The 139,256-nt window shown below is 45.3% G+C and overlaps 5 protein-coding genes across 8 annotated transcripts; 2 read left to right on the forward strand and 3 right to left on the reverse strand.

Moving 5' to 3' along the window:
- The first annotated feature begins 1,764 nt into the window (after positions 1-1,764).
- gpr156 (G protein-coupled receptor 156) lies at positions 1,765-9,747 on the forward strand. The gene is made up of 10 exons (XM_030112817.1): positions 1,765-1,937; positions 2,341-3,547; positions 4,245-4,352; positions 4,442-4,577; positions 4,657-4,767; positions 6,149-6,274; positions 6,357-6,452; positions 6,601-6,837; positions 7,336-7,494; positions 7,749-9,747. Exons 2-10 carry the CDS (start codon positions 2,343-2,345, stop codon positions 9,054-9,056), a joined length of 3,486 nt encoding a protein of 1,161 aa, XP_029968677.1. The 5' UTR covers positions 1,765-1,937; positions 2,341-2,342; the 3' UTR covers positions 9,057-9,747.
- A 2,629-nt stretch (positions 9,748-12,376) lies between these two features.
- gsk3ba (glycogen synthase kinase 3 beta, genome duplicate a) lies at positions 12,377-39,382 on the forward strand. Of its 3 annotated transcripts, none has more exons than XM_030111525.1 (11): positions 12,377-13,283; positions 19,617-19,810; positions 26,349-26,432; positions 32,734-32,844; positions 33,024-33,154; positions 34,079-34,185; positions 34,309-34,406; positions 34,516-34,611; positions 35,406-35,649; positions 35,974-36,072; positions 36,275-39,382. In XM_030111525.1, the coding sequence occupies exons 1-11, from the start codon at positions 13,196-13,198 to the stop codon at positions 36,343-36,345; spliced, it is 1,323 nt and encodes a 440-aa protein (XP_029967385.1). In that variant the 5' UTR covers positions 12,377-13,195; the 3' UTR covers positions 36,346-39,382. The 3 variants fall into 3 exon arrangements, with proteins under 3 accessions (XP_029967385.1, XP_029967386.1, XP_029967387.1); XM_030111526.1 differs by having other exon boundaries at positions 12,378-13,283; positions 34,516-34,623; positions 35,463-35,649; XM_030111527.1 differs by having other exon boundaries at positions 12,380-13,283; positions 35,463-35,649.
- Positions 39,383-39,559: 177 nt separating this feature from the next.
- On the reverse strand, positions 39,560-43,451 carry nr1i2 (nuclear receptor subfamily 1, group I, member 2). The gene is made up of 9 exons (XM_030111528.1): positions 43,264-43,451; positions 42,896-43,101; positions 42,390-42,520; positions 42,109-42,278; positions 41,918-42,030; positions 41,691-41,836; positions 40,687-40,803; positions 40,494-40,599; positions 39,560-40,401 (listed from the first exon to the last, which is right to left on the reverse strand). The coding sequence occupies exons 2-9, from the start codon at positions 43,081-43,083 to the stop codon at positions 40,257-40,259; spliced, it is 1,116 nt and encodes a 371-aa protein (XP_029967388.1). The 5' UTR covers positions 43,084-43,101; positions 43,264-43,451; the 3' UTR covers positions 39,560-40,256.
- Positions 43,452-44,980: 1,529 nt separating this feature from the next.
- cfap91 (cilia and flagella associated protein 91) lies at positions 44,981-48,767 on the reverse strand. Its single transcript, XM_030111238.1, has 17 exons — positions 48,680-48,767; positions 48,532-48,608; positions 48,231-48,379; positions 48,008-48,088; positions 47,808-47,864; positions 47,543-47,718; positions 47,273-47,450; positions 46,975-47,132; positions 46,740-46,901; positions 46,534-46,655; positions 46,351-46,464; positions 46,196-46,267; positions 45,966-46,112; positions 45,648-45,869; positions 45,416-45,564; positions 45,248-45,339; positions 44,981-45,144 (listed from the first exon to the last, which is right to left on the reverse strand). Exons 1-17 carry the CDS (start codon positions 48,765-48,767, stop codon positions 44,981-44,983), a joined length of 2,208 nt encoding a protein of 735 aa, XP_029967098.1.
- A 6,022-nt stretch (positions 48,768-54,789) lies between these two features.
- Positions 54,790-84,125, reverse strand: LOC115403475 (rho GTPase-activating protein 20-like). 2 transcript variants are annotated; one of them, XR_003933211.1, is made up of 16 exons: positions 83,850-84,125; positions 81,398-81,483; positions 75,704-75,880; positions 74,233-74,382; positions 72,795-72,836; positions 72,548-72,632; positions 72,325-72,402; positions 72,087-72,153; positions 71,394-71,618; positions 68,127-68,317; positions 67,887-68,051; positions 67,367-67,476; positions 66,740-66,929; positions 62,502-62,613; positions 58,970-61,578; positions 54,790-54,814 (listed from the first exon to the last, which is right to left on the reverse strand). XR_003933211.1 is itself a non-coding variant. In XM_030112371.1 (15 exons), exons 1-15 carry the CDS (start codon positions 83,940-83,942, stop codon positions 59,966-59,968), a joined length of 3,384 nt encoding a protein of 1,127 aa, XP_029968231.1. In that variant the 5' UTR covers positions 83,943-84,125; the 3' UTR covers positions 58,444-59,965. The 2 variants fall into 2 exon arrangements, 1 of the variants encoding a protein (XP_029968231.1); XM_030112371.1 differs by lacking the exon at positions 54,790-54,814 and having other exon boundaries at positions 58,444-61,578.
- Between the last annotated feature and the right edge of the window lie 55,131 nt (positions 84,126-139,256).

Here is a 139,256-nt window from a genome sequence, read left to right on the forward strand (position 1 = left end):
CCAGTGCACGTTTCACCCAGCAGTTCACATGCAGAACCTTTCCTTGGATTTCTGCATTGTGTTTCTTTTCCAACTCTTATTCATTTGAACGCTCCCTGGTTTGACGGATTTCCCCGTTTTCTGCAGCCTCTCCGGTCTTTTTAGTCACTCTGCAGACGATGACGAAACGCTGAACAGCTCCACCAGTCAACAGCCACCTGTCGACCTGGTTTCTGTCAATACAAGAGGTCTTCCATTTTCTCAACAACATGCTTGCTGAGTCACTGCAGCGATTACAATGATCGGAGTCTCAGTCTATACAGCTCACAGTATCAGGTGATGCCGTGCTGCATAATTAAAGCCAGAACATGTCAGTGCAACGCGGGGTAGCCTCATAAAAATGCCTCTGGCAAGAGTGACAAACTGCTGTTTGGTGATAAAGTTTACCTGCTCTGTCTCAGGTGCCTCACATAACCCGGGCTGATTGCAGATTATGCGGCACTCTGTGAATTAAATTATAGCTTTGGTATGTTTCAGTTGCAACAATTTTTTTTTCTCTTTTCACTTTGTTTTTCTCTTTGTGCACAGAGATGTGCATAATTCAGATTAACATGTTTCACTTGTGTGATGATGGAGTGACGCAGAGTATCACCTTACTTTTATTGTATTTGTATTTTTACCGTGGTGTGTGTGTGCAGCTGTTGATTGAACATCCCTCCAGTCTGCTCATCAGCTGTCCTCAGAGATCTCTGTCAGAGCACCACACTGTGGCGGCCCAAAGTCCTACAGCCAATCAGGGAAATATAAACCAGGGCAAAGACACAGGCCCTCACATAAACTGGCTTTTGATCCCTGCTGCTCTGGAATCTACATGTTATTCAGCTTTATGAAGGGAAAATTATTATTATCAGGCAGCTTTTTATGCATGCGTCTTCTTTCGGGGTGCAAGTCAGTTTACTGAGATCATCTTACCTCTTCCATTATTTCATTGTTGAACAGGATGTGTGTGTGATGGTGGACAGACGGGGGCCAATCATGACGCCTGAGCTGAACTGCAGCTCCCAGTGTGATTCCCCACTTTGCTTCATCCAGTCCGGAGTCAACGGCCAGGAAGGTCTCCTCATTCTGCAGAGACTATGCAGTCTCAGTACGGTAAACACTCCCACTCAGACAGCCAATGTTTCCAATTAGAGTTTAAAACAAAAATTATTCTTTCCTAAATGATGCGATTAGAAGTGACTGTGATAACAAATTAACGCGAGAAAATACTGAACTGTCAGAGGTGTGAAAGGCATCACAGCGACAGTCACATGAATGCGTCTGCTAATAGATTCATACATATCCTCGTATTAAAAGGTAAAGTATTTAAATCTAGTGCACTTTTTATATCTAGTATTTACACTCAGCATGCAGTCATTCATATACGCACACATAGTACTGAAATGTGAGTTTTACTTAAATCACTGCAGATCATAACAGGTATTTTAATTTCTTCCAATATTGTTAAAACTAATGCTGCAAGCTCTATAATGATAAAGTGCCTATAATGATCATTGTTACTGTATTTTTATTCTCCTGGTATACAAACAAATCCCTCCAATAACAGAAGACTGCTGATTAAATTCTTTAGTTTAAAGTCATTTGGACCGATCACAAATAAAATATTTCTGTTTACTTCCTAACATGATTAATCTCACCACATATATCGTACTCGCCTTCATATCTTAGAGAGGTTTTGTAGTTTTCCACTGGAGGCTGCAGGTCAAATATTGGATGTCCAGAATAGTAATGGGGATGGACAACTGCAGCTATGTTTAGTCGTCTCTCAGTCGCTGATGCCTTTAAGAGAAGAGCGAGCAGCGACCAGCCCAGTGAGGAGGGCGCAAGAATGTCCAAACGCAGCCCTGACCGGAGGGGACGCCGTGTCAGGGAGCGCCGGAGAGCCACACAGAAATGAGGTGAGTTATCTCACTCTCTTATTTTATTCGTGCTTTATGATTTTAAAATTATGCCTAAAGTTGAAAACTTCCCCTCAGGGGATTCTGACTCGTGAGCTCTGCTCTCGTTGCTTTGTAATGATAATGTGGTTGTTTTTAAACACCCGGAAAGTGTTTTAATGCGCGGCTTCGGTTTCTGTCCTCACCGAACCTCTTCGGTGTTGTTTGTTTGAAGGAGGATGGCGTGAAAACAGATTATGTAGAATACCCTTTGATGAAATGTGACACCGTGCTGCTATTTGGAGATGTAGACCGTTAGCTGATCACAAGTGTCCCTATGATCCATAGTTGCATGAAATACAGGGAGCTGAGACAACTTATTCCATAAAATCCCACCTGTTTTTCTCACTGGATGTGTTCCCAGACATGGCGGCGGCCGGCGCTGTGCTGTCCAGGGAGCAGCTTCTCTGCCCCATCTGCCTGGATTTGTTCAACCAGCCAGTCTCCACTCCCTGTGGCCACAACTTTTGCCGGGAATGCATCAACAGATACTGGCAGAGCGCTTATCTGCTGCAGTGTCCAATGTGTAAGCACAAACTGTACAAGAAGCCGGACCTCAAAGTGAATGCCTTCATATCGGAGGTGGCGTCTCAGTTTAAGGAGCTGATGAAAAGGAAAGACGAACCCGATGCTACAAGCCAAGGAGACGTTTCCTGTGATGTGTGTGCGGGGAAGAAAATCCAGGCTCTTAAATCTTGCTTGGACTGTTTGGCCTCATTCTGTGAGACTCATTTGGAACCCCATCTTGTTCTGGGCACCTTGAAGACACATCAGCTGATCCGTCCCATGATGAACATGCAGGACCGAGTGTGTCAGAAGCACGAGAAGCTTCTGAGTCTGTTCTGTAAGACCGACCAGATGTTCGTGTGCCAGATGTGCATCAAGAGAGATCACACGGCTCATCGCACCATTCATATAGAGGAAGAGAGCCGAGAAAAGAGGGATGAGATTAAGAGCATCAGCGCAGAGCTGGAAGGCATGATCCACAGCCGGCTGCAGAAGGTCTGTTCGATCAGTCAAACTGTCGAGCTCAGCAAGAGAAACACGGAGAAAGAGTTCGAGGAGAGCTTGGACGTCTTCGACAAACTGCTGCAGCTCGTCCAGAGGGGCCAGGCTGAAGTGGCCGAGGTGCTCAGCGCCAAGCAGAGGCAGGTGGAGGAGAAGGCCAGCAGACTCATAGCGGAGCTGGAGCGGGAGATCGATCAGCTCGGCCACGCCGTCGACGAGCTGAAGCAGCTCACTCACACTGACGACCATCTTTACCTGCTCCGGCGTTTTCCGGCCCTCTCCGCCGTGCCAGCCGTCAGAGACTGGTCCGGCGTCTGCTCGGAGAGCGTGGAGTACGTGGGCACGGTGAGGAGAGCCGTCAGAAGAGTTGCCTGCCAGCTGGAGGAGGCGGCGACAGCTGAGGCGAAGAGGCTCTGTGAGACTGAGTTGGAGAGGGCTCGGCGGTACGCTGTGGATGTGACTTATGATCCCGACACGGCTCATCCCAAGCTGGTGCTGTCGGAGAGCAATAAACAGGTCCATCACAGCGACGTAGCCCTGGACCTCCCTGACAACCCAGAAAGGTTTTACCCTGGCGTCAGTGTTCTGGGGAAGGAGGGTTTCTCCTCTGGAAAGTTTTACTTCGAGGTCCAGGTGAAGGGAAAGACTGAGTGGGACATCGGAGTTGGGCTCGAATCGGTAAACAGAAAAGGAGGAGGCGTGTTAAACCCTGAAAAAGGCTTCTGGGCCCTGGGGATGAGGCGAGACGGGAGCTACTGGGCCCTCGGCAGTCCGCCCATCCGCGTGCCTCTGGTGGAGAAGCCCCAGAGGCTGGGGGTGTACGCCGATCTGGAGTGCGGACAGGTTTCCTTTTACAACTCAGACTCTCATTCTCACATCTACACCTTCACTGGATACTGTTTCACTGGACGACTCTTCCCCTACTTCAACCCCCGTCGCAACCATGGTGGGGTCAACTCAGACCCTCTTGTCATTCTGCCCCTCCTGTAGAAATCCAAAACAGCTGACTGCTGTCTCCAACATGTACAGCTGTCTTAAGTGTTTTCTAGAATAAAGTCATGAAAGTGTGATTGTTTTGTTGCTTTTGTTTGAATAAAATACTTTTTGCTGAAATGAATTATGGGTCGTGTTACTTTTTTTTTTAATCTATCATTCAGACATAAATCATGTCAGTAATGTGATGCGTATTTATCTGAAATGTTTTCTGTGTGATTTCCACACACACACCGCTGACGTGTAGATGGCGGTGGAGCTCCCCAGGCGCTCCCTCTCCCCGGTGCTGACGGCTGTGGTGTGGACGCTCCTCTCCTGCGGCATCCTGCTGGCGTTCTGCTTCCTCCTCTTCACCCTGCGCTTCAAAAACAACAGGTAGAGAGCGCACGGAGACACGCTCAGTCCCAGACAGCTGTTCGCAGTCGGATTCACTGTGTGTGTGTGTGTGTGTGTCACGTAATCAGGATAGTGAAGATGTCCAGTCCCAACCTCAACGTCCTGACTCTCTGTGGAAGCGTCCTCACCTACGGTAGCGGCTTCCTCTTCGCCGTTGATGAACGAGCCCGCTCTCAAGGTGGAGCGTCTCTGGCTGTGATACAGGTGAGCGTCGTGGCCCTTCCAGCTCCATAACGTAGCGTCTGAACTTCAGTTTGCTGAAGTCCTGTTTTCTTCGCTGCAGGCTCAGATGTGGATGCTCTGTGTGGGCAGCACCTTGGTGTTTGGACCAATTTTGGGAAAGACCTGGCGCCTGTACAGAGTGTTCACCCAGCGGGTGCCCGACAAACGAGTGGTATGGAGGCTCGGCTTTAGTCTGGTTTTAGTTCAGTGGTCGCTTGAAGCTGCAGTATGTTTGATTTTTCGCTAAAAACACATCATTGCGTAAAAACATTAACTGTTAACTAGCTAACCGGATCAATCTTATAATTAAGTTGGCTAATTCAGTCAATAGACTGGTTTTACTGCATTAAACCAAGTAAAAATAAGAAGAAGCAGTAGTTACAGATTCGGACATGAGTAACAAGTTTTTTGCGACACTCAAAATGAAACACTGGGAAAAGTTGACTCATTACTGCCCCCAAATGCATAAAATTGGTATTACATAGACTAGGGCTGCATAATGTATCATGAAGTTATTATGACCATCAGGACATCACTGCATTTCTGGTGGGAACTATTCAGAAATTTGAAGCATAAAAGCACAAAAGTGAAGGCAGAATGAGTAAAAACACATGCAAAATCACACTGCTGGTGGGATCTGCAGAGCAGAGGCGCACGTGAACAAAAAGAAATAACATTCAGCTGTGTCTGGTTAAAATGATTACAAGCACCACTGTTATTTGGAAACGCAAATCCCAAAGACATCAACTACAAGTGTTTATTTATAGTAAGTCACTTCACAATGGAAGTGCTGTCGCATATCTTTTAAATAAAGTAATAAATCACAAACTTAATATACTCTGCTTTGAGGGATGCAGTTCAAACTGAAAATAAGAGAACAATCCAAAAATAAGAACAATCCTGCACAATGTTATGAGAATGGTTAATAATTCAGAGGCACTTGGCCACATTGCAGTTTTTTCTTTTTTCCCCTATAAAACCTCGTCTTTATGATCATCACTGGGGCTGATCCTCTCATTCACCTATTAGGTATTTAACTTTTCAGCTTCATAAAGAGCGATACCTTCCATACATAACTTTCTGAAAAAGAAACCAACTTTCTTTAATAATAGAATCCTTATAAATACATAACTATTCTGTGTTACACACTGGATCCTCTGTGGATGTTCTCTAAACTGTGTTTCAGCTGATGCTTCTCATTCTATCACACTGAGGTTTCTTACTTGTTCAGGCAGTTCCATTCAAGCACTACTCAGGCCAGAAACTGAGAAAGCTGCAGTTGTTTCCAGACCGTTGTTTTTTTAGCGATGTGCAATTAGCTGTAATTGCGAATTCCATCAGTAATTACTTTAGTTACAGTGATTGCAGGCTAGCTTTTGCTACACTGAGGCCGTGCTTGTGTTTTCTGTAACCCATAACCACAAATACCCTACACTTAAACGTAATGTAACTTAAGAAAACGTCTGTGGTGTTTGGAATTGGGGGAATCACACACGGAGGGAAATGTTGTGGGTAGTTTCTAGTTGGATTGGTGACTTTGTTTTCTCTCTCAGATCATCCGAGACATCCAGCTGATGGGCATGGTGGCACTCTTGATCCTGGTGGACTTGCTGATCCTCACTGCCTGGAATGTCGCCGATCCCGTCAGATGTTCACGATCAGTGAACGCTCTTGTCAAGGTAGGCTAAGTCTAGATGTGTTTGAAGCTCATTAGATATAACCATAAGTGTGATCTCACTGTTGTGTGTGTTTTTTTTGTAGATGATGGAGAGGGACATTTCCTATTCTTTGTCTCAGATGGACTCTTGTTCTTCTCTTTACTCAAACCTGTGGGTTATTCTCATCACATTCCAGAAGGTAAATCATCTTTATTCAGTCTATTTTAAAGTATAGGTGGGAATTGAATGGCTATTATCTAGTGTAACAATACATCCTGCATGCTGAAGGTGAAAACTGAAAAACTGAAATTGAATGAATCACTCTAAGTTTCAATGGGTGTGTTCAGGGTGGTCTCCTCCTCTATGGTGTCTACCTGGCCGGACTGACCAGCAACGTCAGCCATCCTCCCGTCAACCAGTCTCCCACCATCATCACGGCCGTGGCCCTGGTCACCTTGTCCTCCGCCGTGGCCATTCCCGTCTCCGTCTTCCTGCAGGCGTGGCCCAACCTGGTGTACAGCACGGTGGCCGGAGCCATCTTCATCTGCACGCTGGCGACCAACTGCATGCTGTTCGTGCCTCAGGTGAGAAACAGACTCACAGAAAATTTGAGTGTCGTGCAGTTGCGGGATGAAACGTCTGGATCAGTGAGGATCAGTCAGACAGATCGTGAGACACGCAGCAGACTGGATGACAGAATGACAGCTGTGTATGACTTTCTCTTTGTTTGGAAGTAAGACACTTAAATTCTATGAGTGATTGTGATGCCTGCGCTTGAAGTTTCCGGTGAGTTCCCCGTGTCTATCGGCAGAGTGTGACTCACACACAGGGTGTCTCTGAGTCAAGACTACGTAGGCAGTTGCGAACAGGTTTATGACTCTTTTAAGAGTCTGGCAGCAGGTTTATGTTACGACGCAGGAATGCATCTCCGGCGGAAAGGAGGGGAATATTTGAACAATGAGCAATGCGCCGCAGCACACCTGGTCAGATTCCCGTGTCAAACTGCATGGATGATATGAACTGCAGGACTGTAACGTAGCGGGACGTGTTCTTTATTTCATCCGTCTCTTTCCGCTGTGCAGCTGACGCAGTGGCGGCAGTTTGAAGACGATCAGAACAACCCGAGTCAGATGGCCAAGTACTTCAGCAGCCCCAGCAAGAGCCAGCCGTCTGTCTACAGCCAGGACGAGATCTGCTACCTGCTGGGGGAAAACAGCTCCATGAAGAAGCTGCTTAATGAGGTACAGCCTGCATTTGCTTCACTATACCAGTTAAAAAGCTTGAATAGATCATTATGTTTTGTGTTATGCTTGATTTTCTTTTACTTTGTGACTTAAAGTAGCTGTACATCCTTTTTATGTCATCTGTAATGATTCTGATAATGATTCTGATAATAAAATCAGAACATGATGAGATATGTGCAAAATCTTCCTACAGGTAAATCCTTAATGTGACATCCTTCATGGTAAAAGGTTGTTTTTCTCTGCGATTCCAGAAAAACGCTGTGATTGACAGTCTGCAGGAGCAGGTGAACAACGCCAAGGACAAACTGTTACGGCTCATGTCGGCCAGCCAGCCTGCTGAGGGCCAGGACGCAGACTCCTCCACCACCAACTTCAACTCCTCGTCGACTCAGACCACCGAGCTTCAGTGTGAAGGACCGTCTTCTTCCTCTTCTGTTTCTCAGAGGGACCCGGTCTCCAAACCTCCATCCGCCCAGCTTGCTCCTCACCTGCCTGCCGCTCCTGCTTCTGTTTCTGCCGTGGCGCCGCCCTCCGAGCCGACCCCTGACCCCTCAGCCTCGGTCTCCTCCCAGCTGCTCGGTGATACTCAGACGAATGAACCCCAGAGAGACGCGTCCGCCGCTGGTTCTCCTGAGCCCGCGTTGCCTCCATTTTCCGGGTCGATGCGGACAGCAGAGGAGACGGTTGAGTTTGTCACCTCGCTGCAGTCCCGTCGAGAGGCGGGGGCGTTCGGCGGCCTGGCGTTTCAGCTCGAGCCGGCCGCCGCCCCGCCCTGCGGCTTCATCAGCAGCGAGCAGCTGCAGGAGATCCTGCAGGAGCTGAGCGTGGACGCCGTGACGGAGACCGCCCTTCGGTCTCCCGGTCAGGCGTCCGGGGCGTCGTCCCAGCTGAGGCCGTCCGCCACGCTGTCCCCCCTGTCCCCGCGGACGCCGCGCTCCCCGCCCCCGCCCGTGCTCTTCCGTTACCCCAGCATCTCGCCTTACGCCATGAGGAAGCGCCGGCCGCCCTTCCACTCCCCCAGGTCGGGCCTGGCCCCTCCGTGCTTCTACGCAGGGTCGGAAATTTCAAGCTGTGGGCAGAAAAGACACGACTGTGACCGCCAGAACGCGGGGAAGCACCCCGAGGGCCCCGCTTCAGTCGATCCGCTCCTCAGCGGCGACTCCCAGGTGGCGACAGAGGAGGAGAATTCACAAAACACGCTGGAAAGGAGGGGAAGATGTCAAGGATGCATTTCAAGGTCTCACAGATGTTCGGTCTTGCAGTGTGGAGATCAGAGTCTCGTATCGCCGCCAGACGTGGACCTGAGCGGCGCCAGCGGCCGGCCGCAGCGGAAACACATGAGGGACTCGTGCGGGTTCTGGGACTCGGACTCCAGCAGCTCCACGGATTACTGCTACTACCACCGCCCGTACTGCGACTCCTGCCGGCAGCGGGGCTCGCTGCTGTGCTCCGACAGCTCGTCAGACTCCTCCGACAGCGAGTACGACGACTACGCCGGCCTCTACCGCTCCTCACGCCCCGTGGTGTTCAAGGAAGACCTCAAACCCACCTTTGTTTGAACTCACAGTTGCAGCACTTTACCGAATGATCCACTTCAACCTCGTGTATTTATGTTCCTGGAGATGTTGTGCAAAACGAACTCAGCCAGTGACGCAGACTCAAAAACCTTTGTACTGTATATGAAGTTGATGTACTTCTGAAATGGGAGATAATTTGTAGCTTTCAAAGGGAATGACAGACATATTACTGATTCTGGAACAAAGAGTTTCTTTCAGATGTGAGAAAGAAATTTTTCTCTCAATAGCAAATTGTGTGTTTTTTTCTTTTATTTTCATTGTTATTAATGTCATTATTTTGATATCATTTCTATTTTTGGATGACAGACTTTTACATTCAAACTCAGTAAAACACAAATTAATCCATTACCTGGCATGAAAATAGGACCAAATAAAAACCTGGGATTCAAACTGCATTTTTACATGTTAGAAACTCCACTGTGTTAAATATTGTGCAGACGCTGTATTTATTTTCATATTTATTTGTTCACGATTTGTTTTACAGATTTTTTCTTAATGTGTTCCATTTTTATTAAGATTCCGTTGAATGTTCATTTATCGTCTCCTGAAGTGAACAATACAGGTCCTCATTTTCATCATGTTGAGTTGGTTCATAGTTCACCAAACTGGCACTGCTACAAACATGCAATTCACCTGCTTGTGCAGGAGTATGTCACTTTTCGACATTTAAGTATAGTGCAATAAATTTTCTGTTTTGACAGGAGCAAGCTGAGCAACTGTGGTTACTTGTCATGAAATGAAGTACTTGTAACTTTTGTTGCATCTGCAAAAAGCCTGCAGGTCTGTTCGACCTGCTTACGGAGCTTCACGCCGCTTTCTGTAAGAAAGAGCAGCTCTGTCACTGGTCACTTCAGTCATGTTTACTGGAGGAGGAAGATCCAGCTCATCCTGTCTTCCAAACACCATGAAAAAATGGGGAAAAAAACTGTTTGTAAAATCTGTCTGTGGTTTTTATTCACAGGATTGACAGCTCTGCATAAAACTTAGCTCACTTTTCATTGTTGCTTGTTTTCATCAATTAGTGTCGGAAACATTAAAAAGTTCATATTCAAATTTTACAAATTTATTTTCACAATTCAATTTTTTTCCGATAACTTCTAAAATAACTGCATCATCTTTTTCAAAACAAGCTTTTAATTAGAATAATTGAGACTTGCCAGTATAACTACTCCAAAACATCAACAGTTTTCTTTTGCTCAAATCTTAATCGCAGAAGAAATGTCACATCACTTCTTCAGGGATTTGTTTTCTTCTCTTCTTAATTTGAAAGTATTTAAACCACCATGCAGGAGCAGTCAAACGGAAAGTGTGTAAAATATAGGCTTTCAGCAGCCCTGGATTAACCCTGGTAATAGACCATGGGCCGAAACGACCCTTTCTTCAATCATATTCTCACATTTCATACAATCATTTAATAGACTTTAACGAATCAGTGTTTCTATGCTGCATTAATTCTCTGCTTTAGAGTGAATTTCGTCAAACCAACATGAAAGCTTTCATTAAACATAAGACCCTTCATACGACTGTTACGAAACAGAGGCCACCATACGTGGAAGGTTCAGAAGATGCTGTTTGGTGCTGTTTCAACACCAACAAAAGCTCCAGCTACTCTCGTGCTTCTACATCCTTTTCATCGCCCTTGACTGTAAGTCTTGTACATTATCTCCCTCGCTCTGTATTTCTTCTTTCTTTTAATAGGAAAATGTATGTTTGCCGGGGGAGGTGCTGCTCAGGAGGGAAAAGCGCGTCTTGCATTACTTTCACTCAGCTGCCTGCTTTTGAGACGCTGCTGCTCTCTATTCTGCATATGAACCTTTGAGGGACAGCCTGGGAGAAATTCCCTTTGATACGGAGCAGGAGGAAGTATAAATAAAGCACACAAAAGATGAGCTGCTGGCTCACCTATCACTGAAAGAGGAAAAGACATTCCTGTAATGCAAGACCACGGTGCGGTTGAAGCTGAGCAAAGGCAAACTGAGGATTAAAGAAATCACGTAACATGCTTGGGAATGCATGTACTCGAATGATTTATAATGTCAGAGAGCTCCCACTCACTTTCCTAGTAAGCTCCGTAGTGAGAGAAAAAAACTGTCATAGTTCTAGTGAAGGGTTTACAACCATTTTTTTATCAATCTGTTGACATACAGTATGTGAGTGATGGTATAAGATCTACGTGATTTAATTGAATATTTTAATGGGGTTGTTCTCTTTGTAATGTGAACAATCCCAAGTGGAAAATGGAGCATTCCCTAACTCTGAGAGTTATGAAATAAATGCACAAACTCATAATTAGTACATTTTTATCATTATAGATTAAAATGATATAATATAGATTTTTACAGATTATACATTATATTATCATTATCAATAATATTAAATAGGTGTTTCTGTGAGGTTGCATGATCTTCCAGTGATTATGTGGGTTACCTTCAATACTCTGGTTTCCTGCTGTCATCCAAAAGCATGCGTGTGAGACTGATTGTTGATCTTGAATTGCACCTTGGTGTGAATGTGAGTATGTGTTGTTGTCTGTCTCTCTGTGTTTGCCCTGAGATGGACTTGGTGACCCGTCCAGAGTCACCCTGCCCTCACCCACTGTTACCTGGGATTGACTCCCGTACCCCCCACCCCCCCCCCCCACACACACACAAGCCTGTACAAATACTGGCATAGAAGATGGCTAATAATAATAATAATAATAATAATAATAATAATAATAATAATAATAATAATAATAATAATAATAACAATAATGATAATAATGATAATGATAATGATAATAATAATAATATAATTAGAATGTAATTAGAGTAATGAGCTGAACTACGTGTTATGACACTAGTGAAATGGATGAGCTGGATCTCCGAGGTGAGTCTACAGTGTCGAGGAGCGACAGAGGACGGGCTTCTGTGACTAACATAGCAACAGTGCTGCAGGACCACCGGTGCTCTGTGACAGCTGGGCCCATTTGAACTGACAGGGCGACTGCGGTGTCCCATTGGTCCACAGAGCCATCAATCAATACACAAGCCCCGCCCATTGGCCGAGTCGCGGCACGGGGAAAAGCCTTTGAAGTCGAGAGGGCGGTACCGAGCAAATTATGCCATGTGGTGCTCCGGGGCAGCGCTCTCATTGGACGATAAGAATGCGGTTAACGCCCATTTTTGAAGGATACCTCCTCTGATTGGCTAACTCCGCCACCCCAGATTCACAGGCTGCGCGTTCACAGCGTCGCTATTCTCCACCGCGGGTTACGTCAAATGCGTGAACCGCCTCCTCGCGCGCCGCAGCGGCTCCTGTAGCGGTCCAGGAAAAAGGCGTAGCTAACCTGCGCAGCGACAAAGACTGCGAGCCCGAAACCTATTGGGAAGGAATAAAAAAGAAATTCAGTATCGTCGCGCTGTGTGCTCCAGACCGTCGTTCGGCGAGGCTCCGGCGGCCCCGGGGGCTCAGTACACACTCCCAGCTGTGATTTCCAGTCGGCGTACCGTCAGCGAGTCGGTCGGGGGAGAAGTGTGGCAGCTGGCAGATTTTCCGTTGGACGGTCTGAAGGCTCGGGTATAGCGAGGGAGCCGCCATGGCAGTCGGATCATTGAGCCTCCACATCGGGATATGAAGAGGAGCTGCATGTGTCCCGAGCCGTCAAGGAAACGCCGCATTTCCCTCTGATCCGCACCGGATCTACAACTCGAACTCGGTTTTTTTTTTCTCTCTTTCTTTTCTCTCTCTTCATCTACGTGGGATTGATTCCGCACCCAGAAAGAGCTCGCTACTGGCTTTAAGCAGGGGGGGCCACAGGGAGAGGCCAGATTCATGACTATTTTAGTCGGAGCCGAGTCTTGAGAGGCCCGCTGAGAGAAAACCCGGGGACATAAAGGGAGGAATGATGCTGTGACTGACCCTCGGTGGGAAAGAAAGGCCAGTTTATTAGGCGCAGCGAAGCAGCGTGAAGGACCGTGGGTGAAAGGGACCTATTTTCTGAATCCTCACAGTGAATTACCGTGGTATTACATTTACTGTCATCCCCCTTTTGGATGAGAAGGTTCGGCGAATCGATCAGCCCTGCCGTTTAAGCAAGTCACACAGTCTCCCGAGCCGAGAGAATCAGACGGGATCGGATCATGTCGGGTCGGCCCAGGACCACATCCTTCGCGGAGAGCTGCAAACCAGTGCCGCAGCCTTCGGCGTTCGGCAGCATGAAAGTCAGCAGTAAGTACAGTCCTGGACGTTCAGGAGGAGCCCGTCTGCAGGCACCGGGGCCTGCTGTGTGTGTGTGTGTGTGTGTGTGTGTGTGTGTGTGTGTGTGTGAGATGTGCTGGTTAAATGTGTCATGCCTAGCACGGTTAGCCTAGCCCCTGTCATATATCTGTGTCAGGGACGGAGGCTGGACGGTGTGACTGGCTGCACACCGATGCGCTGTGACGCGCCGCCCCGCGGCCAAGTCATCCCGTCCGGGCTCCAGCAGGCCGCGCCGCGCCGGGCCGGGCCGAGCCGGGCCGGGCAGGGCCAGACCGGGCCGGCCCGCCGGGGCCACGAGAAGACAGGCTTGGCACCGGCCCAGGTTTCAGACACCAAGTCAAGTCGCCATTTACCGCAGAAACCGCCCGCTTATTGTCCATTAGGTCTCCTCGCGGCGTTACTCCACGGCACCAGCCATATGCGTAATGGAGTTAAAGCGATAGGGCCGGTCTATTACGCAACTGTCAGAGCGGAAGGTGCGCCCACAGTTGACTCCGGCGAAACTGACGCGGTCCTGGAAAGGGCTGCTTCACAGGTCCTATTTCTAAGGGCCGTGTCGAAATTGGACGTCGCGCCGGCTGGAGGGAGCGTGGCACGGAGGGTGGCACCGTGCCGGAGGCTGCAGGGATGAGTCCATGCGGACTGGAGAGGCCTTCCACTGCCTGGCTGGCTGTACAGGTCTCTTTCCTCCAGTTTCTGCTTTAAGTTAAATCTGCAAGCACGCTGGCCTCGTGCCAGAGCTTCCAGACCCTTCTGGCTTTAATATTTCATGTTGCAAATGGAGCTTTTATCAGAAAACTGAAACAGCATGGATTCACCTCACCTTAACTCTGCACAACCATGGCATGACCCACTTTTCTGGTTATTACACTGAGGTTGAAATGAATTTGTTCAGGACTGAGACATCCTCAGTGCCCATTCGGACCGTCTCTTCCTGCAGGAGTTTGGATGTTTCAGATGAATCAGTGTGTCTGTTGAGGAATGTTGAAGGTGCTTCAGCTGGGATGGGATCATGATGTGTTTTAGTGGGGAGAGGCTTTCGGCTCTCATCTGGGCCTTGGCACTGGAAACCACTTAATGGACACACACACACACACACACACACACACACACACACACACACACACACACAAGCATAAGCACGAGCAGTGAGATGCACTCCCTTTCCAAACCTTGTACTTGTCGTGCTCTAGATAAACGCGCGGCTGTTAAATTCCTTTTTAAAATGGAAAAAGGATAAAATTGCCTTTTGATAGACAGAATCATTTCACTCCTAAGTTTGCTAAACGTAGGAGCTTTTGCACTCTTTGACCTCTGTGTGTTTCAGGCACAAGCCTTTGATTTTACTGAAAATACGAGGTTGATCTGTTTGGGTATGTATGCGTTACATGTGTTTTACTGTAGTTTATTGAAAATTTGTGGTTTATAAACGTTTTTATTTTCATGAGAATGTCATTTTGGCAAGCCAGTTTATCATTAGTCATTGATCGTGTTTTATTTTTTTTGAGAATTTGTTTTACAAGGTTTCACTTGACACGATTTCTACAAATGGTGTAATAAACAGTCTGACCTACATCTGGATATGATATTGTAAAACTGGTCAATAAAATGCACCTCCCCTGGGGTCAAGGTTGAATTATATCTATTAGGACTGCAGTTTCCATTCAAATGACAACACCTTCTCCTCTCTTAATCCAAGCATGTTCTTCAACATTTCTGCATGTTCAACTAAATCACATATCCTCAGATTGAGCAGAATTGCAACATAAAATAAAAGACAAACAGTCACCAGCATGTGATAACCACACATTCTGCGTTTGGCATACCTTTTTTAAAAACCTGTCATAATCGATCATCACAGGGTCTTTGTGTACAGTGATTGTCACAGCTGTACTTTGACCCGGGTTCATACGACATTCATACCACGTCACCTCACTGGAATCCACCTCAGCTTGTTTTTTCCTTCTTCACCAGTGTGTCATCTACCGTTACTCTGACCTCCACCATCCCCGTGCACACATGCACCCTTGGGCACAGTTTCACTCACATGTGTGTGAATAACTTGGCTGATGATCCTAAGCAGCTGTAGCCAGCGTGTGCGTGTGTGCGTGCGTGTGTGTGCGTGCGTGCGTGTGTGTGTGTGATCCCAGAGAGAATGCTTCAAGTCCAACCCCTCCTACAGAGGCAGACGGAAACACACACGCACTCATACACATACATACATACTTGGATGCACACGCCCACATGAGTTCTCTTTAGGTTTTTGTTTTTTGGGGGTGAGGCAGCTGGCCAAGAACAATAAGCAGCTTGTTTAGCATTTCAAAGCTGCAGATCTCTTTTCCCTCTTTGCTCCTTTTCATTTTCTGTCTTTGTCGCATTTTACCAGTCATGATGGGAGCAAAATTAACTAATTAAACTCTTTGATCCCAAATGAAACTGCGGGGAATACAGACAACAGCATCACTCCATGGGATGGGATGGGACGTGCCATCTGAGGGAAAGAGGACTATGAGGATGATCGGTTTCTGCCTGGTGACTGGGTGGAGGTGGAGGTGGAGGCACAGTGGGGTGACTGTGGTTCCACAGCTCCACACCCTGCTGCTATCTAAAATCTATGCACCCTCATTAGTTTCACCAACTTTGTTCTGTCTCAGTGAGTGGTGACATTCCTGTGACTGGATTTTCCAGTAATGTAGTGAATTGTCGCGCCAGCAGTGGAGCTCGTTGGGAGATGGCTTGTACCTGCGCTCATTGGGGGATCGCTTTGGCTTGAACCATCTAGGTCTTTGGCCGAATATGCAGTCATCACCTGAAACTGATGAGCAGAGAGATTCCCCAAAGTGTCTTTGTAAAATCTGGGTGTGAAAGTGGTGAAGAAAAAAACAAAGCTTGGTTCTCTCTCATCAACACTTCTGCGGGGGTCCTTGATCAAGGGCCAGATTTCACCAGAGGAGCTGCTCAGTCATTACCGAGTCAAGCGTCGGCCTAACAGAACTGTTTTCAGATAGAAATTTTATTTTTTCCCCCATTGAACTCTCTCATAATCTATTAAACTACAGTAGAGAGTACCTCAATTGTCTGTTGTCTCTGCAAGAATGGTCATAGCTTTTAGATTTATGTTTGGTTTTCCTACTTTTGGTTTACACATTCAGCCAGCATAAGAGAAATCATAACGCAAATCTTCACTGAATGGTTGAACATGAGCCAATTTAGCATTATTTTAAAAAGGTGCACAGGACAGTAGTGATCAAAACTGCAATAGTTAACACTAAAGAGAGAAAAAGACTGGTGTGCAAATATAATTGAGATTTTATGCAGCAGAATACAAGACTAAACCAATAACATTGTCAGCTGCATGAATTCATGAGCACACAAATGAAATCAACACCTAAAGATAGAAGGTTCTGATGAAACCAGGTTTTTCCTTTTTTTAATGAATTCCCAGGACGGTTTTGTTTGAATGAGCCAAATGTCGTTGGACACTTTAAAAGTTGTCTTCCAAAACAATTGATCGTCATGAACAGCGTCTTCATACAACTCCTATATGCAGCCTGGCCCTGGAGCACTTTTGGAACAGCACGGGGGTTTTGTGGTTAGCCACATCACTGTGAGAGTGTTTCAGGTTCAGTCTGCTCGCTGACGTTCTTTCTGAGTGGGGTGTGGGGGATTGTCGGTTCACCTGATGATGGATGGCAAACTAACTTGCTGCTGCTCACATTTAGTTGACCCATGACTTGAGTAACGGTGAATCTAGCAAAAGTGGATGGAAAAGGTGAATTCAGCACTGTTACACAGACGTAAAGCAAGAAAATACTCTGAATGTTTTTTTTTAAGTATCCATTCAGTGTGATATCATGTGACTTTCTGTGGTCTGTATGAGTTTGTTTGCTGACGTTTGTAGAGCATGAAGCACATTTAGGTTTCAGGCTCCCCACGAACATGATTTTTGTGGTGGACTTCACCTTAACCCCTTTACAAATGGCAGTCCTCATCAGCCTGTTTCTGGAGACCACCCAGAGTTTCAGAGCATTATAGTCTCATTACGACTGGGCGGGATTCTGGCTTCCAAGTCTTAAATAAATGGCTCCTCGGCTATTCACCAAATGTTTGAGCCTACGGTTCCTCTCGTACTAAACCAGATAACTAGTGAAACAGCACATCATCACCCGGGTCGGTCTAACCCACCTCACGATGGTCTAAATCCAGCTTGTGGTTCTTATTAGGTCAACAATCAGACATTTGTTGTCTGTTTCACAATGACAGGGGGAGACTCGCATTTGAATATTACAAGACGTCACAATTAGGTTGTTGTAACTTCATCTTCCAAAAAACAAAAACCGTGTTCAGTTTGGTGCCATTGACTAACCAGCCCTCGGTGTTGTGCTGCGATTGCTCTGGACCGGAGTGATCGGGCCCCCACTGTGTCTGCACGTTGGTCGGATTCAGTCCCGACCGGGGCTCGTCTGGTGACCTGGATTGACTGTTGATGCCTCTGGCTAAAAGTTACAGCCGTCACACCCGTGTCACTTTGCAGCAGAGTAATACAGCTTATGCACATGGAATAACGGCCTGTGCTCATATTGCCTGTATTCATGTTTGATGCTGTTTGACATAATCATCGGTAACATTTTGTGTCCATGCTGAATGGCGTTGGAACGCTCTCTTTGTAATTGTTTTGTTGGAAAATTAAAGAATATGTTCTGTTTTTTCTTAGGACATTTATTTGATTTTCCTTCAGGAAGGGGTTGCATGTAAAAATAAAACGGTGCCTGCAGCTATGAAATCAGTAAAATTTGCTTCAACATCTTGGTTGTGATTTTAATTCCCTTCCCTAATACGAAGAAGGGAAGCTAGTGTGAAGACTGAGTAAATGCAGATGACTGTGGATTTTTACAGGTTAGTGTGTCAAAGGTCAGGACTCACATTGTGCTTCTGGTCAGATACCAGATGCATAAACATGCTGTTTAAAATGCAGTCTGATTGCTTTGTCATTCCCTGTTCTTATCAGTGTGAGCTCTCACTGTGTGCTGTGCTGTGAGTGTGTGTGTGCGTGTGTGTGTGTGTGTTGTCTACGTGTCTGTGACTATGAACAGACTTTTCTCACGGTTCGAGGAAGTGCAGAGGCGTCATAGAAATGGCCCTGCTGGAATATGTAGGCAGTCATATTCGTCTTTCTCTCACATGCACACGGTCTTGGAAAGTCTATTTCTGAATCTGTCTTCAGTTTCCCTTTCTAGACTCGGTCCTATAACCAGACCTCTCAGCCATGTTCTCCTCTCTGTCCTCCTCTCAGACCTGGACAGAGATGTGAGTTTTTGCGTATGGACCCTGGACGGGGATCGTCTTTGTGTGAGATGATGACTCCATGCAGGCTCCATCCACCTTAAAATCAATAATGCTGCTGGAAAACAAGCCCATCCTGCCCGAGAGTTTCAGGATGGACAGTGCCGTTCATCCTCTGGTACTCGAAGTCAAAATGTTGATTTTCTGGTTTTAACATGATTCAAACCCGAAGCAGTTTCTTTGATATTTAATATGAAGATCATATTGAATATGGTTCATTCATGAGTGCTCTCGTATTGAAGAGTGTGAGAAAGAGTGCTATTTTTAGTGAGAAATCCGGTATTGCGCAGCTCGTCTGGCTGCTCAGGGGTTAATTTCACAGGCTTAGCTAGACTGAAGCCGTAGACATATTTGTGGCATGTGACACACGCCGGTCGCTCGTTTAACTGCCAGCTAATGCAGACTTTAGCCCTTGACACGAGCATTGATAGGAGAAGGGAGAGGTGCGGGGGAAGAACCCGTTCAGCCCACACACACCTGTAACACTCCTTGGCTTTGACTTTGGCTTGACGGCCACAAGTTGACACATCTCAGGGCGCATGTTGTCATTTTATTGATCGGCCATTGAGGGCCGGTTCTGACCTTTGCTGACCAAAAGCAGCGTCATTCAGCCAGAGTTTTGTCCGTGGGTTGAAGCATCTACCCTTGACCTAAATTCTGTCTGGTTTTTCTGTGAAACTCGTCTTGCTTTGACTGTCAGACAGAACGAGCTAATTAAAGACTAGGTTAAGACTCTGGGAGAAAAAGAAATGAATGGGTATTTTCACCATGGTTTTCATTTAGTCGCTAAATAAGTGAAACTATAATCAACAGGCTGAGAAAAGAATTGCAGACATAAACTTTTTCTGTCATGTTCCACCTGCTAGTTTCTCCTCCATCCCTGTGAACGCAGCTCCTGAATGTCACTGCTTTGTTAGAAACACCTTCATTCATAACTTTCCCTTCTCTCTCGCTTTTTAGGAGACAAAGATGGCAGCAAGGTAACGACAGTTGTGGCCACCCCCGGCCAAGGGCCCGACCGGCCGCAGGAAGTCAGCTACACGGACACTAAGGTCATTGGCAACGGCTCCTTTGGCGTCGTCTACCAAGCCAAGCTGTGCGACTCTGGAGAACTGGTGGCCATCAAGAAGGTCCTGCAAGACAAGAGGTTTAAGGTAAAACACTGAGACGCGACGTGGAAATGACAAACGCTTTCCCCCCCTCCTTCACGAATGTGACTGAGCGACTGTGAAAGACGTGAATGAAGTGATCCTCCACACGAGCAGGGAGATCAGAGAAGCTGCGAGGAAATACAAGGAAAACTTGTTTGTGTTTTAGATCCAACACATTCCTGCTTGAGTGAGTGGATTTTCTAGCAGGAAGCGTGTCTCAGCAGTGGGAGGGCCCTTTTTCACAGAAACAAACTCGAAGGCAGTGATACTCAGACATCTGTCAGGTTCGCTCTGTTTGGCACCTTGGAAATGTCATCTTTTCTTTTTTTTTTTCCTGAGTAAAGCTCTGCAGGATTCCTTCCTGTAGGCTTTGAATAGATTTGACTGACGGCTTTTGTTTTTTCGTCGGGGGCTGCAGTGTCTCTGCTCCCTCGGTCGGGCCCCTCAGTCAGTGTGTCTCTGCGGACTCGGATATCATGAGGACAAGGCGTAAATGTGGGTCATTGAGAATTTTTAAACACGTTTGATAATCAACTCCTGCATGTTGATTATGTTAATTTCTTCTGACCTGATTTGTTGCTGCGCTCATGTAAGAAAGTCCTGCTGCTGTTACCTGTCTGACACACATTTAGAAGAACATCCTTTCTCCCACCGCATCATCAGAACATCCTGCTTTTAGCTGAAAGCTCAGTTTCTGAACATATTTATATATTTCACAACATCCTCTAATAAAAGATTCATAAATCAGGCAGAAGTTAAACCTGGGAAAAGTGTGTTTATTATGCATTCAGCCTCTTATTTGCGTGGAACCTTGATCAGTGCGGCATGGCTGTGATGTTATTGTTGCTCAGGTTGCTTTGATATCGGCCTGATATCTGTAGCGTCTGTCCTGTCTCCCTGGACAGTATTTCCGGTGAGAATCAGGTTTTGCCAATTTGCTGGCCACCATGGCCATGAGTTGTTTGGACTGTAGTGGATGAGTGGAAAGTTTTGCTTGGCTCGCCGAAGCCGATGTTTTGTTAGTTTGTTGACTTTGGATAAAACAGAAGCAACAGCAGCAGATTTACACCCTCAGTTATCTCTGCATGGAAACCTGACAGTGGAATTGAATCACATTCATCTACCTTTTGACGAAACAGTTTTTTTATTTATTTTTCAAACTCCTGAGAGCATTTTGAGAGGTCGTCCAGTTCCTCTCCTCCGGGGCCGTATTGGCACCGGGCGTCTCACGCGTCTGTTATCTGCGTTATCTGTACGTCGTCTGTATCGGGTCCACTCCTTGTAAAAGTTCCCTGAAGTTTTTAATTAGAATTTTTCCAAACAATCTGCAGTCTTCCGCTTGTGCACCGTTTCCTTCCACACTTTGCCCCCCTGGCCTACTTTCCACGAGTCCGCTTTGATCTGGCACCCCGTGAACCGCCGAGCTCAGGGTTTGTCCTTGAGGTAGATTTTATCAACAAGAGAATTCTGGCAGATTTTCCAATGATTGCAATATTGTGTGCTGAAACTAATCAATAGATTCCTGGTATTTATACTGGTAAATAGGGATATGTTTACCTCTACCGTGAAATATACTAATTTTCTAAGATTCTTTTTGTTTTTTTGTCATCTGTAAGTACAGATATTTCAACACGAAAGCCTGTAATATACATAGTTATCATTTCGTGGATTAACTGCCAAAATAAATTAGCTGTGATAATCAAGAGAGACACAAGAGAAAGGAATGAAGCTACAAACCTGCTGTATACTTGAGAAGTCCTTCTCTACTTTGTGATGATAGGCGGCTTATGATAGTTTGACAACCGGCACGCTGCAGAAGTCTAATATTGACACTTCTCTAAAATCCCATCGGTATCAGTTCAACCCAAATTGCTTCATTTGTTCCAGAAGGGATGATTCGAGGAAGGCTTGTGTACAAAACAGAAATTAAAAAAAAAAAAAACCACTGGTGTGTTAATGGTGTGTATTCATCCGGTACTGCTGTTGCAAACTAACTTGGCCTGTAGTTTCTGAGGTTGACGCCGTGTTTTTCTACATTTGACCCACTTAAGTCGCAAAATAATTCATTTAGTCAATCTTGAAATTTACCCTGAGCTAAATCTTTCACAGGGTTTGGATGAATTAGATACATTAGACATGGTTATTCCCCTCTTTTTTTTTTTTTTTCTGTGCTCATTATTTTATGTCGAGTTCGGTTTTCTCAGGAGAGTCGGGGCGTTTCAGCAGGAGAGGCTCCTCGCTGTTATCTCTCCGACTCCCGACCTGCAGCTGCTTTTCCCATGAGAGCCGCTGAAGTTCAGTCTGATCTGTTTGCCCGAAGCTTTTTCAACAAACTGGTTCAGTGAAACAGAATATTCTCCTTTTTTGAGGCGGGAGACGCTCTTTCAGCGTGTGTTGATCTGCCGCTTTCAGAAACTAAGATAAATGACGTCCCTTAATGGTGTGTGGTGCGGTGTCGGGGGGGGGGGGTCGACCATCTGCCGGAGCATTCACGGTGCTTGTTCGGGACGTGCACGCTTTCTCTTTGTGACTCCGGCCACGATGGAGTCGCACTCTGCTCTTTCTGTTGCTTTGTGGCGAGCGAGGTGGGAGCAGGGTGTTTCGGGCCTCGGTGGTCGGGCCGAAGCTCACGCTTTAATTTGCTCTTCGGTTTCCTGTGTTAAAGCGGCGCCTCTGTCTGAGGCTGCGGTCTTCCTCTCTCGGCCTGTTGTTTCCTGCCGCTGCGTCGAGCCACTCAGCCAGTCGCTCCTTGTGAGCAGCTTGTTAGGGAAAGACGAGGCAAATGAGCGCTAAGACTCTTCACATGATCCTCCAGCACGCGCCGGCGAGTGTGCGCGCCCCGCCGCACACAAACGCACACCCAAACACCTGCGTTCTATTTTCTCCTCATTCCCTCTCCTCTTCAAAAAGACTTTTTTTTTCCCCCCCTCGAGTCTGATTTTGGCGTTAATTTCCGAAGCGATCCTTGGTCGACTGAAACTTGGTTTTCCTCCCTGCCACACCAGCGCGAGTCAGCCGAGGTAATCACGTGAATGGACTCTGTGTTCGGCTGCAGCTGATGCTGTGGGCTTTCAGTTTACGCACTGCATGATGGGATAGATCCCGCTCCCTTCCTATCTCAGGGATCACATATCAAGCTACTGGAAAGTGGGAAATGGACGCTTACTTTAGTGTCGTCATTCACTCTCATACATAGAGAGCAAGAGAACGTCCACCTGACCAGACAGTGGACTTGACGCTCTTTCCTTGAAAGACGTCGTCTTTAAACGGTTTTCTTAATCTACGTAATTTGTATATTAAAGCCAATCCTTGGTCTCCAAAGGCTTCATGGCAGGGATCTGGCTGGTCTGCTTAAAATCAAATAAAGTAAAAACGTCAATAACAGATTATTTCAATTGCAAATATGTAATATTTTCAGCAGATGTTCTGAAATTCTGATGATGAATAAAGAGATCTGAGGCGGAAAACTGAAGAATACCGTGAAGCGGACTGAATCCGGCCTGCAGATACTTGATAGAACTTTGTGTTCTTGGAGAGTTTTATTTTTTTTCATCAGACGGTCTGTTCAGACGGGTCTAGACAAATTTTAAGTAATTTGAAATGTTCGTTACATGCAGATCATTTTCCTGTCAGGGCAGCGATTTAATCCTCAAGAACTCCGAAGTGAAGAAAGAGTCATTTTGAGAAAAGGTTAAAGGATTCCTGCTCACGAAAATGACTGATATGTCTGTTATTCATAATTTTTCTGACTTTTTGAAGGATTTTTTTTTTTTTTCCTTTACTTGTATTGTTTCCTGACAGTAAGTAGGTTATCCTCCGTGACGGCCAAGTCACGACTGCATTTAAAATGTAAAAATTCTGGCTGAAAAATTAGCGAGTGGTGGATTTTTTTTGGCAAGTTGAAACACAGGACTCTCCGCCGATTTGTCTTGTTCAAGCTTTAAAAGCCGCTCGCTCACATCCAGTGTCGTTTCTAAGCTTTTATCTACAGCGAGCAGCGAAGCAGCTTGTGTCTGCGCTCGTAATCTTTTTGTAAACTGGCTGTGGTTTTGTCTGGCCGTGTGTGAGAACAGCGTGAGAGGCTCAGGTGGAGCATGGCGAGAATTGGGTTTTTTTCTCTTTCACCGTCTTCTTTGCGCTTTGCATTGTGTGTGTGTGTGTGTGTGTGTGTGTGTATGTGTGTATGTGTGTGTGTGTGTGTGTGTGTGTGTGTGTGTGTGCTGGCTGCCCTGCTGACACACTGGCGGATGACGGGTCAGCAGGACGGACTGCAGCATGACTGGAGCCGGGCAGGGCTTTTACTCAACAGCCCGTCTGCTCCTCCTCCATATGGTACCATCCCTCACGTAACAACACACACACACACACACACACACACACACACACACACACACACACACACACACACACACACACACACACACACACCATCACAACCACTCCAGTGCGGGAGGATGAGGGCGTTGGCTGCAGTGCGCGATGGCTCGACGGCTGGTCTCCGTCCCACACACACACACACACACAATGACGTCACTTTATGATGTGTGTGTCGATCCCAAAGGAGGAGAGAGCAGGGGGACGACTGTGGGAACCTCGAATGGAGGGGGGGGGTTTGTCTACTCAGCTCCTAATATACTGTCTTATACTGAAGTCTTGTATCGTGGGCTGATTTCTTTCTCTTTGCTGAAAGAAAAATGACTAACGGGTGTAAATCCTCAAGAAATGAAGTACGGCGGCGTATCTCCCTCCACCAGCCAGCACTGACCTGACCCACAATACACAGGGTTTCATTAGTCACCCATTCAGACGATCAGCATCGCTTTCTCTCTTTCATATCATGAGCCTGAAGAGGTGCCAGAAATTTATCTCGCAGGTTAATCGGGATTCACGTTTGAACCATATAGTGATTGTTTCTCTGGCTTCTGGTCGTCACATTTGAATTTTTTGCTTTTTCATTTGTTGTTAACAGTCAGGCCCCCAGCTAATGATCATTTCTCAATTAAGCCTCAGTTTCTGTGTAATGTGATAGTAAATTATAGAAATACTCATCACATTTCTCCACATTTTCAATGACAATCTACAGATAATCACTTTATTTCTGCACAAAGCAAGATGAACATAACATTTCCACAATCCAGAGGCTGGACAAATATTTCTATTGTAGTTTTTTTCTTGTTTTTTTACTTGAAAATCATTCAAACAGAATAGTTGGGCAGTTACATCGAAATAATAACAAACCAGCCGTCCACCCATTTCCTTTACTCACCAGAGACCGTTCAGCTTAAAGCAGAGAACAGACAGCGGCTCAAAACTGTCTCACACCCACACATACTTCAACGCTCACAGCAAATGTCAGAGTCAACCGAGAATCCAGTAGAGAAAGCCAGACGGGCCGGGGGAGAACATGCAAACCCCCAAACACGTCAGCCTCACCACGACAGTGACGCACTGTCTAAACCTGGTCATCAGCGAAGTGTCACTGCGCTGGAACCACGTTGTTTTCCATAACTTGGATTTTACATTTTGTTTCCTTATTAAAAAATGTTGTAAATCTTCCACATCCAAGTGCGAGCTATGAGGTAGTTTCAGTTTCCTGCAGGTTAACAGTTTGACCCTAAGTTAAATGAAGCGGTGTAGATAATGGATAGGTTTTTTTTTTCTTTTGGTCATCCGTAAAGCCAACTAGATCAGTGCTGTCTTAATTAAGTCATTTTAATTACTTTTTCATCTGAAACATATATCTGAGTTCCCTCGGTAGGAGTTTGATACTTTTGGACGTATTTGTCTGTTTTCACGGCATCATTTTACTTTGGATTGAAATTTTTATGTTATTATAAGAAATCATCAAACCATCAAGTAAAACGGATCATTTCAGTTTGTGATATTCTGCTTGGATGTGGTATTCTGCAGAGGGTCTATTTATAAAAAGTGTCTTTATGTAAATTGAAGAATTTGGCTGAAGTGAAACACGCTTGAACAAATTCAGAGTATTGTCATGCATGTCACTGCACTCAGACTATTTAAATGGAACAATTACTGAAAACTCAGGTCAGATTTTAATGTATTGACTCCACTGCTTTGCCACAGATGGATTTTTACTGTTTGTTATCTTCGCACAGTCGATAATGATAAAGGAGGGAGGAAATTAAAGCTGCTGAAGCTTTATGAAATGCTTGACTTCCTGCCCACTCATGAGAAGTTCTGTGCGCTCGGCCATTTTCCACACCGACTCTCTCTGTATGAACATAGACGGCTGTTTGGGCTCAGTTCTGACATCTCGTTGTGGAAGCCTTATTGTAAAAGACCTGTTGTTCATCGCACTGCCTGCACCGATGAAAATGCTTTCTCACACACTCTGTTTCCTTTCTCAGAATATTTGCTGTTGTGCATTTATTCAATACACAGTTGTCTTGTTTGTTTGGAAGCCTAAATGTTGCCTTTCAGGTTGGAAACCTGCCAAGTTCTTGCGACTGGACATCCTGAAACGTGTGTAAACCATACGTCTGTAACATGTTTCTTCTCTTGCTTTGTTTCTGTGCAGAACCGTGAGCTGCAGATCATGAGGAAGTTGGACCACTGCAACATAGTCCGCCTGCGCTACTTCTTCTACTCCAGCGGAGACAAGGTCAGTCAGCTGACTGTGTTTCCTGCTTTTTTTATCTGTCTGCAATAATTATCCATAATTACACTTCTGTTACAGCTTTGTGGAGAAGTCATTCACTAAAAAAAGTGCTAAACGGCCACTCAAAGCTAAGATTAGAAGAGAAGGTTATATTAAAAGTGTTTATTTAAGGGGCAACATGATCACCGAGCCGTTCCCGTCCCCCACATGGTCCACTCCTGCTTTGAGTGACAGACTTCTGGCTCGGTTCCCACCGGCGAGACTTCTTGCTGCCTGCGGCGCCTCTGCTCTCTTTACCGTGGTTTTTGCATCTCTTCTCTGTCTCGGTAGGATAAAGACACAATAATACAACCTGTGGAACGTCATCAGAGCTGGAACAACCAAGAAAGAGACGTGCTGCGGCTGAACCATGATTGTTTTAAGAATCGGCAAAGAAAGACAAGAATCTCTTCATTCATATAACAGAATCACTCTCTTAAAACGCGTTTCGCTGTCAGTCACATTCTCACACCGGTAATCATGGCTGCCATGCGAGGTGCTCAACAGGCGTTGATAGATCAATTTGAGGTTCACTGTCTTGCTCAGGGACACTTCAGCACTTGGATAAGTTGAGATGGGAGATCAAACCACTGCTTCTAGTCATATTATTTCATCTTCAAGGAACAAATTGCCCCAAACTCTGTATGTTTAAATGTCTGAGTCGCCATTAAAATAGGTCAGTTTCCTCACAATCAGCCTTTCAGTGCCTTTGAAAATCATTATTTTCCTTTTGTAGTGTCTACATGTCTGTGTTTTTAAACCTTTTAGCCACGTGTGTCTTCCCTCTGCATCATCTGCCATCATGGCCCCGTGTCCCGTTTGACTGGAGTCAGTTCAGGAGTAAATACAGTGAACCTCGACAGAGGCGGGGTCGTCCCCGCCTCTGCCTCGCCGTCTGTCTCTGTCAAACACGGGAGCTTCCCCGCAGCCTGCACGGCCGGGCGATGTCATCCAGCCAGCTGATGAACGGGAAAAGGTCTGTGTGTCAAATATAGACACACATGGTCTTGGCACACACGCCGCTGGGACTATACCCATGACACCGCGGCGAGAAACGCCTTCCTCCTGCATGCTGACTGAGGCCAAAGGAACGCTGTTGAGGACTGTAGGGGGCGGAGCCAATGTGAGAATGGGTGTGAGGGGAGTTAGGAGGGGTCTAGAGAGGGTGTCGGTTAATAATAGTCTGAGGAGCGCCGTCCCCTCCACGCCGTTGGCTCCGCCCCGCTCCCACCCCCTCGCCTCTTGCCATGTGCCTGCTGACCTCTGGGAATCTCTGCTGGTTCTGGGTACGGTGACTCTCTGGTGGCGGTGCCTGCCGCAGGACGGGCCCTGCAGCCCCTCAACGTGACTTTTGCAATAGCAGCGTTTTGTTATTGTAATGTGCGCGTCCGCGGCGCTGTTCACCTTTGCTCCTGTTTTAAACACCCCCCCCCCCTTCCGATGTTGTGTTTCCTTTCATGTATCCATTTCCTCCCCCCCTTTCTCCCCCCCGCACCGCATCGTTCTGCTAATTATGGGGACTGGCACCATGTTGTTGGTATGGCCGTTTACCACCCGTAGAGCCCAGAGGCAGCGCCAGTGAAGTAGGCGATTGTTAATGTCAGAGGTTAGTGGTTGAAGGGAGACAGGCTGATAAATGACCGACCTGCAAACAAGTGGAAAAGACTCAGACAGAAAGGAATCGGCCGGTTCTCGCCCTCAAGTGCAGGCTCTCCCTGCCGTGGAGTCTCGCTGCCGTAGCCGTCAGCGTGTCCACAGGTAGCCTTATGTAAGCGCCGGCGTGCGGCGTGCCTGACGCACACGGTGTGCTCTTGCTTTTACCCTTTAACCACTTGTATAACGCCGTGTTTAAACAGAAGGCCGCCGGTTCAAACAGCGTAGGCAGGTAAGCAAATAGCCGCCTGACTTGAACCACTTCAGAGCGCGGAGTTGCAGTAAGAGCCGCACGTAAGACTTTTGGCTGATACGTTTACCCTCCAGAGAGAGTGAGAGTCTTCATTTAATTCACTCAGGTCAAAACACCACTAAGTTGAATGGAATATTTATGTACAGACAAAAATTTAAAGTTTTAAAGTATCACAAGGACGTCAGGGTTTTGAACATAAACATCCTGTCTGCAGCATACAGAGATAAGAAATTGGCAAGTGTACGGCTGTGGAAAAAGATAAATCCATCGGAAAGTAGAAGAGGGAATCCCAAAAGATACATAGAATATGGCTTCACAGAAGCAATGGAATGCTGTTTGAATGCAAAGATGTAAGACCAAAGATGAAGGGCAGAGCCATCAGGTGAAGTCACTTCTGTTTAATATTCCTGTATTAAGATTGAATCTTCTAGAAGGTTTTAATCATCTGCCGTTTCATGTATTTTGTAGGGTAATTATCTACTGGCCCTGTCAGGAAGTCTTCAAGTCTTTAACACCCTGTAGGTCCAAACAAACTGACACAGATCCACAGAACACAAGCACAAGTATTGTCATGTTTAAACCACAACTTGAACATGTGAGGCTACTACCAGTCGGAAGATTCCCGCCACGGGCGTCAGAACCGCTCGGTCACGCAAGACTCTGTTCATTCAGGGCCTGATGAAAGAGACCATTGTGAGCAGAGTCCTTCACTGAGGCGAGAAGTGCATATTGTTATTGAGAAAATGCCAGGAGTAACAACTTTTGACTTGAAGTAGAGACGGGAGGCAAGTTTTAAGGAGTAAAGCTGTTGTCCAGATATCTGTGAACACGACCAGGAAATTAAATTGCGTACAACTAAACAAAGCTCAGTCAACCTGCAACATTCTCTCTCTGGACGCTTTCTGGCCTGGTGGGAAATCTGTCGAGGCAGAGACAGGAACTGCTGTGTTTTAAAGAAACGTATGTACTGAGGGTAAAAATAACTGAGTCTGGGTGGCGCTCTGCTTGTTGCACTTTCTCTGAAGAGCACTCCAGGATGAGTGGGATGTATACACCATCCAGAGAGAGGAGAGGAGGAATAAACGTAGCCGGAGCTCGTTTAGCCCTCGGGCCTGGCGGCGGGCATCCCGGCGTCGCTTACCGTTCGCCGGAGCCACTCCACGGCTTTTGCAGTTGAAGCGCTCATACAGCAAATTCACGCAAACACACCGTGCGTGTTGATCTGCAGACTGCGGGCGAACAGGACGGCCTCCGGCGCCGAAGGCCGAGGTCGCCTCCGCAGCTTTCACAAAGGAACATGGAGAGGAGTGAATCGTGGGAGTTAATGACAGCGCCGGACATGCTGTGCCGTGAGGCCGTGTCCCCTGCACGTATGAAAAGACTGATTCTTCAGTGGCGTTCGCTGCTGTGTGTGCGCCGTCATCAGTGTGTGTCGGTTCATTCAGCATGCGCCCCTCAAGCTCCTTCTGTCCTCGTCTGTTTTTCTCGGTTTCATGTTTTCAGCGTTACATTTCGTGCCGCGCTGATTCTGTCACGTCTGCCCCGAGGTATACCCCAGAGAGTCTTGCTGATCGATGGATGAGCCAGTTGTTCAGGCACATCCTTTTTTACTCACCAAATTAGAGGCTGAATTATTTAGCCGGAGCCAATCAGATCTCCGCCTGGCTAACCATCTGGGAACAAGCCAAGGAAGTGGCTTTGTAGTGAGGCAGGAAGTGAGTCATCACTGTTACCGGGCTAAATATAGCCTTGGTGGTGCTAACAGGCGGCAGAACAGGCTCTCGTGCCGTCACAAACGCTACCGAGGGTAGTTTTGCAGCTGAAGGAGCAACACAGAAGCGTGACACATACACACAGTGCTAATGAGTGAAAGTGATGCCAGGAACAGATGAGTGTGTGAAATGAGGCTCTCTGAGACCTCGAGTTGTTTGGGAAATGCTGCTCAACATCACCAGCAGCAGCAGGTTGTGTCCATACGCTTCCACCATGCCCGGTTTTTCACACACTGGCTGTAAATGTGTCTAATCCGCTGTGACGGCGAGCGGTCGGGATAAAGCAGGACACTGAGCCGGCAGGAGCGTCTGGAGCTCGGTTCACTCAGACCTGCAGAGGCCGGCAGCGCAGCCAACTTGAGGCCAAGAGGAGGAAAAACAATGAGATCAAACTACATGAGCTGGAGTCAAAAAACAGAAACTCGCCATTCATTAGTATGATTTGCTCGAACATAATTGCTGTTAGTCTACTTCATAAAAGAAACTAGATTCACGCTAATGACAGGTAGGCTCTTCCTGGGTGACTCATTGTCTTGTTTAACCTTCACATCATTCTTGCAAACTGATTGATCAATCAGAACCAATAATGGGCATTAGCAGGTATTTTCTATGTAACTAAGGACTCATACACAACAAACGACCCTTTGCTCACTAAAAGACTGTCTTCTACCATCATGCGCGACTCTGCTGTCGACACGCAGACTGAACGCCTTCCTCCCACCTCACTACCACCACATTTCCTTTTGTCCTTTCTTCAGCCAAAATGAACAAATATAGGAGCTGAACTTGTTTTCGTCGGGGCGCCATTATGGTTACGTGAGCATGATAAGCCTCTGAATTTATTCTTTTTTTAAATAACGTTATCAATGCGACTTGTAGTGCTGCATGGATTTGCTGATGACTTTGTAGTCTGGTTTGTACTTGGTGAGGCTAAGCTTCATGCAAGTGGCTTCCGTCTGTTAAACGTGATCGTAGGTTGGGCTTGATGTTTTTAAGGTGTGAGAATGGCTGCTCACATGCATACGTAGATCCAAACATGGTCAATACAGCAATACTCACACTCTGCGGTGTGAGGTATGTGACAGGAAGCACGTTCCACGTTTTGATGACCAGCTGGTCTTCGGGTTGAAGTTTTTTCTTTTCTGTCCACATGGGCTTGCTTGCCAACTCCGCTCTCTGTCGTGCGACTCTTTCCAAATCTTCATTCAGTGACTTGAACTTATTGACCCACATGTCTGTTGTTCAGTTTATCCATAGGTAGATTTTTTTTTCTTGAAGGAACTCCATGAAAGATTTGAATAAATCCTCACCTCTTGTGGATCCTTTCATTGGCTTTCTTCATGCGGTGTGTCACCAGCAGCATATCTTGCAATCGCACTGAACTGTGAAAAGTTGACTCACCCAAAGCCAGGGAAAAGAGCGGCGCTGCATTTATGTCCTTCACTTGCGTTTCCTCCACTTGGTTTGCCATCATGATGGTACGATCACGAACAGTTCTTGCCGACAGAGGCGTGTCTTGTGTCCGTTTCATTATCTTGTCTTTGTTCGGAAGATCATCTAAAAGTTGGTTGATCATCCAGCATGAACGTTTTAGCATACTCTATACGTTCCCGGACCCCTGCCATAGATTATAGAATGGAGACAGCTTTATTGGGTAATCTGTAGATATGTTTACTTTTATTTTTTAGTGTTGATGCAAATGGTATTAAAGGTTAGGGTTGGTTAATCATACATACAGCTGTAAGCAAAGCTACTGTTTGATGTGCTCTTGTATTCGGTTGCTAGAAATCAATAATAACAATAAATTCATAGTTAATGAGTTAAGGCAACTTACTGATTAAAATAATCTAACAATGCCCTCCACCAATGCTGGGTTTAGCCTTTAAGCGATAGGTGATTTATTGGTCCCATCGTTGAGTCCTTAACCAGGCCAGAGGGTTTTACTCGGAGCGCTCTGCTCTGCTCTTCCCTCCCACTCGCCATCAGGGACGACAAGGCTAGCTGCGTATGCGTGAATGGGTTTGTGAGTAATCTCCTTTGTGAATTTGTAAGGTGCATTGTTTCTATTTATATTTCTTAACAGTTGCATTTCAGTATGAGCCATCTGTTTTTTTTTTTTTTCTAAGCCCGTAATGATGTATTGGCCTTTAACAATGGCTTCACGGGAAAGAGTAGCCGTGACTTAGTCTGGGCTCCGTCTGCCCAGACGCGGAGGAAAGAGGAAGTGCTGGAATCATTTGGGCGGAGAGCCCTGGGATCCAGCATCCTCTCAGGGTCAGCGCGCTCCACTCAGCCCTCACCCTTCCAGCGCGGGCCTCGTCCAACCAGGAAACGAGGAAATGATATCACTGTCTGCGACGAGCGCTGGAGCTGGAGCCGCGCTGACGCATGGCCGCGTTCTTCCTGACCTCCGGGGAGACACAATGGATTCCCAGTTAGCCCGCGAAGAAAAACACCCGTTACATCAGCTCCAAAATAGCTTCTTTCATCAGAAAAGCTTCTCGAGATGGAGCTCCGAGTCGCAGTGCATGTTTGATTTACGTTTATGTCCCCTTGTTTGACTGTTTTTTCTGCTTCTATCCAACAGAAAGATGAGGTGTATCTGAATCTGGTTCTGGACTACGTTCCTGAGACGGTGTACAGAGTGGCCAGACACTACAGCCGAGCCAGACAGACTCTGCCCATGGTTTATGTCAAGGTGTGTTTGTGTGCAAAGCCATCACTGTCAGAGCTGCTACCTTGATTGAATGAAGGGCTCGTGTTTTGTTGTTTATGAACTCAATCTTGAAGCTCCGCTCTATAGAAATGCTCTAGTTCTACCTCAGATTACCGTCTCTGGAGTTGAAACCTGTGTTTTTCGGGTGTGTTTTCCCCCAGTTGTACATGTACCAGCTGTTCAGGAGCCTGGCTTACATCCATTCGTTTGGTATCTGCCATCGGGACATCAAACCTCAGAACCTGCTACTGGATCCAGAGACAGCTGTACTGAAGCTCTGCGACTTTGGCAGGTGAGAGACTGAGCCCTCCGTTTTTCTCTCTTTTTCCAGGAGTTGATTGGCATCCTGGTAAAATTAGCTTGGTCTTTCAGGGCTAGATTGTCATCTGAACGCTGATGTGGAGGCTTGTGGGAGCAGCTGATTAGCATAGATTATCATAAAGACTGAAGGGGAACGCACTCCAAACTCACTTTTTCTTTTTATTTCACTCTCAGTCGGTTCCCAGAAATGTTATGGAGTCTGTAAACTTAATGGAAACTCTGCTGATCTTATAATCAGCAACTCTCAAGACACGTATGGTCAATTTATTCCTACATAATATTTATGCAGCACCGTTTTGGGTCACTGAGCGGCAGCAGTGAGTCACTTTCTCACTTCCATTCCTTATATTTCCCATTCACATTATTGTCTGAATCGGTTCTTGCTGAATAGATGCAAAATGACTCACAACACCACCTTGTGGCGCAAAGTGATATTACAAGACTAATTTGGCTGTGCTTATCTGCGAAGGCTGGTAAAGTTCTGTTCTTTCTCTTCATTTTATCATTTGTTTTGATTGTCTTTTAATCTTTTTGTTAAAAACATTATGAATTACACCTTCAAAAGCTTTGATCCTTAAGCTGAGCTGGATGCAGTGACGCATTACAGAAACAAACAAAACACAATGTAGTGGTTCGTAAGCGGTAGATAGAAATAAAGCTGGTACATCTCTGCCCTTTAATTTCTTTTCAGTAAAGATGAATTTGTTGTGTGTTCATTTGATGATGGTTTTCTTATGAGACTCAGCAATTTGATGTGTGTAAACGGTGCATTTGATGCTTTTTAAGCACGACTTTGGAGCAGACATGAGTGTGTCGTAGTGTAACCCTTCTCAGAAACATCACGTCTTGTGGACCTGCTGGCAGTAACAGTGGCGTCCTCCTGTTCTGTTTGCAGTGCGAAGCAGCTGGTCCGCGGGGAGCCCAACGTGTCCTACATCTGCTCTCGCTACTATCGAGCCCCCGAGCTCATCTTTGGTGCCACGGACTACACTTCCAGCATAGGTGGGCTCGCCTCACTCTCACAGCGTCCAAGAAATGTGTCAAAGTTTGCTAATTCAAGCATTTTTCTCCACATTTGTATGATAAGATTGGTCGTCTGTTTCATCGATCTGCCTCTTCCCTCAGATGTGTGGTCAGCCGGCTGCGTATTGGCCGAGCTGTTGCTCGGACAACCCATCTTCCCCGGCGACAGCGGAGTGGATCAGTTGGTCGAAATAATCAAAGTAAGGACGGCCCACTCAGCGCCGAGCACACAGCTTCAAGCGTAACACGCCTGTGGTTTTACGACGAGCGAGGAGCGTCTCCCTCACCAGCTCTGCCGTCTCCTCGCAGGTTCTCGGCACCCCGACCCGAGAGCAGATCCGCGAGATGAACCCCAACTACACAGAGTTCAAGTTCCCCCAGATTAAGGCACATCCTTGGACTAAGGTGAGTCAACAGGTACAGGAGCCCTTTTACTTCTCTACAATTCACTGTTGAAGCATCTTGTCATCTGTGTCTCGCTTGCTGCTTCGCCGCCATCCAGCTTGGTCACCTCCATCCAGCAGAGCCATATGTGGAGCTCTGAGTCTGTACAGTCAATGCAGACTCTGCAGTTTATCAGATTCATTTAAGATTGTCAGAGATTGAAGTCAATTCAGTTATATTTACATAGAGCATTGCCACATCTCGGCTCATTCCACTGGACATGAAGACTGCGATGAAGGTTTTTAGGGTCAGACTGTTTAATTAAAGCTGTCTGGTGGCCTACAATACAAAGAGCCAAATTTGACCAGATTACCCAAACCTGCTGCTTTATTTAGCCTGTAATTATTGTGAACGCCACTTCGGCCCGTCAGGCTCTCATCCCTGTGGTGTGCAGCAGAAAACAGGTGGCAGAGCGTGGAGGAACGTCTTATCTCGGCTCATGTCAGCCTTTCACAAGCAGCGCTTCCATTGGGAAGCAGATCCATCCAATCGGCAGGCAGCAGCAGGGCCCTCATGTCCTCCTCTGGGGCGCCTTGCTGTGGCCAAACTCTGCTACTGCATTATTCAGAAGGAGCCACTCATTCATTCATTCATGCACCCTCATGAAAAACACCATTAAAGGATAGATTTTCATCTGCAGCTGCTGAGTAGGCCATGCTCTGTTGTGTGTTTTTTTGTAAGCATGTGTGTTATTGTGTTAACAGCACTTAAATGTTTTCTTCTTCTTCTTTTTTTTTTGTTTTGTTTTATAGCAGCACGCCGGGAGAGACTCTCTGCCGTCACGGCTAACTTTGTCTATGATTGGCGTTCAGGTGTTCCGGCCGCGCACGCCTCCGGAGGCCATTGCTCTGTGTTCCCGCCTGCTGGAGTACACGCCCACAGCCCGCCTCACCCCTCTGGAGGCCTGTGCACACTCCTTCTTTGACGAGCTGCGCGACCCCAATGTCAAACTGCCCAACGGGAGGGAGAAGCCCTCACTCTTTAACTTCACCACACAGGGTACGCAGGCGGAGGGACGCGAGAAACAGTCTCCCATGATGCCGTTAGCGCTGTAGACATTTAAAACAATCCCCAAAACAACCCTTGAGCAGTACATTTAATTTATTTCGATAAAATATGTTTAGATTCTCTACATAGTTGTCCTCTTTTTCCACATTTTCCCTTGAAACACACCTGAAGTGTGAGAGCGATGTGAGGCACGGTCCCTCCAGAACCGGTATCGACCAGATCCTGACTCGAAAGAGTCTCCCGGACCAGTGTGAAAAGAATCAATGAGAGAAGAGGAAACTGACCCCTCCACACGTCATCTTCTTTATCTTCCAGAGTTATCTAGTAATCCCTCTCTGGCCTCCATACTCATCCCTGCTCACGCCCGCAGTCAAGCTGCCGCCTCCACCCCAACCAACGCCTCTGCCACCACAGGTTGGTTCTGCCGTGTTTTATGTGGCCATAAGCTCCACTTTTATCTCTGCTGTGGTTTATATTACTGTTTATCTGTGTAATGGAAAAAAGATATGGAGCGACGTTTCGACTGAATTCACACCTCTGAACGGAAAGATCGTCACTGTGGAGCAGGCAGGTTGTAGTTTTTCCTGAGCTGAGCTCCTCCTGGTCTTCTTCCCAGATGGCAGCAGCACAGAGCGAGGCCCCAGCACCACCACCGCCTCTGCCTCGGCCTCCAACTCCACCTCCTGAGCCCAACGGACGCCCCGCCCCGCCCCGCCTCCGCCCCAGCCCGCCGCCTGCCCTCTCCGTCGCCCCGGCCAGGGGGTGAGCGCCGCTCCGCCCCGCTCGCCTCCCCGACGGCAGCGGAGTGACGCCGATGCAGTCTGGGTTCAGCAGCCAGCCGACATCCCCCGCCTCCCCTCCCCTCCCCTCCCCCGCCAGGCCCCGCCCCCTCCTCTCAGCTGTCTGAACTCTCCTCCATCCTCCGTCAAAGACGTCTCTCCGTGCACTTTCCACGGGGACGTGACGCCGCGGGCCTGAGGTGTCTCCGACTGTACTATTGATCAAAGTACACTGTACATGTTCACAATGCTAGCCTGCTAATGTTTGTAAGAGGACAATCTGTAGACACGTCCTAAAGCTGTTCCTCCTCGGCCCTCCCCCCAATCTGGCCTCTCCCATCTGTCCCCCCACATTGTCCCATTTTTCTGCATCCTCATTCTTTGACCTCTGACCCCCGGTGACCCCGTGCCAATCCCCCCCCCCCCCCCTCGTCCCCTTCGGTTCCTTCTGTAGTGCATGGCCTGAGTATGGTAGGATCACCTGGAGGGGGGGAGGGGTCGCCACGCCCTCCCACCTCCCACCTCCACTTCCGCAGACAAGGCATGAGGCTCATGCACGCGTATACACACACACACACATGCACACAGACACCCACAGACACACACACACACACACGGATGCATGATGATCCTGGTGTTTGTGGGGAGAAGCAGTCCTTCTCTCTCTTTGCCTGGGGTTGTTTTTAAACGGACGGCGAGCCGCCGCGCTGCGCCTCGTTTTCAATATTTGTTTTGTACTCCTGGGCAGATGTTTGTTGGATTGACATGTGACATGTGTCTGGTCCTGTGTGCTTGTATAATATATACATACCATACAAAACACACACACACACACACACACACACACATACACACAGTTTATATATTAGTTTTCCTTATGTATAAAAAGTATATATAGATATATGTATATTAACTACAATGGTTCAGAAATCATTTATGGGGAGCTCATATCTGGCAGCGCAGCGGCAATATTTGCCGCTGCCCTAAACACAACAGATGTGGAGACGGTGGCGTTTCTTGTTTCTCTGTGTTTTCGTTATGCTGGAGTGTGGTTAGATTCCAGCAGCCGCGTCCTCGTCCCGTATCCAGGATGTGGACGGACGTTCCCCGTCTCTGTCCCGACTGTGTCTGAAACAGCCTCTCTGTGGCAGCGCAGTGCCTCGTCCCCCCCCCCTCCCCTCCTCTATCTCTCTCTCTCTCTCTCTCTGAAGGATTGTCGGTGATTTGTTTTTTTGTTTTGTTTTGTTTTTTTCTCCTCCTCCTCTCGACTCTCTGAGAATCGCGGCGGTTGGTCTCCGGCTCGCCTCTGACTGTGACCGCCGATTCAAGTGTTAGCCCCCCCCCCGTCTCCTCCGCCTGCAGCACATAGAGCCACTCGGTACAGTCTGTCCAATCGTCTTATTTACAGAGAGTACTCACTACAAAAAGACAAGAAAAGAAAAAAAAAAAAAAGAAGGAAAAAAACTGAATTTGTATATACAGTATAAATGCTCCTCACCAAAATTATGACTTGTATGACTTGTATGTTGTTTTTTTTTTATGTTGTTATGTTGATTATATTTTCCATGTTGTGTTCAAGGTATGTATATATGCAGACCCATGTACTGTTTATGAGCAAAAACAAAGATGGGAACGGGTGGGGGAAGAAACGAAAAAGATAAAACAAAAAACAAAAAAAAAACAAAAAAAAGAAGCAAAGTCAGGGCAAAACTGATGTTGTTTATGGATATTGTAGATGACGATGATGACGATGATGATGATGATGATGATGATGATCAGCTTTATCCAGCCATATGTCCAATCTTACCTGTACAGTACAGTAGATGACAGCTGTATTATTGTAACAAGAACTAGTCATGTATAGTGTAACTATAGTTTGGAGTGCCTTTGCTTTCATACACCTCCGCCTTGTTTCCACCGTCACCCGGCCGCCCCGCCCCCTCCCGTCATCAGCCCCACCCCCCCGCCCCCCACCTCCACCCGCTCATGTATTGACTCTCCCTTTGGTGCTGTTGAATGTCCTGCTATCCTGCTACATGCTCACACACACACACACACACACACACACACACACGCTCACTCTTCCACTTGGTTTCCTCCAATCTGTGCATCGTTCCCCGTTCTTCATCATTGCACACTTCGATGTGATTTACAGACGTTGCTAATCATAAGGATGGGATCTTCCTTAGCTGCAAATACAGTAGACGAGTCTTTATTTTAATAAATGTTCTAACTATATCTATTATACACATACAGGGCTGTGAAAAAATGTTTTTGTTCTTGCATATTTCCTCCGTTTTAATCCTAAAGATCATCCAACAAGTGTAAGCGTCAGACAGGGTTGACCCAAGTAAACACCAGTTGCATTTTGAGACGGGAGAAAATACTTTTTCACAGCACTGTATTTATATATATGTATACATATAGATATATATGTATACTCACTCGGACGCCCTGGCGTGGACTCCGGGGTATGAAGTGAGGGGGTGGGCTCAGCAGGAGCTTCATCGAGGCCTCATGTACTGTGTGTGTACGATACGGTGAAGTGTGTGTATCGCTCAGTGTTGGTTCCGTTACCAAAGCCAAACTCACGATGTTCGTTGTGAAGAGCCATCCTCTGAGGCAATAACTCTCTCTCTCTCTCTCTCTCTCTCGCTCTCTCTCGCTCTCTCTGTCCCTCCTCTGTCCTCTTGCTTGTTTCTCCTCCCCCGGCGCCGGGAGGGAGGAATTCAGTAGCACCTGAAGGGGGGCGGAGTCACGTAGCCTTTCTCTTCCCGTCTCCCGCTTGCTGTAATTTTGCATTCATGAACGTGTCGCTGTCCCCTCCGGCCGAAGGTTCCACCACTTCACCCTGTACCCCCGACTCCAGCTCAGTAAAAACACCACGACGGTTACCAAAAAAAAAAAAAAGAAAAAAAGAAAAAACAAATATATATGCTAGTATTTCAGAATATACTAGTATATATAAGTGTGAAATAAGCCAAGTGGGGTTGAAGAAAAGAAAAATCTATAAAACATCCTGTATAACAGTACTACTACTTGAATGCCTCTGTTTGTGACTGAGATTTTTATTTCATTTGTTTTTCTTTTGTTTTGTTTTTTTGTTCTGTTTCTTTTTGTTCTTTTTTTTTTTTTTTTCTTTTGTTCTGTGAAGGTATGCTCAATGTGCGCCTTTGTAAATATTCCCTCTGCGTGCTCCGAGGAATAGTTCCCTGGTACTGTAATTTGCATTAAATAAAGAGTAGGATAGCCTGGAAATGATCAAGAAATGTGTCCGTTTTGCTCGTCCTTGGGTGTATTTGCTTCTTAAAATCAGTTCGTTAACAGTATTCTGAGTCCTTCCAGCTGCTGAGAGAAGAAGTTCTGATATATTTGATGGTTTTAGGGAAGCTGATCCACCACATATAGAAAACCACGTCTACATTTCCCACTTAAATAACCACATCCAACCAGTCAGTATAATAAACATTACGCTTGAAATCTTTATTAAGAAATATTCTATACCAGTTTTTTGACTTTATTTTGCTTTTTTTTTTTAGGTAATCACTATTTGCACAGGCCTCAGGTGATCCTGGTTATAAACATGGCCACAGGGTGGCGCTGTTGGTCTACTTTAAAGGAGCGTCTTAGTTTCATTTAGTTAAAAACACCTTTTATTAATTGTTTTTTAGAACAGCATCAGAACACACAACGAAAAAACTAATCTTGGGTAACAAATATAAATTACTTCAACCCTCAGTGACAGAAACAGCACGTCTGCCTGTTCAGCAAAACTGGAAATACCCCACAGAGCAGCTTCCTGTCCTCCTTCCGTCCATTCTATCCGTCCTTGCTGACCACCTCCATGATGAGGGGGGAGATGGTGTCGGGCTGCAGGTCCTTGATCTGCAGGATCTGCTTGCTGTACTCCTCCGTCATGGTCCTCATCTCGGTGAAGCAGGCGATCACTTTGGGGAACAGTAAACTGAAACACAGCGGCGAACCGGCAGGGATGTGAGGGTCTCTGAGGGGTTTTTTTGTTTAGGTTCTCTGAACGACATTGACGTTTTCACTCACTGCTTCTCGGGGTCGGTTCTCTTGCAGTCGATCCAGGTCTTCAGCGTGAGCGCCAGGCTCTCCTGGATCCGGTCCACCACGCTGTGCTGAAGAACCCCGGGGCGATCTGAGGAGCCACAGTGAAATGGAGGATATTTAGAGGTTGTACGTTTACTGGGTTTATGAGTGATTTGTTTGGAATGGCTGTTTTCACCTGGAGAGAAGAGCGACATGGCCTGGATGAGAACGTATTCCTCCTCCTGCAGGTCCAGTTTCCGCAGCGTTTGGTGTAATTTCAGCAGAGGCTCCAGAAGGAGAGGCTGGAAACCCGCTGAAATGCAACACGTTTCAACCTGCTCAGTGATTTGACAGGACTGTGTCTGTCATCTCTTCAGCTTTTTGAGCCATAAAATGGTCAGTTATTCTCCTGAGAGGGTTTATGAGCATGATCTGAGGTTTTCTTGGCAGGCTGTCTGCAAGCCGGAGGTTACAGGAGACAGGTTATGTGAACTCTGATGACCCTGATTGATCTTTGAACAGACAAAGACCAGCTGAACAGCATTCTGGTGTCTTCCCTCAGGAGTCACATGGCGGCTCTGATAAGAGGTGAACCAGGGTTCACGGATGTTAGAAGTGTGGGAATCTCGTCTGAAAATGCCAAACAGTCCTTCTCTGTTGTTGCCATAGACTCGTGTTTCTAGACTGACCTGCCGGCAGTCCCTGATCTCTACACCTGTGAACCTGACTGGGGTCAGGTCGGCCCTCGCTGTTCGAGTCTCGTAGATAAAACGTGTCTGAGTGGAGTTTACACACCCGAAGCATGTCAGGCACGCTGGCTCTGATGCATCTGAAAATCACAGCATCTTGACATGGACGGCTTTGTTTACTGAATTCTTCAGACAGGACGTCCTGCTTCGCTTCGGATTTTTTTTTTTTTTTTTTTTTTTAAGATGAAGATCAGATCATATTTCCGTGTAATAATCCAAAAAGCTCTGCAGAGATCAAATAGCAGCTCTGACTCCACCTCTGTGTTGAACTGCGAATGAAGTTTATGATGAATGTTTGGATTTTTGTGTTTGAGGAGCTCCCACAGAGAAACCCCGGTTTCAGAACACTCGTCAGTCACATCTCAGAAGTTTGTAGAAATACTTGAATATTTGCACCGGCTGGTAAACCTGCAGCTTTACAACTCTGATGTGTTTGTGTGATTCTTCTCACCTCGTACTGCGTCGCCAAGGCAGTATGTCAAACTTCCGCATTTCCAGTTGTTTGCCTTGGAGTTGAAAACCATGTTAAAGCGGATCTGCATGATTTCAAAGGTGGCTCCCTTCAGCAGTGTGATCTGGTCTCCCATGCTTAACGACCTGCGAGAGAGGAGCCTGACGTGAGACCCACCAAAGTCTGGCAAGCCAAATGGACGATCGACACACAATTCACATATTTACCGGAAAGCCTGGAAGCTTTTAGAGAACCTGATGATGTCCTGGATCATGTATGTCGTGAGGTCAAAGGGCTCAATGACCGATTTGATGATCTGATGCGTGTTTCTGTCTAAAGACTGAAGAAACAAGAAGTGAGACGAGTCAAGGCACCGGGGAGGGTGAACACGCCGTCGTGTGTGTGATCAGTCTCACACCCTGAAGCCCCTGAAGTGGGAGAACGTGGGGTCAAAGGTGCTGCGGTGGCCGAGCAGCAGCTCCTGGATCATTTCCTCCTGCCGGGGCGAGAGCTGCGAGGCTGCGGCGCGCATCTTCTTTTCCTGGATCCGGATCCTCCGCTCCAGGATCTGCTCCTCTGACATGACCACTGCGCACACACACACACACACACACACACACACACACACACACACACACGTGCACAGTTTAGTTTAGACAGCCACAGTGCTTGTCACTGCTGCATCTGGATGAGCCTTACTCTCTCCACGCATGCCGATGGCCTGGCATTTACGGAAGCGGCACGCCTGACACGACCGGCGGCTTTTCTTTGTGATGGTGCAGTTATTGAGGAGCGGACAGTGGAGCTGAGTGGACCGCTTAACGACACGCCTGAAGAAAACACAGAACAAACAGAGGTCAAACTGCTAGACGGACGACCGTTAAATATATCATACTGATCACATTTTTTAATGACTCATACCTACACACACTAACTTGCATCATATTACTTTAATTTAATTGCGAAGCACATATCAGAACAGAAAGTAGGTGATCTGTGTCTAGATGGTCACTGTTGCATTCAGCAAATCATAAGGAGGTGTTTGAACATCAACAGCCAGTTAAATGACTCTTCTGTAGACTGAAGCTCTAAAGAGAAAAACAGCAGATCAGGCTCTCAGAGTTGATCTATCTTCATCGTGTTCTGTGGTTCTGTGTGTGATTCAGAGTTCTGCTCTCAGACGTATCAGACTTTCAGCGCCTCACCTGAAGAAGCTCTTGCAGCCTTCACAGGTCAGAGCGTTGAAGTGGTATCCCCGGGCCAGATCCCCACACACCCCGCAGGCTTTAGGCTCCCCGTCGTCCGTGACCTTTGCCCCCTCGTCAGCATCCTCCTCGTTTTGCAGCGTGATCCACTGATAGAGGAAATCCTCTCCAGTGTCCTGATTGTTCATGGCTACCTGGAGATGATACTAATAATGACATTAACGATTGTAATTGATTGGAATTATTGTAGTTTTCTGTAGAATAAAAGTACAACAGTCAGATGTTTTGTTGGTACAGATGAGACACATTCAGCAGTTTTCCTCTAAAGTCCAAAGAAAAACCCCAAACACATTCATCAAAACACCTACTTTCAGTACGTCTCTAGTTCTTGGTTAAAGGTTGAGCCTCAACCCGGCAGAAGATCATTAGATTTCCCCTCACGGCCTGATTCCAGATGTCCAAACAGCTGTGCAAATAAATCCCGGTGAGCCGCCGACAGGTGAGAGAGCAGCAGAGAGCAGGTGCTGCAGCAGCTGGTGTGTTGGTTTATGTTTTATATCAGGGAGGAGGCTGCATGTTGCTCACCTGTGGGTCTGTGAAAGTAAAGAGTTCAACTCCGCCCTCGTTGATAAGATAGAAATCTCTCTTGGCACATTTGGAAAGAACGAGGCAGATAACAACCCTGACTATAGCGGCTCTGAGACGTCAGCATGAGGGTCAAGTCGGTGCAGATGACCTTTAGTAGCAGCGACGCGTGAAAGAGAGACTGCTGAGGAGGTTTTCTCACCCAAATACAACGTGATTCACCTGAACAGCAGATAAACTCCTGAGGATCTTAGCTATAATTTTCGGTTTCTATGGAAAATGAGAATGTTTAAACAACTCCAGAAAATGTGCCTTTCTTTCATTCAGTCATTCACTGTAATGCTGTAGAGCTTGCTTTACAGTTGAATCAAAGGTGCTATTGATTAGACATATATCAGGCAGCACAAATAAAAAAAAGCTGCATTTTTATGTTGTATTGATTTCTAAATAAGCTTTTGAAAAAGAAGTGGTTTCTTTACATTCAAACATGTAATTCAACAGATTAAAAATTATGACAAGGTTTTTTTTTTTTTTTTAAATTATGGCTCAAGCTTATGATTTTCTTGAAGTTTTTAGAAAATGTTGTGAAAGGCCAACATTAACTTTTAATTATCCTGAAATGGCTAAACTAAGAAAAAAACAACAACAACAACAACAAAAGACCAGAAATTCTTTTATTCACCAAACACAAAATGCCCAAGTGCACGCAGCAGTTAACATGCAATCATGCAATTGTTCAGATGTAACGTAACCATCAACATTGTGTCTTTGGTAAAACATTGCATGACACTGAATTCTTTTTTTGTTGTTAAACTTTTGTTTTTAAGCACCTTGCTACGGTTTTGTACTTCATTTATGGTAATTTTTCATTCTGAAGTTTCCAGTTCTTCACAAAGACCAGAATATAAAGTGTTTAAGGTGAACAATAGTCTCTAGTTTCTTACAGGGGAAGTAAAACATTAATTTCCAATAAGCTTGAATTCTTCTCATTTCTAACTGAAGCGTTACTTTACTCTCCAAACCTCTGAGAGAGATGAGATCTCAAAGCGACCCTGTTCCTTCTGGTTTATTTGGAGTCTTTCTGCCCTCTAGTGATAACATCCAGTTTACCACTTTACAGACATGGACAAGTTTCCTCTTTTTTTGTTTCTGTCATACAGTAAGACAAGATCACATCCAGCTATTTGAATTAGAACCCTTTTCATTAATAAAGACAGAAATGTCAAAGTAATCTTGAATGGAAAAATACTCACTAGAAGGAGGAGATTTATCAAACTGTCAGATCTATAAGTTTAGAGATTTCTGCCAATGTTCAGGTTCCTCAGGAAGTGAGGGGTACTTTATGTGCTGTTGTGTTTCAATTGGTTCTTTTAACAAATTCTTATACTTTTACAAGCGTAACGGGGCAAAGTTAACAACCAACTCCAAAAAATTCCAGACACAACTTTTAAGAATCGTTAATGAGCATGAAGGACACTTGCTTTCCTTGGAAGCCTAAATTCACTCAGTGTTGGTTTGATGCTGCTCGGCTTCCGGCTCTTGTCCTGAGGCTGTCTCAGAGGCTCGCTCAGGCTGCAGAGTCCCGGGCTGGGTCCTGGGGGGCTCTGCCGCCTCCTGGATGAGGCTCTGCGCTGCCTGCAGGTGAGGCCGCTGCTTCTGGAGCACTGCAGCAGGACAGAGTGGAACCACAGGGTGAAGACCAGAGACAGGAAGACCACCTCGCTTTACTGCTCATGCATCACTGTTTCAGAAATCAGGGAATCGCACCTCTATTCCTGACGTTTATCTTCTCGATCTCAGGGATGAGAAAACTGTACATCAGCTCCGACACGATCTCCTCCGACTGCAGATCGCTGCGGCTGGTGAAAGACACAAAACCATCTCAGTGGAGGGAACGACGGAGACACCAGCACAGCAGACATGTTACCGCGTTACCTTTCCTCCATGGCAGAAGCAATGGCGTTGACCTCTTGGATCTTCTTGTGGATCTCCTCTCTGGCCTGCTGGTCGGCTTCCTTGTCAACGGTCGCTAGGATGACGTCTTCCAAATACAGGTCCACGGTGTTCTGGTGCACCTGCACCACCTGTGAGGAGCAGACAAGAGGGGGATCAACTAATATTCACAGCCGTATAGGTCAGATCCATGACCTACGTACGACGTGCGTACTTGTCTGAAAACCTCGTCCTCTTCTCTGCGCCTGCGCTCCTCCGCCTGGCGTCTTCCACTTTCCTCGGCCTCGCGCAGACGGCGCTCTCGCTCAGCCAGCAGCATGAACGCGTGAATCCGGCGCTCCTCCTGGAGACGGATCAGCTCCTTGGACATGGTGTCAAACAGCTGCTCCAGCTCCCTGCCCACCACTCCGGCCTGAGAGGCGTCCGCTTGAGCGATCTGGAGGACAGAGAGAAAAGGCGAGGAGACAGAGATCCGTAAGAAAAAAAAAAGAGCCAGTGTGGCGTGGTGTGTGTGTGTGTGTGTGTGTTTCACCTCACGACTCCGTTTGTCACTCTGTTTTTTTAGGGTCAGCACAAGCTCCTCTTCAGCCCTCTGGAGCTTCTGCTCCTCCTCCTGCAGGGCGTGGACAGACCTCTGCTCCCTGATGAGGTCCATGTGGTTTTCTTTCCCTTTAAACATCTTCATAACGACAGACAGACAGACAGACGTGAAGAGAGAAATCTCTACAGTAATGCAGGTGACCACAGACACCCCCCCCCCACCTTGTACTGGGTGCTTCTTCCTCTCAGTAATTTCTGCAGGTGAATGACGGCGAGCTCCGTCTCCTCGTCGCCCTGCACACAGAAATACACAACTATTAGCACTGTTCCCACCTTTAATAAAGTAAATGTGACAGAAGTGAGAGAAAGGATGTGACCTCTGGCAGGTGCTCCACCTCGGGGGTGGCAGGACGAGGAGGGGGCTTCTCCTTTTTGACCAGGAGACGTAATTGTCTCTCCGCCGGTTTGTTGTTGGGCTCCTCGCTCCAGTCCTGTGGAGTCGTACCGATCAGAATGCTTCATCCAGACCATAGGTTAGATGCTTATTCCTCCTCCTTTACCTTGTATTTCCTCATCAGGTCCATGGAGCTGGTCACGGGGGACTTGCTGACTTTGGGTTTAGGTTTTTTAGTCGTTCCTTGGAGGACTGAAGCTTTTAATCCTGCCTCCACCGCCTGCAGCCCTGTTGTTCACATCAAGCTGGAAATAAACTTCACCGAGACGTGATGGTGTTTGTGCATGCCGGGAAAGAAAACCACACTCTGACCTTCGTACGTGTCCAGGTAGAGGCTTTCAAACTTGCTGGTGTTTTGGCTGCTGGGTACGTCGGTGCGGATCTTTGGGACGTAGGCCGGAGAATCTCTGATCAGTCCGTGAAGGCCAAGCCTCCTCTCTGCATTCTTTCTCCTGGCATCCAACTTCCTCAGTGCTATGAATAATGAAAACGGATTAAAACATCTAACTGATCTAAACATGATAGAAGAAGGAGGTGAGTGTCTTACCTCTCATGTGGTCGTTCTGAACTTTCTGCTGCCTCGCCTCTTTGTCTTTTTGGAGCTTCAGGAACATCTGGATCAGTCGGGACTCTGTGAAGTCGTTCTGAGCCTCGTCTCTCTCTCTCAGCAGCTCCTTCAGCACCTCAAGACGAGCGTCTTGCAGCCTACCAAACAAATTATCACAACATTCTCTACAAACGCTGGTAGTTCGGAGCGAGAACTGGTTTAAAAATGGTTTATCGTTTCCTTTTCAACCATTATTTGTGATTTCAGGAGGCTTGCTTTGGACTGATGTACTACTCACTTCTGGATTTCTCCATCTCTGAAAGCCCACTCCCTGGCCTCCATCTCCTCCATCATTCGCCTTCTCTTGTCTGTCTGGCTCAGGTCATCCAGAGGAGGAAGGCTGGCCTCCCAAACGCGCTTGGCTCGAGCCCTCTCTATCAGCTCTACCTCTGCCAAACCGGCAGGAAGACCATGACCTGGAAACGATCGTTAGAGGTCAGGTGGACTGGAGAGGACTAGATTATACACAGCAGTTTAAAACAGGTGAAGATCTGAAGGACTGACGTACCCCAGGTCAAAGTGGCCAGCTGCAGGAGTTCTGAGGGGCTGGTCCCGGCCGGCACCACGTACTCCGGGCTGTATGGATCCGTCTGTGTTTCGCTCTCCCTGTAGTCTGTTTGGACCCCCACCGTGAAGTGGCTCGGTCGCTCCTCAGCATTTTCTCCACCAGCTATGAAGTCTTCTCTGAGGTGATTCAAAAACCATGTTTTTGCTTCCAAGTAAACAGCTTGTGATAAATTTGCTAAACATTTTGAAGAATCAGGAGGTCTTACTTTGGCAATGCAAAAATCCCATCTGGAAGGAACTGCTGTCCCAGGGGAATCAGAGGGCTGGGACAGCAGAAGGACGATTAAAAATCAAAGATTGTATCAACACAAACATTCATTCTAAAAATGACATTCATGGCAGTGAAAGTTTTCTGGCCAAACAGTAATACAAATATCATTATAGCATTACACTGGACAACTCAAACCGTTTGTAAAATTTCCAGTAGTCCGGTCCAATCACTTGGCAGTCGCTCTTCTTCAGCCTTGGCTGAGCGTTCGGTAAAACCCTGTCCGGAAGACACAGAAACTCACAACCTGGCAACTATGCTGAACACAGGACCATAAATAAACTGACACACAGATTATACTTGGAATATGAAAAAAAATGAGTAAGCTCTGATTGAACACAAGCTGCTGGTGCTGTGGTACCCGGCCAGCTGCTGCAGGGCCTCTTGGCGCTGGTCTTGATGGACTCTCCACTGATGCTCTCTCAAGGCCGGAACCTGGTCTGCACGCTCCAGCTTCATGGTGTAGCGTGGAGTGTCACTAAACATAGATGCAAACTCGGGCACCCTCCTCTGATTGAGGCAAAGACAGGGGGAATTAGAAACTGTATTTCACATTTCAACTTTTAATCCATTCTTAATGTTTGGGGTGACATTAAAAGGTAAATAAATACAAAGTGGATCAGTAAGTTTGTTTTCACCATATTATCTCAGGCACAACTTACGACTCTGTTTTTGGAGGCGTAGGCCTTGACAGTGGCCTTGACATGGTCTTTCTGTGATGACAGGGTGCAGACCGGGTCTGTGGAGGATCACACTTCAGTCAATAGACACCGAACATGTTCAGTGTTGACATTATTTGGGTTCACTCACCATAGAAGTGGTCATAAACACGCTCCTGCTTCGCCACTCTGTTAGCATCACAGTTCCTGGTGATGGTGCGGGTGATGGACGAGCTCATTTTCGCTGTTTCTTGATCACGTAGTAGTCGACGCTTGAGACTGTAACCATGGAGACGGTAAACCGGGAGACCGGAAGTGGGAACGTTCTGCGGTGGTGCGTTCAGGGAGGCCGGGAAGTGTGGGAACTTCCCAGATGAGAGGAAATTGAAGGACAGCAATACTTTATGTTGACATTATGGTTGTAGAGTCAATATTCAATGTGAAAGAAAGAGAAATATTTTAAACACAATCATATGAATGTACGGGTACGACCACAAACAAGATTATCTGAATTGTTTGTATTTTCAGAAGTCGGATAGCTTTTCATTCTCACAATGGTTTTTTCAAATATTAATAAGCTGATTCTGTGCAAACAGTCATGAAAATAAATTTGAATAAAAAAAGGTTAAGGATACTGGAGGATCAAGGCAATTTTTTAAGCTTTGTAATTGAGTTGAAACAAAATCTAATATTCAAAGTTCAGCGAGGGAGTTCAAGATTTGCAAAGCCATATGCACAGCATTTCTGAATATAACTGAAAAAAAAAACACATACACAAATTACAGTATTCCAAAGGACAATTAAGATTACCTAAACTACAACTTAATAAAATTGATATAAATTATTTTAAAAAATACCAATGTCATTAGTAGCAAGATATTTAAAGTTAAACTATTTCAAAATTTTGACCAAATTCAGATTCAGTGGCCACAAGACAACAAATAAATAAACCAAATTCATGAAATACCTCATAAAATCAAAGACAAGCAAATCAAAATAATAAAATGATATTATCCAACTGCAGTAATAGTTTTGCGGCGTTGTGTTCCTTCTCTTTGACTTTTGACAAAAGCTATCATTTCTATAGTGTAGTGTGTGACTGCTGCCGCCAGAGGGCACTGTCGATTTGTTTATGTTCTTCCTGTTCTTTCAAAATGCGAATGGAAGCTCTGATGAATAAATGTTTCAGCTAATGTGATTGCTATTTGGGTCGAAGCTTTGTTCTTATTAAGATATAACAAATGAAAGTTTTGTCATCATAATTCTATCATGTGGTTTTTAACTTTTTTTCTGTGACCATATAGTCACACTCACTGAAGCATCATCCAGTTATCTTCTATCCCTATTTAAAGTGTCATAAATAGGACAGGCCTGATCAGACAGCTGCAGCCTTTAAACTTCCTGAAGTTTCCACAGAATCACAGGAAAATAAAAAAAGGCCTTCACTGAATACCTGATAAAGTACTTTATGGAAGAATTTGAATTCATACTCAGCACTGACTCAACACCTCCACCCACATTTGCTGCTTGATATCTGAATAATCTCTGAAGAAGTATTGATTTTTTTTAAATGAACTGTGTCAAACCGGTGAGCCAGTATTGATTAAAATTCAGATAACCTGTGATTTAATCCATCCTAGATTAAAAGGTTACTCAAGTAACCTTAGATTAAAAGGTTTCTCAAATAACCTTTTAATCTATAGGATGGATTAAATCTGTCACTCTGGGAGTGATCGGAATCCAGGACAAAGACCAGAGAACCGGACTGATGAAGCATGTTGTCTTGTTCGACGTGAGGAGCGAACAGAAATGTTGAATGAGCTGGAGGATCAATGAGCCTTCCAGTGGCAGCAGTAGTGATGTTAGTAGTTGTTGTCGTAGAAGTGGGTCAGCTGGGAGAGCAGGTTAGCAGCAAGTGGGCCGAGGACAGAGCCATGAGGAACTTTTATCTCAAACTTGAATTCACTGACATGAGCAAATAACTGCTTATGATACCACTGAAACAACATCCCTAAAATGAAAGTTCCTCATTAACCCTTTGTGTGAAGGGATATTTCTTTATTCTAAATATGAAAACTCACATCGACTGAATGCTAACACTTCATGCTGAAGAACCGATGAATTCTCATACAGATGTGTTGCTTTATTAACAGTGAATCAGCCTTTCTCACTGTCACGACTTTTAATAATAACACTTACATTTCATTTCCTTTTTTTGTGATGAATCATCCCTTATTTGTCTGTTTTAACCACAGGAGTAACAGATGCCAATAATATCTACATTCTCCTGCTTTGACTTGCATATTATGCCCGTTTTCTAATCTTGAGGAATGCGGACTGTGTTGCCTTGAGCCGTCTTCTCTCATTGTTTCCATTTAGTAACCCGGGATTGATTTGGATGTGGGGAGCAGCAGGGGCTGACATGTACAGCATGTGGGAGACAGATCAGGAATAGCAGATGTTAGAAAGGGACTGACGCTGTGACGGGGCCTTTTTAACAACACGTGAGCAATAATGAACTACATGCAAGCTGAAGGCCAAAGTGACGAGCATCCCAGGAACACAGGCATGAAACGAAAGACATGGAAACACGCTTCCACCCGAATATGCCATTAATCTGTCACAGAATTGTCTGTGTATTAATTAAACCACGGATAAGAGCGCTGCTATCTGAGCCGCATCTCTGCGAAAGGCTGGTGACTGACAGCTGGTGAACTCTGTCCGCCCTGGCGACCGCCGGGCCGCCAGCCAATGGAGACGCAGAAAATGGGTCAGGCCAAACAATAAATATCAGTTCCCCTTTGCTTATCGTTCAGATAGTCAGATGGAGATGAATTTGACCAAAGCCTCTTAGAGCCACTTAGAATGATTATTATAATCAGATTAGGGTGTGTTTGTAAATCAAATCCCTCTCAGTGATTTATTGAGCTGATGAAAACACTGTATCGTCACACTCATTGTGCTGGAAATGGTTCTGTAACAAAGAAATAAGTCAGCGCAACATACACAGATGTACAAAAAGCAGAACAACTGCAAAACGTAAAATAGCTACATCAGTTTTGGTTGAAGATGACATTTAATTTAAAACATAACAAGGTGTTATTCTTTATATTGATCTTTGTTGTATTATGTTTCTTTGTATTAAGGGATCGCTAAATTCAGGGCATTTGTTTTATCAGCTGTAGATGTTTTAGTTAAATACAATCTGATTTCTTTAAAAATAAAGTGCTGGGCGTCAGTTTTTAAATAGTATTTATCAGGAAAATGGACGTTAAAACAGGACTGCATATTGATGCTTTGATATATTAGAAGGTCGACCCATCAGTGAGAAACTCTTTTTCCGTTCAATTATTTGAATTCATAGTTTTATATCTTCTGAAAATTCGAGCTGACAGCAATGAGCAGGCTCAGGGTCTTCCTGTGTGGAGTTTGCATGTTCTACCTGTGAGCAGCAGGTTATGTCTGGCAGTTTGACACTAGGTTGGATGAACAACTCAGCAGAACAGATGGATGAATGTCCAGCTATACTGATGATCAGTTCTTGATCAGGCGGCCAAATCATTTCAGACCTTTGTCCATAGCTTTCAGCAAACTGCAGGTCACATTTAAAATAAAAAAAAATAAAAATAAAGTAAAGTCACATTGATTCCTTCAAAATAAATAAGCTAACTCATAAACTGTGACGTTCTCTTGTTCAGTCTTGGTCTTGCATGTCCGCTGCACAGCATATTTCAGAATTCTGCGTGCTTCAGCAGAGCTGAATCTGAAGAGAGGTGTCCACAGCACAGTGGAGGATTGAGCTTCTGCAGGATCATGAGCAGAGGAAACTGTTTGAACATCTTCCACATGATCCAATCCTTGTTTCACATCTTTACCAGAAACGATTTTAGCTTCCCATCCAAAATGTGACTTTTTGTAACAGTGACGTAATCTGTAGTAGTTTCTGTTGAAGTCAGTCAGAGAACCTTCAGATTTCAGTGATCTACTCTCTGCCTCTTTTTTTCTTTTTAAAATCAAATAATGTTTCACGAAACGAGAGCAGCCCTGTTACTTACATCAGTTCTTATGTAACATGAGGGTTTTTTTTACGAGCCTGGTCTCTTTCCAGGGCGATCGCATTATTAAAACTGCATGTGTGACACACGCAATGCCAGAACTGCAAACCGCTCGGCGTCTCTGAGCGTCAGTCTGTCCACTCATCCATCTTCCTCATCATCAGCAGCTTCGCTCCAGTCACACAGGGTCAGCGGGGCAGGAACTGACATGTTACCACTCCAAAACACACATACACACACACACACACACACACACACACACACACACACACACACACACTCTGTTAAATCTCAGTCCACTTCAAAGTCGCGGGAGACTGAGGAGAATCCTGAGGTGGCTGACAGGAAGTTTAAAACCTGAACCGGTCAGCAGTTTCCTCACAGAGCAAACAGAGAAAGAGACGGTCAGACCTCAAATCATAACCATACATAGTGGGAATTCAGAGGAACTTAACCCAACACACACATCTATATGTTGCAGCAGGTGAAAACCAACACAGGCAAAATGAGAACATGCAAACTCCACAGAGAAAGGACCATTTCTGAAAGGATATTGTGACCACAGAACACATTCTGGAAAATAGACTGATATTGAACATGATGAAGTAATTTGTGATTATATTCCAATAACCTCATATCAATATATTTGTTGTGAATGTGAAGATAAATGTGCTGTTTGTACTAATGTTGCATATATCAGGATCATTGTTTATTCTGAAAACAGTATTTCACACTGATCAGCTCCGTCAGGTCTTCCATTCAATTCAATTCAATTCAATAATTTCCACATTAGTACAAATGAGTCGCTGAAATACTTCCATTAAAAACAACACAGTACTGATGTTCTTGCTCATTTAAATGTCCACATCGATTCTATCTTTATTTCCAGTTTTGTTTGATTTAGATAAGTCATTTTTGCTCGTCTTGTCCTGTGGACATTTCAGTGCCTGAAATGAATTCAACCTAAAATCAAACCGCATTCAAACTTCAGGCTTTATTTGAAATGATAATCTATTATAAAATGCTGACTTTAGTCCAAAGTAAAAGTTTTTGGTCAAGTATTCATGATTGAAAACTTAAAGCATAAAACATAAAAGCTAAAAACAGACACCCGGGTGAGGCATGCAGACGCTGTAGCCTCGGGTGTTGAACGTTTTCAAAGCCAAAAAGCTTTAATCTTCTGCTTTATAGCCTCCACTTTTCTGGCTCAGGATTTCAAAAAGATTGCTGGAACCTGGCTGCAGGCATTTGCTCTCATTCAGACACAAAAACATGAGTGAGGTCTTTGGTGAGTTCAGGCTGAGCGGGGTCGAGGTCGCGGCTCTGCGCGGGCCAGTCAAGTTCATCCACATCAGACTGGAAGAAAGAAAAAACCCATTTCTGAACAGACCTGCCTGTGTGCAGAGACGCAGCGTCACACCGAACCGGGAGAAGGAGAAACCTCAGGCTTTAGCAGCAGAACGGGAATCGCGGTGACGTCAGGACGGCAGAAACTGGCCGCTGAAACAAAACAGTTTAGCTTGAGAATTCTGCAGCGGGTTTTCAGTTTACACGACCTGATTATACGCCGCACATTTCACCGTGGCTGCAGTCTTTGGCGTTCTGGCCTCACAGTGAGACGACCTCCAGGCCCAGCCTGCCGTGTGGCCCAGCTTTTGAATAGAGTTCATGTCCTCTTGCTGCGCACGAATGGATTTCCCTCCAAGTTGAGAAAAGCTCTTTTTTTGAGGTGCTATCCTGTTTATCACCAAGAAGACAGACATTACTGGGGAATCCCAAACTGCTGCAAGTGCCATGTGGGATGTAAAATATATTACTGCTCTCTCTCTCTGGACTCCTCCAAGTCCAAATATCTTCAAAGTAGGGCGTCGAAGAGTCGTCTTTACCGGATTCTTGTGTCACCTGGACTCTAAATCCTCGCGGTCTGAGGTAACGTTTTGAGCCCTCAAACCTCAATAGCTGTAAAAATCAAGCGTTGCACAACAGCTGGAGGCCTCCAGGAGGCTTCCACAAGGTGTGTTATGTCACCCCGGCGCCCGCTCTGAGTCAAGTTCTGGCCTGCAGCCCAAAGTACATTTATATTTTGGCCATATCAAAGAGTGTGTGGAGCCATGCTGAGGACCTGTAAAGAGCCCTGTGATGGAATAAATAAGAAAGCTTATGTAAGGGAGTCGAAGGTCAGGGAAAATAATGGCCACCTGTGGCACACACACACACACACACACACACACCTCAGAATCCAGAGCTCTCAAGCTGCAAATAGCCTGCATTCAGAACTCCCTTTACAGAACACTTTAAATCTGAAACTCTGATGAAAATTCATTTTAATGCAGATGTTTTACAATCTGTTTGCTTTATAATTGGCTGTAATAATGTGCTCAGAGGGTCTAATAAACTGACACTTTTTGGGTTCCTTTATGTAAGACTGTGTGTGGATGTGTGTGCCAAGAAGTGTGTGTATGTGTGTGTGTGTGTGTGTGTGTGTGTGAGTCATCAAAAGGTTTAATTGGTAATAAGGCATAATGAGGGAGGTCTGTTTGGGTTTTGTGGTGTAAATTACACACTCAGTGAACAGAAAAGTGAACAACTGTCTCCCCCGGTGTTTTCCGTGACTTTTGATTCTCTTTTGATCTCTGGAGACCAGAAGTGGCCGAACAAGAGATAAATATTAATGACCGTCTGCGGCGTCACGGCGGCCAGGGGATCAAAGGAGCGAGCTGACCGACACACGAGGTGATCTATAAAAAGGAACAAAAGCCGCAGACGTGGTTCACATGTGTGTCGGCCATCTGAGGCAGACACGAGGCGGAGGTGTTGAAAGAGGCCTTGATGTCGGGCGGAGGGGGGGTGGGGGGGGGATCAGTGCTTCCTTGATGTCTCTGGATTTATTCAGAGGTCAGGGAGCCGCCACAACTCACCTGCCATTGTTTTGGTCCTCTCATGTTCCAGTGTCTGCTGGACGCCACCACCAAGTGTCGCTTTAAAGGGTCGCTTGAAAGTTCACGCCCGAAATAAGTTGTTGAAGCTCAGAGTGGATACGCAGTTAAAAGAGGCATCGACAGTTTGTTTTTTTCTTCTGATTCTCTGCCATTGTTTCATTTTGAAGATGAGCTAAATGAACATAGAAAAAAAAAAACATTTTCATCAGTCTCTTTTTTAATTTTGACAGCATTGTCATGCCTTTCATTCTTTGGCCTTGGCCTTCAAAATAATGGCGTCTCAGCCACGTGTTCTTCAGCTCCGCGATGAATGGGAAAGATGAAAACGTGGGTTTGGCAAAGCAGGAACACCACGCTGCGGCGAGGCGGCGGCGGACGGAGCGAGGTTGTACGGGGACAAAGGCTCAGCTGGGAGCGCAACGGAGGGAGCAACGCCTGGAAAGACAAAGAGCGACTGTGAATGGAGTCGGAGGAGGACGGCTGAAGAGTCTGCACAGAGCAGGACGGTACGCTCTGAGCAGCATCACAATCCAGTCAGAGCTGAATGAAAGTCAGGGGGAGAGAGAAGGTGTTGTGCTTGTTGGCGTGCTCGTTCGTACGTGAACAATAAAGACTATTAATCATTTTAAACGTTTCAAAGAGATCAATTGCAATCAGCATACAGTAATGAACCTTCATCCTTCTCATCATTTCAGTTTCGAAGGGACTGTCATGGTGTCAGATTGGAGATCAGATCATGGAGGAAATCCCAGGAGACGCCCAGAGGTTCCCCCTCACAGCCGAAGCGTCGCTGTTGGTAACAAAGAGGCAGATGAAAGACGGACTAATCTGTTTGTTTCCATGCCAGAAAAGGTCAGACTCGTGCCGTCCACCCGCCCACCTTCACTGGCAACCGACAGGGGACACAAACGCAGATACATACACACCAGCATGGAGGAAAACAAGGATTCAATAATAGTCAATATATTTTTGTTTGGGACGATAGAAATGAGTTATTTCTGTGTTAAACGTGTTTCTAGAGGAGAGAACAAGGGATGCCTGCTAAAGGGAGGGATCCACTGCAGACACTGCGCCTTTGTAAATGAGAGGGGAAGTCTGCAGGGTCGCTTTGGACCAATTAAAGTAGGAGGCTTTCATCCAAGGAACCTCAGCAGTGTGGGCACGTTCATATACAACATTCTGACACATACAGTGAGTCGACCGCCCAACGTTGGTGTGCCGATGTGTGATAATGATGCGAAAATTCTCCGATTCTTGCTCAGAGGTTAGACCCGAATCAAAGGCCCCTCAATAAAAAAAAAAAAAAAACCCATCAAACATTAAAAATCCAGTGACTGAGGTTTCTGTTTCACAGGAAGATGATGTTACGCTCTGTCTGTCCCTGACCAGCCTGCAAGCAGCAAATGAGAAAATAAGAATCAAGTGAAAGTGAGGGAGCGTAAAGATTGGTCAGGATTGTTTGCATGAGTTACTCTATGTTGTAAGACTACAGACTGAATCCCCCCATTCTTTCAAAGATTTGCTTGAATTGTATATCCCCGAATGTAAAGATTGTCACACACACGCCCAGATTTTCTTCACTCCTGCGGCTCGAACAGGTGTCCTCAGCTCTGGACTCTACTTTTCCATCGGTCCTCAGGGTTTTAACACATAAACCTTTTCCCCGTCTTATGTAACTGTACCGTGTTGGAGGTCCCGCATTCTTGTGAGCCGCTCCTGCAATTTGTGGTATTTAGAAGTAAAAACGTCAAACAAGAAACTGACATGTTTTTCTCTGGTGGTGTCCCTCTGCTGAGCTACCTCACAAATATGTCAAGTGTGTTTCAGCCTGAGCAAAACAATGGCATAATTCGCTTGGTTTGTTTGCAAAAGCTAATTCCATTAAATTGGAAAAGAATTGTAAAACAAAACAAGAAATTATAGAGGTAGATCTCTGCGCTGTGCTCTCATTTTGTGACTCTGTTCTGCCTGCGGAGGCTTAATACACGGCAGATCCATGGCCTCATGGGACTTTTAAAGGGATTTTACTCATGCACGCTTCTCTGCAAACATCACTGTTTTATCAAATCCGCAGAAAGTGTGTCAGAAAAACAATGTGTGGGAATATCAGCATTCCCGTCCGGGGAGTTGCATGTTTTTCAGAGTAGGTCAACAGTATAGCAAAGGGAGGGAAAACACAACTAATAGCTGTTTTGACTTAAACTCCTGAGTGTGATAGATCATATCAGGCATGACCTCAGCGCACAGTGAGCTACGCACGGGCAGACAAACGCTGCGCGAGCAGCCAAACGGCCTTTTCTTATCACCATCCCTCAAAAATGTTTCTTTTACCGAGAGGGCAGCCGAGGGCCTGAGCATAAACAACACTTTAAAACCCATTGAGGGCGTCAGTCGGGGAAAACTCCTCAACAACAGGAATAAACCGCTGGCAGCTGATGAGAGCAATCAGGTCGAGATGCCAGCGTTTACACAGAGGAGACACGTTCACTGCTGTAGAAGCGGGTCAGAGAGAAGCGCCGTCTGAACATCGAACATGTTGTACTGGCGAGAACAGTGTTCGCCACTTGATTGGCTGCGACAGGAATCCTGTTTCGAAGCTGGTTATTACACCTGTCACGAGCTCCAGGACGTCTGCCGACGCCGAGAGTAAGAGGATAAATCACTGCGTGACGTTTTTACAGGGCTTGTCTGAGGTTGTGACACTGGATCGCACATCTGGATATTTTGGCCTCTCAAAAGCAAAAAAAAGAAAGCAAATGAAGCTCTTTAATTCCAGGAATCTGTGTTCAAAAGTGAGGAGAGCAGCTCTTTCTTCGATTGTCCCACATATCAAGTCTCTCCTCTTGTCCCACCCTACAGATTTCTCTTCCGATGTGCAGATGTTTTCCACAGATAACACAGACTCACATTCAACCCGCAAAGACGTTTCACAAGAGCAACATTTATTAAAAATCAGAGATATCTTGTTCTCGTGAGCATTGGACATCAGGATGTACACAATATACAAATGGTGCGTTTTATAGCAAATATACTTTCTACAAAGACAGCAGCAGCAGAATTGGCATGTACAAAAATACACTTTTGACCAAGATAACAAGGTAATATTTATATATTTATTATATATATTTATATCTGTATCATAAATATACAGGACTGTACAAGAAGAACACATTTTGTTGTTGTGGATATGTCAATAAAGTTAATAATACATGATGAAGTAGCTGCATTGCACTGTGCCGTCCCATTAACACGATGTACACCAGTCACTAAAGCGCCTCTTACAGCACAGTTCGAGTGTGTATTCACAACCTTTCCATTGCAGCGATGCCGCCATCAGACCTGGACACTGCAGCGATAAAGTGAAAAACTCATATTATTACTGACAAATCAAATAACAGTAAGAGTTGATGAATGGTGTATCCAGCTCAAAACACATCCCCACAATACACACACACACACACACACACACACACACACACGAAGAAATACCAGTGAGCGTCGATGATTAAAACCATGTACGCTCTGACGGAGCTCACCCGCTGGATGGCGTTTCGTATAAACGGTAAAAGTGCTCCTGTGATTGGAATAATTAGCAAGTGGATCGGGCTCAAAAACTTACAACTTCAGGAATAAGAGGAGTGGAGAACAGAGATAAATACTTCTAATGTGCACAAAACTGTAGCAGTCCACATTAGTGTTGTGTCTGTTATGGAAAAAATATCAAGGGTGTCTGTTAAAATGTGGCAAATAGCTTTCTGCACTGGCTTACGATGGACACATTTTTTGGATCAAATTTTGAGGAACGTCAATTACAGTTTGTTCTATGCGGTGGCCGTGAATTCCTGTCAATCTTTGTCGATACTCTTTGGACTTTGATAATCATAAAAATGCATTTTCACACGTTTCAGACATTTTCTGAGAATCTGGAAGAGCCTTACGTTTCCTTTTCATTGGTAAAGTTGTTCAACTTGACCTGTATTTTTTTCATTTGCTATAAAAAGTTACATTTTGAAGGCAAAACTAGAGCAGATACTGAAGCTTGGCACACAAACTAACACTGACCAGTTTTTTGGCAACATCTTATATGAGTGTTTATGAATTTCGACTATCAAATTAAAGTGTTTCTCAACACTTCAGTAAACCAGGGCGGCTTGCCTTCAGCTTTCAGCGCTGTCAGACATGATAGCACTGAAAGTTTTCAGTCCAACGTTTGCCAGATTTCTGTCAGAATACAGTGTTTGAAAGTAAACCACTGAAGTTCATCTGTACCTGTTAAAATAATACAAATGTCAGACGACTTGGCAGTACCATTACTGTACTCTGCGACAGGAAACGGAGTACACACGGGAATATAACCACAACGATTGACACAGTCAGATAAAAGTGAACATATTCGATAAAAACCAGTCTCCCAAATACACTTTTGCTGTACAAACGTCTTATTTACACGTACGACTCTTCTGCAAAAAACAGCTGTTCAAAGTCCTCCAGCCGCGGGTCGCTGCACCGCCGCTTCTGCCACTCCTTCTTCCCCTGCACGATGGCGAGCGCCACCTCCTGACTCCGCCGCAGGCAGGCCTCGGCGTCCTCCTGGCTCTGGGAGGTGAAGTAGTCCCTCACGGCCCGGGAGGCGGAGGCAGACAGGCTGGGGTGCGGTCCGGCGCGGCCCGGCTCCACGTCGGACGCTTTCAGGCCGCCGTCCTGCGGCTGAGCTTTGGCGCTGCGAGGCCGGTCCAGAGTCAGGGAGTAGGCGGTGCCTTTGGCGGGTTCGGACGCCCGGCGGGGGAGCGTCCTGCTCCCTTTGTCTCCCTCTGTGGCAGGAGTCAGCGAGTGAGACTTCGGCCTGTGCAGGACCAGCGTGGTGGCGCTCTGTCCGTAAAACACGCCCTGCGGGGGCAGCAGCGAGTCGCCCCCGGCGGGCGGCGGCGCAGCTTCGGCCCCCGTCCGATGGTGGAGCTGCCTCAGCTCCCTGACCGTCAGGGGCTTCTCGGCCCCCCGGTAGAACGGAGAGCGGTGGCGCTGCAGCTGCATCACGGCCTGCTGGTACGACGGCGGGCTGCTCGATCGCCGATGGCCGTTCTGATTCGCCGCAGAGCAGCCGTTAACGGCGGCGTGGGATTTCCCGTTCGCCGAAGGCAAGCCCTCCTGGTGTCCGCCGTCGGGCTGCTTCAGTGTCAGGGACCGGTCCTTCTTCAGCCACGTGTTGGGATGAAGGCCATGCGACTGGGGGGCGGTCTGGCTGGTCCGGAGGGGCTGTGGCGGTTGGGGCCAGGTGGGCGGGGCTTCCCTCTGAGGGGGGGAGCCTCTGGGGGACTGCTGCGGCCTCCCGGGGAAAAGAGGCGAGAGAGGAGCCGGCTCAGACAGAGGGATCGTCCCATTGGTGGCATAGTCAGTGGAGTACTGCGAGAAGGCGGAGTCTAGAGAGCTGAGGGAGGAGCCTGTTGGGGAGGTCGCCGGTGAGGACAGGCTGGAGCAGCTGGCATCCAGCCGCAGCGGAGGCGGAGGGGCGAGCTTTGTCTTCCTCCGTCCGCCATTTGGGATTTTGGCGCCTCTTTTTTGACACCTGTCCTCCGCCTCCTCCGTCAGCTGCAGCCCGTTCAGCCCCTGCTCCAGAAACACTTCGTCCTCCTCCGCCTCGCCCTCCATCGCCGCGTCGTAGCTCGCCTTCCTCGGCGGCGGGTGGCAGTTATCGGCGTGGGCCGTGACCGTGCCGGAGGGCGGCGTGCCCGCCAAGGCCAAGGCGGGCTCCGAGCTCCTCCTCAGCCGTCTGGGACCCTGCGACGAGTTGGACTGGCGGGCGCGGGGCTGCCGGACCGCGGGGCTGAAGCGCCGGGGCCTGGCCAGAGGGGGGAGCTGCAGCAGGAGGTCGGCCTCGGGCTCGGCGTCGCCGTCGGGGTCGCCGTCGCTCAGGGTGATGACGGAGTCGCGACTGCGGCTGTCCGGCTTGTCCTTGTCGCGGAGCGGCAGCTGCTCCTGGTAGGGCGACTCGGGGTCGTCGTTCAGCTCGTTCTCCAGACTGTCGTACGACGAGTCGTTCATCTGGAAGGACGACACGTCTGCGAAGACAAAAAATGAAACGGAAAGAGTGTGATTCAAAAAGAAATGGAACCAATGCTGAGTGCTGGTTGAGTGGGATTAATGATGGAAGCAGAGCTTCAGAGAGGACAGGGGAGCAGTGTGGCGCAGTGGAGGATGGACCAGGGCATTCTGGGTGGGCGGAGTCTAAAGACCCTGAGCTGAATGAAGAAAGCCACAGGTCTCCGCTGGCGGTGAAGACGACAGTGGACAAAGCCTCAACCCGCCGTGCGCCACTTGACCTCTGATGGTTCTTTATAGCATGAGGTGGACTGTATGAATGAGGACATTCAGCGCTGTCTGCATCAGCCTCCGTGACCTGTGACCCCGACAATCCATGAAATTACTGCAGCTCAATCTGCCGACCCCCAATCAACGGGACTGAAAGAGCCTAAGCAGTTCACACACACACCCACACCCACACACAGAGTATGATTCAGTATTTTTCCATTTGCAAATTGTGCAAAATTGGAAGCACAGGTTTGCATGTTTCTCAAACTTCTTCTGTTACAGTCAGATTTCAGTTTTATTATGTGCAGTTCAACGTTTCCATTGCAGGCTGAGAGCGATGTGGAATCAAATCAAGTGTTTCTTGCTTCTTGTTGTGTGTCGTCTGTTGTTTGTTTTCTGGAAAAAACCATGGAACCAACACTGCTTCTCTCAACCATTCATTCTCCACAGGTTTATGTAACTGAACTGATTTATAAAACGGCTGATTATGGGCTGACGAGTGATGTAATGGAGACCGGGCTTGCCATTCTGGTGGTTTTAATAAAAGAACAGGGAATCCTGGCGATGAATCTAGTCCACAGACTTGGCCTCAATCTTTAAACCGGCTCCCTTCAGCTCCGACCATCTTTCATTTCTGTCGCGCTCATGTCGTTGCGTTCTGCTCGGCTCTCACCGGATCCGTGGTCGCTGCTGCTGCTCTTCTGGCTGAACGCCGCGAACAGCGCCGTGACGTCGCCCAGCAGGCCGCCGCAGTTATCGATGAGGAAGCGGACCAGCTCGCACACCTGCGGGACAGAAAGACCAGCTGGTTACGGCGTGCCGTCACTCACATCTCGGTCCTCTGCTGCACGGGGATGACACGTCGCTTTCAGTTACGCAACCAGATGAAGGAGCGTCGGTGTTTTCTCAAAATGAGCCGAAGCTGTTACTCAAGACAGCAAAGTTCAGCGGTAATTTGGCAAACAGCTGATAAGCGCCTGGGTAAGTTCAACATGTTGAGTCAACAAATATATTACAAAAAAACTAACAGGCGCAGGATTTGGGAGTATTATGACGCCTAATGCCACGAAATCCTTTATTGACCAAAGTCACACCAGCTTTCTCTCGCTCTTATGTTTTTCTGTGTGTGCATAGGAACAGAACAACACAGGAAGGTACGGAAGGTACGGAAGGTACATGACATCTGAAAGGACGGAAATCTGTGTTCGGTGCCAGAGTGACTGACTCAACCACACCGGTGGAGGAGCAGGATCCATCCGGCCACCGTGAGCAGGAGGCGGGAAGCTGCTGGAGCTCAGTACCGTGGTTGTCAGTATGTCCCTTTTTCCAGACTTTAATCATTCAAGCCACAAAAAAAATAATAAATAAGCAAATAAAAGTAGTTTCAGGAAGAAAAAAAAGGCCAATTGTTGCTCATCTCACTTTGTCGCTTACAAATGTGACATCAATTTTCCAGTAAATAAAAACTGCTGTCGAACAGTGTATGATATATATATATACATACACATACTTTTTTTTGTGTGTGCTTTTTTTAACCTTGGAAGTTCGCACATTTTTACTGATTTCAGCCTTTAGTTCTGAAGGAGTATTTCCAGATTGCAGCTTCCAAGAAAACATCGACTCCTTCGTGTCCATCAGCTCTTTCTTCCCTGTTTCTGCTGGATCTCACGATGAAGTTAACATTACATCATTTCAAACCCTGGACGACGGTCCAGGCTCTCTGCTGCCCCCACACTGAAAACAATCCGTCTAATCGAACACGTGTTCATATTCACCCGCTAGCTCAGCTGAAAATACCTCAAAACACAGTGGAAACAGAAATCTGTGAAAGCTCCTGAATGTTCGGATTTTTCTGAAACAGAGTCAGCGTTGTGTGTTTTATCAGCCTACTTGGAATCGGACTTCAAACAAATCCTCCCGGCTGCTGAAATCATCGTCCGTTAAACTAAACAGGCTCGGTTTGCTAAACACATGTGACTCGCAGTGACACAGGCAGTCAGCGAACACCGCTCAGAAATGTTGGAGCCTCCCCAGCGGTGGAAAATTCCCTCTAAAATCCCCCTGATGATCTGCCGTCGCCGGACGTCGGCGACTCCATGGAAACGCGGCGAAAGCAAACAGGCTGAGTGTGTGTGTGTGTGTGTGTGTGTGTGTGTGTCGTCTGTCCAGACGCCTGAACAAGCCTATACATGCTTTTGGTGACCTGCATGCTTGTCACAGTGAAGGAGAACTCCAGAAATACTAATTTCCTGGAACGATTTCCAAATACATGAGAAAATCTAGACGAGAAGGCGGATGAGTTCATTTTAGCATTAAGAAACATCAAACTTCTCACACTTATCACCAGTTTGTTTTTTAAGAGCACTGCTTCTTTTTAAATTGCACTTCTGCTAATGAATCAAAGCCCACAGATCAAATATCACTTTGATTAGACTGTGACTGATTTTCAGCCATGCTTTCCACGTTTCACTGCAGGGAAACCAAACTTTTACCAACACTGACGTACAAACACTCCTCCCGTCTGCGATCCGCCCTCACTGCCGTTAACACGTCTGACACGGCTGAGGTCTACAGGTGGATTATAGCTGCTGAGCTGTGGGATAAACACATTACTCTGGGGGGCAGACACACACTTTACATCCGTCTCACTATTTGCTCTTCAACTACTGAACACACTGATGCATTCTGTTGGTTTGCTTTCAGGAAAGGGCGTCCAAACAGATTTCACTGAGGGCCATCAGTGTCTCATAACATTATTTTACACAGTAAAAAAGATCTCTAATTGGGCAAATAAACATATTTTGGGACAGAGGGTTCAGGCATATCAAATCAAAGGTTGGGCTGTAATTATCCTGCTTAGACATAGTTTTTTAAGGAATATGAACCAATCAACCTCAGTGCTCATACTGGGTAAAATCCATTTTTCTATTCAAATAACAATAAGTTGGAGACCATCTAAGAATTGAAGTTTGAAATCAGTGCTGCATGTGCATCTAAAATTTGTGAATCTCAACTTTAATTTATGCCTTTTGTGTTCTGCTTTGTCTTTCTTCCTCCCATTGACTGCCTCTGATTTATGCATGAAAAACATACTTGAAACTAGGAACTATGAAACAAGTTTAAATGACTGTACACACACAACACATGCAGTCCTGTTTCTTCTAAATACACCATTAAAAAGTGGCAAATGTGATGTACACCGTATTTTACAAAAATACTCTTAAAAAATGTCTAATTTAGTTTCTTTTTTGCTTGCATTGCTTTACAAAAGACGTGATCAGAATCAAAAAACCCATAGGTAAAATTCCCTCTTTGCCGAACAACAATGAAGCGTCTGTTTCAGCTGCTTATTGTTGTGATCACCAGCAGCCACTGGTGCATTCTCTTTCTCCTGATCTGTCTGGATTTGCTCCGTCTCCTCTGACCCGCCACCCTCTGGGTTTCATTTTTCACTCTCTCTCTCTCTCTCTCTCTCCTCCGACGCGTCACTCGTCTTTCATTTAATCTGGCTGCTCTCCTTCAATCACTTATTCCAGCATTCCTCGCCGCCACTCACGGAGCCCTGCTACGTGATACAAAGCACTGCTGGAGGAAGCCTCCGGGCATCCCGGAGACTTTCACTCATCCATCCATCACCGGCCCATTCAGAGCCGCTGTTTTTCACCCCCTCTTTAAGGATGTTATCTTAAACTCTTCCACCGCTCAAGAAAAAACAGGAACTAGATTAACCGAACGCTTCACGTCACCAGCGGATCGTGAGTCTGTTGTTCGGTTAAAATATTCAAATATTTCATCCTGTATGGAAGAGAAATGGACACTGGAGATGACTAAAGACTTCTGATGATCCTAGAAACAGACTATTTCACAGCAAGCTGGTTTCAACTGGCCCTCGGCTCTGACAAGCAAGGTGGCAAATGTCAAAAATCTCACGCTGTTATTCTTATTTTTTCTCTTTCCAGAAAGGCCTCCTGTGCTCTGAATGAGTGCATAAACAGGCTGTGTGTGGAGGGAGGGCGTTATCAGAGGGGCGCTTGTGGAACAGATATTTGGGTGTTTGCGGGCGCTGTGGGGGGATTTGTGCTGACAAGTGCGAATGTGTGTGTGTGTGTGTGTGTGTGTGTGTGTGTGTGTGTGTGTGTGTGAGGAGCGAGAAAGAGGGGTGTTTCGCAATTTTTTTTTTTTTTTCCACAAAAACACACACTTAGCCTGGGGATTCTGCTAGAAGAATTCTTCACATGTTTTCTCAATGAAGCCCGACCAATTTGAGCCTCACGCAGACACACAAACAGGCATTTGAGGAGATTAGCGAGCCACACACGGTGAATTATGTGTAACGTAATAACTGCGGCTTTCCAGACGGACCGCAAGTCAAAAAGCTCCGCGTGCTTTGGTGACTGTTTGGGATAAGAGGGGCTTCCTCTGTGGGCTCGGGCCGCAGATACTGAAAAACGAAGCCGTTTCAGGCTCGTCTGAAAACACAGAGTGTCTGAAAAGTTAGCTGTGAATTCAAACAATCACCAGATGAGGTGAAAATTTTAACTTTTTCTTAATGTTTTACTGATTTATCACACAATTCTGTAGAAACTCAGATCTTAAAGACTAAGATCTCTTGTAAGTTAGAGAGACTGGAGCGTCTGAAGCCTCTCTGATGTGTGTCAGTCGGTCAGGTCCTGCTCAGAGGTCAGGAGGTGCATTCAGAGGGAAGCCTCTCAAGTGCTGAAAAATGACTTATCTAATGTGTGTGAGCATGCACGTACATGCACACCGGGGTCAGCGAGCCTCCAATATCTCCACTGTCAGTCATTGTTAAAGCAGTTGGTTTTCATAACTCCTTCCAGTTTGCACAGCAGGGCGCTGATATTGGATTCTGAGCTTGATAACATGTTCGCGTCATCTCATTTGTTTTCTCACCTTTTTGGTGGCCTCCCCCTCAACCTCAGGGGTGCTCGGCGCCGGAGCCCAGAGCATGCTGGGAGCAATGCAAACAGACAGGTTGAAGGCGTTCATCTGGTTGTCGTGGGCGTTGCCCTGAATGCAGTGCAGCACGGCGAGGACGTGTCGCAGGAGCAGCAGATTCTCGCTCGGCAGAAGGTGGAGCAACCTGCCAGGGAATAATTGAAAGATCAGCGAAATGAGGACAGATGGAGGAAAGTATGCAGCGAAACGACAGCAGGACGTGTGTGTGTGTGCGTGTGCGTGTTGCTATACTGTTTGCTGATTTCAGCCTCCACACAAATGTGTCCACAAATCTTTCCACTGCTGTTTTAATGTTGGTTGTTTTTGATTTTTTCCTCAGCAGAAGGAATTCAGACTGTTGTTTCTGGAAATAGGTTAACTCTTGCTCTCAGCTTCTCCAGACATAAACACGGCAATTAAAGGAAAAGTCAACAGAGCGCGAGGTGCTGGTTCACCGTGAGCCACCGGGAGACTCATTACTAAACGTTGCTCCTGTAATTTGTCGCTCATCGCCGTGACTTGCTGTTACTGTGTGTGTTCTTTATGTGACGGGGAAACAGCGGGATGAGTTTGGTGTTTTACCTCTGGACGGCCGACAGCCGCTCCTCCTCTCCCTCGCCCTCCATCACGTCCATCCACTGCTGGTACAGATCCACACACAGGATGCTGCCCGGGATGTTTCTCAGGAAGTCCTGGAGGGAAAAACCACATCAGTTACTCAGGAGTCCTGAAAACGGACGAGGCTGAAACACACACTTCAAACTGCACTTGAATATTATTTGAAAATATTCAGAAAAAAAATAAGCTTTAACTCCTGAACAGTCCTGAACAGTCTCCTGCGTAAAAGAAGGTCTAAAACAAAACGAAGAGAGGAGACGGACTATCTGTGTAAAAAAAAAAAAACACCTGGATGTCCGACACAGCGGCAGCTGTTCGCCTGGATACTGAACAATGCTGCACCTTGTGTTTGCGGCTGGCCGCCTGCCTGGCTGTGCAGAGACAGATTATCCTGTCTGGACCCGGGTGGCTCTGGACAGACTTCAGTCCAGGCCGCTTTCTGTTGTCTGGTTTCAGACGGGTGAGCCGGGACGGAGCGGGCTACCTTGAGAACCGCCGCGATGACGAAGACGGACTGGTGTGTGATCTCCGGGTCCTCGGAGCCGCTGTCCAGCCGGTCCCGGAGCTCCCTGCAGGCCTTGGCTCCCGCCGAGCGCCGGAAGACGCCCCTGGTGTACGGCCCCTCCAGGTACAGGAACACCAGCATGTCCTGGAGACACCAGAGCGATGATTCACCTCAGCTCCGTGAATGCTTCCTCCTGACCTCCACCGGCTCTCAGCTCACCATGACGGGTTTGGGCAGCCCGCTCTCCGACGTGCACAGACAGTTCAGAGGTCGTCCGAACAGCTGGCCCTGAGTGGGCGACGGCGAGGACGGAGACAGCGGCAGGCCGTCCAGCTGCGAGCTGGACCCTCTCCAGAAGGGCCAGTTGATCAGAGATCTCTTCCTCTTGAAGGTCTTCTGCGGACCGGGCTCTGCGAAGAAAAACAAAACAAAAAGAGGAAGAGGTCAGCCGTGGCTTCCTGTATGGTCGGGTTACTTCTGCACTGGATGTTGGATTATTCAACGCTTCTTGTTTTCTTTGTGTTCAACTCAGATAAAAATACCTGTAAACGCTGTGTTTACTACATCATATCAGATCTGTCTTACATAATCTGTGGCTGAAAGAGGGAGGGACGAAAACGCACGCAGACGCGTTCACGCCTGAGAAGCCAGTCAACGTATGGAATGTGTGTGTGTAAATACATAATTATCGCTGATTACACAAGTGAAGAAGTGACACGCTGTGTGTGTGTGTGTCTCTGGGGACGGGACGGGACAGTGCGCTCCTTGTCGAGTGTTTGCTCAGGAGCAGCGTCGAGCCGTGGTGTTTAAGGTCCCGTCTGCTCGTCAGTCGTCCGGCCGTCGTCTCTGACATAACAGCTCGGCGCGTCTCTGCAGTTATGAAACGGCATTCTGCGTGTGCGTCGGAGTGTGTTTTAATGTGGACGTACAGCCGGCAGACTCCTTGGACGTCTCGAGCACATCAAGGAATCACATGTCTGACAGGTTCACCGCAGAGGGCAGTTTTTGCTCAGAAATCAGGGAACTCTTGAAAGTTTTATCAAAATTAGTACAAACAAGACGTTTCTCTTGTTATATGCAGATTTGCAATTATCAATCAGTGAGTAGAAACATTTACAAAGGACATGACTCGGTGCTGCAGCACCGGCTCGACGCCTCGACTGCAGTAAATCTTCCAGAGGGTCATTATAGTGAAACATTGCAACCTCAAGTTGGCAACAGCCCTGAAATGATAACATTTATTTTATTAGGCAGTTGTGATTTGTATCCAGGGGTGGGACTCTCCCAACAAACACAAGATTCTTTAAGTGGGTGGAGGACGCAGCGGCCCAAAAGGACGTGGCATACCTCGCATAGGATTCATTATTTAACAATCCGCCGTGGCGTCAAGCCCAAACACTCTCGTGAACGAAGTTCAGCAGCAGCAGAAACGCTGTTCTGCTTTAGCGCCTCTCGGCAGGACTCGACAGCAGCGAGAAAATACGACCTCGCTGTAAATCAGGTGCTCTAACCTCACAGCTCTCCAGGAACCGTTTAAAGAAGACGAGGAAACAGAAACAGGAGGAGGATCTCTAACGAATTTACAGTCTACAAACATAAAGAAATTGTTTAAAGTTTAACCACAACAGCACCATGTTCGCTGGTTTTTGTTTTCGATTTCAAAACTGAGCAAATCCCTGACTGTAAAGACACTTCTTGGCATTAGGATCCATATTTCTTCCACTTCCATCAAAAACAAAAGCAGCTTTAGACCATCTTCATGTAAATAAACAAATCTGGGAGGCTCTTATTTTAACTTAATTTCTGTCCAGAATGGAAACTTTTTAATTGATCGGTTCTGTGAATTGTAGTGAACGGAAAATATTCCTTTGAAAGGAATATATTTCATAACAGTGGTGGGTAATTCGATTTTTCTGAGGAGTTACATAAAATAAAAACAAACATTGCTGTAGTGCATAACTTTAATTTAATATAAATGGTTAAAAGCAGCGTGTTGAGGACCTTCACTCTTGACTATAGTGAATAATGTGATGTTAGCCGTACTATAAACTTGGATCAAAAAAATAAATCCATCACAATAAACTAAATGCATTTGAAAAAGAGTCTGATTTAATTCGGGTAATTGAGGGGAAACCAGAGGAGCTGGAGGTCATGGCCGTGTCTGCTGCAGGAATAGATCAGGCTCTGATTTGAGCATCTCACATGATGAGAGGGAATCAGGAGGTTTGATCTTCAGCTGAAAAGCCAGAATCTGCTCTGAGCCAAACTGAAGCATTGGACAGCTGGGATGGCGCGGCACAGGACAGTGGAGCGGACTTTTCTACAAAGACTCCTCCTCTGAATTATCTCAAACACGAGCTTCAATCAGAACATGTGTCTGAGAACAGTTTTCTGTTTCGTCCACAACAACAAACATTCTGGTTGACATTTCAGGCTCGTTTTTAACCTCCAGGGCCACATCGCCTCCAGGATTATTAGACACGTATTGGCTGACAATAAGCTTCTGTCGAGGCTGCCGTCCAATACACACACATTTCTGCTAATTTTCAGGTTTGGTGGAAGTAATTAGGTCCGAGCGGCGGCGGCGGCGGCGGCGCTGGTACACAGCGGTTATGTAAGGCTTCTGTTATGCCTAAAGCAAAGGAATCTGAAGCAAAGCTTGTGGTTGGCAAACTGGAGCCTCCGCGACTGGAAAACACACTTTTTCATCCCAACTTTTTTTCCTCCAAACCTCATCTTCTCCTTTTTTTTCCGTCCCGTTCTCTCTATCCACAGTCCATCCTCGCTCCTGTCCACCGGCGGCTTGTTTTTCTTTCCCCGCCTCCCCGTTCCTCCGCCGCTCTTACTTTCTGAGATCCTCCATTTGTGTCTCTGCAGATTCCTCTTTTCTCTCTCTATCTGTCGCAGCCGCTTGTTTCTCTTTCCTTCACCTCTGCTGGCCCTCAGACTTACTCAATCGCTGTGTCATCTCTTTTCACTTTCCAGCGTCCCATTCTCGCACACTTCCGTCCTTTCTGAGGCTTCTTCCTCTTTGTCCGTCTGATGTTTTTCTTATTTTGATACTGCTAAGCCCCGCTGTAACCCCTTATCCGTTAAAAATCTGCGTTCCCACCGTTCTCGATGACTCGTTTTTCTCCCCCGTCCATCTATACGTTCATCCTCGGGGCTAACCGTCGGTGTCCAGAGTGAAGAGAAACTCAGAGGGAAACGTTTATGCAAGTGCAATAAGCTCCAGGAGGCACTTTCCGTTCTCTGATTCTCTATTTTGCAATCGTGTTTTGGTATCCTCACATTTATTATCGTGGCAGTTAGATTCATGGCTGGATTTCTGTGACTGGCCGGCCGTGTGCTCACAAACCTCAGCTGTCAAACTGATTTAACAAAAACAAATTCATCACGGCTCGAGTTTTAACAGCACCAGATTCACTAATCTTGCTTCACAAATCATCTTCTGGGCTCAAACGTCTGTTTTGCTGGGGATCTCACCGATGAGCTGGGGCGCTGAAGGCACCACCTTGCTGGGCTTGAGGATGAACTGACACTGGGTGTCCGGAGGAAGGCACTGGTCCAGCAGCAGCACTCCGGGACAGTCGGTGGGACTCATGGGGTCCCTGCCGACCCCGACCCCCAGCCCTCCGCCGCCGCCGCCGCTCCCGCCGCTCCCGCCGTCCCGGATGTGGCTCATCTTCACGCTGAAGGGAAACTCGTGGCCTACAGGAAAGGTCAGGGTTCACAGTTCAGAGATGGAGGGTCTGGTACGTTCAATCTGAGCACCGAACACAAAAAAAGAAATCTGACGGGAATTAGGGCGAAGCTGGTACTGCTCAAGAGGGAATGATGCTTTTTTTTCCTGTTGGGACGCTGAGAACTCCAGAACAAAAGATTATGGCAACAGAATGTGACGGAAATACCACTGCGACTAGAAGAAACCGCTCCGAAACGCTCCCAGATGCTGAGTTTCTAAACGGAGCGGCGCCCTGACATCAGAGTTTCTCTGGATCTCTGCTTCCCTTTGGAGGCTCAGACGGAAACACTTCAATTCTACAGCAACTAATCGAGAATGTTAACTTAATTTTCCGCTGAATATACAAATTATTAACAAAAAAAAATGGCCTTTTTGTTTGAGAAATTCTCTGTTTGGACTGTAACGTTGTTGCATGGCAGCACGCAGCAGCTCACCGATGAGAGGATACGGAGGTTCATCCTTACTGGAATTCACCCACAACCGATAGTCCTTCACACAGCCCTGGAAAAGACACACAAAAACACATTCAGCGTTAATAACTTCTGTTTTTTTTTTTTTTTTTTTCCCAAATGTCTGCTAGTTCTCCATAATTCATCTCTCTGAAAATACCAAGGCGGCATCACACTAATCTCCGGTTCCTGCCCACAGATCCAGTTATCGCTGGTTACTTACTGAAATGCCGAACTGCAGCAGTGCCATGTGGATGACGTCTGTGGCGCTGTCAGAGTTACTGACCGCAAGCGTCTTGGCCTGGCGGAAACATTTTAAAAACATTATGGAAATGTGCACTTATTTTTGTGTCTTGCTTGAATGGCACGACTGCCGCTCCAGTTAAGATTCACCAAAAAAATAAGGTGTTTTTCAGAAGCGGAGAGGACAAACAAGAGATCCTTACATATGCACAGTTTCCAATATCCTTTGCGAATATTTTCAGGGGAATCGTTTTGGGATCGTCTCGCTCTTTTCCCCAACTTATCCGGCTGTGTGAGGCAGAGAAAAACAAAGACAACAAGTCAATATAATACCATGGGCGGCTTAGTTTACAAACTGTCAAATTACATTTTTCAGAAAGATTTGGATTCTTTTTAATAAAATCCTTTTATGAAGAATTAATACAAAAGAAGGTATAACCAAATACTCACTTGCTGATGAGCGCCAACCACTTCTCCTTCTGCTCCTCAGAGCTGAAAACAGGGGGGAAAGAGATGAAACCATGAGAAGGTCAGCGGTTGTCTGAGTCGTTCAGGTTGAAAACCTCATGCTGCATTCACACCGGACGCGTCGCAAGCGTCGTGAGCGGCGCTTTTCTATGCAAAGTCTATGGTGGACGAGCGTCGTGGAGCGGCGGGCGGCGGGGCGGCGCATCAGGACCGTCATGAGCGTCGCTTTTCCAGCGTTTCGAGCGTCGACGCCCACGACGCTCATCCCCGGCGTCAGGAGCGTCGTGAGCGTCGCTTTTTGAGAGTTGGGAAAACTGAACTTTCGACGCGCTGCCGCTGAGCGTCAACCAATCAGAGACGATCCCTCCGGTACTACGTCACTACGAGTGGTCCGAGCACCGATGCGGGCCGGCCAGTGTTGCTAACTTGATGACTTTCTCGCTAAATCTGGCGACTTTCCAAAGCCTCTTGGCGACGTTTTTTTGTCAAAAGCAACTAGCGACAAATCTAGCAACTTTCTCCGGTGCTCTGGAGACGTGACAGGACGTCTCGTTGCTGTCGTCCATGAGCAGCGGGTGCTGCGTGAGCCCCTCCCCCGTCCCAAAGCGCTCACAAGCGGTCAGTCTCAGCAGCGCTCCCCGCTGCAGTCAGAGCAGAGAGGAGCAGAGCAGCCAATAGCGACTTTTCCGACAACGACGCGGCCTAGCTTTATTTAACAAATAAAGCCGAGCCGCTCTCCTGATGCGATCCGCCATAGCTGGAAACAGAAATCAGCCTCCAGCGCGCCAATTAACTGACGTGCATCAAGAGCGTCGCGAGCGTCGCGAGCTTTGTGACCACCCGGTGTCAAGCGTCGTGTTTAAAGCGTCACAAGCGTCAGCTTCGAGGCGTCGCAAGCGTCGACGACGCCCGCGACGCTTTCGGTGTGAACGTAGCATCAGACTTCACCTGGAGCCATAACTGGATTCCACATGACAGAAAAACACGGCTGGAGTCGGTGAATGAGGACCGGAGTGTGTCTCGCATTGAGACAGGTGCAAAAAAGCACGTTATGTACGGAGTGAAGGTTGTTGTTGTTCCCGCCCGAGGTTCCCCGCTCCGGCTTTAGCTGAGATTCAGCCGAGCTGCTGATCATTTTTTTATGGAATTTGCAATCGCACGTGTTCAATTTTCGGTTTCCCTTCTCAAACATACTCCTGAACGCTGTGTACTCTTTCAGAAATACCCTCGAGCGACTGCGCAGAGGTATTATTGAGTTAATTGGGCTGCATGATGTGCGCTGACAGTTACATAAGAGGGAAGTCATTCACATAAAACTGCTCCCTCCGCCGTTAACGTCGGGCCAAGAAAAACACCACAATATTTCACTTTTCAGCCGTTTTTGCTTCTGAGCGTGGGCGACTCGCGCGTGCCGGCTCACCTGAACGTGGCCACGCAGTTGCAGGTGGGCCAGCCCAGGACAAAGCTCTTCTCCGGGTTGGTGCTTCCCTCACACACCTCCTCCATGCAGCCGGCCGTCCACATCTCCCCCACCCGGACCTGGGCCTTCACTTTGAAGTGAGAGGGAGACCTGAGGAAACACAAAAAGAAGAACCCCAAAAAGGGCCTGCTCAGCATATTCCATGACTAATTACTATATTACTATTATATGCTGAACTGTTGCGGGCTCGTTTTCTGCCAGGTTGTTTAAATTTTAACCCAGTATTCATTTCAGTTAAAAAAGTAGCAATTTTTCTTAAAGGCCTCAAGGTTTTAGGAATTATTAAGATCCCCTAAAACACAGAAGCTGACTTATTGCACTTCAAATAACATATCTGCATTAACCTCAAACATGTGGCAACCTAAAAGAAAAGAAAAACTTAATATAGAAGCAAAATATTAAAAGATTTGGGTATTTTGAGAAGTTAAACACAGACACACTCTGCAGATGTGCATTTATTTGCCACAACATCTGTAATTACAGAACTGAATGCACTCATTTAGCACGCAAACATGCTCTCTCTGCTATTACGTGGACATAAAAACACACATACACACACACAAGCACGCGCACACGCACACGCACACACACCTTAAACTCCCTCCGTGTTGAGCCACAGTGTATTAAACCCAATTATAGTGTGCGCTGTGCGTGCTGAGAGGGTCAGCTCCGCCCACTGGCACATGACTCCCAGGATGGACCACAGACATCCTGCTGCGTCTGCACCCAGCTCTGTGTGTGTGTGAGTGTGTGTGTGTGTGTGTGTGTGTGTGTGTGTGTGTGTGTGTGTGTGTGTGTGTGTGTGTGTGTGTGTGTGTGTGTGTGTGTGAGAGAGTGCACTAAGTAAAAAAGTACACAGACCTGAAGTCTGTTTGCATCTGCAATATCTGTATGTTTGCGTGTCTGCGTGCATATTCCAGTTTTACTGTCTTTGAGGCGTCCAAACCTGCAAACCCACCATTTTTTTCATGAACATTTCATATAATTGCACAGCTTATCAGTTAACTACAGCAGTGACTGAATCATTTCAATATGCAGGACCCACAGAAACCAAGCAGTCCATGCATGTTTGTGTGTGTTTTAAAAATGCCTGTGTGCTCTTGAGGTTTCTATTTCTGCGCGGCAGTTTGCGGGTGGAGAGCCCCATCCTGAAGGCCCAGGGCAGGCCAGCAGGGCTTTGATCTGAGCCAGGCTTCATATGGATTTAATTGGCTGGGAAATAATTGCATGCTGGGGGAAAATTTGAGGGACGGAGAAGGGAGAGAAGCAGGAGGGCGAGATAAGATGTAAGCCCACGTCCAAAACAACTCTGGTTTCTTAAATTAGCTCAAATCTTTTTCTCTTGTTTACTTCGTCCTGTATCTTGTGTCCCTCTCTCACACACGCCCCGCCGTTCCAGAGGGAGACTCACTTGGCTTTGGCGACGAGCAGCGTGTCGGTGAACAGGAAGAGGTGTCTCTCCTGGGTCTGCAGGCCGGTCTTCAGCTGCGTCTGGGCGTGGCCCAGGAACAGGCGGCCGGGACTCTCGGCCAGGAAGGCCTGGACGAGCGGACAGGACTCTGGGCTGACTGGCGTCAGGCAGCTCTCCCTGGGGGGCAGCATGGAGACAAAAATCACACAAAACTGCATGCACTGTTTACCCACACAGGAGCACGTCGGGGTGCGGAGGTATGCGGGTTTGGGAGCCCGGCATTAGCAGTTAACAGTTTAGCAGAAAAGCTTTTAATAACAGGAGCAACAGGCGAAGAATCCCTGTGTCAGGTAACGCGAACCAAACCTGGAGGAAAAATATTGGGTATTATCGTTTCACCCCCGAAAGCTGAAGTTCATGCCATCCCGCTGTTTGGCTGACGGACAGACGTAAACAAGAGAGTTTTTCTTTAGAGGAAGAGGAAACACTCAGACCGCTCCATCCTTTCCTGTTTATCCGGCAGCACCAGATAAAAAGCAGCAAATCGCCACTTATGTCCACATTTTCCATCCCCACCTCTCTGAAACGCTTTCCTGTACACAAACTCTCTGCTTATGCATGCGCACGCCCACCTCTTGACACTTTGACCTTTTCATAAACACCACACACTTTAACACCAACAGGAACGCAACCAGAGATTCACACTTTTACCGAGAAGCCGGGAAATGTTGAATATATTCCCCGATACGCCGCCGTCCCTCTTGCCGCGTTGCATAAGAGATCAGTTACGTAATTAATTAAGAGAGGACGAATGACCAGGCTGCAGCGCTTTCCTTCTGATTGCTTCTTTGTTTTTTTTCTCTTGGTCTTTGCGTTTGATGCAAGAATAAACCAAAAAGGGTCCAAGCGAATTTAATCACAGCGAAGAAATGCTGCCAATTAGGCGCCGAGCCTCAGTTGAACTTGTATTGCAGCAGGACTTGGACAGCAAGAAAAACATTTTAAAAGTTAAGAAATGATGGCTGCGTCAAGCCAGCTAAATGCTTCTCGTGCGATTCTTTAAAAATTGCAACATTTCCATCAATTCTGCATCTTTCCATTGATTTTTTTTAAGGCACTCTCACAGAGAGTTACATTCTTCCTCTTTCAAAATTTAATGAAATTTACTCTGAGAAATGAAATAAAATCAGATCATTATTGTCAAAGATGAGCTTGTTTTGGATTCTTCCATGTGCCGGGATATGGCGTGTGTGTTGGATTCAGTGAGCAGTGTGTGTGGTAACACTGATCAGAAGCAATCCCAAAACACCGATCTGATAAAAACCAAGTCATGTAAACACAAACAAATCCATCCTAAACTCTGGTGGACGTCCGGGCTGAGCTGAGCGTGGGATCATGGAGTCTCAACTGAAAACTGAACAATTTGAATTCATCCAGATTCACAGAAAAAGTGACGCAGCGAAGTTTCCTTCTGTCCATATAATTTGATGTAACACACACTCACTCACACACAGACGATCAAACCTTCCTGTAAAGCTGCTTCCACGTCTCACTCGCCCCCTAACAGGACCACATCTTCTGTATTCCTCACACACTCCTCCCTCCTGAAGACGTCGGGCTGACAGCCCAGCCGGCCGCTCTTTCAGTCCGGGGGGACGGACGCCCAACGGCTCCATTGTCCGTCATGTGAAGTTGATAAATTGAGGGCCCACCCTGCAGGCGCATGCACGTCCACGTCTGCCGAGGCACGGCTCGCTTTGGACGACCGTTGGCTTTTTCAGACACAATGAGAGGCCGGTGTGCAACGGGCGGCACGACGCTGAATACCAATGTCCCAGCAGGAATAGACAAGCAGGTGCTGGCATATTAATGCCTCATGAGGCTGAAACTAGTCAGATTTATTAAAATGAAACATACACACAGAAATCACAGTGTAGATTAAATCTAAATCCAAAAACTGGAAATCTGCATTAATACAAAGTGACTAAACCAACATTTGAATAATAAAGGTCCTTTAATAACTGACTCAAAGTAATTATTATTTTAACTGCCAAGAGTAAAATATGAAGCGAAACAGGACTCAGCATCAACAGAAACATGGAAGCACGAGGCCTCAACCCTCGCTGTTGACTCAAGCTCGACTCACTCACTCATACACACTCACTCACTCACACTCACACGATGCTCGGACTGATCAGAGCCAAAAGCTTAGTCATGGACACAAGTCCGATTCGACCTGTTCAAGTATTTCATGTCCCGAAGATACCATCTGGAAAAACAGCTGTCGCTTTCCTCTTTTTATGTCCCTCAGTTTCGTCTTTGAACACGTTGACTTTCGGGGAAATCATATGTGACTCAAATCTGCATCTTAGTATTGAACGAATTAACAATTACTATATTAAAAACAACTCCACGGTCACACTTCTGCTGTAGAATCGACTGAAACCGAACTGAGTGTGATTTTAGTATGGATGAGTCTCTATTCTTTGGTCTTGATTTCATGCTTCAGATCTGTAACTTAAGATCACTGCAACATGGAGCAGTGAGCCTCAGCTGGCAAACTGACAATCCAGACTGAGCCTCAGGGCGGAAATGACTGAAACTTACATAACTAGTGTCTCTGCATACCTTTGTGCGTCTGTCTGTGTGACGTACAGTAGATCGATAGTCGGTCTGTGGCTGTGACGCCTCCGGGGTCAAATCTGAACTGAACGGTTACTGTCACGTTAATCCAGGACGATAGTTGGCTTGGTGGTAACAGTTTGTAACAAAACATTCAGGTTACTGCCTCGAGCTTCAGGAAGTAGGCCGTCACAAGAGTGACAGTGGCGTATGTGAGTGTGTGTGTGTACTTTCACACGAAAACATGTGTCAGAGGGAATATGAGCAGTCAATCGCAGAAAAGACTCCATCAACCCACTGAAGGAGTTCCACAGATGGTCTTTAAAAGAGAAAAGAACATTTGAAATCACGTCACGGCGGTGGAAGAGCTGTTGAGATTCATCGCCGGCCTCGTTCCTGTTCCCACCTTCAGCCTGAACCGCCGCGTTGGGCTCATTTCCATAGGCAAACTAGAATGTCATCGCTGGCCGACACACAATGCTCTCCACAAACCCAGAGTAACACACACACACACACACACACACACACAAACACACACTCTCTCTGAGGATGAGGTCAGAATATTGAAACTCTTCCTCTTCTCCAGGCGGTGAGGAAGCCCGACGGCCATGATATCTTTAGCAGAGCTCATTATTAAAAGCAGGAAACGTGTATTGAATGAAGTGTGAGTGAACTTATGCTCTTGGTTTTGTCAGATTGAGCAATAAATGTTTCTGAACAAGAAAATCTGAATTTCACTGCATTTTACTGAAATTCATATGACAGGGCTCAGGCACCAGGATGAAATTGGAAAGAAGATTAGGTGCTTGTGTGTGTGTGTGTGTGTGTAGGTCAAGAGGGTGGTATGTTTTTACTGAATGTTTTAGGGGACCGCCGCCTTCCTCAGTGAAGTTCAGGTTTTACGACCCGGGCAGGAAGGGACTCGAACCCCAGTTTGCCCCCATAATCGGTCGCACTGTACGCCTGGAGGCTGAGGGGGTGAGGCTACACTCCTGGATGAAGTGTGACATTACGTGTGTGTGTGTGTGTGTGTGTGTGTGTGTGTGTGTGTGTGTGTGTGTGTGTGTGTGTGTGTGTGTGTGTGTGTGTGTGTGTGTGTGTGTGTGTGTGTGTGTGTGTGTGTGTGTGTGTGTGTGTGTGTGTGTGTGTGTGTGTGTGATGTAAACGGCTGAACGAAGGTCCAGAGACCCTTTCAGCGCCTCGCTGCCTGATGGGAAATTCAGAGCAAAGGGAGCAAAATAAGTATCCTCCGGGGCAAAGAGGGGCGGAAAAAGAGTGGAAAAAAACTTTCTCGTGAAAAAAGACAAGAGCTCATATCCATTCAGAGGAATTATTGTAATCTCACGCATGTATTTTTCAGTTTCTCACTGTTTTTGCTTGAATATATGGTTTCACTAAAGCAGGGCCGAACAGAGGTCAGAGGAAAAAAACACGTGTCTCTGTAAAATATTTCTATTATAGAAGCCGCCACTCGATGATGTGATGCTTTTTAGATATTTCAATGCTTTTTTGGAGTCTTTCTGTGATGTCTGTTCTTCCTGTGCAGAGCTGAATTTTCTTATGGTACTCTGGTTTTCTCCAAGTGTGTGTGTGTGTGTGTGTGTGTCTGTATTTACTTGTCCGCAGCTTTGCGCCTAATATCAGATGGATAAAACAAAAAAACTAAGAGGGAAGCATAAGGTTAATAAAAATGTGCTGACGCCTGTGAATAAGAGCAGCTCATTGCCACACAGTCAACATGAAGGAAGCAACGTGGTTTTATTGGTGTCACAACTTCAGAGTGAATCCAGCAGCCTGACAGGCGGCTCTGCGAGTCTGTCCTGAACATTTCTACCATCAGTCTCTGTGAAAAGGCTGCAGCATTGAAGTTGGAGCTGTTAACAACTATACTCATTGTTTTCACAGTGACCCCTGAGTGATTTGGATTTACTTGGATAAAGAGCCCGTTGTTGTTGTAACAATGTCACTGCAAAGTATAATTAGCACAACTGATATTTTAATTTTAACCGTATTAACAAAGCTTTTGGGTTTTAAAACTTCAGGGAGAACAGCACAAAATCCTGCGAGGACTTTTACCTGATGGGAGTTCTCTAACGTTAACGTCATGTCTCCATTACCGTCCACGCAGACACGTCTGATAACGAGTTAACGACCACCTCACACACTCCTGGACGGCGGAGGTTTTGACCTCTGGAGACCTTTAATGGCCCCTGAACCTCCTGATCTGCTTTCATATCTGATCTTATTAGACCACATTCACAAACACTCGACAAATGAAGTCCCTCTGTCAGCTGCCCTCCATTAACCCCTCCGCGCTGGAGCGTCGGAGCCGTCTTTCTAAACTTGTGGCGCACACTTACACATCCTGTCCCAGGAGCACTGACCCAGTTAGCAGCGTGAAGCGTTTCCCTCAGCACTTCTCTATCCTCGTCTTCCTCTTAAAACCTCTAACAGGCAGGAGTTTATGACACAACGGTCGCCAAACACATCAAATGTCATCCGCTTATTAGGGGAATAATGAAACAGAGACTGTTAAAACCTTTAAAAGTGGTCTGAGGACCAGTTTGCTTCTGCTTTTCTTGTAAATATTCAAAACGCTGCCGGCGGCGCCGCGACAAACACACCATAAAGGCTAAAGTCCCAAGTAAATTAATAGCCTCCCCAAGGGGTTTGTAATGACTTACTTCCGACAGCGTGAAAGGAAAAGGAAAGGATTTGTGTGATAAGAGGGTGATGAAAAGCCTGATAGCTCTGGGAGAAGTAAGTAGCTAAAACCACTCGAACATGGAGGCCCAGGGCGGAGTTTGTCACAAAAATAGAGAAGAGAGTCTAGAAATACTCAGAAAGAAAGAGCACTGTCATCTTATAAGCTTATGAAAACGTGCTATTTCTAATGTAACCTCTTAAAATCCCTGGGTCAGCGTTTACTGTGAATATTCAGAGTAGAAATAAACCTTTCAGCTCAAATCCAACAGTGTTTGTGTGTGCGAGCGTGTTTGCATGCAAACTGGTATGATCGTGTCTCTTTTGGAATACAGTAAAGGGAAGCAGGTTGTGTGCGGTCGCTCCTACCTGGATGTGCTCCTTGACCTGGTGAGCGCTTTGCTGATGACCAGAGAAGGAGCCGACTGTCGCCTCTGAGCCAGAGTCTTCATTTTCTACACGGGGATGGAGACAGAATGAAGATGAATCATCATTTTTTTATGTTAATTCACATAAAACAAGCTTCAAACAAAGTGATGCACAAAAAAAGAAGAAGGAAAGAAGGAAAAGAAGAAGTGGGCAAAATGGTTAACTGTGGAGGCAGACGGAGAAATGAAGGAAGACAGAAACGTTGAGGGAGGCTAACGTTATGAGATCCTTCATTTCAGAGCAGGGTGATGTTTATGATCGCTCGTATATTCAAACTGTAACGTGATCGACTGAGAGCTCCCCTCGCCGAGGCACGACTGGCATGTCTGAGGATACCACAGCTATTCCATACAAGCCCAATCTATTTACAACAGAGACTCACCACGTGAGCTCAAAACAGCCCCTTCAACACACACTGCAGTTATTCACATGCAAAAAAAAAAAAAAAAAATCAGGGGAAAAATCTCTGAAGTAGAAACACAAATTGAATCAAGCTTCACTTCCTGAATGTATTTTGAAATGACTAACAGTGGAAAATTCCCCTCTTCAGAAAAATAGTTGTGTCAAACTTACTGAAATACAGTCAAAAAGCTTCAGCAGAAAAGTTACATCATGTGCACAACAGCACAACAACAGACCTGGCTGACGTCCACTTCAACAGGAAAACTGACTAATAAGAGCATCTATGGTCATGCAGATTGTTCATGGATCCCAGCAGCCAGGGAGAAAATCTCTAATCATGAAGTTCCTAAGAAAGCTCTGACATCGACCAAAATCTGAGTTAATGGGCTGAGATTCACTTCCAGAGCATCTGAGTTTTTCAGCTCTGCTTCATTTGTATTTGGAATAATATGGCAAATCACACCATGCTTGAAGTAGAACTTAGTTTTTCTACCAGTTGCGTCATGTGTAAAGTTTAGTTTCCCATCAAACACCTGAAGCATCACTGAGTTTCCCAAGCCTTCTCAGGTTCTCGTTCTCGGTGACGTTTGTCCTGCAGGTGGAGGGTGATTGATGGGACACGCGACACACTGACGGGGAAACGCTCCACAAAGGCACGGCACACATTGAGACACTCAACAAATGTGAGGACAAAAGAGTCCTGATGCCTCAAATTATGCTGCATGACTGCAGACGCCACAGAGGATATCTGAACTGATGAGGACGCTGCCCCCACTTTCCACAACACCCCACAAAAAGCTGCAGGTCAGGCCAAAAAGAGGCACATGCACAGGCAACATTTGTATATTCACAAGACTGGTTTTCATTTTATAAAAAAAAAGAAAAGAAGAAAAAAAAATTCCAAGCTTTGGATGCATGTGAAAATACTGAGAGAAACATAAAATGTTCTGATAGGAAAATCCATGTAAGTGAGCTCTGCAGCCAAACAATGATGTGATGGGTTGAACGCAGTGAAGGATAACGTCACAACAGTGCAATACTTGGAACTGCTACTGTACTAAAAAACTCAGTGTGAAGCACATTTTCCTTTTAAATTTGAGGATTTTTTTTCATCTCAAGGCACAAAAAACTCAGAAAAATCTGTTTCAAGATTCATTAAGAGCAAGAGTTTCTTTAAAAAAATCTAAAAACAGCTCATTTTGAGGATGTTTTCAGTCATGATGCGATGACATTAGTTATAAAAATCATAGTTTTTCTCATGTTTTTGGGTGTTAACGCGCACATAGGGACGTACCGAGAGGGTTGCAGTAGCAGGTTCTCGCCAGACGCTGGTGGGGGGCGCTGTTTACTACAAGTTCATCCAGCATCTGGACTCACCTATTGTGTCAGGAGGACTGAAGGTGGAGGGCTGATCTAAAGCCAGGTCCTCAATGACAAATCTGATGTGAAGTTCTTTACCTGTTCTTTCTGTAATATTATAAATCCTAATAAGGAATAACAGAAAAATGCGAGAAACACAGAAAACTGATGTTTGAGAGTGTTTCTGAGAAACATGCAGCCAAAATCAAAATAATCTATATTGTGTTTTCCTTTGATGCTTTTACCTAAAAGTTGCTTACATTAAAAAAAAAAAAAACTTAGATCTGTTTTCTTTCTTGCACTAAAAGATTGTGTCATCTCAAGTGCATTGAGTGTAACTCATTAATTTTTCTTGATTTTTTTTTTTCAAAAGAAAAGGTAATGTGGCAAATAAAGCCTGCAGATTGGACTGATGTGTAATCGCAGCGACTTAAAGAACAGCTGGATATAAATCAATTCGAACGGAAAATGATGACATTTAAAGATTTCTTGCACGCATCACCCTAACCTGTACAGGAGCTACTGACAGTCATCAACGCGCGCATCTCTTTGAACAACTGTACTGAACTGAGACCGGAGACCGGAGAGCCAGCTGCTTCCCCCGGTCCCACGGTAAAAGCGGCGGCGGTACCTTTTTGCTGTCATGGAGCGTCTTGCCCTCCGCGGTCAGAGAGTCGGATCTGTTCTGCCCCATGCTCCCCTGCTGCGGTGACATGCTTTCCATTAAGCCTTCCTACATCCACGGAGCCGCGCGCACCGGCCGTATACTCCCATGACACGAGCGTAGGTCCACGGTTTATCCGGCAGAGAGGAGCACGCGCGTCCGGAGGGGATCCATGATGGAGAGGAGGCGAGTGAGAGGAGGTGAATGAGCGCTCCGCGCGGCACGGCGTTCCTCCAGCGCGTCCCTGACGCTCTGAAGTGAGGCTGCAGCCTCGATCCGCCCCATCTGGCTCCAGCAGGTCAAGTTTCAGAGATTCAACACACAGCATCCGGCTCGCGACAGCAAATAAAACACCCTGCTTCTCTTTTATAAAATGTTTTTCGTCATACCAATATCATTTTTTAATTCATCCCCCAGAAACATCTCATATATAATATGTGTGATATTTTCTTTACCACTTTTATTTTCAATTTCACTAACAGTCAATTTCATATTACAATTATCAAAAGCCCATCACATATAGAAATGTGTTTTTATTATCAAAAGTCATATTTGTAGTGTTTAATGCATTGTTTGAATATTTCACGGAACCTCCACAGTCACCACCAACTTATTGCTCATTGGTCAAGTGTATTCTCAAGACATTTATTTCTTGACTTATTCGACTAAAAAGTGATATCAAAATGTGAGAAAATGATTCAGGAATAGGATTAATCATTACCAGTATGGGGGTTTAATTTGAGCTACAAAACATAAAGCAGGCTAAAGATCTGAGGAGGGAATGAATTTCTCAATCTTCAGGAAAACGTAATGTTTATTCGTGATTAATTTCACAAAGATAAATTTATTACAGGCTAGAGCTGTTTACCAGGTGATTTGGATTCAACTCATAAGCTAATAAACATTGAATAGGAGATGGATGAAAGGTTATTTGATGTGATCAGATTCATAACTCTTGAGCATAAAAACACTTGGTAAGATGGCCATTTGAGTGTATACTATAGTAATGAATTAACATCGTTAGTTGGGGTGTCTTGATTATTTTGGCATTACTGCTGCAATGCAATTGAAAAATCCATATATATAAGGAATGATTAGAAATTAGGAATTAGGAATGATTTTTAATGGCAAAAACAAGTAAAAAAAAAATTGAACCTTTTATTTTGAAGTTGAATTCATTTCCGGTGTTCTCCTGGCCTCATTTACACATCTCCATGTAGCCCACATGCCTGAACTTGCCCACTACATGTATGTTTTTATTTGGAGGGCCCATCATGTGTTTTCTTTGTGCAGTCAGAGCCTTATAGAAGCCGCCTGTTCCTGTATGACGGGAATGCGGTTTTGTCAGCGTCTCATCCAGGTGTAAGAATGTTCCTCCGAGGCCAAGAATAACATGACTGATGAGGAGGAATGCCTACAGTTACTTTATTTAATTTTTTTTTCTATATAGACACAGTGCATGACCACATTTGACGTAGGGCCGCAGCTCGCTGCAGGAGTCCTTCCTGAGTCGCTGAGGCTGTTTACCTTCAGGAGTATGAAGAGAGCGAACCCCTCCATCAAAGCTGCGGTTAAACTAAGCCCGCTGAGCCTGCAAACGAAATGTTAGGATTCTGTCGTAAATCTCCGTCCATCGGTTTCACAGTTTGGACTTCAGCATTACAGAGAAACCCGGAAGTGGGTTTATTTCCACAGAAATCCCGCTATTGTGAGTACCTACGACTTCCTGAATCACATTCTTTAAGCTGCTAATAAAGCCCCAGAGTGCTTTAAAACACTTCTGTCTGTCAGAAATATTTCCAACAGCGATGCTGTGCAGGTCCGTCGACTCGCTCTGCCAAAACACAAAGGTATGCAACAATTGTTCGGTCTTATCTGTCCCCTGGAAAGTGGCATGCTCGGGGCGATAAGGGCATTGATAGAGCTCGGCCATCCTCTTTGATCACGTCAAAAGCTGCATGAAACAACAGGAGAGGAGAATCCTGCACGGCTCCTGTCTACAGGATGGTTTTGACTCCTCTGAAAAAGAAAAAATAAACACTCTTCAGGCGGCGGTTGGGCTGTCTTTTCATCACGGACGACGTGCGGCCAGGTCAGATTTGTTCTTGAACTCTTGTAAATTGCACTTCATGTGTCCCAGATTTAGGGGTTAAATGACTGCTTTTGTTTCAAGCTGAAGGAGAAGAAGAAGGAAAAAAAAAAAGCGGGACTAAATTGAGGGTGTGTCAGAAATGTGGTTGGAAACGGCACGGGCTGACCATGGGCGCTTCTGCGCAGCGATGTTTTGTTTTTACCTCGTAAATGTTCCCCTCTCGTAGTCACTGGGCTGCAACAATAATAAAAGCGAGTCTCGGAGGGGTTTTTTCCTCCCCGTCTCCATGGTAATGAAAACAATACATTTATAAATGATAAGTGAAGAACAGAGTTTTTATTCAGTCCAGAAACCCTAAATGGGTCAAACACACCTCGCTGCCAGACAGGAGATTAAAAAAAGAACCTGAACCAAACTGGGCCGAGTGACTTTAGGTCAGGGAGAAGCTGGAATCCTAAACTGCACCACGAGTGATTCAGCCTTCAAATGAGAGACAGAGAATCAATATGCGTCCCCGTGAATGTTGTCGGACGTTTCCTTTGAAGTGAGTTTAAAGGGGAATGTGTCCGTCACGCCCGGGGGGTCAGGCTATTGAAAACCCGGAGCCAAGAAGACCATCGGCCTGGACAGAAAACAGTCGATTCCAGAGAGCTGGAGCCAGTCCAGGAGACCTGGGGGAGTTATTCTTACACTCCGCATAGTGAACACACACACACACACACACACACACACACACACACACGCTCGTGTAACTTCACACTCGCACTTGTGTGTCTGAGCGTCTATTTAAGGTGCGCACACGCAAACAAACACACGTGCCGCGGATGTGACGAGCAGTTTAAAGAGTGACGGACGACGGGGGGACAGAGAGGTGCTGTGTAGCCCGGCGGCGGCGGCGGCGGCGGCAGCAGCAGGGCGGAGGGCGCCTCCGTCACCGCTGCCACCACAGCCGCCATCCCCGCTGCTCCAACAAGCCAGACTTCCATGTTCGCTTCCAAAAATAAAGAGCCATTCATTCCCGCTTTTTTTTTTTTTTTTTTCCCCGACCAACATAATCCAGACGCTTCGGAGAGACAAATGTTTGAGGTACGGCTGCACAAATTCTGGAAAAACTACTTCTGGGTGGAAACATTTCTGCTCACCTGCAGTCTGGAAAGTTCACCGGCCTCATAACATCTGTTTCTTCACATCTGTGACGTCAAAGTGCTTTACATTGTTCTCAGTATTCTAATTTCAAAAATACACTCAAGCATATTCACACCAAATTAATGAGACTCTGTCTGAAAATATCAGAAAGTGAAGATTCATTCTCATGTCCGCTATTTAGGTCTTCGCATGCTGAATCCGCCATGTGTTTATTGCTCTGGGGTTTACAGATCCAGCCTCTAAAGCCTCTGAGACAAACAGCGGGTTGAGTTACAGAGAAGGAGCAGGAATTTTAGCATGACGGTCCGCCACAGTCAGCATGTCTCCGTCTCCTTCGCTTTGTCTAAACATTGTGGCGTGGGGAGGCCGCGGCGTGCCGAGCAGAGGAGACAGACGGACGCAGCCGGGCTGAGACGGACTGAGACGAAGCCTGCGGTGTGAGGAAGCGACTCAGGTGGACGGGAGCGAGGGAGGACATCTAAACTACAGCGCGTTGAAGACGGATGCTGTCATTTCTACAGCCGACTGGCCTGAGCCACACTGTGAACTGTTCAAGGCTTTTCTGTGAAGATACAACAGTTTCAGCTAAATCTTTTCTTCATTCCGAGCTAAAATGTAAACCAATATTTTTTTCTTCACATTTTTACTCCAGATTTCTTCATTATTAGGCTTTTTTTTTATCTTATCAATCTGATGGACTGAGACAAAAAAAAAAAAGATAGAGACAGACGTGTTTGTCAATAATTTAAAGCAACACTAAGGAACTTTCAGTTTCCGTTGATTTTGGCGGCGCCAGTGGACAAAAGCGGTAGTGTTTTGCCTGAACAAATACTACAGTTCCCATGAGGACTAGTGCGTGGCGTCATAAAATGCTGCTCCGGTTGGCGCGCTGTAGGACTGAACTCGCCTGCATTTGTTTCCAGTGGCTGTGTGAAGACGGATAGCGACGAGGTAATGGATCTAATGGTGGCTAAACGATGTTATATCATAATGTGACGCATGCCGTGTGCAGGGTTCCTACCACCCTCCTCACAGTTTCTTAGTCCAAGTGAAAGCAATACTGACGCCCTCAGCCCGTGACAGAGGGGTCATTCAACTCGTTGTAAGTCAATGTATCATCACAAAAGATATTAAAATGTTTTATTAAGGTTGAAAAGTTCCTTAGTGTCGCTTTAAAAAACTGTCTCAGATCAGGTGTTTTTTCATGGTTTGGAGTTCACTTCCTGTTTCTTGGTCTGAACTTCATCCGGCTGCGGATAATCGCGAGGCCTCAGCGCCTCAGTCTGTCAGAGCAACGCAGACAGAAGTCAGAGAAACAGACGGTCTCAGCTTGGTTGTTGGCCTGTTACATCTGCCACACACACACACACACACACACACACACACACACACACACACACACACACACACACCCTCCGCAGACCCCTCCTCCCACTTCCAGACCCTCTAACGCGACTAATCTGATTAAAACAGTGTCCACACAGAGGGAGGGGACCCTGCTGACAGCAGTGAGCATGTTTCTGGATTGTTGTTGTTGTTTTTGTTGTGATTCACTGTTTCACATTAGACCAGCGTGTCACTGAGATTCTTTTGAATCATTATTTTATTATCTCTCTTTGTGACTGCACCCTTTCTCTTTATGGTTGGAGATTATCAATCAAACGCTTCTGCGTGTGTGTGTGTATGTGAATGTGAGTACGTGCACGCAGGCGGAGCGTTAGAGTGGTTCAGCATTCTCTGCCAAAGACAGGAGTCGTTTCGAGGATGCAGAGAGACGTGCTAAGGTTAACTTCCTCGGGCTCTTTCGGTCTCTGTCCGGGGGTCATGCGGGTGTTTCTGCAACGCGCTCAATCATCTGAGCTCCTGTGTGGAAGCAGCAGGGGGCTCTGTGTGTGTGCACGGTAGCCCGGATCAACCAATCAAACAATGAATGAGCATTTAGGATTTTCAGCAATATTTACACATACAGTGTTTGCATTAAATAGTTTTTTTCTTTCTTATCAGTTTTGACGGTTTTCCATTGATTTAAGTTTTGGTTTTAGTGGAATTGAAATGAACTGTAACACATCTGATCAAAAGGCTGGATCTTGCAGGTCTCGATCACCGATCGTTCACACAGATTAAATGCGTTGGAGCAGAGAAACAACATAAACTTGCAACCCTAGTCTGTTTGAGCAAGGATTGAGAAACACCACTGAAAAGAATGCTGCTGTCAAACCACATTCCCCACATCTCTGAACGCCACCAGAAGCTCATTTGCTCCTTTGCTAGCTATTTTCATGGCGCGTGAATAACCTTGTGTTGAGGCGGCTATTCGAGATATTTGAGCGCGACCGTGCTTACCTGACATTTAACCCCATCGATCAGGTGTGTCCCGAACAGCATTCTAATCAGGCAATATGGAAAACATGTGACTTTACTTTGAGTGACTCTCACATAGATATATATAGCAAAATAGATGCTTCAGTAAAATCATTGACATTAATCATTCAAATGCAGTGAAATATTTTATCGATATGAATAATGTTAACGTTATTTGCTTTGTTGGCTGAACCTGAACTTCAGCCTCCCTTTTTTTGCTCATTAATCATCCTAGTTTGTGAAGCGCTGCAGCCTGACCCTCATGACCCCGTCTGACATCTTCAAACCCAGGCTGCCTTTTAATACCCAAACAGAGAATGGTGACTATTTCAAAAACAACACGGAGGTATTTTCTCTCCAAAAAATTCAAAACAAGTCAAAAAGCTTGTGGGAATTTAGTTCAAACAGCAAACTCAGTGTCTTTGCCTCGTCCATGAAATAAATAAATGGTATTTCTCTTCATTTTTCTCCCTGGTCTGAGCTTGTTGGCTGCTATAGTTCTCAGAAACTGAAGAAATCCTGAAAATAAATATGAATTGTTTAATCCTTGCATTCGAACATCCAATCAAATCTCCCCCTGCTCGCAGCCAGCAAAGGCAATAACACCTCTAAAGGAGACAAAACCATCTAATATATGTTCATATCCGGTGCCTGGGCTAAGCCCTGCGAGGGGCTTTAAGCTGCTGACCCCATCAGTCCTGCCAGCACAGCGTCTGACAGCTTGACGAGGGGAAGCAATGAGTGGAGGCTCATTAAAAACAAAAACCGCCTTCTTTCAGCAAAAATCTGATTCTTTACAACTTCTGGTTTTAGGAATGAATTCACCTCCACGCTCGAAACAAAATGCAATTTCTCATGATAATTGTATTGATTTCATATTGAGTTTCACAGCAAAGCAGCTAACAGATGCCTCAGATGACTGACAGCTGACACAAGCAAGTTAGCAGCTTTTGAAATTCTATAAGTCTTTAAATACATCCTGCACCTGCTGCTCCTGCCATGTTTAGGAGTGTCTCAATAGGAAACACTAGTTTTCAAAATGAATATTAGAATTTTCATTAAGGTTTATTTTCTCAAAAATCAAAGGGAAAAAGGCAATACCTGACCTAAAAGCACAACGACATGAAGCCTCAACACAATTCTGGGTATGAAAGCTCACGTCTGTGAACATCCTCTGCCCGGTTATTGAAATATCTCAGACAGACGAGTCAATTATGAGTCTGAAAGCACAGCGTGCAGCAAGGAGAAGAGGGAGGGGAGTGAAGGGGTAATCAATCATCCTCTCCAGAGGCGGACGGGATGAGTGTGTTGTTTACACTCCAATCAGGAGCCTCATCCTGTCATCGCTGACTGTAGATGAGTGTGATTTTGAAGCCAGGCTGCCGGATGCTGAGTGGATTTGTGGAAGGTATTTGCGTGAGTGTCGCAGTGTCGACGGGGCACCGGGTGAGGGTCCCTATCACCGCCAGCCGGCTCTTATCACCCCAAGAGAGGTCAGAGGTCAAGCCGCCGAAGCCTGCATTCCACCAGGGGTCACGATTATTATATCCTGAACTCATGAAGATAAATCCAATCAGATTATGTTTTGCACTGGACAGGTTGGATATATGACCGGCTCAGTTTTCTACATGGCAAATTTTAACAAGCAGAAAGATCTTTTTCTCCTTAAACAAGGAACACCAAGAGCTGATCGCGGATTCAAAGGTCAGAGGTCAAATGTATAAGACTGACCAAGAATGTGAAAATGTGAAGACCTCTTCTTTGCTAAATGTGATTGGAATCTCCTATGGACAAATGAGAGTGATTATTAAATTAGTTTCATTTGAGGCCCGTAAATTAGACCTGTGTTCACCAGCTGTGAGATAAACATCTGTAACACTGCAGGAGAAGTGAGTTTGAGGTTTTGAGTTCTGAAACAGGAATAAACAGTTAGTTTCAGAGAGCCTGAAGGTCAGGAAGGAAGAAGGAAGATCTGAGTCTGTGCAGTGTGTTGTGACTCATAAAAACACTGAAATGTTATTTACCACTGACGCAGCGTCGGACGCTCAGCAATGAGAGCTTTTAGTCGTCCCACAGAGCTCATGTATTGATCGTTCCTTTTCATACAAAATGTTCTCCAATGGAAACATTTTAAATGGATCTGTTCCCCAAACTAGTGGACGCTCAGCCAAGTTGAGTATGAAGAAAAAACACTCAGGACAGAAAGGAAAAAAAGGGTAAAACGTGGTTAAATATAGGCACAGGTTGACCCTGAACCCTGACACCTGGTTCATGACGCTACAGAAAATACTTGCTTAGGTTTCACAGCCTATTCCAGAGCTGAATAATTGTTCTCTCAAGACGAATTCAACCAAGAGGATAAATCCACTGATAAACTCAGATTCATCATTTTCTTAAAGAGACATAATAAACTTAATGTGTAAGATCCAGACTTAAACTTACACTTAACTATTATAAGTATAACTATTTAAAAATGTAGTTGAGGCAGCCTTCTATTCATTACTTCTGAGTTTGCGCAGTATTTTCAACTCCTGGCACCGTGGATCTGCCCCTGAGGTTGAATCTGTATCCTGCATCATGAAGAGGAAAGCAGATTCACGTATTGAACAATTTAAAAAATCTATTCTGCTAAAACCAAATGGCTTGTTTGGTAGATTGAACAATTGATTTCTGGAAAAAAAAAAACCCACACACACACATATTGGTGCTGCTCATCCTACAAATGCATGTTCATTACATGACTTTAAACATATGAATCAGATAAAAATATATAAGAGAAAGAAGAATAAATTTGAGACTTTATGACAGTGTGAGTCTCTGAAGGGAAGAGAGAAGCCGATAGGAGGGTAGGGCTCAGAGGAGTTGTGATTTCACTGCATGTCATCCCTCTGTGGCTTCACTCACTCTGCAGAAATTAGCAAGGCATGGTCTGGATTTTATTAAAAGGAAAGAATGTGTGTGTGTGCATTCGCCGTGCACGCATGTGTGTATCTTAATGAGAATAGACGGCACGTCTTGACAGCACAACGCCAGAAATAAACCGGGAATGGGACCAGAATTGCAATTTAGAACTTTCTTTTTCCATTCTGTAGCCACAATCAAACCGCCTTCATCTCAGAACATACACACAAACTGTGTCTGTGTGTCACGGCGCTCAGACACCACCCACAGTAATCCCATGCCCATTTAGGCACGCTCACGCTCACGCTCACAGAAATGTGTTAGCTGCTCACAGAAGCGCTTTCCAGCTCTGTTTTCAGGGAACGCCTGTTGCTATTTTTATCTGGGCTGTAGAACCTCTGTGGAGCCGTGAGTGCTGTAATCATTTTTTTTCCTCCTCCTTCTTCTTCTTCTTCTTCTTCTCTGCAGCACTTTCAGTCATGTGCCGTGTCAAAACAAAGCGCTCGGAAAACGTGCAGCTGCAGCCGGGAGCCAACTGTTGATACGACTCCTGGCCCGACGCCCTGAAGCGCCGCCGTCCCGCTGTGTCAACATCTGTGTGCATGTTTGACCACGTACTCGGTTTTGTGTATGATAAACACCTCCGCCTCGCTGATGAACTTTGCTCACTCAGAAAACAAGTGTGGAGTTTTTATTACGTGCGCAATCGTGTGGTGACAGAAAATTGGGTACTAGATGTACAGTACCTGAACAAGACCTGACTGATACCAGAGAGAGAGAGAGAGAGAGAGAGAGAGAGAGAGAGAGAGAGAGAGAGAGAGCAGCAGTCACATCGCTTTCTCTTTCATTTTATCTGAAGACCTTGTCTGCTGAAAGGAGCTCTTTCACACAGATTTCACACAGGTTCAAATGAAAGAAAGCAAAAAGATCGCAGCCTTGGCGCACGTATGCATCCACCGTGGACAAAGGAAGGCGGAGGACGTCCCCCTCTTTGTCCCCCTCCACCCTTTCAACCATCACATCTCATTTCTTTAGCAAAAAGCCGTGAGCATTTTCTAAAACCTTCCTGTCGGTGGAACAATCAACCACAAGATTTATCAGCAGCAGCAGGCTCCGGCTGCAGCGCCGCGGCGTTCGCCGGCTGGTGACAGTTTGATGACGGTGGCGGAGACAGAAGCGTTATCTGCTTGATCGAATTGGGGGTGGCGGTGCTGAATTGGCACAATGGTGTTTGGCGGTAGCTTCATGGGTTTCATCAAATAAACATGCAGCTGATTCGAGATCTCCAATCATGCCTCCAACTCTCATCTGCAACAAATTAAACTTGATATTTATTACATTATTAATTATGATTAATGTCTCGATGTAATGACGAACCAATGTGATAAATGATGGAGCCCCTGCAGTATTGAACCTGCTCCCCCAAGACAAACCCTGTCCTATCCTCAGTAAGATAAATCTCTCATCAGATAGATTTCCTTTTGTAAAGACAGAAATAGACCTATGCATGTGGTTACTGCAGGTTATTCGCTAGAAACATTGCTAATCCAACCTAATGCCAAAATTACCTCATGCATGACTCAGTGGCTCAAGTACTTGATCTCCGCTCTGTCTCTCTCAAACACTCACACACACAAACACACACAGACGAATTTTTAGTGAGATATACAACGAAACCGAATCCAAATAGCGTCTTCCGACTCCTCCACAGCTCTGGAAAGCGTCTGCTGGAGCTCCTCTGACTGCAGCGTGCAGGCTGCCCATCGAGGCGATCAGCCGCTGATAAGAACGAGTGTTGTGTTTGATGGCGTTGCTATGGAAATGCAGCGAGCGACACGTTATTTGGCTGCATGCGCACGTTCCTCCGTCACTTTTCCTTCCTGAGCAACGATGAGATTTTTACAGCTGTTTAGAGAGACGAGGGGGGTCACACAAGACATACCGTACGCTCCGAGCAGAGCGGCGTCCACTTTGAAAATATACGAAAATATACCTCCAGCGTCCTGAAAACCAAATTTCAGCAATTACAGATGACACTGACACAAGTGTATGAAGAGAAAAAAGAAGACAAAAATGATAAGTACAGCTATCTTGACTTGATACTGAACCAGAGTTTTGTCTCCTTCACTCTCACCTGTCTGAAAACTGTAAACACAGCTGTTGCTGTTGGTGTTGCTGTGACTGCAGCTGAGCTGTCAGTACAGCGTGCATCAGTCCAACTCTCTCTCAGTTCAGCCGAAATAAACTGCACTGAGGGCGCTATCTTGGAAAAAGTGATTCAAACAAGAAGAAGCAGCAGAGATAAGGACATGCAAGCATTAAGAGACGGTTCTTTGCTGAGTCATCATGGGCTGTGTGTATTCTCAGTAAACAGGAACTGATTGAACACCAAGACAACAACTTCAAAATAATAATAATAAAAAAAACTAATAGTAAAGCTTGCAGTGTATAATCTGGTGTTTCGCGCAACTTTTTCGTTATTTCATTTGAGTTGTTAGATCCTGTCAGTTACTTCATGTCATAAGTCACCGACTGAGCAGAATGAGTGTGTCTCAATCGCATTGCTCAATTTTCTCAGTATTTCATTGGAAATATGGCCAGAGTTTTGGAAAACAGCAGAGGGAGCTGCCTCTCACACTGTACTTGTGAAAGTTATTCGTAAGACTGCCAAGACCTGCCAGATGCCATCCCATCAAAACCTTTATCGCGGTCTCCTCGTGCCACCAGCCCCTCATAAACCCTCGACCCTTTTCCCTCCCTCCTCCTTCACCAACACCTCTCTGACTTCATGAGCTTAGCTCATCTTTCTTGTAGCACATAAATATGTCAGAAACAGATCTTTACACCTTCGGTGTTCCGTATTCTGAGCCCAGAATTATTTCTTTTTATATGATGCCGTCAGTGTTTAAGGTCTCAAAGACTTTGCTGGGATTCCCCAACAAACACTCAGTCAATAAAGTACCAAATCTCGGAGGAGTATCCCACATAGCTCACAGCATTTGCTTCTATTTTGTGAGTTCACTCCTGCCAGCGGTTGGACTCCTGACCAGACTGAGCCAAGTACCAAAGTATTTGACAGTGGAAAAAAAAAAAAATCCAGGCTGCTGACTGTACCAGTGATCAATACTGAAGGTTTTAAAAGTTCAGAAGAGCTCACATTACATCAGAAATACTTCAAAACCAAGACTTGTTGTTCTCAGTCAACAACAAAAGATCTCCTGGAATGAAATTCCACATAGTTTTATATAAAGACCAGCAATGCACTAGTTCTTTATTGATCTTAAAATGAATCTGGTTTCACTTCAGTACTTATTTTTGTTAAATTACAGCATCGATACTTCCATTCCAGTGAAGAATGAGAATACTTTTGTTCCCTCCTAACCTCCCTCAGCTCTTCATCGGGAAGAAATGCCGTCCCATCTCACCAATGTCCTCAATCCGGGGTCAAACAGCTAAATTAGCTCTCACAAAGGAAAAACCAACACATACTTACAGCACATGCTTTGAATCAGTCACGTGAGAACAATTGCATACCTTCATATAGCATGATTACTAACTCTCCCCGGACCATCGCACACACACGCTCACACACACACTCGCAGGCCTGAGTATATACACAGGCAGGGTGCTGGTCTGAAAGCATATACAGCGCACATTGCGATGGCCTGATTTGTTTTGACTCCGGGCCAGTAATGATATACCTAGAAGACTCTGAAGATAACTTTAATGATACACCATACTTCATGCCTTATGAACTTCAAACTCTCACTATATGCGTGTTTGTGTGTGTGTGTGTGTGTGTGTGTGTGTATGTGCGAGTGCACATGCTGATGGCGGTATAATTAATGCGGCATCAGACACATGGCCCACGGTGCCACGGTGGGCTTGGCTGAGCACAGACAGACCGCCATTCTCCGACTGACCTCGGAGTCACTCGGCTTACGTTCGAGTCGATATGTTGATATCTGGAAGAAGGCTCGCACACGGAGCAGCACGTGTTGGAAGGGATTTCACGACAAATTGAGCACTGTTTACTTTCTGCAGAAGTTTATCTAACCAGATTTTTCTGTTGTCATTCACACATCGAGTGACAGAGGAACAAAAGTTCACTCTGTAATTCAATATAATCAAACTGCTCCATGCTAAAGCCATGTGTGGCGCTTCTGATAAACGTGCACCATGTTACCTCGCAATAACACACTCTACTGCAACATTAACATGTTGTGACAGTGTTTGTAAAACTGTCAACAAACTTCATGTGACTTGTAATTATCATGTGAAAATATGTCAAAGCATTTATATTTGCCTTTCAGCGCCGGAGCGTCGGCTGATAGATTCAACCGATGGACATTTACACTCTGTAAACAACAGTGTATAGAGAGGACATAATGTTTAGACATTACAGCTGAAAGACATTGTGTTATATACAATGAAATCCTGATTTATCAGCTTGACAGAACTCTCTTGTTCTCAGGTTTTTTTTTTTTTCATTCATTGATGCATTTTATTGGCATGGACAGAGATTTATTATGTCTGATACCAGAGCACAGATTGACTCTGATCCAGCCATCCATCTTTTATTATCCAAGAGAGAATCTGAGAGCAGGAGCCTAAATGGTGACAGCTCAGAGTCATTGATTTACCACAACACTGATGCATGATGGGATACCTGAATCCCAGACACAAACTTGACATGAAAAGACATTTATCCACATTTAAACTTTGGTATTTTTGTTCCCAGGCTAATAGATTGCATTAGTTTAAAAAAAAAAAAAAGTGCAATTCCATAATGCTGATTGTGTGAGAACAGATGCATACGTTTGGCCCGTCTGGATGCTGAGAAGTGCGGCAGCCTCTGAACAATGCCGGCGGTCTCCGGCAAAAACAGCATTCCTCTCAGTCTGCCCGGCCTGCGGGCCACCTCACGTGACGCCACCTGACTTCCTACTGTACACTCTGACTCACATTCACACCTCTGTGATCCCATAAACCCGGCCACTAAAACCTGAACAGACTGTGGAACCAGCAGAGTTTTATTTTCACAGCAGAGAATAGAAGAGGGGAAAAAACAAGAGACACATTGTGGCAGAGTAAAGTCACAGAGCACATGGAGCTTCTTAAGATGTGAGCCCACGTTCTGCATAACAACAAGAGACACTCGGGTTTGTATGTGGAAATCATGGGAAAGGAGCTGCTATGAATAACATTTAAATGCAAAACAGTGGCGTTGTGGTCAAGACCAGCTCACCCAAGACCAAGACCAGAGCATCCCGATACCAAAACAACACTTGAAGGAGTCCAGACTAAATCAAGACCAAGATCATGAGAATGTGGCCTGGAGACCAGACTCCAGAACCACAACACTACAAAATAAAAAAAAACATTGGTCACCACTGCTACCAGTCAGATGTCTGCCGTCAAAACTGATTTAAAACACATTTCCACGTGACTTCGCAATCTCTCCTTAAATACTCTTGGCAAAGGCGTCAGATATAAAGCAGGTGCCACTTTGTTTTGGTGAGTCTGAATGATTAAAAACCAGAACAGCCTAACACCTAATACACTAACACCGAACAGCTAACAACACCGGACAGGCGCTCTATACACAATAGATGTTTATGACAGGAAACTCTTTGGATGATCAACAGCTTGAGGATGAGATAAGATGAGATAAGATAAGATAAGATAAGATAAGATTCTTTTGTCGCACAAATGGACAAACTCAATTTTGCAACAGCAATAGAGTGACATAGCTGTAACTGAAATTGAAGATTAAATATTGTACAAAATAAAGACACACTTTGTCTTACACAAAAGTCTTATTAAAGTCATGCCCATCCGTTGTGCTAAAGCCTTTTGTCTCATGATCAGATTCAGCTAATGTAAATGTAAGGAAGACTTTTTCTGAAGACATGAACATCTTTAGATTTACTGTAAACTCAATGGACTCAAAGTTCTCACATCATCTGTCGTGTGTGTTGAATTCCTTTGAGTCCATTTAACCAGTCCTGTTGGGTTGCACATCAGGAAATAATTTGTTTCTGTAGCATCACTACTTCTGACAGGAATGTAAGAGTAACTGTTGCTGTGACTGCAGTTACATTTAGTGAAGTTTCCATAACTTGTCGCATTGCTCTTTACTTTTTAAACTGTTGGATGTTTTATTTTTTGCACAATGCCAGATGTGATAAGTTCAGTTTGCACCATATGAATCAAAGTACATTACATGGTGGAAATTATATTCCAGTTTGAGTAAAACTACCTGAAGAACACACACACTTAACAACAATGCCTGCAGTGTTTATGTCAGTTCTTGTAAATTATAATTCCTCCCTTTGCAACTATCTGTATTCAAGAAGTAATCTTTATTAAATTGCCCGACACTGATTAGATCAGAGCTGGGAGAGCTGGTAAACAACGCCAGGCTGAGGAAAGCATCTGGCAGCGTGGCTCAGACCCTCCTGGAACAGCTCAGCTCTTTCCAATCACATACAGATCTCTTCTGGTCTGCTGGCTTCAACACAGGCGCAGAGAAGTGCTTGTAATAATGACTGAACTTATCCCTCTGAATGCCACTGACATTATGTGTACTTTATTGTGTTGCAGAGATTTGTATCAGCATAAAAAAACACTCCGAATCCAAGGTGATGAAACAAAGCTCGGGGAAAGTGGGACTGTTCAGTTTGCTGTGCGTAATGGTTTTGTTTTTCTGTCGGATGCTGCTTTTAGGGGAACGATCGGAGGCGATGCTGCTGCTTGGTTTGCTGAGCTGAAGTCTATCTGCAAAATAAGAATCACTAAATATAAGCAACACATCACAAGAAAGTTCCTCCTGATGGTCTCTTGTCAGGAGTTTGCATGTTCTGCCTTTTCCATGCAAAAAAAAAAAAAGCTTTTTTCTCAAAGCATTTCACTCTCATCAACTTCAGTTCACCATTTCCACAACTGCTTTGGATCTCATGCATTGACAAGAGATCATGAGATATGTGTGAACCAGACCTACGTCGTTTTCCTGTCTCGCTTTGGCAGTTTTCCCACTTTGAAATTCAACAAGTGAATGCGACAAGTGTTGAAGCTTGGCCTGGTGCGCTACCGTGAAGTGACATGTGAAATTCCCGCTTGAGCTTCTCACACAAACTGTACATCTATACATCGCCGAGTCCGGGATGTGTGCTTTACATTTCCAGAAAGCGAGAGACGTTTCTCTGGAAAGGCTGACGAGCTTCCACCCCCGGCTCTTCTCACGTCGACATCCAGCTCGACTCACCCTGATGCTGTGAAACTCCACGCAGCTCCCGGCCCTGCTCCGGCCTCCCTGGTCGTCCTCCATGCCAACCAGCATCTCCATGTCTGAAAATCTCCGTCCTCCTGCTGGCATTGTTTGTGTGTGTGTACTGAGAGGATGGGCCTGCTAAATTAGCATCAGCTCAGTCTGATAACCTCGATTTGCCGCCTCCTCCCTCCTCCTTCCTGTGGATCTTCTCCGTCTCCCACCTCTGGTGAAGTTCAGCAACCTCCTCCGTCACGCCTGCTGCTGTGTAGATCCATCAAGACCAGACAGTTGACTTTAGTTCACAAACAGTTTGAAATATCAAGGAAAAAACAACCAGAGGTGTTTTTTCTGAACTCCTCAGCCTCTCTGCTCCTGCCGGTCTGGATGGCAGGGTGTTTGGTTCTGTCCAGTCGTTCATCCCTATCCCCCCCCCCCCCACTTTTTTTCCCCCATTCATTCCATGCCCAGACAGGCCCGTCTGGTCCCATTGGCTAGTCAGGTGGAAGGGGGCGATCGGAGGGCGGGGCCGCAGGGCAGGAGGAGGAGGAGGAGGAGGAGGAGGGGGTGAAGGAGAACATGATGAAGGGGGTCATAAGGAGGGCTGACAGCGTCCTCCAAACTGTCACACAGGGGAGCAAAAGGAGGGAGGGAAAGAGCAACACGCTCATCTGCGATGGGCGACATGTGTATGATTACCTCCTCCTCCTCCTCCTCCTCCTCCTCTTCCTCCTCTTCCTCCTCCTGCTGCTCATTGTTCCAGCGTTGTGGGGTCAAAAAGAGGAAGGGGAGAGGCAGGGATGAGGACAGGCCGTGGAAACAGAGACTTACCAGAGCAGCAGTGGAAGACGGAACGAGAGGAAGATATCACAGAAATGTGTGTGTGCGTGTGCGTGTGCGTGTGCGTGTTCCTCTCGCAGACAGACACTGAGCTGCACCGTTGTAATCACTGTTGCCCCAGTGGCCTTTGCTGTTCAAATACACTGCGCCGAAGTGAAAATAGACACCATTGTGCTGAGCTGTTTAGCCTGGTGTGATGACATGCACACGCACACACACACACACACACACACACACACACACACACACACACTCTTAAACAGAGGGAGCATTTGTACTTGTTTATGAATTCATTGTGCTCCCTTGTCTCATCGGGTTAGATTTAAGGTTACCGAGCAGTTTGTTTGTTTTTTTAGCGGCGGTAGCCACAGTCTGAGGAAAGGGAATGAGTTTTGATAGCAGACAGGCCAAATATACAAGCGCACATTTGTGCGTTGATGTACGCGTAGACTTTCTTGTAAACACACTGAGTTTGATTTTGCCAGCTTGAGGATTGAACTAAGGCTCTCTCTCAAAAACAAAAAGTCAAACAATTTATTTCCACCGGGCATCAATCAGCACAGGTCGGGGACCCAGAGAGACAAATCAGGGTTTGGCATGCTGTTCTGAGTCAGGTGAAGATGAGTTCAACACCAAAATGACATTCAATAAACCACATACAGGTGGGAAAATCTCTTTATTGTTCAGAAAATAAGTGAGGGTCTGGAAGATCTGGAAAAGCTATGAGGCCTCAATTTAATTCAATTTTATTTGTATTGTCCCACCAAATGCAAAACAGTCATCTGAACCCAACAATTCCACATGTGCAAACGTAAACGATGATGGAAAGGAAAAACTGGCTTGTAAAGGGAAGAACCCTTTTGCAGAACCAGGCTCAGAGGTGGAGCTGACAAGACAAGGAAGCGGCTGCAGTTAGCTCCCAGTAACAGACACAAACAGTACAGATGAACCGGCGGCTGACGAGATTAAGTACAGTACATATGTACAGGCTGGGAGTGGGGGAGTAAATGAGGCCGGCTGACAACACAGAGTGAGTAATCAGGAAGCACCGAGGAGGACATGGAGGCGGACTCAGACACACACCTGTAAGGAGAGGGCAGCTGGCGGGAAGAACGTCCAGACACAATCTGAAGCATGAAAAATCAGAAAGATACCAACAAGGCATGCAACGTATAAAAATGAGACCTTAAACAGTGGATGGATGGATGGATGGATGGATAGATGATCCACTGTGTCGACCTCATGGCTGACATTACTGCAGGACTGAACCAACGACTGTGCTACTTGAAGTTATACGACAGAGCAGAATCTCCATCACTCGTAACCATGGTAACCGAGAGTGTTAGTTCATAGAAGCCACAACACAAGGAGGCCAGACAGACACAAAGGAACCCTTTGCACCGCTCCTGGACGCCGACGTGAGATACTGCTGCTGGTAATGACACAGCTGAAAGGATGACAGCTTCCAGGCTGAGGCCGTTCTAATAACTGAAGTCACGTGAAACGGCCTGGAGGCGAAGGAGATAAACAGCAACGCAAAGCATAACAGCTGGAGAAGCCAGAGCAGGTGAGGGATTATCAGACTTTAGTTACAGGGGTTTTTTTTTCTTTTCATTGGTGACTTTCTTTCTCTTAAGTGCAGCTTTAGTGGGCTTGAAGCTGTGTTTACGTACTCCGCTAATCATCACAGCCACGGACAGAAAAGACTTCTTACAAATGCTTTGAGTTCTGAATGCAATCGGGAAGGATTTTAACCTCATGTGGGCACAACAATGCGAGCACTGACATGTCGCTTCGTGGCCTCAGGTGGTCTCATTTCATCTGTTGACAGTCTGACAGAGCCGTGCACATGAAACACATTACTGTGGCCTCGGCTCTCCGATGGCTCTCTATTGCAGCGAATTAACTATGATTTCACCGACCATCATGAAAATCGATTTGCGGAGTCCTCTTACCCGTACTCTGCTCCCGCGGAGCTGTCACCGCCGCTGTGCGTTGGTGAATGTCATAAAGTAAACTCCTCCAGATTGCTGATTTTAATTTATAACAAATGCTTCATCTATTCTTCGTGAACTGACCCCGTGCCTCCTCCCTCTCTCCAACATCCATCGCACTTGTTATGATCTGCAGGAATCGGACACTAACATAGAATTACAGGAGATTTCCTGACGTCGCAGAATGCCTTGTTTGGTTCCTTCCCCATATCCCTTACTAATACCTTTTCTGGACTCTCGTTTCCTGGTGTTTACATTTGGCTTGTGCTCCAGTTTCAGCAGTTTATAGTAGCCTTGTGCATGTGTATGTTAGGATAATGCTCCTGCTTATGCCACGCTGTAAAAAAAAAAAAAACCTGGAAAGACATTTATTGTCAAATGTAAAAGCAAACTTATTCTGTTTATTGTTTGGATCGTCTATAAATGTCAGAGTCAGACGAATGGAGGATCAGGCTGGATTAATGAACTTTGATTGCGAGCATAAATATACTTTGTATACAATCAAGCCTGTGGAACAGTCCTCCGCTTGCTGGTGCTCGCGGTGGAAAAATCTGCTCAAATATCGGGTTTATTCAGTCAAAACATCCAACTGCCACACTGTGAGGTTCCCCAAAAGTATCCCTCTCTTCATAAGCCCATCATATTAGTGGCAGCCCAATCTTTGGTCTGGGTCTGGATTTGACTAATTGGATCACGGCTCACTCAAGCTTTCATAATGCCGGGCTAACAGCTCACAAAGTTAAGCAGACAAAGAGTTTCAAAGCAGGCAAAAAAAGGGCCAGAGGTGTCTAATTTGCACCTACATTGCGTGCTTCCACAAGACAGTGCCTCTATTTGACCTGGCTAATAAACTAGTTGAATTAGATGCCGGTACAGTTACAAACTGAACAGTGAATTATCATAATCTGAGTGTGGTGTTTTGTGTTGAATCATCTCCTCTTCATCCACCAGCGTGTGTGCGCCCAGTTCCCAGCTTCTAAACACAGCAGCTCACAACTCCTTCCATCAACCTCTTGATGACGCTGGACGACGGCTCGCACCGCCGTGGCGAGCGCCTCTCATGACGGCTGATGTCTTTGGTGTGCGAGTGTGAAAAATGTGCTTAACAAGTAAGAACCCTGTTTCACCCTGTTTTTTTTTTTTTTTTCAACAACAGATCAGCGGCCAATCAAAGCCACAATGGCCTTACAAGGGAACAATTTCACAATTATGAATCTTCATTAGTCAAAGATCTCGGTGCAGAAGATTCAGCTGGCTGACAGCGGATGTCAGCTGGTGTTAAAGTTATCTTATGAAGCTTGATGCTCAGCCAAGTAGTTAAATGAGTAATTGGACATTTGGCAACGAGCCTCAAAACTCTGATCCCTCCTGTCCTCCCACAGCACCTTCTACATCTCCCTCTTCTGCCTCCTCACATCTTTCCGCCCTCTTTATCGGCTGTGCGTGAAGCCCGGGTCAGGTTTTCACTCATTATCCCGTCTGCTCCGCTCAGGGTGTTTAATCACCTGACGTGTTTTATCTCCACTCTAATGAGAACCGCAACGTACAAAACTCTCCCCTGTGGGATTGACAAGGAGGGGGGGGGGGGGGGGGGGGGGTCCATTTGTCCTCTCTTTTACGCTTACAGTTTAAAGTGATATGAAATGGAAATATGCACCTAAAATAGTGAGTCGATCTATTTCACAGCCCTCCAAAGTGATTGTTGTGATAACTTCGCTCGAAAGAGTAACGACCCTTTTCAGTGTGCTAATTTGTGTCACAGCTGCATAAATATTATCTACTTTACAGCCCAATTGGCTCACACAAGTTATGCACGACCTGAGAAATGTGTGATTTCATTAAGACAGAGGGCTGAAGTCTCTACGGAGGCATAATTTCTGTTTAAAAAAATATCGATCTTGAAAATATTGTTGAAAAATTACTGAAGTGGCCCAATTCAATCACAGGCGAGTTCATTAACTGGTCAGTTTGCGAGAACAGGTTACAGAAAAGTTCCACAAGACAACATGTGTGAAAAAGACTTGTTCCATGAATGTTTTAGATACTCAGTAGATCAGGTTGTTTTAACCTCTTGAAGATATCGTTGTTTCAAATAAGTTTTATCTGGAGCAATGAAATGATAGCTGGTACGTTTTATTCGAAGACAAACATGAAAAATCTGAGGAGAAAAATGTAACGTGAGTCCAGACTGGAAGAGGAGATAAAATAAAAGGGCTTTTGATACAGATCATGTGGGGAAACCAGTCAGAACTAACAGAACTCCTCAAATTCAGTCTTTTTTGTGATGCATGTGAGCCCAAGAACACTTTAACATAAAAAAAACAAAACAGAAATGATCAATAAAAGCAGCTCCACACTGTCTTCATTTGGTTGAAACTTTCCAGATGTGTTCCACTGCACCGGTCACGTCATCCACTGCTTCGAGCCGTTTTCACTAACACAAATTATGGTTAGTTTCTACATTTGTAGTCAGAGAAAACTTCATCTAACGCTCAACAGTACGTCTGATCACTGCCAACACTCCATCAATACATGGATCTTATACGTCTCCCACATTTCAATGAGCCAAGCAGGTGGCAATTTTCCTTCTACTGATGTATAAATTAAACATTGACACATATAGTTACATTTTTTGAGAGGACTTGGTGTTAAATGCCTTTATATGTGCCAATCTGTGTGTGTATGTGTGTGATGCTTAGTCTCAGTCAGCTACTGGGAATTTAATCATTCAACATTTGTTTGATTGATGAAGCTGAAAGTTGTTTTCAGAGCTCAAATATTGGCAGTCTGTTTAAGCCATGCATACTTAACTTTAAAGAGTATCAACACTAAAACAAAGTACTTCTTAATGATGAGCTGAAGTCTTCAAAGGTATCTTTCATGTAATGAGGAAGAGGTCGATAGTAATGTTTATGTTAGCAGATTTGTTTATTTTCTCATTTATTTCACAATGACTACAAAAATAATTCCATTCCTGTACATCCAATGTTTTAGAGCCACACCGTGATGAATCAGTACTAAAATTATTCCTACATCTCTTTTCTCTACAAGCTTCATTCTACCAGTGCAGGGTCACATCAAACTGGAGCACCCAGAGAAAAATTGTTGTAATTTGTCTGTCGAAGCCCGATTCTTCGGGGAATGCTCGACATGATTGCATTGTTCCACTCAGCAGCAACAATAAGGCAGTGCGGTGTGTGGTCGGGCCGCGCTGCAGTGGGGGGGCGGCGGGGGATGTGTCTGGGAAACGGCTATAGGGAGCGGCGCTCGCACCCCCCTGCTGCTCACGTATGCAGCGGCTGGCTGAGAGAGTGGCGAGAGTCAGAGAGCGAGCCGGAGCCAGGACCAGGAATGAAAGTGGCGAGAGCCAGCGGGGGAGCTGGCTCGTCATGAAGGCGCCCTGAATTCGCTGAGTAATTGTGAAATAAAAGCCTGAAGCTGGAACCGGCCTGCCTCCTTCTGTGCTGGGAAATCCACGGGAGCAGCACTTTAGTTACAGTACAATAAAATTTAACTTCTTCAATTGCGACCTTTGTTTTTTTTATCACGATTCTCATTAATTCTCAAGAAAAAGAAACAAAGCAGACCCTTCAGACTTGTTAACCTTGGAAATTAAGTTACACACACAATCCCAATAACTACAGTATAAATGAGTGTTTCTGTCTAAATAGAAACCCAGCATCAGATTTTGAGAACATGTTTGGTTTTGTCGAAAGCCATCTGATGGCTACCACATTAAAAAAGTCCTTGATTGTTGACTGCCAAGCCAGGAAAAGCTTTGCTTTCCTATTTCACTAATCAGAATTCCAGAGCGGCCTCTCTGGCTCCTGTTGTCGTGCTCCTACCGCTCATTTCTGCAGACTGCACCGGCTGGCACCAGAGGAGGAAGTCAAGAAAATATTTTTGATTGTTGGAGTAGTTTTGTTTGGTTGACCTAATTATGAACAAGACCCGCCGCATAATGCGAACGTCACATTAACCTCTGGATGGCTCGGTGGAAAGTCCATCGTCCAGCGTTCGAATGAAAAAGTGTACAAATGTCAGATTGTGACCAATCGAGTCCATTTAATTGCATCTCTTTATGTTTGCCCTGTGATGGACGTAGACGAGATGGATGTACATTCGGATATGTGATTCATATTTGCTTCGTTATCTGCTCCTCAAATTACTGTGAGATTAAACTTTAACCTGAAATTATTAGGATAAACTTAGCTGGAGGCGGATTGAGCTCAGGTATGTCTGCTGCACCTATAATCAGCTCAGATCAGAATTCAACAGATTGGATGAAGCGCCGAAGAAGACGGATGAAACAAGCTCAGAGTTCCAAGTTTCCACCAGTAGAAGTTCCCTGTGTTACTTGATGGTTACCACGGTTACTTGTGACTTTTTTAATAAAGTATGTGAGTTACCTTAGTTACTGAAAACTGATCAAGCCAGTTACTTGGAAACAGGCCAATGTCCAATGATTCCTTCATTTAGTTCTGTTGAAATTACATCTGTTAGTTTGAAGTCAAGAGCACAGATGCTATTTTAGTCTGCCCGAGCTAATCTGTCTTTAATAATAAAGCAGGTTTTTTTTTCATCTTTTTTTCAAGGTCTTACATTTCAACAGGCTTTCACTTTTTTGAGCAGTCATGTAGAATTATATTTGTTTATCTATCTATTGAAGCTGTTTTCTAGCTTTCAGTCATTTTTAATAATACTGGGTACTGGAATTTCTGTTTACATTTGAGAGTGTAAATACAGCCTCATGTCACAAATATCGGATTATTTTTCTTGAATATTTACAGATGGAGACGTTGAGCCGAAGAGGGAGGACTGAATATCCGACGCTCGCCGTGTTGATTCTCTGTTCATCCACACGACCGGCGCGCCACCCATGACACTGTTGACACAGTGATGATTGAGCCAGATAAGCGTGATCCGGTGTGTGTTTCAGAAAATTCCACATGTCTTATCAGCACGTGATGGGATTTTTGAGAGCTGAAAAGTCAATGTTTTTCTTGGAGATGACTGAGGTTTGGCCGGGCTCACGCTGGGCTACATACCATATTATCTTAGAAACAGAGACTAATCTTACACTCACATCTTTACTCGAGGGACAGAAGGAAAAGTTCGCCAGGTTTCCCTTTTCCTTTTCAACTGTGGCTTTGACATCACTGCGAGCGCATGGGATAACGCAGAAAAACACACTCTAAAACTCGGCGAAACTTCACTTGCACGCTGTCCCAGAAACCTACATCGAACGCACCGCCCCCCTTTTTTTTGTCTAATGACCTTCATCACTAAAATAGAGAGTTAAATTCATTCCTGGTCACGGAATGTACATCCTCAGTCAACGTGTCTCGAACTGTTGCTACATTATTGTGACCTAATTCATTTAACATGACGTAAAGCGTCTGTTTACACAGGTTTGCCCAGCATAGGTGGGACGTGATAAGTTCATGACGTACTTTAGATTTTCAGTTATCTGAAATTGACTGTGAATATTTTCTTTTCTTTTCACTTTTAAATACAAATATCTGTATTTCTCAGTGTTTACATTCTTGAAACGGGCCTTTTACTTTTTTTTTTTTAACCCTTTCACAGGAGTGACTGAGCACCAAAGACCATATTCATTTGTTTCCAAGATTTGAAATTTCATGCTGAACCTTTTAAAATACAAAAGCAATTGCAAGTCGTCATCTGTAGGTCAGTTTTTAACGCCACTTCAACAGGATTTTAAAAGTATGAAAAGCCACCCATGGTGTTGATTGACTTGTTAAACTGAAAACTAAACACAATCAAGCGCTCCACATGAGGAAAAGGCCCAATTCTGTAATTGTTTCCTCCAAATATCTTAACTGTTACAGCTACTTCTATTTGTCCTCATTACATGTATTATCTCGTGTTTTACCTGAAACCACAGCTCCATGTCTGAAGAGGCATCCTGCTCTGCTTATGGGCACTAAAACTGAATCTTTTGCAGACATTTTGCATATGTCTTGTCCTTTAGATACATCTTCAAGACGGAATGCTTTGGATAATTAAATCCTTTTGTGCCGTCAGAGCTGAGGAAAAAAAAAAAAAGAAAATCACGGCGAGTTCAGATCGGGGTTGAGCTTTCTGCACAGATTTTGTTCAGATATGCAGCTTTCTGGTGATCTGACACAAGACAGGTGCAGGATGATTACTGTGAAAACTCAAAGCTGCAGGGCTTGATTGAAACCATGAGATTTTCCTGACATATCTCTTACTCCCGGGCAGAGGATGTGTGGAGCCAGAACCAAACAATTTGGGAAGATATACGTCATAAATGGTAATTTGGCAACGTGGTCGGTCTTTCCCATCAGTGACTCAGTAAACACGGCTATAAAGTATAATCACAAATCAGTTGCTGTGACGAAACATCTCGTTCTTTTTGTTTTTTTTTCAGCCTCAGAGCGACACTGTGCAAAGTAAAGTAATACAGTGAAAAAATATACAGTAATCAGAGGAAGCTATGTATCTTCCACATGGAAAATATTTTCTTAATCATTATTATGATCACTTGTCTGAATCTGCAGCCAGTCTTCCTGTTCCTCTTTCTGTTACACTCCTCCACCCAAAACACTCTGTCCCTCTTTAATCTTCCTTTATAATACCACTTCACACCCAGTTCATAACTATCACAAGCAGGAGAGAACGATCTGTACAACACCGGTGAAGATGAGAATCTTAATGATCCGGAATAGTCCTCAGCACAGAGATCCAGGTACCCGACACTCTCAAAGCACCTGGCGCTAAACATGTTGGAGCCACAGCTGGAGGCTGAATAACACAAATAGACTGGAAAAAAATTTACCTTTTACTTTGCTCCATCTTGTTTCACAACTTCATATTATGAAAAGGTTAAAACTCAATGAGAAACACGTAAAGATGAATGAATAAGCAAAGTCTTTACTTTATGAGGTTAATGTGATTCTGGCAAGAATGAAAATGTAATGGTAACATCCACCATGGAAATTACTTGTGATGGAAACTTTTGTATTTTCTTATTGACACATATCATCACAGAATCTTTAGTGTTTTTGAGAGAAAACAAATGAACACACGATGCATCTAAATGTTTGTTCTAAATGTAAATAATTACAAACAAATGGGGTGTCCAAACTCTGATCGGCTCCAAATTTCACACAGTTGATCAGAATCTGGCAACATTATGTGAAAAGACATTTGAAAGGTGAGAAAACGACAAAATAATGACTTATATTCTTTACTTTTTAATTTTTTATTTAATCTGAAATCTATTTAAGATTAATCTGAAGGGTCCCTGCTCATCAACAGGGCCGCAGCCTGGACTTGAACCACAGTGGGCTTTAAAAGGTCCAAACCAGTCCAGCTTCGGAACCACTGGGTTTCACTTTCTGACGTTATAATATTTCAATAATGTGATTTTCTACGGAACATTGTTTTGCTATCACCATATAGAGTGATGCATTACAGAGAAGACATTTCAAGCCTTTTGGACGCCAGCCATTACAGGGCTGACAGAAGATGGAGAGTCTCATTAATTTAATTTATTATGGCCGTCATCACCATGAAAGTTAACTTTGGCTCAGTGTGTGTGAGCGAGAGCCGGCGCTCTGGTCCTCTGCCAGTGGAGCATTACCGATCCAGGCATGGACAGCTAGCTGAGTGCTAATGAGCGCCGTTCCTCTGCACCGAGGAAAGGCAAAATATTATCCTTATTAACAATCTGTGGTAACAGCTAAATGCTCAGACAGCAGAGCTACACAACACAAACACAGAGAAGAGGAACAGTGGCGTTACTCTTGTGTTGGAGCGAGGTCATTGATTTTTGAACTTCGATATGTTTTCTATCAAAGATCACTCCCGACACTCATCTGCAGACATCTCCTTTTCTTCTGTCTTAATCTGGTTTGTCTGTCGATCACCATGTGAACAACCCAGCTGATCCTGAGCTGTAATTTCTTCACTGTACTTCTCCATAAGTTCAGAACATCGACTGACTGAGCTCGGTTTGTGCGGTGAGATTGCTCCATGCTAGGTTGCATCACACGTGTTGCGAAAACCATCATTAATGTGGCCTTTTTTTCACCAAAGTTGTTTAATTTATTCGAAGTTCAACATAAACCTTCTCAGCATGACCACACATCAATCACACTGCCTCCATTGTTCTAATTTTTGACACGACAACAAAAATTCTGGTTATTGTTTCAACAACAGCTCATTAGAAAGGGTAAAAGTAAACTTTCTCGCTCCTGTTTTAATCTCAAACTTTGATGGTAACTGCTGATAAAGTTGAAAATATCCATAACACAAACCTGAAAAAGAGGCATTCCCTTTTTTTTTTTTTTTTATCAGTATACTGTAACTGTATTCTTCAAAATTAGGTCATAGTGAAAAACCCTGGCCTCATTGATGATAAGCATAATATTTATGAAATGGAAGAACTACTTTACAGATGTAATTGCTGAAAGGTCGATGTTGGCACATCCTGGGCTGGATGGCCTTTCTGGCTTTCTTCATATTTTTCTCGGAAAGTATTTTCGCCTTAACTCTAAGCCGAGGGCAAGACGCGAGACCGAATTAAAAACAAACAGTGTAAAAACAAGAATGCGAGAGATAACAAAGCATAATTTCAGAGTGAAGCTGCGTGTTTAGCAGCTGGGAGGGATCCCAGTTGTTTTTGGCAGCGCCGCGCTGATCCGCCCACGACGGCCATTAATAAACAGCTGGTTCATCATTGAGCCGCGTCCAGAGACGTGTCAGAGCGAACGGGTCGGAAAAGGCCCCTCACTCCAGTTCAGCTAAAAGCACCACGCCAGAGAGGTTTGGGGTGAGAAAAGAGAAGTTAAAAATACAAAACAAACAACAAAAAAAAAAGAGAGAAAGAAATGTGTGGGAGTCCAGAGGTGACGAGAGTTGAACTCCTCTCTGTTTTCTTCAATATGTTTACTATTTTTCAAACCTACTACCCTACTGGGAATTTGTGGAAAAGGGCTTTTCTTATTTTGTTTTGAAACATTGGTTTCAGTTGTTGTTTCTTGATGTGAAGAATAATAAATGAATTTAGGCTCCCAGAGTCTCCATTGATTCCCAGAAACAGAGAGAGTTTCCACGGAGCCATTCAGACACGAGTCATTCGCTGTGACGTCGATCAATTTGTATCGGGACCAAAAAAGAGAAATAAATCCCAGAAATAGAAGGAATTTATGGAGGATACGGCTGTATTGTTTCTCAATGTTACAGCTGTGATCGTGAGCCAGGAGGGGGGTGAAGCACACCCTCCTCATAATGAGAGAATCAGGGTGGCGTTCAGGTCAGAGGTCAGCCTAACCTGCTTGTAGGTGTGAAAGTCAGGGTGTGTGATTTACTGTGTCTCTGTGAATTACTGCGACCTGTTCAGAGGTTATCTGGGACCGGTTTCCTGGAAAAAGATGAAGCAATAGAGAAGATGGATGGAAGGATGGCTTTACTGATTATGGACACAGTGCAAGGCGCTACGACCGAAATTCAAATCCAATCAAGGTGAAAATGCACGTTTATGATTCAGAGACTTCAAGCATGGATCTTAACAAGGATGATTAATGCTGTCGCCTCTGATGTACATTCAGTCCTCTGAATTGACACGAACAAACAATTTTACGTTTTAGTTTTCCCAAAGCACTGACCCGTTTCTAACATCCACACACGTCCCCACTCTTTATAATTTACAGAGAAGGAGCGCGTCGACCTGAGACGGAGGAAGTGAAGGTTTTTGATGAAGCGCTGAGCTTTGGCAGAAGAATAGGAGCTGGAATCCGGTGTGTTCACTGACCTCGCACTCCCACACCTGGATCCCACTTCACCTCCAGCTGACAGACTGCAGGGTTTTGTGTGTGTACATATTTGTGATGATGTATATGTGTGTGTGTGTGTGTGTGTGTGTGTGTGTGTGTGTGTGTGTGTGTGTGTGTGTGTGTGTGTGTGCGATGTTCTGCCTGCCTGCCTGCCTGAGGATGCTATAACACACATAACTGCAGTGAGGTGTGGAGTTGATAACTCAACCCGGCCTGTCAGAAAGCTGTCTTTCATCTCTGCGTTCACTGGCTGCACGGGAATGTGTGTGTCAGCGTGTGTATCTTTATATCACTCATGTTACCAGATATGCTTTGAGTAAGATTAACTTTTTCTCTGACACTGTAGTGCAGCAATGTTCATCTTGGGTCGTTTGTTTTAATGTCAGATCAATGTAGTGGTCAAAAGAAAATCTGCGTCAAAATGAAATCCCTAGAATGACTTATTAAATCATTAAAAAAAAAACAACTCACTCTGTAGGTAGTCAGATGGGCGCTTTCTCCAATAAAACTAAAAAGACAAAAACATCTTTCAATTTATGGCTTTCCTAATTGAAAACAACACCTTCTAAACGTCTCGTTGACAGGCTACAGTGAAAAATGGCTGCATGCCAACGTTTCCTCGGGCGAGAGTCGCCCCGAGTCGCGCAGCAAGGTGATACTTCCACGAGATCTTATCGGAGCTAAGTGACGGATTTAGAGCTCATCTCGGTGGAAAGCCGCTGAATCTGCATCGGGCGCGGCACGTGAGGCGGGAGGCCCGCGCTTCCAGAGAAAAATTAACTTTCCGAGTGCGAGGGAATATCTGTCAGGAAGGCCCTCCAAACGCACGTGCACTTTTTCCACTTCAGCAGAGAAATGATGCCGAGCGCCCGCTCTGTGGAACGTCCAGTGATATAATGCACCGAAAACACGGGCAGAATTTCCAAAACCAACAGCCTCCTTCATCATGTGTCATCTGTGGCTGCAGTCCGACTGCAGCCTGCCGTTGATTAAACTCGCTTCAACGCGGGAATCCCATCAGTCACGACGAGCCGAGCTGCAGCTAATTAGTCGCGTTATTGATGCTGCGTTTTGATGTAAGGCTTCTGGAATTCCGACTCGCTAATGAAACGGCTTCATCTCAATATTTATAAAATCTCTGTGAGGCGGTGCCAAAGAAACATTCGTGATCAGCTCTTTAAAGTGAATTTCAACCAACACTTCCTCCAAAAAGGCAAATTATAAGAGATGACTGGGAGAAAACTAGAGCAGGGATGATTTCATCCTCAAAGAAAAATAGTCGACCAAGACGTTTTACTCCGGTCTGTAACTTACTGAATTGCTTAAATGCATTAAGGTCGTCTGAAGGCATCAAAACTATCACTACATTTACATTTATCCTCAATCCTGTAGAAATAACAAATAACTTCATTTCGAAAGTTTCGAGGAGTTTTTTTTGTCTTTATTTTGAAAAGAGGAAAAAGTTTGGTCCCGACTGACTCAAAAATATTTATCAAAATAACATGTAATTTCAATTTGAAATACATTGCAAACAAATCCATCCAATGACACGTTCACTTCTTGTTTCAGGATACTTTAAATCCGCTCAGACGCTGACCAGACTCTCCATATTAGGCCGTTTGACGCTCCGCTGCGGCGTTCGGGGTCCAGATCTGACACGCCGGCAATGAGAAGCAGAAGTCAGATTTGGACGGAGTTTGTCGGGGAATGAAGGACTGAGTTTATTGGCAGCGGCTGAACCACAGTCGATCCCACAGGGCAGCGGGGTGAAATCCCTCTGCGACTGGCACAAAGCTCTGGTGGCACGGAGCTGCACTGCGCTGACCTCCCACTTCAAAGACGCTCCGCTCCGTACAGTTTAACTCTTTGTTCATTCAGAATACTCTATCTCTGCATATTTGATCAGGTTTACAAACTGTGGGCCTCACTTCTTTATTTCAGCTGATTTTTAATTAAGGACTCATAGAGAGTTAATGACATTAACTTCTCTCAACGTCACTGAAGATGTTTTTTAAAAAGCATCTATAGCTGAGGGATAAAACAGCCCAACTTGATGAAGAAATCAATGACCTATGGATGACTTTCAAGGCTTGTCTCATAATTAAATTTCATTTTGTTATTTTTACAAAACAATATGATCCAATCATGACAACACAGCTTCACTGCAAGTCCCTCAGTGATAACAGATCTGGAGGCCAACAGAAGAACTGACACATCAGCGAATGTCTTCTTTAAATCCTGACCAAATAACAAAAGTTTTTGTGATTCACATTTTTCAGGCTTTGTCCAAAGCATTTGTTTTTTCATAAAACGTCTGCCAGGGCTTTCACACTTTCTGTCGTTTTCGAAAGCTGTTGATCCCCACAGAAACTGAAAAATGCTTCCATATGTTTTCTATGAAAGAGATTCAATCTAACAGAATAACGGTGACTTAACACGTTTAGATATGCTTTACAGCAGCCGGGATTTAACCTCTCAATAAAAATGACTAACAGTGATCATCATCAGTCTGGCTGGATTACAGTCTGTTGGTCACGGTGACTTTCACCTGGTTCTGGTTTCCACCTTCAAATTAATAGACGATGTTTTATATAATGTTATTATGTTTTGTTTTTCAATCATCGGTGACCAAACTGCTTCGATAATCGGTGGAGTTTGATTTTGTCTCGTTGGCATTGCTTTCCCTCTGCTATCCCCGGTTAACAGAAACGTTCAAGCCCCTGGATATTGAGGCGCTGCCTCGGCCGGCTCGCCTGGATCACCTGGACTTTGGGTCCAGATGTGGCAAAGCGGAGCGTACAGGGAGGGATCAGCAGGTCGGCCGTGGATTTGGACGGCTGTGGTAAAAGAAGGAGCTCGGCTGTAAAGCAAAGCTCTCTGACAGGCTACATCCAAACACAATTAGTTTTCCTGCAGGGTGGCAGGATTTGAGCTACTGGAGCTGGTTGAGGTGGTTTTTCTTTTCTTTTCTTTTCTTTTTTCTTTTCTGGCACCCTCAAATTTCACTTTAGAGAAATGTTTAGCCTCCTGCTCCCACTAAAACCTGTTCTGGTTTAGTGTTTTGATTGTGACAATCCTCCCCTGATGTCTTTTTCAGCATTTAAAAGTGAACTATAGCTGTTTACAGTTTACTCTTTCAGCCTATACACAGATACAGTATCATTCATTCTGACTTTTTCTTTCAGTTACTTGAGAACTAAATGTTTTGCCAAAAAAACAAACAAAAAAAAAAAAAAAACTCATCTGTGGTATGTTGGGGGCGTTATCGTCTTTCTCGCTCTCTCCTTCTCTTTCTACCACACGGCCCGAGCCCCTCAAGCTTTTCCAGAATGGCCTTACTCTGGGTGTGTTTCCGAACTCTCTCTCTCTCTGTGTATAAATAGCCTCTTACGTTTCCAAGCCACTAATCAACATCACCACAATCCCAGACTTCTCCAGGAAAGGCAGCATGTGGCGGCTCGAGAAGGAGCCTCTGGTGAAAGAAAGGTACTTTTAGAGGGAGGAACAGCTACAGTAACACAATATACGCATGGATGGGGGACAGAGAAGCTGTACTTTCAAATGCTCGTGACAAACAGTTCCTCTTCCTTGTGAATGTTTTGTGTCGAACTGAATCCACAGTCCCTAGAACTGCCACCTTAACGTGGTGGGGGAGTTTGAGAGCCCGCATGATCCCAGGAGCTATGTTGCCGGGGGGCTTTATGCCCCCTAGTAGGGTCTCCCATGGCAAACAGGTCCTGGGTGACGGGCCAGACTGAGAGCAGTTCAAAACCCCCTATGAGAAGAAAAAGAACAAAGGTCGTTACGTCGCCCGGTATGGCGCAGCCGGGGCCCCACCCTGGAGCCAGGCCTGGGGTTGGGGCTCGTAAGCGAGCGCCTGGTGGCCGGGTCTTTGCCCACGGGGCCCGGCCGGGCTCAGCCCGAAGGGACGACGTGGGCCTGACCTCCGGTGGGCTCACCACCCACCGAGGGAACCGTAGGGGCCGGGTGCAGTGTGGATTGGGTGGCAGCCGATGGCAGGGTGCCCGGCGACCCGATCCCCGGACACAGAGACTGGCTCTAGGGACATGGAATGTCACCTCGTTGGCGGGGAAGGAGCCCGAGCTTGTGAGGGAGGTTGAGAGGTACCGGCTAGATATAGTCGGGCTCACCTCCACACATAGCCTGGGCTCTGGAACCCAACCTCTCGAGAAGGGCTGGACTCTCCACTTCTCTGGCGTTGCCCGCAGTGAGAGGCGGCGGGCTGGTGTGGGTTTGCTTGTAGCCCCACAGCTCAGCCGCCATGTGTTGGAGTTCACCCCAGTGAACGAGAGGGTTGCATCCCTGCGCCTTCGGGTCGGGGATAGGTGCCTCACTGTTGTCTCGGCTTACGGGCCGAACAGCAGTGCAGAGTACCCGGCCTTCTTGGAGTCCCTGGGAGGGGTGCTGGACAGTGCTCCGACTGGGGACTCCATTGTTCTACTGGGGGACTTCAACGCCCACGTGGGCAGCGACAGTGAGACCTGGAAGGGGGTGATTGGATCGCACGGCCTCCCCGATCTGAACCCGAGTGGTGTTCTGTTATTGGACTTCTGTGCTAGTCACAGTTTGTCCATAACGAACACCATGTTCGAGCACAGGGGTGTCCATAAGTGCACTTGGCACCAGGACACCCTAGGTCGGAGGTCGATGATCGACTTTGTTGTCGTGTCATCTGACCTCCGGCCGCGTGTTTTGGACACTCGGGTGAAGAGAGGGGCAGAGCTGTCGACCGATCACCACCTGGTGGTGAGTTGGATTCGCTGGCGGAGGAGGAAACCGGACAGACTTGGCAGACCCAAACGTGTTGTGAGGGTCTGCTGGGAACGTCTGGCGGAACCCTCTGTCAGCATGGCTTTCAACTCCCACCTCCGGGAGAGCTTCTCTCATGTCCCGAGGGAGGCTGGGGACATCGAGTCCGAGTGGACCATGTTCTCCACCTCCATTGTCGAAGCAGCTGCTCGGAGCTGTGGTCGTAAGGTCTCCGGTGCCTGTCGTGGCGGCAACCCCCGAACCCGGTGGTGGACACCGGAAGTAAGGGCTGCCGTCAAGCTGAAGAAGGAGTCCTATCGAGCCTTGCTGGCTCATGGGACTCCCGAAGCAGCTGACGGGTACCGGCAGGCCAAGCGAACTGCAGCCCGAGCAGTTGTGGAGGCAAAAACTCGGGTCTGGGAGGAGTTCGGGGAGGCCATGGAGGAGGACTATCGGTCGGCCTCGAAGAAATTCTGGCAAACCGTCCAGCGCCTCAGGAGGGGAAAGCAGGTCTCCGCCAACACTGTTTACAGTGGAGGTGGGGAGCTGCTGACCTCAACTGGGGATATTGTTGGACGGTGGAAGGAATACTTCGAGGACCTCCTCAATCCCGTCGCCACGTCTTCCGTGGAGGAAGCAGAGGCTGAGGTCTCAGAGGTGGACTCGTCCATCACCCAAGCTGAAGTCACTGAGGTGGTTGGCAAGCTCCTCGGTGGCAAGGCACCGGGGGTGGACGAGATTCGGCCTGAGTACCTTAAGTCTCTGGATGTGCAGGGACTGTCTTGGTTGACACGTCTCTGCAACATCGCGTGGCTGTCGGGGACAGTGCCTCTGGATTGGCAGACCGGGGTGGTGGTCCCCCTGTTTAAAAAGGGGGACCGGAGGGTGTGCTCCAACTATAGGGGGATTACACTCCTCAGCCTCCCCGGGAAAGTCTATTCCAGGGTACTGGAGAGGAGGATCCGACCGATAGTCGAACCTCGGATCCAGGAGGAACAATGCGGTTTTCGTCCTGGCCGTGGAACAGTGGACCAGCTCTATACCCTCCATAGGGTGCTCGAGGGTTCGTGGGAGTTTGCCCAACCAGTCCACATGTGTTTTGTGGATTTGGAGAAGGCATTCGACCGTGTCCCTCGTGGTGTCTTGTGGGGGGTGCTCCGGGAATACGGAGTCCGGGGCCCCTTGTTAAGGGCCGTCCGGTCTTTGTATGACCGGAGTAGGAGTCTGGTCCGCATTGCCGGCAGTAAGTCGGACCTGTTCCCGGTGCATGTTGGACTCCGGCAGGGCTGCCCTTTGTCACCGGTTCTGTTCATAATCTTCATGGACAGAATTTCTAGGTGCAGCCAGGGGCCGGAGGGGTTCTGGTTCGGGAACCACAGGATTTCATCTCTGCTTTTTGCAGATGATGTTGTCCTGTTGGCTTCATCGAACCCGGACCTACAGCATGCACTGGGGCGGTTCGCAGCCGAGTGTGAAGCGGCAGGGATGAGGATTAGCACCTCCAAATCCGAGGCCATGGTCCTCGACCGGAGGAAGGTGGCTTGCCCCCTCCAGGTTGGTGGAGAGACCCTAGCCCAAGTGGAGGAGTTCAAGTATCTTGGGGTCTTGTTCACGAGTGGGGGACGGATGGAGCGTGAGATTGACAGGCGGATCGGTGCAGCGGCTGCAGTGATGCGGTCGTTGTATCGGTCCGTCGTGGTGAAGAAGGAGCTGAGCCGAAAGGCGAAGCTCTCGATTTACCGGTCAATCTACGTTCCCACCCTCACCTATGGTCATGAGCTTTGGGTCATGACCGAAAGGACAAGATCCCGGATACAAGCGGCCGAAATGAGCTTCCTCCGTAGGGTGGCTGGGCGCTCCCTTAGAGATAGGGTGAGGAGCTCAGTCACCAGGGAGGAGCTCGGAGTAGAGCCGCTACTCCTCCACATCGAGAGGAACCAGCTGAGGTGGCTCGGACATCTGTTTAGGATGCCTCCTGGACGCCTCCCTAGGGAGGTGTTCCGGGCATGTCCCACTGGGAGGAGACCCCGGGGAAGACCCAGGACACGCTGGAGAGACTATGTCTCTCGGCTGGCCTGGGAACGCCTCGGGATCCTCCCAGAGGAGCTGGAGGAAGTGTCTGGGGACAGGGAAGTCTGGGCATCCCTGCTGAGACTGCTGCCCCCGCGACCCGGCCCCGGATAAGCGGTAGAAAATGGATGGATGGATGGATGGATGAATCCACAGTGAGGACAGCGGAGCGTCTCAGGCTGAGATGGGAGCGAATGAACACAGTGAGATGCTCTCTGAATGACACAGCGTGACTCATTTGGCTTTAATCCCCGAGAGATGAAGTCAACAACTCTTTCATTCAGACACAACAAAAGAATATTTAACTCTTGAGCTGGGCGAGGGCGCTCTCTGAATGTAGCGTACTCAGTCATCGTAAACAGATTTCAGCTAAATGCATGAGTAAAGTACGCACCTGTTCTGTAAGTTAACCATTTCCAACTATCCAGCAATCTTTTTACAAGAAAGGTTACATTATTTTATTGACATGTCTTTAGATTTTGTTCGGAAGTCAAAGTAAAAAACCAACAGGGATCCTGGCAGAGCCTGCAGACGACAAAGAAAAGTCCTGGCCCACAATCAAACGGACCTACGGACCAAAAGGGGGACAGTTCACCTCCATGCTGGCAAACCTACCCCTGTGTTTCCTAATCCTGGTCCCGGGACCTTACTGCCATGCATGGCTGAGCTCCTGATTTTAAAAAAAAAAAGAAAAAAAAAAGATTGTCATCTGAACAATGCAAGGCAGATACTGTAGTGGAAGGACATGAAGACCGTTCCCTGAGCAACGGCGCACTGAAATGTTTCAATAATGGAATGTTTTACTTGGAAAGAAAAACTCATAAAAGTTGCAAATTATGTTTTCTAGGCCCTTATAGGTTATTATTGATATTGAAATGCTTTACCGGATCAGTCACATTCATCTATTTGCTCACAATGTCACAGACTCCGCGCAATGCAAAACGCCGGCAGACACATAAATCTGCGCGTCATCGAAACATGAAAAACAAGACAGCAGACACCAATGAGGGACGATTCCGTTATGTCTTTAAAGGTGGAGCTTTGTCTTGAGACATAAACAAAAGACACTGAATTTATTGGGATGTTTTGTTTTGGCTGTTCTGCAGCTTATCAGCAACAGTTTCCAGATCACCTTTAATTTCCAGAGGAACAGCCAGAAAAGCTTCAAGTTAAGAGTCATTAGGACCCATGGAGTCCTCTCATTCTCTGCTGCTTGCGTCTCCATGATGTTCACCAGAGGGATCGCGCTTCGTGGGCATTCACTGTAAAAACTGTCCTTTTTCAGAGAGGCACAGATGTTCCCTCTGCCTGTGGACAAATATAACGTCAGCGGAGCCGTGACGTCCAAACATTCCCCTCTGCATTTTTATAGCTTGCAGTCTGTGTGTGCGGTGGATGCATGTGTGTGTGGTTTAACCGTTGAAGATACGATCGTATCGTCTGAGGTTTGTCTTGAGGACGTCCGCCGGTGGTTAGGGTTCGGGATGAATCTGATTTCCACTGTAGGAACTTCTACGTTAGACACTTTTTTTTTCTTTTTGTTTTAAACTACAACTCTACAAAGAGGCCGGAGTGGAAACCAGTCCTGCTGCTATCTCTTTCCCATTGAGACTTTCTGGCCGGCGTCCAGAAGATGGTCTACTTTTTGCTCACATGAAGTCCTTCTATTTATCGATGTGATGGCAAAAAAAAAAAAAAAAAAAATTCTCAGCATTCATCGCCAAAGATAGATGCAGATGAGCGGGTACGGTATCCTCCCATGCCCCCGTTCTCATCCCGGTTACATAAAGCCCCGTGCCCTCCGAGCGGCCCCGCCATGGCCGGCCGAGCAGGGATCACCCTGAGACGTACATCCTGCTATTACACAACTGTCCGGCCTGGCAGCGGCCGCTGAGAGGAGCTCAAACATATCAGGATACTCATCACTGCTGTAAATGAAATCTGAAGACCGGAGCTCAGTGTCTGAAGCTCGCCCTCAAGAGTGGGTGGGGGTGTTTTAGGGGGGGGGGCACTTCCCTCAGACCCACATCCGACATCCTTCAGTTATGTACATCCGTCACGTCAGTGTTGGGCCTGAACAAAAGTCTAGAAAGACGAGGCGCCATTATTCATGTGTTTGAGACCGAGACCACCAGAAATACTGCAGAACCGCGGTGAATCGGGATACGATTAGGACTTTCCCTTCGTTAATAAACTGGGTCAAAATGCTTTCGATGCGCCGTCATTATTTTGCGATCGAGTGTAAATACGAATAAGTTTAATGAGATTAAAACGGAATGAAGAAATGCATAAAAGTCAGCTCATTAGCTGCTTCTTGCTGTTTGTATTTCTACAACCAGATGGTAAATGTGGCGTCTATTTGGGTCAGTGATATTTTTCTCTCTTTTTTTTTTTTCTTCTTAATTTTCATTTGTTTTTTTCATCCTGAAAGCAGAGCAGGGAGAGTGGGGGGGTGGGGGGTGGGGGGGTGGAACTCAAAACCACCGCTGAGTTCAGAAAACGCAGTAATCAATCAAACTTAATGGGCGATTTCTACAGCAAATGTTTCACTGTAAGACAGAAAAAAGAGAAAAATGTTCAGCTGAACGTTTGCAGATGTGTTATCAGTTACCAGAGATGAATAAAAACATTACAGATTAAAAAAAAAAAAAAAAAAAAAAAGTTTTTCCAGTGCTTAGTTCTCCAGCCAGACTTAAAAGAGAGACTTATTAAAGGATGCAGGATGTCCCGCTGCCATTCACACTGAACAGGGTGGAAGATTTTAACGTGATGCCACTCTGCTGTTGCTGTTTTTTTTTTCTGGGAGGGCTCTGTCTCTCCTCTCACAAATCACTGATGAAAGTAAATATGTATATATATATATATATATATATATATATATATATATATATATATATATATATATATATATATATATATATATGTATATATATATATATATATATACATATATATATATATATATATATATATATATATATATATATATATATATATATATATATATATATATATATATATATATACATATAGATATATATATATATATAAAATACTGAGTTGAATTTTTGCAAATACTGTGATTTTCAAAGCTTTTGCCCCCCGACTATGAAATAACGGACCAATATTAAGTGTTTTCTTATCAGTGTTTGCTCATGATGTCTTCCATGTGTTGCCTAAATGTCGATGAATAATTGTGGACGTTTCAGTATTTCTTCTTCTGCTGTTCGATTCTTTTGCATTTTACTCAACAGATCGCCTGTGATGAATTGCACAGCACACAATGATTCAGTTGAAAGATGAACATGTTTCTCTGGATGCATCATTAGTATGAGCTTTATTTTCATTCAGGAAATTCATCTTAGTCTGTTTCTCAGGCATGTTTGAGATTTTAGTGTTGTTGGTAGCATTCCTGAGTTTGAGAATGAGTAGATTAATATATAACACTTTGGCATTTTAGCTGTTTTTCAAAACATGTTTGAAAAATCACAAATCACTTCAGTCTTCAGGAGAGATGTTGTTATCATGCTATGAAAGATTTCCTTTAAAGACTTTGAGATTGTGTTTTATTGTAAGCCATCTAAAGACTAAATATTATATATCTGAAGATATTCTCTGTTTTGGTCCTCCCAGACTTGTCACCAATTTTCTCCACATTGTATTTTTCTTATTTTTTGCCAAAGTCTGATTTATTTTCTTACACGCGATCACATTTCATTTTGTGTGTATTGTACCTCCAATCAATCACTCCATGGCCAATGAGAGAACATCAAGTTTGCAAGTCTGCAAACTGTTTGCAGGAGATGGTTTTCACACAAAAACATGTGAAACTCTCATCGGATCACTCCTGTACACACCTGTTAATTCTTAGTCAACCACAGGTAAACACAAGCAAAATGAAAACAAAATCTATGGCAACATTTGAATGTTTTGACAAAGAGACAAAGACAAAGAGTTGAAACTGTTTGTTCTGTTCTGGAGTTCAGTGGACAAACAGCCTGGTTATTGTGCACCGTGTTTACATCTGCATGCCTGTGATTGGCTCTGATCGAACCTCACATGTCAGTTTTTTCTCTCAGGTACTCCAAGACTGATCGTTATCCCACAATTATCAATGATGCAGCTTAAACACCAGCAGCTTCTTCAGAAGTCTCCGTTCGTTGTGTCAGTATAGCTGGAAATATAGCTGAAAAATATCTGCCTCAAGCAAATTTATGTCAAAACAACCTTTTTCACAATTACGGTATATATAATTGTGTCCTGTTATGTCTACATTTTGGGCATGTGTCATTCTGAAGATGGATTTGGACTTTAACAGGCCTTCCTTCCTCACCATAAAGCTGGATTCTCCTCATCAACAGCTTGGGCTCGCCCCCTCAGGAAGTGTTGGAGGTATTAAAGGTCAGCGAAATCTCACCCCAAAACAAACAAGCCCGTTGGACACCTCGGACTCCTCATGTGAAACGGTCATAAGATGCTCAGACGTCTCCGGTGCATTCCCATGACTCTTGTATAATCATTGTTTCATTCATTAAAGGCTTTCTTCATACCAGCAGCTCACCTTTGCCTCACAGCGGTGGATTCAAACATCAGGAAAGAGTTGTAGGTCTGGTTTCAATAATCTCTATATAACCAAATAAAGAATCTGCATTTCTTCTAATCACAAACTCTTAATTTGAAAATCATCTTTCTATATATTATATATATTATATTAATTTAACTATAGTCTAACCAGGACTGCTGAATGATTGTAATTCGCTCAACATGTTTATTTCAACCGCACTTTTTAAATTCTTTTTTCTTGTCTATTTAGATCACAAAGAAATCAGCGTAACCAACGTTTAACATGCCAGGATGTTTTCCCCTGGAGCCAAAAACCTCTGCTGCTTGCTGATTTTGTTTTAACAGACAGGTCGTCTGGAGCGGCGTCTCATCGTTTGACTTCATCTGGAAGCCTCAGTCTGTCGGCTCAAATCAGATCAAACTGCTTTTTTCTCATCGGACACGGAAATCATGTGACGGAATTTATTGCAAATTCTTTTAAAAAATACAAAGAAAATACACATTATGAACGATCACAGACTAAAGCTTGAATAAACATAAGCATGATGTTTTTGTGTTTGAGAGTGCTTAGTTGCAAGTTTTGAACACTTATCTTCAGAAAATTAGTTTAAATTGTAGGAGTTTGTCGAGCTGGGTTACTGTACATAAAATGTAAGAGTTTTAAAGTATGCCTCCTTTACTCTGATGAGATGTGTACAGACATTAGAACTACCTGCAGTGTTTGTGCACGTATGAACAGACAAGTGGCTGTGGGGTATCTACACTAACAAACAGCGTGATGTCTTCATTAAGGCCTTTTCACAGGGTGTCAACACACATCAGCTCATCTGTCTGCGCCTCTCTTTCTTTGTTGTGCCACTTCAGGCTCAAACAAAGTGTGAACAAACATTAGAAACGCACGTAATGTACAAAGAAGCAAGGCGTGACTGTGTGCCGGCTGAGCAGAAGGCAAACAGCGAACAGAACGCAAAGACAATGTAACAGTTCATTACTGCTCTGTTTAGGGCTACGAACTTAAAGGAACATGCAAACTCCACAATTAACTTTTACCATTAGATGTGTCTGATCTTTTATTCTAACTTTGATCTGGATCAACCGCAACACGAGTGCTAGCACAGCGTCCTTGATGCCCCCTTACACATATTCTGCTGTTGCTGGCAGCCTAATAACACACTACAACTGTAATTGCACACATCTGTCTTGGAAACGGTCTCACGTGCTTCTCCTTACTGTAACGCACACCTCCACAAGGACGGGGTTTGACACGGAGGAAATAAACCTGTTTTTCCTCCCCGGGTTTAACAGACACATTTGAAGTTAATCACAGGGACACATGGGGTTTCACGGCTCTGCCCGAATTTGCTACTACGGCTGCATTTCAAGTTTTAACCTACATTTTTTGGGTAATTATAGGTGTAGAATTCACAGTTTAACCTAAATACTACCGTTAATTACAGGGATCCATTTCATAATTTGCTCTAACAGGTAAAATCTCTGTTCAGTGGTGTTCTAAAAGCCCTCTGGGTAAAAACATTACGGCTCTTCCAGCGGAGAAAGTGTGTTAACCTCCTGAGGCTAGAGAGATATTGAACCTTTCAAAGACTGAAGTAAGAAAGTGTCAGTGAAAATTAAATTTATGAACCTGAGGAGCTGACAGGTAGGAGCGGTGTCTTAGTGAGAAGAAAGAAGATTCTCTGAATAGGCTGATTCATGCTTTCATGTTAGGGAAAAACTGACGCAAGTCCCTGATGTACAGGCTTCTAGTTTGTGTGTTTTTATAGTTATTATTCACTTTCTATTTACCTGATTTGTGACTTGTTCCATGTCTTCTTCATATATTACATATACATTATATTATATATCACATTACTCATGCAAAAATGAGGCAAAATGCTGTGCACCACTATTCAGCTGCACTCACCTCAACCCTTTATTGATAATTTAATCTGAAAAAGAAAGCAGCTGACCAATCCTCAACAGTAAATCACAATATCTTCGCTTTACAGCACGTTACTCACTGCATTGAGTAAAGTTTTAAGTTTTCATATAGGAAGCGTTGAACTGGAAATGAAGATGCAAACTGACTTAGAAAAAATATGATTGAAAAAAAAACCAAACAAACTCTGTGATGGAGTGGTGATCAGTCAGTGGTGCATTCTGCTTTTCATCCACTGTAGATACGGAAGACAGAATCTTGTCTAAAGGATCATGGTAGTAAAGCCATGGTAGTTAAACTGTCGTGACTGCGTGAGCCAAAATGTTGAAAAGGCAAATAACGACTTATTATTGCAACATGGTTTGTGGGGATTTGTTGTGTTTTTGTTTTGCTTTTGCTGATTTTCCATTCCTCTCACGTTTATCTCACAGATGATCACAGTGACCTTTAGAATAAACTCAAAACTCCAGCAGAAATCAGTTGCTTGGACATCAATCCAGGAGTGTTTGGTCCAAGCATCTGTCCGGTCGGGGAGATAAAACGACGATGTGAATCTGCGGCTCGCCTTTTTCCGATGAGCTCATCCAAACACAGACGAAGCTCATTCAGTAATCATGGAGGGGCTGAGCAAGAGCAAGGTGAGGCGAACCGGTGGAGGGGGGGGTGAAGGCTGAATAACTGCAGCGCAGCGTCCGCTAATTAGAAAGGAGGAAATGGAGGCCGGTTGGGGACGTTCGGCACCTGCGCGGTGGTGGTGGAAGGGAATTTTAGTCGTGTTTGACTCATTATCACAGCAGCCAAACGCAGCATCATTCATCATAAAGAGGAATTACAAGCTGACGCGTCAGAGCACATTTTATTGTGATGTCTTTTTCATCGGGTGCAGTAAAATTCTTATGTGGTCTCAGATATCAGATCAAACAATGTCAGTGTTTTCCATGGCTAAATATTCAATACTGATCTAAATCTGCCCATTTTGTTAGTTATTTGGTTGTGTATGATAAGATTGTTTTACTAAGTTTCAGCTGACGTTAAGACTTTTATTTTGACTGTCTTCAAGAGAAACAGACAGTCACACACACACACACCTTCAGTTCATTTAGAGTCATTATTCAACCTCAAACACACATTTTTGGACAGTGGGGTGAAACTGGAGTATTAGGAGGAAATCCACAGGCCAATTCATCAAATACTCGAGTTGCTGTTGGGAGAAACAAATCCTCGACAATCCACTTTCTCTCAACCTGAGGCTTAAGATATGAATTTTCACTTCTATTTTCTGTGAGACCAATTACAAACGTTTTTGGGTCAAATGTACAGAATTAGCTTACTTTTTAATTTTTTTTTTTTTTTTTGCTTTGTTGCATGCAGGCCTCTCACCTTAGCGGCTTTTGTAAGCGGAGGGTGCCAGAGGTAAAAACACACCACATGAGGGCAAACTGGGAATAAATACAGCATTGTCAGGTTTGGTTTCAAGTCATGCAGGGCAGCCGTGGCTTACTGGCTGCTTTTTATAAGAGAAGGGAGCCTTGGGCAGAGAAAAAGAGGAAAAGGAAAGGGAGAATGCTGAAAGAATGCCGTGAAAGGAGAAAGGAGGGGGACAAGAAGCAAGACTTGATTTTAACGGAGGTTAAGAAGAAAAAAGAAAAGAGGGAAAGTTGAAGGGACAGGGTTGATCAGCTTCTGTCTTGATTTCATCTCAGCTGCAGCCAGAATCAGTCAGAGCTGGTTAAGGATCATCCGTCTGGACGCTGGCAGGAGGCCGGAAGCAATTTTTGCTGCTCCGCTGGTCTGTCTCCCCACCGCTTCTTCGAAAGTCCGGGCAGCAGTGAGAAGTGCATTTCTACTTCTTCATTCGTTCCACATCATGCTGGAAACGCTTTGCCTTCAGCTCACCTGAACGCCACGTCGCTCCAACCATGACGCAGCGCATTCACATCTCAAGCTGATCTATATCTTTTTATTACCAGCAGAGTTAAGCATTAAACGCATAGCGGGGTCAAGTGAGGTGCGCCCACTGTTGGAATCCCTCGACATCAATAGTCAAAGCCATTGCAGTGTTGGTTATCAACAGAGCTTACAGCCAAAGTCAACTTCTTTTGTGTGTAGAAATCTTCATGTGCCGCCAGTGCTTGCATCACGCCGGCGCAAACATAACAAAGATTCCTAGGAGAGCGGAGGATAGAAAAGAAGTCGTATATCATATCACATTTATTTCAGCAGGAATGGGAAAAATGTCCAGCATGCGTCGATGATTTGAGTTTTCATCTTGATGCCAAAACGATGCTGACGCACTGAAGAAAGTCGTTGCTCTGGCGCAGGGTGGAGGGAATGTATTTATTTTATGCATTCTGCTCGACCCCTTGACCTACATTTCGCAGGAGGGTCCCAAAACGTGACGTTACCTTGTACGTACAGGAGCCCCGTGTGGCCCCTCGTTCCGCACGGTAAAGCAAAGCAAAGACATACCGGGAAAAAACCGTCGCTTCGCTCAAATATTTACAGTCCGATTCAAACAGCGACGGCCTTAACAGAGTCCACAGAGGTTTTATGACAGCAGTATTTTTCCATGGTCTCTCTCTCTCTTTCTCTCTCTCTCTCTCCTCGATATTCATTGCTGAGCAAATATTCAAAGCCAGTTCAGTGATCTTGCAGAGATGACCAGAGATAGCTTTGGAGCTTTATTGAACGCCATTATCTTGATCTCATTAAATCTTTCTCTAAATTGTTTTCTTGGCGTGCGACAAATGATATCTGCAGCCCATCATGCCTTGACACATGTTTCCAACATAAAACCAATAATAGCTCTTCAACAAAAGCTGGCCAAGACAAACAAAGTGACTCTATTTCCAGATAATGTGCACGTGTGTGAACTGACGTCATTCTCCGTTTCTCCGAAGCGCCGCTTGGCCCTGAACGAGTTTTATTCAGCTCTCGCTCCTGGTTAAATTACGATTGTCTCCACCACCTGTTGCCACAGTAACAGATAGTTTTACAGGACGATGCCAGCGGAGCGATCCGGCAGGCGGTCCTGATGCTGTGCACAGACTGAATTAGTTCCACGTGTGGACGTCTGCAGCAGGACTGCAGCGAAGGACAGGTCATTAGTGTCAGTGTAAACATGAAGGGTGTGGATCCAAACGGACTGGACTGATTTGAATTCCAGCTGATTTGGCCCGAATCACGTTATTCTGAAGCTCTGCAGTTCAGATCATCCCAGAAAACATTTTTAAGCACAATAAGTGACACAAATTCTGTATTCTAGACTCCATTTTTCTTCACCTCAAGCACAACACTGCAAATCAAGGCCACTGGAAAGGAAAAAAAATTAAAGCAAAATCAAACAAAGTATTCACAACACTCAAAATATTGATGAATTCCTTAATGACAAACTATTTTTTTTTCTTCTATAGGAACATAACACCTGTCTGAGCACACTGACTGCTGATATAGGAAATGAAATAAAATGCCCAGCTCCACTAAATACTCCAACATTAACATTAACTCAGCTGACACTCAGGACCATGTTCCACTAGACAGCTCAGGATAATGAGTCTCAAGAGATAACATAAACCCAGAATCTAAATGGCTTCAACAAAACACAGTGATGAATTTGGAGTGTCCTAGTCAAAGCCCAGACTGTCACTTGACTTAAAAAAAACTGGCTAATCATGCTCGAAAATCCTCCAAGCTGGTTGATGTTAAAGACTCGTTGCCATGTATTTACATTTTGAACAGGGACGCTCCAAATCCCAATGACAAAGTTCACAAATGAGTAAGATGTAAAAAGAGGAGCTGCTCCAACAAGCGAGAGATGCAGATGAGAGGAAACTGGACATCAGGGCTCTGGAGGACAAGATCCTCCAGTATGAGAACCCGGGAGGCAGCAGACAGGAAGGAAGGAGCCTGACACACAGAAGAGAGGGCAGATTTTATGCTCACCTTCCGTTTCCTTATTACAACTGTGTGTCTTTATTTTTTGTTCAAATTAAATCTTTGATTTCACGCTTTTTGATAAAACGGCTTCAGCCTGAAACGAGTCATTTAAACAGGCTTTACTGTAATCACCATATTGCTAAACTGTTTAGTGTTGCTCCACTGTGAGAAATGGGAAGTTTCCACTTTCTGATAAATGTTAACCCAACGATTCATTCTTCTAACTTACAATTTCATCAAACCGTGACTAAGAAGAGGCTGGAGTCAATCCCAGAAGCCTATGTGTCAAAGCAGGGTTTTCAGAGTCCATAACAGGGCAAATACAGGCACAAACTACACACCCGTATTCATACATACTCAACAGTTTAGAGTCTCTATTTCATCTTAAACATGTTTTTCTGTGGTACAAAACTGGACACAAAGGGAGAACTTTATTTTTTAAAGCTGCAGAATCCAAAAATCCATTCCTTCTGTCTGGACTTTTAGTCAGCTGAAAAAGGAAGACACTTATTACCTGCATGTTTAATACTCTTAACCCTCTCTGCAGACTTGAAATGGGTCTACCAAAGGATTTTAACATTCTTCAGGCAGAACAGCAGCTGCTGCCCTCAAATTATTCCACGTCTTCTCAACTTGTTGTTGAGAAGAACAACTTGGTATAATTAGGACAATCTCAAATTGAAGCAGTTAATGTTGCATTACTGGAGGTGAATAATGCTGATATTTCAAATATGAGTCTAATTTTTACCGAAGCCAGAGAGAAAATGGGATAGTGAAGAAAAAAATGCAGCTGTAGGTCTCGGAAAAGCTTCAAAGATCTGTTTAGTTTAACAGAAACATTCTCATTATAGTGAATGAACTGCTACCGTCAGCCTGTCATGTCACACACCAGCGTGTGTTTAGTGCTGTAAATATCACAGTGATATTTTCATTAAAGCGACATCCATCCCTCTGACTCACATAAACAACATGCTTTATCTCTGTGCATGTGCACGTGACGTGCATGCAGATGCACAACACTTCTCCCCCTGATGCTGTGCAGCAGAGCGCTGAAACCCTTCGCCCTGTAACGTAGCCGAGGTCAATGCAAGACTCCAGAGCAAAGCCCGAAGGGAGCAGAAGCGCGCTCTAAAATGAAAACGAGGCGACGTCTGGTGGAGTCGTGTTCGCCACGCTTGTTATTACGCCACATCGCCGGTGGCTGACCAAGGCCCTTTTATGGGAACATATGAAACGTGACTGGCAGAGAGCCAACCCGGGACGGGAGGGACGAGCTGAGGAGGCAAGAAAGTCCACTGAAGAAACTGAACCTCAATGCAAAAAAAAAGAGAGAGAAAATATTAAAAATAAAAACAATATACGCTAAAGTCTTGCTTTGGTGTTTGATGAATCTCTCAATGATGAATGGGTTAAAGGTTTAGGTAAACTTTGGCTAACTACAATAAAGTCTTTTTGCCTCAGTTTCTGCCAACTGAAACTGTTGCACATCTGTTTATAGGCTGCTAAAATAATACCTAAAACGTATGAGTGGTAATTTACTTTTTTGCACAACCAAACTTCCATTTTTTTGCTGTGTGGCTATTTATATCATACTTAACGTCATGGGGATCAGCTCGTCTTTCACAGAGCTGAAGACAGAGCTTTGAGCTGAAAAGTGTCTGATGTTCTTTAAAGGTAATCTGTCATAGGCTACGTTGTGTTTCTTCCAGTTATATCTTCAACTTGACGCTACGTTGTGTTTCTTCCAGTTATATCTTCAACTTGACCCTTCACCAGACAAGTTACCGTGTTTTGTAACTCTCACATTTCACCCTGTTTCTCCCAAACTCACAGCGACAAGTTAGGTAACAAAATATGCGAGGAAATGAAAGTGTTGAAACACTGACATGGATGGAATTCTGTAATTATATAATTTGTTTGAGTTCTGGAATATGTGAGCATGTAAGAATGTTTTAAAATATCCTTGAATTACAACTCAGGATAGAAATGTTCAATTTTCAAGAATTCAAATGAGTTTCCTACACAGTAAATCACCTTCAGGGCTTATGAAGAAATATTTAAATGATCTTTCAAAAGCTTCAGAATCTGCTGCTAACATACATTCTTTGGCCCTGAAGGAAACGAAAGGAGACAACACTGCTTGTTATGCCATCGTCTAACCACAAATATGACATTTCAGGAAGTCCTCCTGCTTCTCGTTTCCTCCAGCTTCGCCAAGATTGCAGTGTGAGACGCCAGCCTTCACGACCGCATTAGCTTTTCGTCACCTCTGAGACATTCGCCCAGGTGTTTCGCCACAGTCGCTCTGATGGTTTATTGAGGCTCTGACTGACAGCAGGGCGTCCGGCTCTCTGTTGGAGGTGTAATTACGACTCGGTGTTCGGGAGCTTAGGGCATTGTTGTCATTTCTACAGTCAGACGCACAATGAGCAAAGACAGAGAGAAAGGTGATAATGGAGGCTCACCGTCTCATTGAGGAAGAAAAAGAACGCAGCCAGTCATCAAGAGGATGTTTCAGATGACAGCAGGAAGTAAAAGAATTCCAGTCAATTTGTTGTTCATTGTGAAGATGTTTGCATGTATGAATCTTTTCCATTGTTCATTTGCAACAACCAGCAGTAACTTTGTGACAATGTTTCTGTTGTTTTGGATTTTTTTTAAGTGAGTGATATTTACGACTAAATATAAAAACCATGAAACTTCTCTTCTTGAACGTACATAGGTTTTACCTGAGTGTGAACTATTGTTTGTTGGGCTTGTGATGAACAGACGATCCCACTAAGGTGTGCACAGCCTTCCTCTGGTTGCTGGGATCATCTCCAAACCCCCAACAGTTTGTTGAAGCCAGATACCAGAAGATGATGGATGAAATACTGATGCAGCCTGTCAGACAAACAACACAAACTCTGGAAGATTACAGTGTTTCTCAATGTTTGCACGTGTTGTCATAGTTATGATATAAGACGCAGAAGGTCATTGAAGGCGAAAAGCCACTGAATAAATGAATGAATACGAACGGTTATGAAAGTGAAGCCTCTACATGATATACTGACTCCTTGCTGCTTGCCTAAAAACAGATCAGCAGTTCAGCATTAATATCCCTTTACAGCCTTTATCTTTTTGAGCATGTCTTTTTTATTTTGCCTTCTGGACCAGGAGATTGTCTCGCTGTTCGGGAAGCGCAAGTGTTTTCTGTAAATCCATGAAACTGCTCAGCTGCAGCGTGATGCCCCTTGTGCTTTCAGTTTAAAGTAAATAATGATGAATAGTGGTTTTGACAGCCTCTTCTAATCTGAACCTGTTAAGACTTTTGTCATTTCCAGGCAGTCTTTTGACTAAGCTTACCCTTTCCCAGGGAGAGAGGCAGCGACCGCAGAATCCTGCCAACAAGCCCAGGTGTGTGGCTTCTGCCCCAGTTCCCAAAACGAACATGTGGTTGGTCTGAGTTTGATGTGTGGAAGCATTTGTAACAGTTTCCACCCCAACCCTTTATAAACCACTCCCATCCCCCCCCAACCCCTGCATTTTCCATGACTAACAGTAAACAGAAATGGACCTGTCCCCTCTTGTTGGTATAAACTGCAACGCTGCCAAACAGCTCCAGCACAAACTGAATGGAGTCACAGGACGACTGTACTGTATGAGACAAGAGACACCGCCGCAGATTAAACTATCTATCAGATAGATAGATAGATAGATAGATAGATAGATAGATAGATAGATAGATAGATAGATAGATAGATAGATAGATAGATAGATAGATAGATAGATAGATGACTCATTCCAGCAGCAGCTGTTTCTCCTGCTAATTCATGCAGGAGTAATGTAAGCGGGAGAGCGGCTTGAAGGAGAACGACCTGATGGTGAAATGTATCCTAGTTGAATCATATCACCTAACAGCTGTCACTTCAACGAACACAAATCTGCCAGCAGCACAGTTAATAAATACCCAGAAGGAAACGCTTGAAACGAAATGCACACTATTTTTCCCTTAAAATAAGAAAGATTTCCTGCTGTGTCTGTGAGGGAATTTATGATATTTCTGATCTCATTCTCTTGCGTTCGCTTGGCGAACATCTTTGTGTTGCTGGCATCTACAATAGTGTTTATATGCCGTTGCTGTTGTTGCTATTGCCGTTGTTGTTGCATTGTGTTAATGCAGTGCACATGACAGATCTTCTTTTCTCCTTGAACACTTTAGATTTGGCAAAGCAGCAACAGCACAGATGAAATCAATTTTGTTTGAAAATACATATCAGATGCTCCAGAGAGCCAGCATCCAAAATATCACAACACTGGAATCAGCCCAACTGACAGAAATACGGTTGATTTTAATGTGTGTGCTTTCACTGGCCAGGCAATCTGCTGTAAAGAAAAAAACAAAAAACAAAAACTGGACTGTCATATATCGCTCAATAATGACAAAATTAACCATTTATTCTCAATTTTTTTTTTTCCAGGAACAGCTACCAGAGATTGTCCCTGAACTGGCGATATCATTCCACAGGTAAAAACTAAAATCAGTGGCAAAATAGATTCAGGTATATTTGAAAGGTGAAATTCAATGTAATTACAGTTGAACTCAGCTCCTGTGGGCCTATTTCTCCAAACGTGTTTGGAGGGGTTTGGGTCTTGTGACATGGTGAATCAGCCAACAAGTTTTCAAATCTCTTCAAGCCCTTGATTTCCCACCATGAGACCAAGGCTCTCACAAACTGTGCCCAACTTGGTCATCTGATAAGTATGACACACACACACACACACACACACACACACACACACACACACACACACACACACACACACACACTCACACTTATAATTGTAACCTCAGCCCTAAAACCGCAGTTTCGCCCTTAAAAACATGTCAAACCAGTGTGGGGCCCTTCATTTTGTGAGGACCGCACAGAGCGAGCATGTAGGCATGCACACACACACACAAACACACACAAACACACACACACACACAATTCAATTCAAATCAATTCAGCTTTATTCATAAGTAGGAAGCATACTCCTGTGAACTGCCGCCTATGCTGCACCATGCCACACCATGTCAATTCATGCAATGACAATGTTTTGTATGTGATTATTTTGCTTACCTACAGCCTCCTACCTCCCTGCCTACCTATCAACCTACTTACCTATCTACCTACCTACCTACCTAGCTACCTACTTCAATTATAGCTATTATCGAACTGACTAAAATCCTTAATATAACACTGAGCTTTAGTCCAAAATCAGTATGCCCAGTAAAACTTTTGAGATTGTGGCCATCTGTCAAACTTTCATATTGGGGATGTTCAGCTCTGGTCCTGGCCTGGAGAGCACCTGCTCTGCATGTTTGAGTTCTCTCCCCGCTTCCACACACCTGAATCAAGTGATCATTTCATCACCAAGCTCCTATAATGAGCTTTATTGCCGTCAGGTGTGCCAGCATTCGCAGAGCGTGAGCTAAACCATGCAGGACGGACGCTCTCCAGAACTGGCATCCAGGAGAACCCCAGATATCACGACAGAAGCTCTGTATCACTACGTATGGCTTTCCATGCTCTACAATGTTGTATGTGCATGATACTGTAAACCTTTGTACACTGCAGCGTCCATGAAGCAGAGATAAATGTGAAAGATTTATAGAATGAACATAACCCCAAACGTTTAGCCACTCTGTAAAGTCTTTCTGTTTACGATACCTTTATTTCATATGTCTTCATCTTTAAGCTGCTGTGTCATGTCAAGCTTCCTGCTGTGGGGTCTTATCGTACCTGTGTCTCAAAGAGTTAGTGCTTGTGTGTGTGAATGAGTCTGAAAACAGATTTAGGTATCAACAGTCCACATAAAGACGTCACACACCAACACACACATTCAAACACGCAGCGTATCACACTTACACATGTTCTTTCTCACATGCTGACAGTCAAATGAAGCTGTCTTGCACATGTACTCCCACACAGGTCGAAACCCACCGTGCTGACCCCCGCCTTGCCCTGAGAAATGTGCCATATCAATGCTGAGAAGCAGGTCAAGCATTCTCTAAGTGCAGCAAAGTGAGATAATTGAAACATAGACTGCTTTGGGCTTACTATTAAAACACCGCCCCCCTCTTCCACCCCCCAAAATCGGCCAGTCTCCACCCCCTTTGGGTCCTGAACGAGATTCAAAACAACCTGCTTTTTCCAAAAGGCGCCCACTGTAAAAGGCAGAGGGGCAGCGTGGGTGAGCTGATTTGTTTTTTGGATGGACAGGTTATGAAATTGTCGGCGACAGACCGATTAGAGAGTTCAGCTAACAGCCTCAACTGTCGCTCTCTCCCACCCTCTCCCGGTCCTTCTCCTTGATGTAGACCCGTGTGATTTTCGACTGGTATTAGGGCCACGGAGGCGGTAAAGCCACTCCTATAACACAGCTTTTTAAGCCCTTCCTGACAACTGGTACATGGTCATACAGTGCCTACACCTCCGAGCTATGCCTTTGAAGTGCGGGGATGAAGATTTGAGGGTTCAAATAAGCATGACCGAGTGTACAGCAGTGCAAGTGATCAGGTGCATGTGACATGTATGTGTGAGCATGGGCGAATGTGAGAAAGTAAGGCAGTAGGTGAGACAGAGCGAGCTTGACCAGGGGTAAAGGGTTCATCCACACTCTTGCTGTAATCTGGTGTCCTCTGGTACAGCTCAGGCGCCTGTCAGCTGTAAAGTGAACAGAAGTGATTCTGACATATGTGGCAAGACAAAAAAAAAAAAAAAGTAGAAATAAAGCAAGTTAAAGCAAATTCCAGGTAACTTAAATTGGGCAGGGCCTTTTTTACGGTCTGTAAGACTGTAGCTGAACGCCCTCAAAACCAGGCTGTTATTGGAAAAGCCTGAAGGCTTATGAAGCTGTCTATTGGAAATTTGTGATCTATGGATATAATGGGTCCATTTTCAGCATTGTGAAGATATGAGTCACTCCCATCCCCCCGCATCGTCATCATTGTGCATCATGTGTATTGGTGCGGTCACTTCACATAAAAAAGAGCAGTCCTGTGTGTTTGTGGCGGCTGACCTGGATCGAATTATAACCTCTTTCAGACAGACGTCTGCTAATCACAAACATTATTTGACTTAAAGCTGAGCAAAATATTTAAAAAAAAACTCTGTCAAATGATGGGTATCACGTGCACTGGTCCTACAATTAACTATTAAAGGGTTCTGGTTGCAGATAAAGAGATTCATGGAGGTAAAGAGCATCCGTCATTTAACATCAGCCCTGCTCTTTTCAAGCCGTGACCAAGTGGCCTGCAGGGGGTCATTGTTGTAAAATCAGTGTATGACATGTCTGATGCTGCTGCTGCTGACCTTTCACAATTTATATTTTTGTTATTGTTGTGTTTTTTTGTATTTTCAAGAGAAGGGTGGTTGTTAACATGTTGAAAAACCTTCATCGATTCTTTGCATTAGCCTCAAAAAGCCAAATTAAGACTATTAAGGTACCTCAAAGGAGTTTCTCTGATTGTATCCAGAAGGTTTTTTTAGAGGATGTTTTGATTTCAAGGGTGTGTGCTGTCAACTCAATAAACTCAATATTCCTAACCTTCATGCCTTCTTTGTTTTGTACAGAGGGCAAGGAATGGGAGGGGGTTGCTTTTTGTGTGTGCTTTTTTAATAAGACCTTTGAGGTACACACAAATAGACAGCGTCCCGTAGACATCATCTCCTGTCGCATGAAATGACCCACAATAAGTGGTTTGGAAAATATCTGGACGATAACAGTGAAATGGACGGATGGCTTGTTAAAGGCCACGTGAGACATCAGGAGAGAACTAACAGCTAGATCAGCTTCATTAAGAGCATCATTAATGAGCAAGTGGTTTGGTAAGGGTTTTATGAGGGTTATTGTTCCTACAGAAATGCGAGAGAAATCACCCGAGGACAGGAAGTGACCCACATTTGCGAGGAGGAAAGATGGGGAGCAACCCCCATTCTCCAAGCTGGCACCCCCTCATTCCCCCCTGGGCAGCCTGCTGATTGGTTCATTACCCATAGTAAACACAGCTACAACCCCGCACACACACACACTCACACACAGAAGTATAACAGGTCAAGCCCCCCGTTCAGTCAGTCTTCTATTATTATCCAGATTCCATCAGTCCCAGAATCAGATTCATACATATCTTTACACTCTTCCCATCTGCTGGAATTCAGATCACACAAAGTTTACAAAACCCTGTTTACAGATTTCCACTGGTTGGATTGCCGGAGACTCTAAGAAGGGACATAAATGTTCTTAAATCTTTCTTGTAAAAAAAAACAGAAAACCAAAAGAATAGCTAAAAACCACACAGCTCAGCAATTCTAGGAGCTCTCTTTGATTGTTTATGTGGAGTTGAAATTAAACTAAGGTAATTACTGAGACACATGATGCTGATGTTTAAGATACAATAAAGAACAGAACTGTGGATCAAGAGAAGTATGACTTTTTTGTTTATTTCTGATATTTTTGGTTAGATTTTTTTCTACAGTACAGCAAAGCCAGGCTAGTTTTTTTTTTTTTATTGCCCTACATACATCAGTTACATTTATGTTGACAGCTTTTACAGTAATTAAAAGGGAATCAGATAGATTAGTATTAATACATGCCCTTGGACTGCATGTGTAAAGTGATCATGGATGGTTTTCTGGCCCCTACAAGGAGAAAGGTGTACTTTCATACCTGCCGGCATTTTGACACCTTCCACCAAGGTGGTCCACTTTCACTTTACATTATGGCCAAGAGCTATGTTTTTTTTTTCCCCAGATATTTATGCAAGGATGGGGGTTGTTCTGTAAAACAGGTGTATTTCAGGCTGTGGCTCAGGGATACCTCCTGACAGCTCTGAATGGTAAATTCATTCTGATGCACTGCGATTATACTCTCTACCTCCAGGGATGTGGATGAACACCCTCTGAAGGTTAAAGTTTTCCTTTTTTTTTTCCTGTGTTGCATACTAGACAAATTACCTTCACCATCTGATGCCTGCGCCTCCCTGTTCTCCATCGGCTGTCACTCTGGGTTAATGCTGCTTCAGTAGCTTCCTGGCCACAGTCCTCAGGGGACAGTGGTGCTGGGAGCTGCGCTCAGATGGAGGAGACACCAACACACTGTCTTCAGGGCTGCTGGGAAGCCTCGCCATTGGTTCATGAGGAAACAAAAGAATATATCAAGTTTATACACAAAGGGAATGTGTAATGCCAAAGATAGCAAAATCAGATCACAAACACACGTATGAGTTCAAGAGATTGAAAAAAAAAACAGTTAAAAACATGTACTAAAAAAAATCAACAGGTTCAAAATGCAAGAATTAGGAAAAGTTTGTTGCTTAATACTTCCAACAAAATATACAAGATGATCTTCACATGTACAAAACATATATTTACACTTAAACATACTTAAACATCACAGTGCTTATCCCTTTGTATGCAGGTCACCAAGAATATCAAACTGAATAGTTACAGGCGTCGAAACATCTGTTGAATAAAACCAAACAATGCTATGTCAGTAAGACTATTAATCTATCATTCAATTAGTTCAAAAGAACAATTAGTTTATTACAGCAGTCTAAAAAATTACATCAAGGCTGATGAGGACTGAAATGTATTTTCTCTTGGGATCAGGAAAACTAACATTACAAAAATAACAGTCCCTTCATTGAA

The sequence above is a fragment of the Salarias fasciatus genome, chromosome 16, assembly GCF_902148845.1.
Source record: "Salarias fasciatus chromosome 16, fSalaFa1.1, whole genome shotgun sequence".
NCBI lineage: Eukaryota > Metazoa > Chordata > Actinopteri > Blenniiformes > Blenniidae > Salarias > Salarias fasciatus.

Excerpts from the sequence above, each read along its gene's own strand:
- gsk3ba (XM_030111525.1), top strand. The coding sequence starts at position 13,196 with ATGTCGGGTCGGCCCAGGACCACATCCTTCGCGGAGAGCTGCAAACCA. Across the intron at positions 32,845-33,023 it reads TGCCCATGGTTTATGTCAAG|TTGTACATGTACCAGCTGTT; the intron begins GTGTGTTTGTGT and ends GTTTTCCCCCAG. Across the intron at positions 35,650-35,973 it reads CTTTAACTTCACCACACAGG|AGTTATCTAGTAATCCCTCT; the intron begins GTACGCAGGCGG and ends TTTATCTTCCAG.
- LOC115403475 (XM_030112371.1), bottom strand. The coding sequence starts at position 83,942 with ATGGAAAGCATGTCACCGCAGCAGGGGAGCATGGGGCAGAACAGATCC. Across the intron at positions 71,619-72,086 it reads ACCTCCGTATCCTCTCATCG|GCCACGAGTTTCCCTTCAGC; the intron begins GTGAGCTGCTGC and ends CCTTTCCTGTAG. Across the intron at positions 68,052-68,126 it reads GGCTGCCCAAACCCGTCATG|GACATGCTGGTGTTCCTGTA; the intron begins GTGAGCTGAGAG and ends TGGTGTCTCCAG.
- gpr156 (XM_030112817.1), top strand. The coding sequence starts at position 2,343 with ATGGCGGCGGCCGGCGCTGTGCTGTCCAGGGAGCAGCTTCTCTGCCCC. Across the intron at positions 6,275-6,356 it reads CAGTGAACGCTCTTGTCAAG|ATGATGGAGAGGGACATTTC; the intron begins GTAGGCTAAGTC and ends TTTTTTTTGTAG. Across the intron at positions 6,838-7,335 it reads GCATGCTGTTCGTGCCTCAG|CTGACGCAGTGGCGGCAGTT; the intron begins GTGAGAAACAGA and ends TCCGCTGTGCAG.
- nr1i2 (XM_030111528.1), bottom strand. The coding sequence starts at position 43,083 with ATGAACAATCAGGACACTGGAGAGGATTTCCTCTATCAGTGGATCACG. Across the intron at positions 42,031-42,108 it reads CCCACTTCAGGGGCTTCAGG|TCTTTAGACAGAAACACGCA; the intron begins GTGTGAGACTGA and ends TTGTTTCTTCAG. Across the intron at positions 41,837-41,917 it reads AAAAGCTTCCAGGCTTTCCG|GTCGTTAAGCATGGGAGACC; the intron begins GTAAATATGTGA and ends CCTCTCTCGCAG.
- cfap91 (XM_030111238.1), bottom strand. The coding sequence starts at position 48,767 with ATGAGCTCGTCCATCACCCGCACCATCACCAGGAACTGTGATGCTAAC. Across the intron at positions 46,902-46,974 it reads TCAGAACGACCACATGAGAG|CACTGAGGAAGTTGGATGCC; the intron begins GTAAGACACTCA and ends CATTATTCATAG. Across the intron at positions 46,465-46,533 it reads ACCTGATGAGGAAATACAAG|GACTGGAGCGAGGAGCCCAA; the intron begins GTAAAGGAGGAG and ends ACGACTCCACAG.